Consider the following 108,984-nt stretch of genomic DNA (forward strand, 5'->3'; position numbering starts at 1 on the left):
ACATTTTGTTCTACTCAGGGAGGTTACCATATATCATATATGACAATATTGAATAGCCTGCCAGGTTGTCATGAAGTTTTCCCTCATTAAGAGGAGGTTATGATATCAATGGATATAATATACAGGTATTGGACAAGAACATTTCAATTATTCCTGTACCTCCAAAACTCAGTCAATTAAAACAATTGAATAAATTTTCGTTGTTTAGTGGAGCAGGAACATATTCCCCATTTCCATTCTCAATTTTATGTTAGATATACTGTATTCAGAGGGGGCGAGTTGGCAGACCTGAAAATTTCCATCTAGATTTTACCTTTTTTCATCAATTGGGGCGAGTTGGCAGGAGAAATAACGAGATTTAACACTGTTCACAAGTGGGGCGAGTTGGTGAAAAAGTGGGACGATTTGTCCTGATTCCTTTGTTATGAATACATTTACGCATGCGCTGCATTCCAATGTTTTGTTTCCTGTTCATGTCTTGTCTCGTTGAAAAATATCAACTAAAGCCTTTTCCCCGTTAATTTAGACTTCTACATCTAAGTCTAGGATATCATTATGAACAAATTTAATATAAAGTAGAATTACAACACACAAGAAATGATAGAATTACAAACTAACCGTTGAAACACGAATGTTTTGGAGGTTGCCATAAACGCCGAAAATCTCCATGCAGTGAAATTTGAGACTACAGTTATAGAAAGATACATATTTCAAAGTTTTTTTTAAGGTAAACAAACTACCTAAAATGATTGAAATCATTAAATTTGCACACAACCTACCAAGCTCACATCAATTGCAAAATTTATAAGCTGAGACAGCACACATGGCACAGGCACTTGTTACTTTCAATATTACCTACAGGCAATACACCTTGTGATGGCTTATGCAGGGATCTACATGGCCTGTTTAACGATGGCGCTTTGTTAGAATGTCTTGCGCTATCGACAAATGACTCGCGCCATCGTTCAATTGTCTTCCGCCATCATTCAAAACTGTGATTGTTATTATAGCCTGAAACCATTTTTTTAGCAATTATATTCAAATGTCTGTAATTGCATAACCCTCAGGCTTTTTTTAATATTATAATCCAATTCAGTTCTAACGCCTGAGGGATATCCGGATTAAGATCGCTAATCACTTGTACAGGTAGATTAACAAACCAGACAGGAGAATATTATCTGAAGACAGACGATTCATTCGTTGAATTATTTAACTCAGTTTCTGCAAATGCTTATGAAAATTCAGATTAAATAAATAAATTAATAATCAAGTTACAAAGTTAAACAAGTCGAACACATGCTTTTATTAATATTTTGACTTACGCAATCAGCATCCCCCTCTTTAAGAAGTACAAAGTAAAACAGTAATTATTATTTCATCGCAAATAACTCAAGTACTGCTGTATTGTAATGATAAGACTTTAAAAGTTAAAAAGTAATTTTTTTTTATTATTCCTGTAAAGAAATATGGTATCGTAAATCCAAATTCATTTCGTAGTTTACAATCAGATTGATACATCCGCATTTCCTGGTTCTATTCAGACTCAAAAGATGCATGTTGCATAGCATCCATTTGCTAGATAAAGTCCTTATAAAACTTTTCATTTGACAATGTTTGATTTACAAATCTTTTTAACCTTTTGAATAACCTGTACGACTCGTTTTGTCTTTGCTGCAAACCAGCCATACCGTTAATAAGTTCATGACTTCTGAATTTGACAGTGTCTGTGAAAAATAAGCTCCACATGATTTTTAACCCCCATAACATTACCAAAAATAGCAAGAAAACTACATGAGGACCTTCGTGATAGCTATTGGGCTCTCGACTAAGGGGAAGGGAGGGGGCATGAGGGCTTGGCCTTTGAACAGCAATTATTGAAAATATATATACTTATATATACAATGTAGTATTTATAAAGAAAAATTCAAATAAATATAATTTAAATAAGCAATGAATTAGCATGTTCACCTATCCTTATGTGGAGGGATGAAATCCTTTCTATCGCGCTACACTGTATGGCGTAGATAGGTTTATGATGGTGAAAGTTCCTCCATCGTTCAATTTTCATCCATGGAGATCCCTGTTATGGCTATTTGACCACCATAACTGGACATCAAACAAGTTCCTGTCAAATTTTGACATTATAATAGAAAATATCTAAAGCCAAAATAGAAAAGTGATTGTAGTATGATGTCAAAAGTTCATGTGGGACAGTTTTCAGGTCAAGTAGGAATAGCAATAAGGTGTTTGCCAAAGGAGTAAATTTTTTATGTCATACAACAATCACTTTTCCATTGTGGCGTCAGTTATTTTGTATATTAATGACGTCCACATTTTGCGGGAAATTTTGTAATGTCCAGTAATGTGGACAAATAGCGTTAAGGTGTATGAGGGTTTTAACATGGTCAGATGAAAAAAATGAAAGATATCTTTTTGAACAGCTTATTATGAGTGATGGTGTTTGGAATCTTCCGTCTTTCTATTACATGTTTAAGAGACAAATTATTAAGTCTTTGATCATCAAAATAATTTACAAAAGAAAACTTGTTTACATTTTTGGAATGTCACTTTTTTAACACAAAACCTTAGAAAGGAGGCAAATCAGAAATTTAATGGGAACTAAAATGATAATGGGTGAACAAAATTTTCTATCTATTAAGTTAAACCAACATTTTCAAACATTCCCTTGCATATTTCTCACAAATAATAAATACTCATCAAACTGCTGGTAATGGATTTATCTCCACCATAAAACATATAAGATCATTACTTTCATTTAGTTTTCTCATGTCTATAGTTTAAACATTTTGGTAACCAAATTTTGATATAATCAATATTTCATGCTTTAATTGATGATTAGATTTTACACAGTAGAATTTTAAATGTATGCATAGCCTTAAATAACATGTGTGAACTAAAAAACAGAACCAGTGGTTGCAGTTTGCAAGGAATGTTTCCTTTTAATATATAAACAGTTTTAAATTGGACAGGTTATAACTTTCACGAGGGGAACAAAATTAATCATATTCTGTCAGATTAAAGAAATTATCTCTGATGAAAAAAAAAATTAAAAGATAGTTTTCCATGTTCATGATGTTTCTGTATTTTTGTTAACCTTCTTTCTTTCTCTCAGCAGGAAATAACATGACCTCAATGATGGAATCTGACATTGACCAATTTATTCAAAATCAGAAAGCAAAACTTCAACAGGAAAGACAACAGTTAGCAGTAAGTGTTTCTCTCTTTCTTGCATAAAGTTTATTGACTACATTTAAAGATGTATACAAATTAAAATAATGAACTGAAATGGAACAAAACTGCATGCTTATTGCACATTTATAATGTTTCTTATTATACAGCTAATGCATGAATGTTAACTTATCAAGGTCATTGAAAGATCATTCTGAAGCAGACTAATACAAAATAATATATATATATCTATATGTACATGGTACACCATCATGTGGTTTGTATCAGTTTGTATGCATTAATTCACACACTCAATTTTTGTTTATAAACTTTTATTTTATTGGAGTATTTACAGGTAGTAGGTCCATTTACCTTCAGTAGTACTTTAACTGAAAGAATTATGTATGTTATATGATATATCCCTGCTTACCTTTACATTGTTAGGTCTGTCTCATTGGCTGTTGTACCACGTCCTCAAAATGTTTGTTATATTATAAGAACAGAAGAGATAACATGTAAACAAAATGTAACATATGTACCGTAGTCTGATTTTCAGTTTCTTTTTTACTTATGTCCAATGAATTCAAAATATTCAGATTAACCATTGAACAATGGCTTGAATTTTTCTGTAAAAATTTAAGGAAACAAGTTTCCTGGTGTTGAAGTAAGATTATACAATTATCAATGTTTGCAGGTAAAGGCTTTGACATTAAAAATATTTGTAACTGGATTCCCATTAGTTAATCAACACATATTTTTTTACCTACAAAGGAGGAGTATTTTCACTTTACTTGCTAAAAGTTTCTCTTTTTCTGTGTATAATGTCAGTAAAACATAATTGACTGTACAAACCCTGAGATACTGCAACTAATACTTAAAACAAGTCAACATAATTATTATAATAAGTACTTTTTCTTTGATAGTCCATGTTATAGGATACATGTACATGTAGATGTGATTGATTGCTCATGGATGAAAAAGAAGATTTGCCTTTGTTTTATTTTGGTTCATAATAATCACATATAATGCTACAATCAATCCATATCCACAACTTGTTATACTTTATATTTAAAAAAACAAATGTTTAGACAAATTACTTGTGTTGTTGTTAGGATGATGAGAGAGGTGAGAGGGTAGGGCGTAGACAGTGGGATGACCCAGGACAAGAGACACAGTATGCTGAACAGGTACGACGCTGTGGCACTATTTTGTCTGTTTGCACTGTTGTTGTTAACTGACTATTGTACTCTATATTTTCTTTGTTAGTTCGATATTTGTAAGTGTTTGGTATTGTTTCAGTAAACAGATGATGTGGCAACTAAGAGCCCTTTAATTTTTCTTTTAAGTTTACACACACAGTTGTACACAAAAATATTAAAAAAAATGTTAGGTATTTATTAAATGTTAGGAATATATTAAATGTTAGGTATATATTAAATGTTAGGTATTTATTTAATGTTAGGTATATATTAAGTACATCTATTTATACAATGAATAAATATTAACAGGAAATGCAAGACTTCTGAATTAATTGATCAAATTAACCTTAAAATTAGATTTGCATGTATTTCAAAATTTCCCAATTTTGTAGGAAGTATTGGATTTATAATTCATGTATCAATAATTAATTTATTATTATATATATATATTGCAACAATTTCTACAAATTTTGTTTGCTTACTTTGAAATACTCTGAAAACAGTATTCCAGTCTGCAGAACTTTTGTGTTTATCTGCTTCCTGCCATTTTAATTTATTCAGAATGCTCCTGCAAACAACTATTTCAGCTAATTGTTGAAACAGAGCAACAGAAATGTTTTATCACTTATAATATATTAAGAAATGTGAGAATTAATGATATCATAAAATATTCTATTTTCTAAGTCAGGGGTGTGGAAATATTTGTTGTGAGCACTTGTCCCTGGGCAAGTAAAACTGTAAATTTTACCTGTCTGGAAAAAAAAGTAACTTGCCCTGATGGTCCCAGTAAATATTGAAGTTTTTCATTATTAGCCATTATATGATTCTTAGCACTGTTTTGCATCACAAACAAATGAAACCATTTGTTTATATGTATAAAAAATTAGGAAAGTAGGAAATGGGTTAACATCAATGGGACAGAAACCTATAACAGCAAACCAACAAATAAAATGACATGTAAAGAACAATTTTGCAGTAATTTTTGAAAAAAAATAGTAAATTAAGAGGACAGTGAGTGAAAAAATGGAAACTGAATAACAGATAAACTATTGATTTTTTGGTGTTTCTTTCAACTGACATACTTGGGTTTATTCTTGATAATTGTCTTGATGGGCAATTAAGTGCATACGATACAGTTATAGGGAAGGTAATAACGTTGCTAACGTAATTTGTTATTTTCGCGACGTCAAACTGTGACATATCGGGCAAACTGCAAAGATGCATTTTTCGACTGATTTTCATCATTCAAACTGATTTAATTTGAAAACGAGTTCATGGACCCCTATTTTTCAAAACGGCATTTTGTTTCATTTTGCAGGGAGATTATGTGACCCAAATAGAGGATATTTTTTAATTTTGATAAACATGCAGTAAAAAATGACGTTTTTTCCTCAATTCATGAACATTTGATAAATATGAGTTATTTCTGAATAAAAAATATTTTTTGTAGGATATTTATAAAATACAGAAATTACCGATTATTTAACAAAAAACAATTTGTGTTTATCTTTTATAACAAAAAAGTTATGTCTTTCTTTCGAAAAAGAAATTATGGCCACAAATCTGAATTTTGAGCAAATATACAAAATTTTGACCTCATTTTACTCAAAAAGTAGCACATGAAGTTATATTTTTTATTACATATTTGATTTAATTAGGTAAAAACTAGCCTATTTGCAAATTTTCATGAACTTGTAAATACAGGATCAAAACTGTATCGTATGCCCTTAAAGAGTATATATTATATATACCACTTTGACAACAAATAATGTTGACCTTTGATCTAAAAATATAAAAGGCAAAAAAATAAACCAGGGGCAATCTGATATCAACGATGTCTAAAATTCTCGTTTATGATTTTTTTTTTTAAATGCTCCTTGTCCTTCTCCATTTGCGTTTTAGGTTTTCTACTCGACTCATGAATAACTCTTTTTGTCTTGCTTGCCCACTGTTTTATTAAGTATTTATCAATCTGAATCTCGATACAAAATCTGAAGATAGACACTTTCAGTATTTTTATGGATAGAACCTAATTGACGATCCAGAGTTAATGGGCAAAGCCAATGCAATGTAACACCACTCCGGTTTGCATTCTTATATTTATTTTTTTTGGTAATCAATCTATTTCCGGTATTATGTAATATTTATCATCAGGAACATAGATGTTTTCACTCGCTAACCATTGGTTTCTTTTACATAAATTAAACATCTTTATACCTTAAATTAATTTTATATTTTTGTTTGATTTGAACTTTTACTTGTATATTTTGCTTGTCCACAGGCAACCCAGACAAAAATAATTATTTGTCTGGTTGTTCTTATGTACTAGCCGGGCATAGCATTTCCACACCCCTAATCTTTTACTAACTTTAGGACAATATAAACCAACAAATCTTCCCCTCTACAGCTCAATTTTATATTCATCAGTTTATAAAAAAAATGAACTTTTGTGACTAGTGTAAGCCTATAGAACATTTGTAATTCGTGGAACATTTGAAATACTGATTCATCTGTACCCACAAAACCAACAAAATTGATTTCTGAAGAATAATAATGAATCCACAGTATTATCAGTTTCATTGAAATTTACATTTGCACTTGTTATTTACTTTAATTTGTGCATGTATCAGCATGAAAATTAACTTTTAAAAATGTATGCTAATATTGGTATGCTTATATTGGTATGCTTATACTGTGTAAAGCACATTTGGATATCCTTTTGTTATCTATTGCCTCTTTTTAGTATGAACTATTTTTCCTGTTGTGTCTTAATATTTTAACAAGTAAATACGGCAATAGCAAAATTTGTATGACTGACAATGAATTATATCTTGTTATTAGAACGTAAATATATTGAAGTCACCAGAATTGAGAATCCCTTTAAGTAGCGAATCAGCTGGTTCAGAACAACGCAACCAAACAAGTGACAATAAGGTGAACCTGTTTTACAACCTCAAGATCTGTTTGGACATACTAGGGTCACATATAGGTCACATATATTGTATTTGGATGATGTGTGGGCAAACTTGGTGTATATCTATATAAAATATACCATGCTTGTTGAAGTTTGAACTGCTTTTTTATGAGGTTTATAGGGAAATTGCTTATTTTCTTTACATATAGTAAATGTTTCCAAGGCACTATATTGTGAATGGTTCATGTACATTGTAGAAACTTGCAGTGGCTGCCAATTTCCTTCATGTAGCTTAAAAGCTTTGGTGATTTCAGGATATAGATTGCATTATGAAATTAAATGGTACAATGCTTATTGTAATGTTTTATTGTAGTAAACATATAAGTTGAAGAAGGCTCCTTCTTATAAGTAAATTTTAGCAAACTAATTTTCTTTGGTTTCAATCAATTTTTTACTTTTAAAATTGGAAACTGATTACCAGTAATTAGTTGATCATTTATCTCAATCTTGAATTAGAATATATGGTCAGTACTGGGCTTTTCAACATTAATATTTGTATCTAAACTAACAGAGTACCAATCCTCCTAAGACTGCACCACGGTCAAACAATATTCAACATAAAACAACACCAGAGGCAGGCCTTAACAAACTAGGAAAATATGAGGAGAAAAGAAAACAACTTATTGAACAAAGAACAGAAGAATATAAAGCTATCCAGAACCAGGTACACAAAACAGGATGTGAATACACAATGTATGCGTGTTCAGTCACAACCATGTGTTAGGGTAGTGTGGATATTGGCAATGTACGGAAGCGGTTTGCACAAAATTTGAGAATGTTTTGCCATAAATATAAACTCTGTTGGGTATTTGTTTGTATGACTTATTGTGCATATTTATTTTGTAATGCACTGACGTTTTATTTGGTATTACATGTTAGAATTGCACTGAAATGTTATTTTGGTATGGTATTACATGTTACAGTTACTTCCTAAGAGGACTATTATGGTCAGAAGTAATACACTACCAGATCCTAAATCAATGAGGGAGTTTGACTATAAAGATGCTAGAAAGGAGCTGATGAAGGAAAGAAGGAAGGATTATGAGGATTATCTGAGGACCTATCATCATGATCTCATACCATTGTTATCAACACCAGCAAACTCCACACCACAAACCAGACGTTACAACAGGCGACATAGTCCATCTCTACATTACCCAATGCTACCTCACTTCTCATTTGATCAGTTTAGGGACAAGAGCTCCGAGGTAATGCATTGAATGTATCATAGCAGTGTCAAAAGGGCTAACTGATAGCATGAGATCAAAATGGCAGTGCCACCACCTTAACAGTGTCCAATGGCTTGTGATAGCATGAACTAATATTGACAGCACAACTTTAAATGCCTGTATTAAACCTGTTCATAATGGCATGCAATATACAGGATTAAAGTTTCCATAACCAGAGGACTTGTTTGAAGGCTTACAAACTGACAGCATGAAGTGATATTAATAATCTGCATAGGAGATGAGATAACAAACGACAAAATGTAAATAAAACAAACCAGTTTTGAAGTAGAAATTATGGTCGAAAAGGCCATTAAATAATGCTGACTATTTATAATAACTATGTGGCATGACTGTCTTTAATTAATGTTTTAGTAACAGCATGTGATGTATTATAAACCAGATGAATAGACTAACTCTGGACTAATATTGTACTATGTAATGTATATTGATGTTATGATAATGTTTAAATGCCTATGTACAGAATTGTTTTGTTTATTTTTAATTCCTGTATGTAGAGACCATATATGTATGTTAAGTTACAATTTGATAGTTGAGTTTTGAGGAGAAATATATATTTGCAGAAATGTTAAATGTTGGAAGTAGACTCAAGTAATGTTACCCATATCATATTTAAATTAACAGTAAATCTAACATTATTTTGCTATACAGAAGACAAATGAATCGCCACGTAAACCTGAAGTTGATTACAAAGAATGGGAGCTCTCCTTCCAAAAAGAAAAACAAAGAGACTATAATCAATATTTAGAACAGGTACTATCATTGTTAATAGAAGTTAAACAACAAACAAATTGTTCGATATTAAAGTTAATAAGAAATAAAAATTCTTAAAGCAGTTGATATAGTTTTCAAAGTATGATAGTATAATTGTTTGACCTGAATAAAGGTCTGTTTTTATACATTAAGTAATTTTTTTAAGTTAAGAATTAGCTATAATATATTTTGCAAATATATAGAAATTGAAATAATTATCGTAAACTAATCTGTTTTCACTTCATTAGAGAAAACGTAGAACAAGAAAACAACCTACCCCTCCAGGGTCTGGTTTAAAGTTTGGGGAGTTTGAGGAATATCGTAAAAAGATTGACCGACAACGCAAACAAGATTACAAGGAAGATCTAGAAAAGGTAGAGACCAAAGCCGTCATTTTACTTATGAATGTCTACACAAAATTCTTATTCAGTTGTTTTATAAAATTGATAACCATCAAAAACTTATGATAGAAAGGTCACTTTTTTTAAGGTTAATGTATTGGCATGATTATTTAATAATAAATTTGATTTAGAATTCTCATGTACACTAAGTAAAAAAGAGGTAAATTTCACCAGCTTAAATAAAATTATGACCACCTCGCATTTTTTGTTGTTGAAATTTTGACTTATTGTTAAGTTGACTGGAAATTTGACCAATAGAATTACTGATAAGTGTTGTCTGTGTAATTTGACCAATAAAATACTGATAAGTGTTGTCTGTGTAATTCTTCTAGCAACAGACAGAGCAAATGATGTTAAAAGCACAAAGAGATTATAATACAGTTCCCTATGTACAAACTTCTCCTCGTTTTGATCCGTCCAAAGAAAAACTAGACCATGAAATAAGTGACAGGATAATGAATCAGAAGTTCAAAGAATTTGATAAAATGATGGCGCTGAATAAGACACATGACCAACATGTACATGTAGATAAACGAAGGACAGAACGTCCACTGCCAAGACCACAAGATAAGGTTGTACCAGAAGAAAAGGTACTTATAATCCTGCCCAATAGACCTATACCATACAGATGTCCAACATAGAATAGACTAACACCGGCCACACAACTTTCGTAGTGCTGAACATTCCCACATAGCTTTTTCAGATTTTTGTAATTTTTTAAGAAAAAATCTTGTTTTGCAATAATAAAATAAGAGTATGTTGTATGAGTGTAAAAGAAATTTGTCTTTTAATTTTCATGAATTATTGAAGAAATAGAGTTGTAATTTATTCATAGAAGTTTGAAGCACTTTATATTTTATTTGAAAATCACATCTTGTTTCGCACATATATAATAACTATCATATTATCACAATTTAGGTTTTTATTTTGCTTATAATTAATTTTTTGCCTTACATCACCTATATTGTGACTAATATTTCTGTATAGACACCAGAGAAGCCGTCAGAGCCTAACAACTATTACGACACATTTCACTATCAGAAACATCAGCAACAATTGAAGGATGAAAGGCAAAAAGAGACGAGACAATTCTTTGAACAGGTAGATGATGAATGAGTGAATAGTGCTAGTATTGCTGGATAGTCAAGTGCTAGAGACATCAATTAATTAGATTGTTTTAATATTTTTCTGCTGTGCTGTTTTTAAAACTATAACAATATGTATTTATATAGATAAGCTATTAGTTAGTTTTGTGCTGTTTTACAAACTAAAACAATGTGAATATATGCTGCACCATTAACAATTTGTAAACACATGGAAAGTTATAATTGTCAACATTTACACAAATGCATGCCTGTATTGTTATTTTTAATAATGTGCTAGTTAACAAAAAGTTCATTTATTGAATTTGTTGCAAGTTTATTTTTGTTATTTTTGTTTATTATGCAAGTATTAATAGATATTTTATGTTGTATCTGCTTTTGCATGTATTTTGTTATTATTTATATCTATATATATATATATATATATGTATTTGCTTGTTGTATTTAGGTCACCATACTTAGAATTAAAAGCTTATAACTAAAAATCCATCACTGCTTCACACTTGTTGACTTTCTAGAACACCACAATACAACAACATCTGTTCCAATGTTTTCCTTTATACCTATATAATAAACAAGTAAAGAATTCCTTTTACAAGTGTTGTATTGGAAAAAATATGCCCATTTGATACAGATTACAGAATCATGGTAAATAAATACATTTAGTCTCAATAGACTGACAATTTTAGCAATTTGACTAGAATTTTTGTATTTCTTTAAATATAAGAGGTTGAGATTGACATCTTTAAGGTCTTTCACTTTTTATCAAAGCTATTGTAAAGTTTAGTTAAAAAGATGGATATGTCCTTCCTTCATGCAAAATTTGAATTTTTACTCTGTTTCCAGGTTACCTCAGTTTGCCTAATATACAGCTAGTGAATGTTCATGCTTTTAATGCTAGTTTCTAACAAAACATCTTTTTCATAGCGGGCAGACCCCCAAACAAACAGAACAAATGACCCCCCTAAAGAAGAAGCACCAGGGCTTCAGCTGGGAAAATATGAAGAAAAAAGAAAGAAATTAGAACAGGAAAGAAAAAGAGAATATAATGAAATGCTGGCCAAGGTATTGAGTGGCACCAGATTTTTTTTAAGAATCACAGAACTTTTTCTTATGATTTATGTCTATAATCATTACATTTTTTATACCAGTTAACAATTTTTGTTTTTTACCTTTTGCATGGATGTAGAATTCATAGATAATCTGAGTAGTTAGATGTTAATTTGTTATTTCTGTTTGTTGTTTTAATACTAAGAGTTTTAGCAAGTATGTAAAATTAAATAAAAAGTTATTAAAATAACACTGGAAAGTTAAAATCTTGACTTACCAATGTCTAAAAACATTATGATACTCATTTTGTGTATTCCCTTTATGTGTCATTTTCAGTAGAGTCTTTCTAATTTTACAGAATATTTACATACAATACAGATCTTGAAGAAGAATTTACTGAAAAGTTCTCTTCATTGCCGATGTCAGCTTAATTTCAAACAGTTATTATTAACTCAGATAAACTCATCCTTATTTAAGTAAATAATAAATAAAAATATTTACAGTTTGTATATTATCTGAAATATGATTTGTACTTCCTGACTTTCAGCTTTAAACATTAATAGTAATTCAAAGGTTAAATTATCAAAATATTTTGAATTTGTTTTTGTCAATATGATGATTTTCAGCATGTTATAATTTCATGAATTAAACGCTATATGTGTGAAGAAAAGTATATGAAATAGATTGTTTATAAAATTAAGTTAATTAAATGTAAAATTTGGTTTTGCGAACCTCATTTTTGATATTTTATCTGTTTGTAAAATTGATGTTGATGTATTTTAACAGTAGTTGGTGGTGGAGAGTTTATTTATTTATTTCCTGTTACACTATTAACAGCAAAAGGGTAAAAGGTCCAAAGGTGCACAGTTAAGGGAAGAAAGATCACAGCCCCAGACACAAAGGGAAGAAAGGTCATATGCACGACCCCAGCCAAATTATCCAGATCAAAGTCCAATAGCACAACCACAGCCCAGAGATACTGCCAGATCATCATATGAACAGTATGATAGGTCTAAACAGCTTCAGGAAGATAAAGAGAATGAATATTATGATTTGGTCAGCAAGGTATATTTAATATGGCACTGTATTTCTGTAGCTGCACCAGATTATGAGATATATTTATGCTTAAAATATATAAAGCTATTATATGTAAAGAATATAGTTAGATACCTTAAAAATCATTATGTGTTAAATACTAACTATTCACATTTTGTCCGTCTTTGCACTTATTTAAAAGGGTTCAGGAACAATTTCAAAATTTGTCCTAATTTTATCACAAGTAGTTTTACTTAAGTCAAAATTATTTATGGTTTATCTTGATTATGATTATTATATTACTCTTCTAGATATTTTACCCCATAATAAATTATTCAGTACATTGTATATTAGAAAAATAAACACTTCACTGTTGGGAGCTAGAAGTAAATGCTAGTATTGTTCTATATTTAGCTTCAGCATGGAAGAGAAGATAACTCTGTGGAGAGATTACCTCAGGTAGTTGTTTCCCTTAGTGTAAAACTATAGTAGAGTTAGATTTATTTTTATTTTATTTTTATTTTTTAATGTAGTGTTAAATTATATTTGTATATTTGAATTACAATGTATTATAATTTGAATTCATTTTTATCCCTAGTGTTGTGTTACGTTGAAAAGATTTTTTTTACCAGTTTTGTTCCTTTAAAAAGTTGAAATATTTTCTGTAATATGTCATTGTTTTAAGATTGAAAAATGTAGTCAGTTGAATTTTGTATAATATTTATTTTGAAATTTGTAGACATTTATGCTTTGTTAAAGCTTGTAACCATTCACTATTAGTTCTTTTTATGTTATTAGTTAAGACATTGTTTTTGCTTTATTAAGGGGAGACAAACTTCATATACTGAAGGTGAAACAGCAGCACTTACAATGTTAGAGGAGAAAGAAAGAGAATATCAACAACTTCTAAATGAGGTAGCATGACAGTTACTTACCCTTAATTTATAAATTCTAGTTAGATTACTTAAGGTTAAACAGGAGTATTCAGATACATATATGCCTTTTTCAATGCTAATTTTAATGCCAACTTGACTTGGTTATTCTGTTTCCACAGAATTTGAAATTTTGTCTTACACTTTCCCCTTTACTTTGTAGTGTAGCTAGATAATTGTAGAATTTGACATGTATGTGTTTGAAAATTCGAAGAGAAAACGATTTTGTCAATTTGTCATTATAGTATCAGATTCAATTTACACTACAGGTAACAATCTTTTGAGTTTTCTTAGATCTTCTCACTAAAGGATGCGCAAGAAATTGATAAGTTCTTATTTGTTTAGTTTGTTTATTTGGAAGTTTGTTCTCTTTATTAAGAATAATTGATTAAAAGTCACTTTTCTCGTTAAAAGTATTAAATAACATGTGGCTGAATACATGTCAGATTGTTGGTTTGTAGCTACAAGTAGGACGTATTGACTCTGAGGAACAAAAAAAACCTCTTGCTCTTCCTGGTAACTCTGATGATGTTACTGATCCTGAGTCAGGAGATAGAAAACTCCTTAATGGGTCACCACCTCTGTATCTCCTCTCAGAAAGTCACATGGATGATGTTGAGAAAAAAATGGAGAAATTGAAAAAAAATCTTAAAGACAGGAATGAAACTGGATATAGTACTGCTGAATCCCTGTTGGGTGAAATTGGTGACCAGTTGGAGCAAGTGCAAACATTGTTATCTCCTTCGTGGCTCATTCCAATGCCAATACAAAGACGATATCTCAAGTTGTTAAAAATTTACAAACACCAGTTGAAAAAAATATATAGCCGTGAATTCAGCTCTGAGGTATCCCTTAAAAGAGCTTATGAGTGATGAAATAAAATTTAATTGCATGAAGCTAAAGTTAACAACAGATAAAAGTGACCTAAAACAAACCTCTGTCTAACAATCATCAGTCATCATATTTTTTAGGTGTTTCCACATTTAAAGACGTTTAATGGCTTATTACTTTTTGCTTATGTTTAACAATAGTTTGCATTACAGAACAGATAAACATATAAAAGTATCTTTTCTCAGTCTCTTCCTCTACACGTGAGCGTTTTTGTGTACATGTCATGTTGACCTATGAACACATAATCTTGTTTTTTACTTTTGTATAATATTTTTTGACTTAAACTTCAATATATATATAATGGATGATTATCTTCATTGCTGCAGATAAAAGAAGAAGTACATATATATAAGGATTACTCTTTAAATGCTACTCTTATTTTTGGAATTAATTATCAGGACAATGCAAAGGATTCTACTGACTGACCATACATTCCAAACCCTTGAGCATTCATTTGTCTATTGCAAACATATTTAAGAGTAACTCTTTATTACTTAAAATTCAGTTTGTGTCAGAATTTTATATCTAGCACTGAGTCTTGTTTATGTGTTATAAGTTTATATCAAGCACTGAGTCTTAAGGGTAGCAATTATTATCTAGCATTTTTGACATGATTATTATTTGCAGGATAACAGAATGATTGTGTATCGTTTCTTACAGATTTTACTAACCTGCATTATATTCATTTAATATGAATTTTAGTAATACAATTTCTATTTATTAACAAATGTAAATATTGTTCCATTTCAAGTTCAAAATGTTATTCAATTATAAATAAATTATGTTTATTCTATAATGTTCCATATAATGAGCTATTGTAGTGAATTTCTTATTACAGGATATATAATGATTACCTACTAGTCGAAAAATCATTCAAATATACCTTTTCTTTTTAAATGTAATTGATTTTGCAATAATTCTGATGTTATATCTTCAATTTAAATTACTCTCAGATGCCTTTGAACATTTTACAATAATTTGTAATGAGTTTTTCTTTATTAATATGCAGCTTTAGGTCTTTAGTTTTATAGTGATGTGAACTCATTTGGATTATTAATAAACTCTTTTGATGAAAAATGTTTTGTGATTTTAAAGAGACAGGAAAAAGAGAGGGAAACTCACAGAGAGCAGTTACCACCAAAACCCCCGACTCCAGGGGGAATGTTTAATAAACTTGGTGCCCATGATAGACAGAGGGACAAATTAAACGAAGAAAGAAAGGAGGAGTACAACAGATTGATAAATGAGGTATGACCTGTCTTCTATTTACAGAGTGAAATGTTTTCTTTCCTATTTAACCTGAGATGTGTTGTTTTAGTTAATATTCTTAACCCTTTTCCTTCATGTAGAGACTAAACTCTGAAGGTTATTACATCATATCTATTTTAATCTTGATAATTTTTACAAGCTTATTCTTCTTACTATAAGTCTACATTTTCAAACTTGTAAGAATTGAACAATAGATTTTAAAAAACTTTAGAATAAGGAGAAATTGATTTTTGACCTTACAATATATTTTTATCCATGACTTTTAGCAAGCTGAAAGGTTTTATGAGGTAGCAAATACATACCATACAATGATGGCCGATGAAGTTGATTTTGAGGTATTGCAAAGAAATGGCATTCAAAATGTGTGAAGTTTTGCAGTCTTAATGACTCCTTTTATAATACCTAAGCATTTTGGTTTGGTTTTGATTACACATCCTAAGTTAAATTGTCAGATGTATAGAAAAAGTAACACCATGATCAGAGTTGTGATCATTATATTTTACTGCAAAAAAAATTTCGATCATAAATTTGTGTGGGTCTGTCGTAATTTGAATCTTTTAAAATGACATCTTTGGTATATTTATTCGACAATTATATTTTATTGTATGGTTCAGCTAAGGATCAGAAAAAGGAAAACATTTAATATTTGGATGTACAGTCATATACGAGACACAAAGGTTATATTTATTTGTAATTAGTTCTTTACCATTGCCGAATAAGGGGGTCTTTCTTGGTGTTTGATAAGAATTGTTTTAAACAACAATAGACCTGTTTAAGTCTCAGTTGACATGTGACAGCAGTTGTATTATGCGGTGTCTGGAAAAGCCCTTTATCATTTAAAAACCAGGGTGGTTTTAGGCTGAAGTTTTTATTAAAAATATTTCGTTGGAATGTAATCATTTCAGCATAATGAAGCATTAGTTGGATTAATAAAGGGAGTTAATTCTGACGTAGAGGCCAGAACTGAGGTAACAGTGTTGTGTAGTGGTACTTTGCAGTCCCATCCTGTGTAGTGATACTTTGCTGTCCTATCCTCTTACCATGTAGAATTAAACTTTATCATACTTTTTCCAAAAAATATATTTCAAGTTTTCAACATGTAAAAAGGTTTTTCAATAAGATATTTTATTTATATATAGTATATAATATTTAAAAAAAAAACATTATATTTGAATGTTCTTGCTGAAGTCAATCTATAGGAAAGTCTAAATATAAAGATTGGACCATTTTTCGTCATTTCTTTGTTATTGACTACATATTGTTATGATGTGTGTATTTTACAGTAATTGATTGTCAGTTGAATTTGCTATACATGATTGCTAACCATTAGTATTATCTACTGGTATTGAAGCTTGTATATTGCATGTTGTAGATCAATTTTTGTTGTTGCATTTTAGAGTTAATATAGCTGTACAAATACACTAGATTTTATAATTGTAGCTCAATTGGCAGCCATGCTCTTCAGTAAATTTAGAAAAAAAAAAATCCTGATACATTAATGAATTTTATTTTTCAAGTGGATGAAATCTTCCAAAGAATTACTAGTTTTGAAAATTCCAACTGCTCAAAAAGCATAGTCACTTAATTTTGAAATAGCATATTGTTATAAATCATTTTAAAAATTGTTTCAAAACCCTGAAATGACTTTCTGAAAATTCAGAAAAATGATCCTAAAATAGACATAGGTGCACATGAGACCATGGACTTTTCTGCATAATATTTATACTTTATCATTGCATTTCAGGGTGGCCAAAGAGGGAGAGGTAAAAGAAGTGAACCAAAGGAGGTAATTAAGAATATGAAATAATTGTATACTTAGATTAAAGCTACTCTGAAGAGGGAAGCTCTGTTAAAAGTTAGCCAATTCTCCAAGAAATTGACTAACTGCAAATAATTACACTCGAACAGATGCTATGGTAGTTTTAAATTTGTAGTGAGGTGAGAGTTTTTTGGCTCCATGTTGGAGGCCTCACTGACTGAGATGAAGAGCTGCAATAAAAGCATTGTACTGTGTTGCTGTCCATGTGCTGATGGACATGGGAGAATATCCTATATCCTTTAAATTAAGGGTCACATCAACTTAAAACTACATATAAATGTGCATTAGGATATGACCATTTAAAAATATATGCTAAATTAGGCTGTTGATTCACATTCACTGACAGTGATAGTGTGAGCTGGTCATATTCTTGTTTTCTTGTATATAGAATATTAGTTAAAGAAAAACAACAAAAGTATGAATAGTTCTGAAGAGTTAAATGTAATTTGACATGTTATGCATGATATTGTAATGTCCTTCCTGTAATAGTTGGGAGGAGTTTGTCATTTAGTCTGTACCATTTTTATTTTATATTAGTGTCTTAAGTAATTCTGTGCTATATTCTAACTTTTCCACTTCAATATGTTTCAAATGCTATCATGATATTGATGTTGATGACTTAGAAAAAGTAAGGAACGAAAACACATCATTTTCAGAATTATCAACCAGAACCCCGTCAACAGCCAGAACCCAGACAAAGACCTTCTACAGATGAGGCTCCTGGTGGTTTCCTGAAAGGTTTGAATCCAAGAGATTCAGCAGAGGTAAGGCTAATATACTGTACTACATTGTCATCAAAAGGGAATTGATTATATGGAAGAGGTACATACGTATGTGAACTATATCATTTTGTAAACTTTGTATTCAGAAATTTGAAAGTCATCTGAACAAAACAAAAATATACACATACCTTTTATCTTACCAGAGGTCAATCTTAAAAAAGGAAAAAGGTAAAAATGAACATTCATAATATGGAAATTAAAATGAATGTTCAATTATTTTATTCAAATCAAAGTTTCTAAAAAACCTGTTCTTTAAATTTCTAATCAAAATGATATTAAATGTACTAGGGTCTTGCCATGGCAATTGCTTGATAGGGAGCAGTCTGACAATCTATGCGTCCTTGTTCTTATCTTAACTTGTGCATCCATGTCTATGTAAGTCAGAGTCAATGTATTCAATAAATTGTGCGTGCATTTATATGAAGAATTGTTTTATTTATAAATTTCGGATAGTTTCCTCACCCTCAAGCTAAACAATTTACCATGATGTTTGTCAGTATCAACAACAACTTTCATGAAAATACTTTTGGTGTACTTTCATCAGCTCAATATTTTTCAATTAAAACAGGTTTTTTGTTATATTTTACAGAAAATTTAAATTCATGTTGTCCCCCAATCATTAAATCTCAACAGAATATCCATATGATTACAACAATCTTACAGTTTACCTTTGCCCAAACTTTTTTTATCATCTTTATTTAGACAGCTGATTTTGTGATGCTGCAATTTGTTGGGCCAGTAAGGACAGTTTGCGAACCTTATCCTTTTATAAATTTGAGGACTGTAAAGTAAATGATTTCTGTATATTTATCCAGAATCTGAATTATCCAGTCCATAGCTGGTCACGACATTGGTATGAGAGTAAACAATTTATTGATATCAAACCATACTCTGTAAGTTGCATGACAGTTACTGGTCTGATACAAGGCATGTTGCATGGGCTACCTTACCCAGGCGATTTCATATCCAATCAGAATAACCATGCGGGACCCAGGCTTACATTTCAATGAACTACTTTTATTCATGCATGTCAATTTTTTCTGGTGATAGGAATATTCATTGGTAAGATTAGCATGGCTTTCAAGGGGAGGTAATAAGGAACTTAATGTCACATTAATGTTACCAAAACTTAATGTTTCTTTTCACTGGAAGATTGACAACAGACATGAAAGTGAACGTACTGATTATGTATATATGTATGCATGCAGTATTTGGTATAATGAACTTTTATATGTTTAATGCATATTTTAGTAATAGTTTACTAATGCAGCATGGTAATTGTTTCAGCAACGCAAAAAGCAGCTACGCAATGATGAATATAATGAATTTTTACGACAGAAAGGTGGTAAAGGTAGAGGTCGACAGACAGAGGGTAGACCACCTCTTCCTACCTCAGCAAGAAATCCAGTAAGTAAAACTGATATCAAGTTCAAAGAGGTTGGAACTATGACCTATGTTGAAGTTCAATGTGACAACCTTATGTTAAAGGTCAGTGTCATATTATTGTCAACATGATACAGGATTTTTACACTGCTTGGTCAGTATAAATCAAAATGTAGACTATACTTACACATAATTGATAATCCTTAGTGATTTTTTTGATTTCAAAGGCAAAAATTTAGAAGACGAACTATGGAATATGAGTTTAAGAGAGAGGGTGATCTTTTTTTGATTTTCAATGTCAAATATTTGTAGACTAAAGTTTTGTTGCTGAAATTGTTTTTTTTGGAATGGATGGCATTCCTCTGTGTGTCCTTCAAAAGTGCTAAGGTTTTATTTGTCTGTGAAAAGTGAACAATATTATGCACTTTTGGAAAGGTAAGAGAAAATATGTATTTGATTAAAGAAAAAAAATACAAGTATGTGCTAGTATGCTAATGTTATTTGTTTTGTTAAAAATATGAAAATTCACTGGTTGAAATAGGAACTTAAAGTTTGAAAATAAAATTTGAAGGATTTATACTTAGAAGTGGATACAAAGGTACAATGCTCATTGAAATGTGGTGTACGAATCACATAAAGTTTAACTTGGGGCGAAGAGATGAGTATGCGAGTTAACCATGTATCTATCTTTTATTCTTTTATAAAAATCATATGGTCGCTAACAATCGATTCTCTACAAATAAAGAATAATTTCACATAAGTAAAAATACATAAATTATAATAAGATGTACATGTTTAAGTATTCATATTAAACTAAACAAACAATAAAAACCATTTCATTCATGTATCATAATTTCTCTCGTAAGTTAAATTACGTTTAAAATAATAAATAAAAGTTACGCATATTTCTAATAAATAGTATACAATGTTTTCTCTCTTTAAATAAGTTTTGATATAATAAAAAGATAGTATACATAAAAAGTTTCTTACCAACTTTAATCTGTCTAATAAACAATGTGCATCCGTATGTTATCAAAATAAAGTCTAGACGACGAAGCGCACGTCAAAGGTGTAACGTCATAAAACAGAAACGGGAAAATGTGTTGTTCAAAAGACCGCAACGTTACATTAGCGCTTTCATAAATAAATAGTATTATACCCCCGCTTTAAAACCCGCTTTAAAAAAGGGGGGGTATACTGTTTTACCTCTGTCTGTCCGTCAGTCCGTCCGTCAGTCAGTCCGTCCCATGAAACTTTCGTCACATTTTTCTCAGGAACTACAATACAAGGATTTCTGAAATTTGGTTTCATGGTTTATCTAAGTCAGCTATACCGTGTGATGCGTTTTCAGATCGATCACTTGACAACTTCCTGTTTACCGAACACTTGTATGATTTTACACATGATAGCCAAGTTGAAAATTTTCGTCACATTTTTCTCAGGAACTACAATACAAGGGTTTCTGAAATTTGGTTTCAGGGTTTATATTAGTCAGCTATACGGTGTGATGCGTTTTCAGATTGATCACTTGACAACTTCCTGTTTACCAAACACTTGATTTTACACATGATAGCCAAGTTGAAAATTTCGTCACATTTTTCTCAGGAACTACAATACAAGGATTTCTGAAATTTTGTTTCAGGATTTATACAAGTCAGCTATACCGTGTGATGCGTTTTCAGATTGATCACTTGACAACTTCCTGTTTACCGAACACTTGCATATTTTTACACTATTAATATTATCCACTTGCGGCGGGGGTATCATCAGTGAGCAGTAGCTCGCAGTTTACTTGTTCTTACAAGAATAAATGAATATGTTAGTAAAGCAATTAATAAATAATAAACCTCTATTTAAAATTTGAATATTTCAAATCTTACAAGTGGAGTTGCTCTTCTTCCTTTAGTTTGTGAATAAAAAAGACTTCCATATAACCTCTCTCATTTAGTGCTACCAAACACTTGAATTTTAATTTATAAATTAATAAGGAAAATGTTAATTAAGATTACTAAAGAGAAAGCAACTTAATAAAAGTTATGTAAAATTCTGGACAGAATAAATGCTACTGAGTAGACAGTGTGTTTTCTATTTAAAAGGTTGACCTAAAGATATTTTTGATTCAACTGCAGTGATCATATGTTTCACAACAAATTATTTTAGTCTCCAACAGATGACCAGCTTGTATTGACATTTTGGTGTTGTAATCTTGAATTATGGACATATATATACATTTATCCTTTTATATTTTACTTCTTCACAAAATATTTGTATTGAAGGAGAATACTTTTATTATATTTTATAAAATGTGATAGTCTATTAGATTATTTTTATTGGGCTTTAAATCCTGTTCCTCAGACTAATCATTGATATTCATATTACTAATGAATGGTGCTAGCTAGTACTTACAAGAGGTTTAAGGAATAGTGGCTCCGCTTGATACATCTACCCATGATTTGGCTATGGTGTTAGCATGATAGTCTTTTACTTGTAAAATTAAAGATAATTTATTAAAGAGCAGTTACATACAAATAATTATTTTTTACTTCTATTTTAATGCAGATTTTTTTAAACGAAATTTAAAAATATATTTTTAAAATATTTTTTCTTTTTTTATTCATCTTTTTTCAAATTTTTATATTGACTTTTCCAGATAAAAAATAAAGAATTTTAGTATAAAGTGTTTCTTTTGTTTGTTTGATTTATTGCATTTGTGTGTTCTACAGCGACATGGTTATAATGACACAGAACCCCAAAACAGAAGAGTAAACTCTGCCACAAACGAGGTACAAATCACTGAGCATGCTATTTACCACAAACTTGATTGTTTTATTCTACAGCCTTGATAGAATCTACCTTTGTTGATGTTGTGTCCAGGACACCTTACAATATTATCTGTCCTCTTGATCACCCTTAATACTCGCCTAAGCTTTCATCATCTTACTATGCATATAATCACTCAGCCTTTTTCTTGATTCACATGATAATAAGAAATGAATAGTAGCTGCTGAATCATTGGTAGCTTTAATCAGAATTCTTTCAAATGAATTAATTTAAATTCCTGTTGTTCCAGTTATTTAGAATAACAGGAAAGACACTGACTCATGAGGTTCAAAGTTTTAGATTTAATTGTTTTTGCTTTGTTTGAAAAAATCCAACATATAAAAATGTGTTATTTCGAAGAATTTATTTGGATATTATCATTTTTGACTTGCAAGACAAGATCTTTTTATGACTACATGTACTTACAAAAAGCAGTAAAAAAATGTTTTTCAATTAAATTTTTATTTTTAATGAGAGCAGTATGCCATAGATATTGTATTTTTACTTTTCTTTAAATGAATTCCATTGTTGTCAGATAATATATTTTCTTCAAAGTTGTCAATTTTATTCTCTTCAAAATCTCATTTTCATCATCCATTTATTTTCTTTACTTGTTTTGTGAGAGATTTCCGTGCTGGAGTTATTCCCCTTTTAACTAAGCGGTTAAGCAGCATATAAAATATTATCCCATAACTGTTCAATAACATGATGTTATTTCAGAGAGATGTTGGGAAGAAAGATGACATATTTGCTACGTTACCTGGGTTACATTACAGTGATTCAGCTGAGGTATGCAGTCTTTCCTTTCATTATAAGTCAAATATATCTGTCCTAACATAATTCTGTTCCTTTAGATTCCAAATTATAAACAGAAAAGAGAAAAACATATCAAGTTATCTTAATAGTTAGTCTTAGGAGATATTATATGAAAAAGTTGCACAGGTGCCTTAATGTAAATTAGTTGGTTAAACAATAACATAAGAAAAAGGAAACAACCAGTAAATCATATTTCTCCCTATTTTAAAATATTGTATATTTTTTGTAAGTTTGTGTTAAATTAAAGCTGCTTTTAAGTTTCAATGCTAGTATTATTTGTTAACTTTTAATTTGATAGTTCATTATCATTTTGCCTGTTCCATTATAACTATTAAACACAAAACGCTTCTTAGTATCCAGCTAAATTATTTACTTCCCAATTATGATACATGTATTTATCTTTCATCTTGTTTTTGTACTAATTAAAGAAAGTAAATTGCAATAACAAATTAAGTCATTTCAAACTATTCAATTTAAATATTTCTAATAATGTAATAGAAAAGAAAAATGGCAGTGCGAAATAGAGAATATAATGAAATGCTACAAAATAAGGATGGGAAGAGACGAGGTGTAAGTATTAGCTGAACTAACTCTTGTGTTAGCATACACTAACTCAAAAGCTAGACAATCTTTGCTTTGTTCTTATTTATATATTTTGACTTTTCTGCTTTGAAACCAGACACTTGTTATCCTAACACAAATGTTTGGGGTCATATTATGAAGTTTATATTGTTTTTGCCATCATCTGAAGATAATTGGTAACCATGGGTTAGCTTCAAATTCTTTCAAAATTTGAGCACAAAAATACAATATACCTGTGTCTGCAAAAGGGAAGGGATCACTATTTTCTGTTTATCATGGCATCATAATTCTTAGCTTTTGTCACAATTTCTAAGATTTAAGGGACTGCTTCTAGCAAATATAACAGATATTTAACAATTACTGTGTCAAATACATTGCTGTGTGTCTCAAATTTCTGTTAAAACTCTCTTCTTATTCAACATTTCATTTTCATTCTGCAGTTATTTCTTTTTGACCTTTCCTATACCTTATTCGTCTTCATTCCATATTAAAAAAAAAGAATAACAGTTCCAATGAATGCACAGAAATAAGAAATAAGATTTGGTGACAAAAAAAATTAAAAAGTTTTGGATTTTTGTAGAAATTTATTGTTAATTTAGTTGGACTTTACGTTATTGTTTTGTTATTGGAACATTGTGTAGTTAACTGTATTACACCTCTACTGTTCACTCTTGTGTCATCTTGATGGTTTGAGGTGCAGTGATGTAAACAGCACAAATGTATTCACAAAATGTATGTGTATAGTGTTTTTAACATGTTCCTGGTTTGCTTTTATTCTTCTCTACAACCTGATTAAAATTCTGTTTGAAAACTAACATTTAAATAAAAGCAAATAGCAAAAAAAGTATTTAGAATATTTATAGAATGAAAATATTTAGACAAGTAATGCTGTCATTATAGTGCAGGAAAATTTATTTTCACTTAGCTTAGAATATTCCTTTTCTTTGTCAAATGTATTTTAGACAGAATATATTTACAAATGAATTAAAAGTTTCATAAAACTATGTAAAAGGACTGTAGTTGTAAGCTCTGTAAATAATATTATTACTAATTTAAGGCAAAAGTGTCCTGTATTTGTGTTACTTAACCTTTAAATCAATACTAAGATTTATAAGTAAAAATTTCAATTGTCTGGTAATAAGCAGATATAAGATGACAAGCATTTAATATGAGACAGTTTGATTTTTAAGGTCAAAGTCTGTATTTGTTTTCAAATTACTTAAAACAGATACATTTTTCAAGTATTCTGACATTTTAATTTATATATGTAAACATGTATGTCATTTCAGAGGTCCAATGAGAATGGTCCTCCAGGTCCAAGATCTGGTTGGCAGTCCCCATCTTATGATGATGTGCTAGACAGGAAAAGACAAGAAGAAGCTAGATATAGGCGTGATGATCCAACAGGAATGAGGGCCTACAATAGTGAAGGAGCTATTGATACACTGGTATGTAATAATTACCTAAAACCATAAGGAGGGTGTGGATTGGGGGATTACAGAAAAGAGAATCTTGGGCAAAAATATAAAGAATAGAGATAAATGAGGGACTCAAATACAAAATATAGAGAATTATGGGCTAAAAGTATAAAGTATAGAGAAAAATTACCTAAAAAGTTAAAAAAAAATATACAGAAATGAAGGACCCCCATTCAGACTCTCATAAAGACATGATGGCCTACAATAGCAAATGTTATTGAAGAAGCTGTTGATACAATGGTTTGTAAAAATAAACATAGAATCATGCAGGTATGAGAGCCTACAACAGTGAATGAGATATTGATACACTGATATGTTAAAAGTAAACATAAATATTTAAATGTGATACATGTTAGCAATGTGGGTAGATGGTATAGCAGTAATTCTTTATATTCAATAGTCTTTTACTTTTTTCAGGGGAATGATAGATATAAAGATTTGGACAGAGAATATGAAACAAGGTTAGTTTGTACTGAAAAGTAAAATTGCAAAAATACAAAAATTGGAGGAAAATCAAACAGAAAGTCCCTATTCAAATGGCTAAAAGCTCGAATGAGTAAAACAAATGGAAAGCAACTGTCATATTCTTGACTTGATACAGCATTTCTTATGTAGAAAATTGTGGATTGAACCTGGTTTTATAGCTAGCTTAACTTCTCATTTGTATAACATTTTCAAAAAAATCCATTATATTGATAATGGCGACATCATGAGTGAACAAAACTGCCAAAATCTGTCAAAAATTGGGGTTCAGCAGTAAAAATGTGTTATACTTGACCACTTTTAAACAAACAAATATGTAACAAAAAAAACATCACTTTAAAACAAACAAATATGTAAAAAAAAAAATCACAAATAGGCATATAGACAAAGCACACAAAAAACAAGATTAAAAAAAAATTGTAAAATTTTTTAGTAAATATTTATAAGAACTTATACTTGTAAGTCGAAATACAGTAATACTTTTCTCAGGACTGCCTTCATCGGCAGACAATGGTAATGAGAATTTGCTTTGTATTTGGATGTTATCAATATTTCTTTTTACATAATATAGTATGGTATAATTAGAAATAACAAATTTTCTTTGAAGTATAGACACAGGTGCAATAACTTCTGAATACATTTTTCAACCGTCTTATGAAATTTCAACTTGCAGTGAACAGTAATCATTAGTTTATTTTTGGATGATTCTTGCTCTTAATAATAGACCACTAATATTTAAAAACTTATCAATAGTTTTACCCTATCCTAAGAAGTCCTTATATCAAGGTCATAGTTAAAAGATAAACTGATGCTTATGTAGGAAAGATGTTTCCAGATTTTGAATCTGACACTAAAGATCAGGTTCTTCAATTAAGTTGGGATTCCTCTTGCAGGAATAAATAATGAAACTGTAGTATTTAGTATTTATAAAGTAGCAGATTTTCTTCTAACCAGAAAAATGGTATCTCTGGATCCTCAGTGATGACTATTCTCAATATATAATATAGATAAAAAGTAAAAAAAATGTACCTTTGAAAGACAATAAACAACAAATACAAAAGTCTTACACTTCAATTCTTCAGGGGACTATCCAAGACATATATTAGATGCTACCAATGCATGGAGTGTGAGACAATATTTCTCCAATTGAGATTTTAATTTTGAGAGTGGTGAAATATTGTATTGCAATAGATTGGATGATTAAATCTGTTCTTTTTAAGATTTTTAATCAGTCTTAATCTTTCTTTTCCAATAATCAGTCATGGTCACCTTTTTATACGCCTGTCTTTTACCGTTGTCCATCTGTCCCTCTGTCCGTCAGTCTGTCCATCCGTTGTCCACACTTCGGACAATAACTCAAAAACACTTTCACTAATTTCCATGAAACTTAAGTGCATTGTTTATATCTATTGACCTAAGCTCCCTTTCGTTTTTTTTTAATTTCAGATTTTAAGTTTTGGATAAATGGGGCTTTATTCATAAAAAAGTGGGGATTTTCAACAATTCGGGCAATAACTCAAAAAGGCTTTCAACAATGTCCATGAAACTTTGGTGAATTGTTTATATCTATTGATGTAAGCTCCCTTTCAATTTTTGTAAATTTCAGATTTTAAGTTTTTGATTTATGGGGCTTTATTCATAAAAAAAGGGGGATTTTCAACACTTCAGGCAATAACTCAAAAAGGCTTTCACCAATGTCCATGAAACTATGGTGAATTGTTAATATCTATTGATGTAAGCTCCCTTTCAATTTTTATAAATTTCAGATTTAAAGTTTTGGATTTATGGGGCTTTATTCACAAAAAAGGGGAGATTTTCAACTCTTCGGACAATAACTCAAAAAGGCTTTCAACAATGTCCATGAAACTTTTGGTGAATTGTTTATATCTATTGATGTAAGCTCCCTTTCAATTTTTATAAATTTCAAATTTTAAGTTTTGGATTTATGGGGCTTTATTCATAAAAAAAGGGGGATTTCAACACTTCGGACAATAACTCAAAAAGGCTTTCAACAATGTCCATGAAACTTTGGTGAATTGTTTATATCTATTGATGTAAGCTCCCTTTCAATTTTTGTAAATTTCAGATTCTAAGTTTTTGATTTATGGGGCTTTATTCATAAAAAAAGGGGGATTTTCAACACTTCGGACAATAACTCAAAAAGGCTTTCACCAATGTCCATGAAACTTTGGTGAATTGTTTATATCTATTGATGTAAGCTCCCTTTCAATTTTTATAAATTTCAGATTTTAAGTTTTGGATTTATGGGGCTTTATTCATAAAAAAAGGGGGATTTTCAACACCTCAGACAATAACTCAAAAAGGCTTTCAGTAATGTCCATGAAACTTTGGTGAATTGTTTATATCTATTGATGTAAACCTTTCAATTTTTATAAATTTCAGATTTTAAGTTTTTGGATTTATGTGGCTTTATTCATAAAAAAGGTGGGGTTTTCAACACTTTGGACAATTACTTAAAAAAGCTTTCACCAATGTCCATGAAACTTTGGTGAATTGTTTATATCTATTGATGTAAGCTCCCTTTCAATTTTTATAAATTTTAGATTTTAAGTTTTGGATTTATGGGGCTTTATTCATAAAAAAGGGGGATTTTCAACACTTCGGATAATAACTCAAAAAGGCTTTCACCAATGTCCATGAAACTTTGGTGAATTGTTTATATCTATTGATGTAAGCTCCCTTTCAATTTTTATAAATTTTAAATTTTACATTTCTGTGTTATGAATTTTTATGCTTAAAAAGGGGGGACTTTCCAATTTTGGGACAATAACTAACACTTTCACAAAATTTTATGCAACTTTGATAAATTGTTTATATCTATTGACATAAGCTCACTTTCCATTTTTATAAATTTTAGATTTTACGTTTTCTTAAGTAATGAATTTTCATACTTAAAAAGGGGGATTTTATGAAACTTTGGTGAATATATTAATGTAACATCCCTTTTGATTTGTATATATATTTCTAGTTGATCATATAAATTCATTTAAAGCATAAAAGACAAGTTAAAAGAGCAACGGACGTATCATAAAGCACAGCCCTTTATTTCATATTGTCACAATAGCAAATCCTGGGAAAATAAAAAAATGACTTTTGACCAATACAGAAACTGTGAACAAGAAACCACATGTTGATCATAAGAATAATAATCAACCAGTCGTAGGAAGTATATAAATGCCTTAAAAATTGCATATACATATTATTTTTTAGGAAAGTCAGATTTCGTGATCAGAGATCTAATATTTTGGACAATGACCAGTGGTTAGATTCTGATCAGGCCAGACGAAATGAAGAATATCAAGATTTGGTGAGTTTTTTCTGTCTTTCTCAGTTAGTTTGGTTGGTAATATCATATTGTGGTGGGCTGACACATCTGGTTTTCAGTTTGAAAACTGAATCTGTTGAATCTAATCTTACGTATAAATGGTAACCAGAAAATACGCTAGAATTTGCTCATGCATCAGGAGCAATTTCTTAAATTTTGTATAAAGTTGTATGTGGTATATCAGTCTATCTGTTATACTTTCATTATTATGGACAAGGAAAATATCTTTATAACTATATTGTCTAAATCTTAAGTTGAGAATGCAAATGAAAAAAAATCTGTACTTCCTCAGTTTTAACAGAGACGTTTTGCTTTTGGGTTCTCAATAAAGCAATAAACCTTTTAAAATACCAGATCCATTAATTTGGGTTCACCTTAAAACTAGCATTTTTTCTTACGAAATATTGAGAAGGTATAGAAATATTTAATCTGATAAATACTTAATGAATAATGTGTGTTATTTTCACAAACAGTTAAGTAAAGTGCAGAGTTCCCCACAACAGTCGGTAGGTAATTGTTCCTTGTGGTGTTTCAGCCTAATGTCACTGTGATCTACACAGAATCAGACTTTCACCCTTCACCTTCAATCTAATAATAATCTTTAATTCTTTAAATCTACAACAAACTGATGCATGTACTAATAAATGAAACGTATTGTTTAAATCATTTACTGATCAGATTTCTATGATTGATAGTAAAGAATTATTAAGTATTGTAAAAAAATACCAACAAGATATTTTACAACTTATTGGTTGGTACAAGTCACTGATGCTGTTGAACAATAGACAAAATAAATGGAGAAAATTTGTCAGCTGATATCTGCTACTTTTGCATACTAAATTTCTTCTGTAATTTCTGTGTTATCTGAAAGTGATTGTGGGAATAAAGTTAGTTACCAGTAATTTATAAATATTCTACATAATAGAGTAAACATGTTTCTTCAAAATTTTAATGACAGGATTCATGATATGATAATATAGATAATTTCAGTGGGGTTTGATAAAATCCAAGACAAGTTATAATATTTCATTATGAGACATCAATGTTAATGATTTTAAAGATATAGTTTAAAGATATCAAGGATTAATTAAGATTTCTTTGTGAAAGATATCAAAGATATAGGCTGAAACACATTCTTCTTTATAAAGTTTGTGTGAATACTTGTTTCTTTTTTGTAATATTGGCTAGATGTAAAATGATTTGAAGCTTTAGATGTATATTCCTCTGAATAAAAGTCTTTTTTCCCCAAAAAATGAATTGTCTGCCATGAAATTAATTTGTTTAAAACTTAAAACTGGCATCATACCTGAATAAAGTTTTCATCTACCACAGTGTATAATATTTATATATATATATACTGTTAGGTATACTATAAAGTTTATATCTCACTTTCTTACTTTTATATTCATCTCAGTGGCTGGTGAGTTGAGTGTATAGATTTACTTTTAAATGTCTATATGCTTTTATTTTTAGCATATTTCTTTCTTATGTTTGTCCTCAAACAATTTTCTGTAATTTTGGTCACCTGCGACTTCTGTCTCAGAAAGCTCAACATAGGGATACTAATCTGGCAGAGTTTGTGTAAACTGACTTCTTCCAAGCTTATATTTTAGAAGGTAGAAGACATGGATGCTTCATACTTTGAAAATCATTACCTTATATTATGAAGTTTCCTTATGTCAGATGGTTTCACATGACCATGACCTTATTTCATGGATCAGTGAACAAAGTTAAGTTTTTGTGGTCAATAGAGAGATATAGGAAGATATGGTGTGAGTGCCAATGAGACAACTCACCATCCAAATAACAATTTATAAAAGTAAACCATTATAGATCAATATAGCCCATATATCTGAGATACTATAAGCAATAGGTCTTTTATATTAGGTGTATAAAATGCTTGTAAGGTGTACATGTCCAACTGGCAGGTGTCATTTGACCTTGACCTCATTTTCATGTTTCAGTGGTCAAAGTTAAGAAAAATATATCAAAACATAAAAACTTAACACTGAGCAATGAAAGTATGATAAGGCATATAGACAGCAGACTTATCAAAATCTTAATTGTCTCTGTGATATTTAAGTATTGGAAAAGTTTATTTATGCTGACATGAAATTTTTCAAAATGAGAACAGCACCTTTTGTATTAGATGATGAAAGAACTCCATATTAAAAAAAGATATGTATAAGAAACATTGAACGAAACAGCTTATACTAGAAGTATCCTTAAACTTCAATAGTCGTTTGTTTTCATATAGAGAATATTGAAATATAAATATTGGTACTTGTAAGTTGTTTTTAGCAATGTATCAAAAGCTAACATATAAACATAGTTTTATTATGATGATCAAGAATTGGTCACATTTTGTTTCTGTATTTCCAAGTATTTGTTTGTTTGTTTATTCTGTATTAGTTTTGATGTTTTTTTAGACAACCTTCCTCTCTTAGCACCTTGTCATAAAAAAATTATTGAGAACAAAGATTTACATGGTTTTATTAAAAGCAGTGTGCAAAAATGTAAAGGGCAAATACATTTGTATTGCTTGGTATGATCAGCTTCAAGCTCTTTATCACTGTCCAAGGTTTAAGAAATATTGCCTGCACCTTTATCTTGTCTAGTTCTTGTAAAATCTCATTCTATATACTGTGCATTCATTATTTAAGGGGGGGGGGGGGTAATTTGTAATTTATTTGGTAAACCACAAATTAGCAATTAAACATAATTTCAAATTTCCTAAACGATTGTATCCTGAAATTGTCTAACCATTACAAACAGGAGTCCAGGAAATACAACTCTTTGAGAACCATATCTTGGACCCATGGAAATAATGACTTCACAGTATATGTTACATGTGATAAAAGTTGTTTGTCTCACTATTTCTCCACAGTAGTCTCTTGTGTGCTTTGAATTATTTATTTCCTTGTTACTACTGTTGTATCTTCTGTTTAATGATTTATCAATACCACTCTACTCATTACTTACATGTCCCTAGGCATCAATACAAATAAAAACTTGAAACAGTGAACTCTATTAAAACCATAAAAAATGTACTAAGACTAGATATATTCAATAGAATTTAGTATGTTGGACACAGATCTGTAAACAGGTAAAGAACTTGAATGGGAGTAATAATTACTGAAAATATAATTTACACATTTTTTTACAGACACAGAATGAAAATAATGTTTACACAAAAGTAAAAAGATGTGATATGATAACCATTTTAGGTTTTAAAATTTTATCGTAGGATCCTTAAACTTGGTATAAAGCTTTTGGTTAGCAATCAAGATATTGTGATGTATTATTGCCTGAACCTCTATCTTGCCTTGTTCTCTCAAAATGTAACTATATACTGTATATTCATTGTTTTGAAATTTGTAGTTTTTTAGGTAAACTACAAATTAAGTGTTTTAACATAATCGCAAATTTCCTATAGGATTGTATCCTGAAATCGGCCTTATCATAAAATCAGACATAATTTTGTCACCTTTCTATTTTCCAAATACTTATTTCTATAGTAAACATAAGGAATCACACTAATTTGTTTATTTAGAGATCTGAAATTTATAACTGAAGCTTCTTCTTCCATGTGGTTAATCTGCAGACAAAATTTTCATAACACAGATTTAAGCCTGATATACAGACACTATTCCTCTATCAAGTAAAAACTGTAAAGGCCCATTCTCATAGTTAAATGTTCTAATGCAGTAGTTTTACTAATCAGATAAAATTGCATTAAGAATAAGGGTTGGTTTTGGAAAATGTTACTTCCTTTAAGTAATGTTTTTATTGTTGCCTTAAATTTAGAATAGCTTAGGGTATAAAGAAGTGAACAGAACAGGATATAAGAGATAACAGCAAGAACTATGGATTTTCTCTAAATAATTAATAACAATTCACATTCTCCAGAGAAACCACTGCCATTATCTCATTAAAGAATTATTACTTTTAATTAACATGCCACGCATGGTTCAATATTTATCAGATTTGTTACTTAGTAAACACGTCACTAAAATGTACATCCAATTCATAACGTCATATTCAAATTACTTATTTAACTGTTAAACGTGCAATATATACAGTGTTATTCGCCCTTTCACTTTTTGCTTTCACTTCTCGCACACATATTTTGAAGCCTTAGAAATTAAACCAATTGGTGATTATATAAAGAAATAATATACACAGTCCTGAATGAGATGCAGTGTTATTGAAATATACTTTTTAAAGATCATATATCGTCACAGTTCATTAAGTTTTCTTTACGGAATCAATCTTGATTTAAATAGGGTCAGATATTTGTATATTTACTGTTATAGTATAATTCTAGGTTACCATAATAGGAACATGAATAGGTAAATAAAGGTATATAGGTGTACCTTTAAATCTGATTTATAAGAAACATACATAGTGGTGTGCATATCTTAAAGGAAATAGTTGAAAGGAGAACTCCATTAGTAATTGTTTTGAAGAAGTGTATTTGGATATATATCTTGTTCTTAATTCCTTACAGAAAAAGTAAAGTTTTTGTTATAGAGGAATAAGTGTTCTTATATAATAATTATTCAAAACCTTGAGGAGTAACATAATTAATTTGGAATAATAAAAATGGATGTAATACAAGTGACATAGTGATTGTTATAATTACAGCAACAACCGCCACAAGCCGTACCAAGAGGTCCTCCACCGAGGGAGGAACCACCGTCTTCAGAAATGGCAACTTCGTATTATGCCACATTGCCAGTCGGTAAGTTTCTGATATTATGGTTGATATTTGTTTGGAGTTATTACATGTTTTGAAAGAAGTAAAAAAAAAATTGTTGTATCTCAGTGTATTTTAAGTGTTCTTCAATAAAAAAAAAAGATTGTCACTGTTCTTGTTAAGATATATTTAAGTTTTAATTATAAATTTTGTTAAATCTGACACTTCAACAGAAATGTTTATTAAGATAAGGTTTTGGAGACGTTTCAATGGTTGAAAACTTTTTTATTCAGAAAAACATGAGGTAAAAGTTCTATATATTATATCACAGACCAAATAAAGATCAGTATTACATGATATTTCAACATTTTAAATTGTAAGGGTTTTGGTAATAAAGCTTAAAGACATGAATATCCCAATAAGAAAAGGTATAAGACCTCAATGAGTCTTTGTGTAAACAAAAAGACAAACATATTTAAAGATATTAAGATCAGATAAGAATTTTATTAGAATGGCACCATGCCAAGGATTAATCTTGTTATAGATTGGCTTACTAGTTTAAGTCAGATTAAAATAATCAAACCTTAGAGAAATATTAAATGTAAAGTTATTTTGATTATAATTAAATAATAATTGTCAATAAAAAAGTATATCACATTACAAAAGACACAAAACATCTAAAATAATATAAAAAAATGTTTTGTTCAACATAACAGAAACTTGTATAATTTTTGTTCATCAATTTAAAAAAAAAAATAAGTATGAAATTAAAACATAAAGATGTTTATATGATCAAAAAATAGATTAAGAAATATTAAATCAAAGAAATATAAGGTAAACAGAAAAGAAATATTAAGAAGTTACATAGATTTACCACCCTTAAGAGTTGAGGATTTCTCAGTTTCTATTCATCAATAACATCATATTTCTGAGTGAAGATCTAACATATTCTTCCTTTTCATGTTTCATTATTCCTATTGAAATTTAAACTTAAGGTAAATAGTGTTTAAACACTGCATGCGTTAGAGGTGTTCTCATATCTAACACAATTTAAATACATATACATAATAGACTTTTCAAATTGTATTTATGTTTATAACTTTGACAGTACTTTTATATACGACATCAATAGAGAGATGTTTATGTCACTTTTAGTTAAGTTTGTTGCATAGTAACAGTTGTGATTTTAATTGACTAATAAAATTTATGCATTCATTATTAGTACAATTTTTTGCTGGACATTAAAATACATAGTGAAAGAATTATTGAATGAATAAGAAAAAAAACCATCAAAGCTTTAGAGACATTTTGTGTAGTATATATATAGGTATGAATGAAAGAGATATGAGGTATTCATTAATAAGACAGCAACCCAACAAAATACTAGATTTCTATGGATCAATATAAATTCTTCATCAAAAGACAAATACACTGTCAATCTTTCAATCACTGAAAGGATTGTTAAAATGTTGCAAATAAGTTTAATTCCAGATCTGTTATCGATACAAAAATACAAAAAAATACAACAAAAAAAAAGGTCTCTTTTGTTTTTCTCTTTTTTTCTGGAATTCAATTTCGATTGACATTTGGTTGACGAAAAAAAACACACACGGACAATCCAACTCAATGCCTTACAAAAACCTAATCAAAATTGAACATTCCAAAGCAAAAATTGTAGTTTAAAATTAATCTTTTGAGTAGAATTTGTCATGCTTATTTGTATATGTCCTTTTTGTTCTACTTTTTCATACTTTTGGAAATGTATTGATGTATGATTTTTTGAAGTCTGCCTTTCAGATCTACAGATAGAGTAGATTTAGTTATTTTTGTGGGTACCAATTAAGTTGATTTCAGGAAACTTGATATTGTGATTTTGACAAATTTTGTATGCATCATGTATTATATAAGAAATCAGTTCAAAGCTCTTGAAATTAATGGTTCACATATAACCAGGGAATCCAACAAAATTAGTACCCATGAAAAATGAAATCCTCTTAAGCTTGATAATTATCATATTAGGGGCTCAAAATTAATTCTTTCACACAATCAAGTTTGAAAGCTACTTTTTGTTTGAACAGAACATGGAAGTAGTAGTGTGTGATCTAATTTTGAACCCCTGAACACATATATGTTTGTATAATTTTCTTCACAGGTACTGACAGAGGTATGTTGTCACTATTTATAGACTTGTCACATGATTTCTCTAGAAATATATATATGTCACATGGTTTCAAGAATGAACCAGTGCCATTTTATCTCCGTTTTCATTTATTTTTCATCATGTATACTTTTATACAGGTATATCCTTTCTTTTGATGTTTTGGCTGCATGGCAAAGGAGAATACCCTTAATTAGCATGTCTTTTCAATTTATAACTTTTTTTTGGCCCGAAGGGCCAAGTGATCTTATGCCATCACTTGGCGTCCGTCGTCGTCTGTGGTCGTCGCCTGTCGTTGTAAACTATTTCAAGAATCTTCTCCTGAAACTACTAGGCCAAATACTTTCAAACTTTAACTGAATGTTCCTTAGGGTATCTAGTTTATAAATTGTATCCGAAGTTTTGATCTATCAACAAACATGGTCGCCATAGCTAAAAATAGAACATAGGGGTCAAATGCAGTTTTTGGCTTATATCTCAAAAACGAAAGCATTTAATGCAAATCTGACATGGGGTTAAAAATGTTCATTAGGTCAAGATCGATCAGCCCTGAAATTTTCAGATGAATCAATCAACCCATTGTTGGGTTGCTGCCACTTAATTGGTAATTTTAAGGAAATTTTGCAGTTTTTGGTCATTATCTTGAATATTATTACAGATAAAGATAAACTGTAAACAGCAAAAATTATCAGCAAAGTAAGATCTACAAATGTTAATATGACCAAAATTGTCAATTGATCCCCTAAGGGGTTATTGTCCTTTAATGACAATTTTTCACAATTTGTTCTTCATATTTGCTAACTTAAAAAAGTCTTCTCCTCTAAAACTACTCAACCAAATTCAACCAAACTTCAATTGAATGATCAGTAGGGTGTATAAAATAAAGTTTGTGTTTTATTTTCTATTTCTTAAAAAAATATGGCCGTTATGGCTAAAAATAGAACACATGGTAAAATGCAGTTTTTGGCTTATATCTCAAAAACTCCAGCATTGAAAGCAAATAAGACAAGAATTTAAAGTATTTATTAGGTACAAGCTCTACCTGTCCTGAAATTTTCAGCCGAATTGGGTAACTGCTTTTTCAGGTATAATGCCCCTGAATTGATGATTTTAAAGAAATTTTGCAGTTTTTGGTTATTATTTTGAATATTATTATAGATACAGATAAACTGTAAATAGCAAAAATGTTAAGCAAAGTAAGATTTACAAATAAGTCAATTTGACCAAAATTGTCAATTGACCCCTTAAGGAGTTATTGCCCTTTAAAGACTTTTTTCACAATTTGTTCATCATGTTGACTTACTTTAAAAAATCTTCTCCTTTGTAACTGCTGTATCAATTTCAGCCAAACTTAGGCTAAATTAGTTACAGAGTATCTAGTATAAATTTTATATTTTATTTCCTTGTATGTCAAGAAACATAGCGCCTATGGCTAAAATAGAACATAGGAGAAAATGATTTATTTTTTTTGCTTTTGAAGAAAATAGGACAATTCAAAGAACATTTAAATAAATTGAAAAGCCAAAATAATCATTGATGAGAGATTTAACAAAAAAAATTAAGGTGAGCTATTCAGGCTCTTGAGAGCCTCTTGTTTAACTTTACAACAATGTTAAAATTTAAAGACTCTTTGATTAATTGTTCCTCTCAGTTTTTAGTTGATTTATAAATACAAGTGAGAGGAAAAATCAAACACACTCTAGGAAAATACATTCAATTGAAACATTTTTTTTTTTTTTTATCAAAATCCCTAAAAATAAGAAATATTTTCATTGATATTTAGATTAGATAAAAATTCATTTAGATTGACACACACTGGGTTAAGGTTTTAGGTTTTATGGAGTCAGCTGGCTTACGTGGCTACAGTGGAATAAAATGCTAGATAAGTATTGTAAACAAGTAAAGTCTTGTTTTTGGCATTGGCAACTAATGATGCTTCTACAATAAAAGTGATGAAAATGCATACACTTAGTTTGGTGATGTAATATTTCAGCACCTCTGAATTGGTGTCTTTTATGGTTAAATGATAGATTCATTAAAACCCTGAAAAAAAGCATATCAAAACTGTATTCATATATATCTAATGAAGTAAGAAATCCATTGCCTATTAATGTGAACTTACATTCAAATAGATTTTTCATTTGTGCCAACAAAAATGTGTATTCATGATTTAATTGGTTTCATCGAATAACCATTTATATTTGTGTATTATGTTTTGTAGTTACCATTTATATCTTTTAAGTTCAAATATGCATGAATTTTACCAATCAATCATTATAATGATGACCTTGGTGTGTTAGGCTTTTATTTCATAATGCTTTCATAAGTTTTCCATTCATTTCCAATAAATTGTTTGGTCTTTGTTGTAACAATTTTAAAAAGTTTGTTTCCATTATAACAGTGCTTGGATTAATTCTCATTCCATCCCAACAATTATCCTTTTTTACCATCCTGAATGTTTAAACTCTTTAATGATGTGCTTTCCTTTGAAAAATATTATTAGAACTATAAAAATTGACCTATAGTGTGGACATTATGTTTTAAATAACCTACCATCAGATTGCAGATAGCATGTTTGTGCATCTATTTAGCCATTCACTGAAATTTAGGTACCTGTACCTAAATTTGTGTATTACAACGTTTGTTCTGATGATTTTGAAAATAAGTCTTTTTGAGTTTGTTTTTTGAAATTTTCATTGAATATTTAAATCTTATGTTTTTTGGAACTTAATGAAAACCCCCCAAAAAATGATATACCATAAACGATATAGTATTCACAATACAGTGTATGTCTTGAACCATAATTTTAAGCATCAAAGAGCTCAGTTTTCATTAATTATTATTGAACTTATCTTAAATCGCAGAATTGTTCAAAGCAATATCTTTAACCTTAGTAAAAAGTCAATTCATTTCCATAATAGAAAAGAAAAGCACAAATATGTCTAATGTTTTAAATACATTATTCTTAAATCTGGATAAAAAACTAGATAATGACAGAACTTTCAGCCCTTGTCCTTTTCAAGGTTAGAAGCAGAAAGATCATGGGTATAAAATGACCCAGGATTGGTTTGCAGACTTATTTGATTTTTAAGTTCTGTGCTGTTGTTTTTTTTTCTCTGAATTAAGCACACTGATAAATTAAGATGAGAAAATATTTTTTGAAATATAAAGGTTATCTGTTATGACGTCAAAAACAATCAAACTATGTCATTTAATGTATTTGCAGGTGTAGGGACTGATCCATTTAACAAAACTTATATCATTGTAATAATGTAATTAACAAATATCTATATCATACACAGTAGATATTAACTATGATGAATTTCTATAAAAAGTTATATCAAACACAGGCTTTGTCATACTAAAGTTTGCTGATAGTTATAAAATCATATCATATCATACTACAGTTTCAACAGCTTCCCTGAAATAAATCCAAAGCAGCAAGGAAACATGATTTGAAAGAAGATTTTTTTTTTTATATTATATATTTATAGTTTACAGAGTTAAGGCTCATAAAATAAGAAGGTAGGCTTATAATGTGTGCTTAAAGATACATCATATTTTGCCAGAGATTGACTCTCTGTTAATGACAGTTCCTAATGTTGAGAATAAATGCCTCTGTTTATTTTTCACAATCACACATACTTTTGTATATTTTATCTTATATGCTGCATAATGCATGTCTATTTCAATGTGATAGAACAGCTTTTAATTTTAGATATTTATCTAAATTATAGGTGGCAATGAGCGGGATAGTGCCAAGCGTAGAAAACAGAACAAATACAGGGATGAATTACAACTACAGATGAAAGAAACTCTGGCCGCTAAAAGGAGGTAAGTGATAACATCTAAAGTCGATAGATATATAGACTTTCTTGTTTCTTTCTAAATCAACCACAAAACAGGGCCAATAGAGACCATTCTGAATGGTTAATTTTCAAATGTCTGCTCTTCCTAAATTACAAAGCAATTTCTTCTATAACATCAAGTTAAATGATCTTGGAGATTATATGTAAAGGATCATTTCATATTGCATACAGCCTTAAACCAAACATAAAGCATAATACATAATGCTTTAAGCATAACATATAATGCATTAAGCATAATAATTAATGCATTAAACATAAAACATAAAAGTATAAAGAATAAAAGTTTTATTTAAAGTGAAGAGCATTTACAACATAACAACATAAGCTCTGTGGAGATTTTGACCAAACTACCGCTATATATAAAGTTATAAACAATGTTTAGACAGTAGAAATACATAGAATCAAGCAAAGCTCATCAAAATGAACATATAACAAAGATCGCATATAATAAGAGAACAGCTACAATTCAGACATAGATTAGTACAAGCAATGTAAGCCTATGTTAGTAGTTAGAACTCCCTTAAATAGAATTATCCTGAATTATAAGCATAACATTGATATTTTTAGAACAATAATAGTACAAAATCTATGTAGAATAGAAACCCAAAGAACCAGTGCAATACATTATAAACTGAAAACCAATATATTGTGACTTACATATTATGTATATTAAAATTTAAGAGGAATATTGGCAAGAGCTACTCTTCCAAATTCCACTTAAAATATTGTACTGACTCAGTTACATCTAATTATGGAGTCATCTCGTTATGGAGTTCATTGTGGTGTTTTACCCCTTCAGATGTGTAGTGGCTCTTGTCAAAGGTATATAAAATTGTTCATTTCTGAAATAGATAAATTATTTTTAGAAACAAGAATTTGTGAGTACAATGAACATTACTTATAATTGTATATAATTCTATTGATCTCAATCTTCATATTTAAAAGCTTGGTTAACCAGAAGTTGCTCATAACTTGGTGGTCTTCTAAAAACATAAAAGCATGCTCCTGAATTTTCTCTATTTTTTTATTATTATTAACTTCACAACAACAAAAAGTGTCACTCAGTAGGATGATAATTAAAAATTGTCCTAATGAAAAGTAACTTGTAAGTCTCTTCTTTAGTAGTCAGGATTTGCCTATATATGCTTCAATATATGTCATTGTTTGGCTGCTTTTTATACACACATCTTAGATGAGATGTATTATAGAATACTGAAGTCATATGTCAGCAACCAGTACAATAACTCAAATTTGCTTCAAATAACAAATTTTTGATACAAAAATGGGAGCTCCCTTTCAATTTTAATGATTTCCAATTTGTGTCATTTCAGAGTTATAGGAATTTACTTGTGAAAAATTTAAAATTGAACAATTAATTCACTTTATTGCTGTGATCAAATTAGCTCTTTTTGTAATTCCAGAGTTATTGGGCTTTCTTCATGAGAAATTGAACATTGTTTACATAATATGCACCAACTCCAATACAAGTCTTTTTCTCTGAAATAACTGGGACAATTGTTTCCAAACTTCACCTGAATTTTAGCTATTGTATTCTAGGATTTGTTCCATGAACAAACATGCCTGCTGTTTTGGAAAAAATAGAACATTGAGATTAAATGCAGTTTTTGGCTTGTATCTCCAAAACTAAAACAGTTACCATTGGTTACATAAGATATTGCATGGATAAAAATATCAGCAGGAAAATCTGACAAACCCCCAAAATGTCAAGTTTTTGGCAAATTTCACAGTTCTTATATATTTTTTGCACTTTTTGCACACATTACAATAGATAGAGAAACCGAAAAATAAAGCATGAATGTTCAGCACAATAAAAAAATGCATGAATGTTCAGCATGGTAAAAATTGCATGTCAGTCATCATGGCAGAAATTGTCACACTAAATTAAAGTTATTGCCCCTAAATGATGTCTGTATCAACTTTTTTGCATGTTTGTCAAAAACTATTGAAAAGAAACATTGAAAAGCAAAAAAAACAACAATCAAAATAAGATCAACATGTAAGTCAACATGGTAAAATTGTCACACTAGTTAAAGAATTTATTGCCATTAAACTCTGATCTATTTTTTTTTCTATTACTTGAAAGATTTATTTGTCATTGCAGGTTGCTTTTAGCTCACCTGTCCCGAAGGGACAAGTGAGCTTATGCCATTACTTGGCGTCCGTCGTCGTCCGTCGTCTGTCGTCCGTCGTCTGTCATCGTAAACTATTTCAAGAATCTTCTCCTCTGAAACTACTGGGCCAAATACTTTCAAACTTTAACTGAATGTTCCTTAGGGTATCTAATTTATAAATTGTATCCGAAGTTTTGATCTATCAACAAACATGGTCGCCATTGCTAAAAATAGAACATAGGGGTCAAATGCAGTTTTTGGCTTATAACTCAAAAACCAAAGCATTTAGAGCAAATCTGACATGGGGTAATATTGTTTATCAGGTCAAGATCTTTCTGCCCTGAAATTTTCAGATGAATCAGACAACCCGTTGTTGGGTTGCTGCCCCTGAATTGGTAATTTTAAGGAAATTTTGCTGTTTTTGGTTATTATCTTGAATATTATTATAGATAGAGATAAACTGTAAACAGGAATAATGTTCAGCAAAGTAAGATTTACAAATAAGTCAACATGACGTAAATGGTCAGTTGACCCCTTTAGGAGTTATTGCCCTTTATAGTCAATTTTAAACCATTTTTTCGTAAATCTTTGTAATCTTTTACAAAAATCTTCTCCTGAAACTACTGGGCAAAATACTTTCAAACTTTAACTGAATGTTCCTTAGGGTATCTAGTTTGTAAATTGTATACGAAGTTATGATCTATCAACAAACATGGTCGCCATTGCTAAATATAGAACATAGGGGTCAAATGCAGTTTTTGGCTTATAACTCAAAAACCAAAGCATTTAGAGCAAATCTGACCTGGGGCTATATTGTTTATCAGGTCAAGATCTATCTGCCCTGAAATTTTCAGATGAATCAGACAACCTGTTGTTGGATTGCTGCCTCTGAATTGATAATTTTAAGGAAATTTTGCTGTTTTTGGTTATTATCTTGAATATTATTATAGATAGAGATAAACTGTAAACAGCAATAATGTTCAGCAAAGTAAGATTTACAAATAAGTCCAATGACGGAAATGGTCAGTTGACCCCTTTAGGAGTTATTGCCCTTTATAGTCAATTTTTAACCATTTTTCGTAAATCTTAAAAATCTTTTACAAAATTCTTCTCCTCTGAAACAACTGGGCCAAATACTTCCAATCTTTAACACTTTCCTTACTGATTTTTTTTTTACCGTGACGTTGTGTGACCTGATCAAATTTCAGGACGTTGTTTGCCTGGCCTGAATTAATTTGACGTGTAACTGAAGAAAAAGTGACGTTTTGTAAAAAACGTTTGTATCTTGGTTGTTTCTCATCAAATCGGGTTCAAACTCGATAGTTTTACACTTAAGTATGAAAGGATCGTTGCAATACCAACAAATTTACATGACAATACATACTTTTGATATTTTTTAACCTTTTGTTGGAGGAAAATGACGTTTTATTTGAGAAATCATTTTTTTTTGTGACCGGTTTATATTTATTCCTTCCATCTTCTAAATTAACACTGCAAACGGTAATTAACACCTATCGAGTGTTCCTTTATCAAAGTTTAATGGAAAAAATAACTCCAGAGTCAAAATTCTAGCTCAATGGTGTGAATAAACACGAATGAAAATGGTATGTCAAATTCTCCGGCGGCCATTTTTTTACCTGTAATGCAATCAGAAGACTCTGAACAAGTTGGAGTTGTCTTTCTTGGTCCAATGTTTTCTTTGTATTTTTGCATAGATTTAGATATAAACTGACTGTTTGGATCTTTTGTGGATTTATTAAAATTTTGTGGAGATATCAAATACTACTTTTTCTGGTAAAATCAATTCTTTTCAGATTCATATGTGCTTTTTTAAATGAATGTGCATGTATATATATTTTTTCTGGTTTTGTTTTGTATCATGGAAATATTATTCTAATGTATTCTGATCTGACACACCAATATACATGTATGAATATTTAACACTTCAATATCTTGATAAACTAAGTGAGACTCTCTTAAAACAATAATGAACTTACTATGATTTATTTAAATAATTATCTGTGTCAGTTTCTATGAGATGCTAGAATTTCCAGTCTTTGGTTGTGTATTGTTCAATGATGAAAATAATTAAATGTTCCTTAAAATTTGGAATATTGTTGATCAAAAATTAATAAATGAAACTGTCAACTGTAACAACAATTATAAATTATGAATATCCTTTCAACAAACAATGAAAATCCTCTCAACAAATGATGAATATCTTTTCAGCAAATTATGTATTTTCCTTCAACTTCATGTGTAACTAAGTAACTGTCAATTAAGAAGTGTAATTTCTGACTGAGTGGTAGACTGTAAAGCAATGTGGCATGCAAAGGTGTTTGCTACATTCTACGCAACCATATTTTGTCTGACGCCTTTTTTCCTGAGTATCATTAGCTACCCTATGCCAGCATACATGACACCATGTCTTGTTACCCAAATCTGCTGGTAAATGTCTGTGTGTTAGTCTGACTTCTACAGGTAGGTTAGATGGCCTCCCCCTACGGTTGTCCCTTGTGGTATACCCTGCAATGAGTTGGGTTGCAACTGATTTAGAAAAATCCAAATAGGTCATTGATGTAGTTTGCTGGTGATTGGGTGACATTTGTAACAGACGGTAAGCATTAAACTTAATAATTTCCAGCATCTTGAAGAACACTCTCTTTGGCCATTTATTTGTTTTGTGACAGAAGAAATAGTACTGTATGTACTGGTCACAACGGTCGACACCGCCCATGTGGCTGGTGTAATCTGCAACCATCTTTGGACATTGGAGTTGCTGCCTTTGAAATTGTCCTTCATGTTGAACAATTCTACTCACTTCCGTCAAGCTGTTGTCATGGATGGTAGATATCACAGACACATTTTTCTTGTCTTTCCATACTGTAGCTGAAATTGCCCCCTTTTGCCTAAACTGACTATCTCCTCTCTGTGTAATACCAACAGGCTTCTTTGTCATTAAATCCTGTGGTAAGCCTCTTCTGTTTTGACGGACTGTTCCACAGGCTCCAGTGTCAATATTTTCAAATAAATTGGTGAACAATTCAGGACTGGAAAAGAAGTTATCCATGTAAACATGGTAACCTTGTCTGGATAAATTGGCACCTTCAAGACAGGAAATAACGACAGTGCTAGCCAACCCTACTTGCGTTCTATCTGTTTTGCCCTGGTAGATTTTACAAAATGACATATACCCAGTGTCCGACTCTGCCAACGCCCAGAGCTTAATTCCCCATTTTGTTGGTTTAGCAGGCATGTATTGTTTCAAGGCAACCCTTCCCTTGTATGGTATCATACACTCATCGATTGATACATTTCTTTTAGGTATATATTGATCCCTCATTTTTTGGTTAAGAGCTTCCATAAAGTATCTGACTTTGTAAGTACTGTCGTAGTTAGGCTCCCCTCTTTGTGGAACTCGCTGGTGAGGATCAGTAAAGTGTAGATACCTCATAATTTGCATGAACCTGTCACGTGCCAAAACTGTGGCAAAATATGGGGTTTCCAGACAATCTTTAGACCAGTAGGATTTTAAATCTGGCTTCACATCAATACCCATTAGGAAAGTTAAACCAATAAAAGCCTTCATCTCGGGCAAGGAAGGACAAGACCAAGCTGACTTGTTTAGGTCAGGATTCAAATCTTTTTGCATCTGTGCATAGCTATCAGTTTTCTCAATTATCTGTTGTAAAAGGTGGTCAGACAAAAACAGTTGGAAAAAGTCAATTATTTCCTTCTCTGGGCCTAATATATTTTGTGGACCAGTAGTATTTCTGGGTTGAAACAGATGGGGGAGACCTCTTTCATAAATGTCAAACCCTTGGTGCCATCCATCATTGTTGGGTGCATCACCGGCATTATTCACGTCAACAAGTTGTGGTTCATCATCAGACAGTTCACTTTCAACATCACTTATCAGAAAATCATCACCAATGCCGTTTTGGGCTAATTGTACTTGATATCTTTGGCATGCAAGTTCGATTTCACCCGCCGAAAACCCCTCAAACTCGTCCTCTGAAGTGTCGGACATTGTTGTATTTTCAAAATGTTGCAGACGACATTTTACTATATTTACTACGATTTTGGCGTCCTTGACACCGAGCAAGTGGGAGAGGAAAGTGATTGGATAGTTTTATTTAGATTTTCCATAAAAGGAGTGCGACCTTTTGCACTCGTGGGAAAATGGAATAGCCGCGCCCACGGAAGTCCAATTATTACTTGACTTTTATTCTCCGTGAAGTTTTGAAAAGCATTTTTCGTTATTCTAATCATTATATAAATCAAAATAATAATGAAATTATATTTCACTTTCCTTCTAAATAACATTTTCTTGACCTAAAATGTCACATGTTCGCATCACATGTCTTGTACAAAATGGCGACGACTTATTTTGTTTGTTGACGCTACCGATCTTTCATTGTACTATGGTAAATATTAGGCGTCAAACTCAGTAAGAATACGTATTCTTATACTGTAACATGCAAGCTTGTTGAAAACCTTGATATTTATTGGGTTAAACGTAGCTTTACGGGGGAAATGAGTTAAAAAGACGAAAATTATTTTCATCACGTGATTGTTAATGCATGAAAGCATTGTTCGGCCTGGCTACGGGGATGACTCAACGCATTGTTCGGCCTGGCTACGGGGATGCCTCAATGCATTGTTCGCCTTGAAAGGGTTAACTGAATGTTCCTTAGGGTATCTAGTTTGTAAATTGTATCCGAAGTTATGATCTATCAACAAACATGGTCGCCATTGCTAAAAATAGAACATAGGGGTCAGATGCAGTTTTTGGCTTATAACTCAAAAACCAAAGCATTTAGAGCAAATCTGACCTGGGGTAATATTGTTTATCTGGTCAAGATCTACAATGTATCTGCCCTGAAATTTTCAGATGAATCAGACAACCTGTTGTTGGGTTGCTGCCCCTGAATTGATAATTTTAAGGAAATTTTGCTGTTTTTGTTTATTATCTTGAATATAATTATAGATAGAAATAAACTGTAAACAGCAATGATTGATGTTCAGCAAAGTAAGATCTTCAATTAAGTCAATTTGATCAAAATTGTCAATTGACCCCTTAAGGAGTTATTGCCCTTTAAGGACTTTTTTCGCAATTTGTTCATCATGTTGACTTACTTTAAAAAATCTTCTCCTTTGAAACTGCTGTATCAATTTCAGCCAAACTTAGGCTAAATGAGTTTCAGAGTATTTAGTATAAATTTTATATTTTATTTCCTTGTATGTCAAGAAACATAGCTACTATGGCTAAAATAGAACATAGGAGAAAATGATTATTTTTTTTGGCTTTTGAAGAAAATAGGACGATCCAAAAAACATTTAAATAAATTGAAAAGCCAAAATAATCATTGATGAGAGATTTAACCAAAAGAATTAAGGTGAGCGATTCAGGCTCTTGAGAGCCTCTTGTTTTTTTACCTCACATGACAACTTTTTCTGTTATTAAGAAAAATATTACCATAAAGTAACATAATTAAATAGTATTCTAATGAGTTAAAGTTATTATAGTTCATGAACTTCTAACATTTTTACCAGTTTTGCTTGTTATGTTGATGTAGCTACTAAAATGATAACCATGTGACCTATTTATCTTTGAAAAGTTTAATAAAAAAATTAACAGATAAGATTTTAAAAAGGATTCAAAAAGGTCATTTTCCTAGAAAGTAGTAAATTATTATTATATAAAAATTGATGATATAGTATAGTCTGCTTTTGCTTGTTTGTAGTATAAATTTACAGAATCATTACCAAAAATGAAAAACTTTTCAGAGATAGTGGGACACTTAGGACTAGAAATGTTTTTATTCAAGCTTATGCCTAAAAATATAACTTTGGCTAAAAATGAATTTGTAAACATTAACATTATGACACTACATTTTCTCTCATGTAATAAACTTATATGAATAGGCAGTTTAAGTCTAAAGAGACTTTCTGAAACACATCAGAAGCTGTGAAAATATGTGTTATCTGCCTTGGATTTTCTGGTCATTTAAAGCACACATTTTACTATAAAAAAAAATTCCTCCTTTATGATTGATTTGTTGAATTAGAAAACCCACAGTTTAACAATGTGACCATAAACACATACATTTTAATCCACTAATAAAAGAACTTTCATAGTATATCAGTTATGATTTCGAAGGCTTAAAATATTAAAGATTAAATAGTTGATATATGTACATTGTGTTATAGAGAGAAAGTAGAAGACTTAAGGGTTGATGCTTCTGGATTCTTAGACCCAGAGAAGACAGTAAGGAGAATTGGAAACCTTGGTAATCCTGAAATAACCCCAAGACGACAAATTAGAAGTCCAGAAGTTCAGCCATATCATACCAAGTTTGATCTCAGGTTAGCTTGATTTGAATTCAAATTATTATTTGTGAACAAATGTAAAATGTCTAGATTAAGATTTTTTTTTTCAACCTTTAAGAATGATTTAAATTTACTAATAGTTACTGCCTATTTTACAGCACTTTGCCCTTGTTATTTCAGTGTCATTGTATCTACTTAAATTTTTATTCAACTGTTAGACACCATAAACACAGGCCTATCCTTTCGCAAGGTATCGTTTGCAGTATACAGGAAGAAACCATCATTGATCAAGGAAAAACCAATGTATCTTACATTTGATATTTATTTAGATACTATGAATAACTTTTCATATTAAAAGGTTGTTAAATATGAAAATAAGGATATGTGGCATGATTGCCAATGAGTCCACTATCCACCAAAGGTCAAATGAAGTGGATATAAGCAATTACAGACAACCATTTAAACTTAAAAAATGCAAAAAAAAATCCTACTGTATAGTCAGCTATAAAAGTCCTCACATTTAAAAATATGAAACAATTCAATTGAGAAAACTAACTGTCAAATTTATAACAAAACAATTTAAGAAAAAAAACCTAATATCACAGGCATGAACCTATGCCAACCACTCAACTACAGGCTCCTAACTTATGTAGGCACAAAGAGAATGTTACTGTGTTAAACGTGTTTGAGGGTTATGCCTATCCTTGACTATGCATCATACAAAGGAGATAAATACAAAGCTATCATGCTGGTACCCATTCTTAACACACATAGAGTAGAATAAACAGGCCTTGAAATACTTAGATTTACTTTGGAGCCTCAAGACCAAATGATGGAAGAAAAACTGCTTGGTCTTTTTATTATGGCAATATAATTTAATAGATTGTATCTGTCGTATACAGATTTAAAATTAAAGGGGGTTAAAATCTATTATATACATCTTGACTATATGTTTGAGGGTTAAACTTTATTTGTTTTGCATATGTCTTATTGTAAAGTCTTATATCTTGTATTTTTCTTTTAGTCCTCGAGGTGGAAGGAATGGACAGGATTTAAATCTAGACCTTGGTGGAATAGGTGGCTATACACCAAGAGAGCGAGGACGTCCACAGAGACGAGGTAGAGGAGGAGGAGGTGGTGGCTCTGGAGGGGGATTATTAGATTCAGGGTTTGAAGGCCTTCTCGAGTCAAGACCCAGAAACGCATATGCTCCACCAGGAATACAGTATCAACCATCGTAAGTGTTTTCTTTTAGCTGACTAAAAAAAACATTTATACCAAATGGAAACAAATGTGCAGGTCATTAGGCACACTTATGGATAGCTTGTGTTATTACACTTTTGCATAAATGAGAAAACATGTTATTTAATTTTTCAATCCTTATAAATATATTGGACTCTTAAGAAATTGACTATAAAAAAGAATATAAATGCTAACAAAAAAAAGTAAATAAGTCTAAAATCCAAAATAATAAAATTTTAGTTATTTGATTAAAAATGATATATCTCATGACACACAACTTTAAAGTATTATCATCGTGACAATTTCACATGTCACTGTACCTATTGTATGATATTCATTATAGCTTTGCAGACCCATCAGACACAGGAAGGATTGGTATCCCAAGGTACACAGTGCAATAGGCTTCTTTTCAAACTTTTATGGCAATCCCAAATATTTATTAAATATACTGTGGATTCATTTATTTTCATGGGTACCAATTTTCGTGGATTAAGGAAAACTTTCATGTTCGTGGATATTTAATTTCGTGGTTTTACTGAAATTTCCTTACAAGCCTAAAGAAAATTTGTTATTCGTGGAACATTTAATTTCATGGTTCATTTATAGCCACAAAATCCATGAAAATTGGTATCCAACAAATAATAATTTAATTTTGGATGTAACGCGTCTTCTGATTGGTTGACGTTATTTTGTTATCATCCCATAGACATAATTTAGTCATCAACGTTTTTTCATGGTTTTCTACAGTTTAAAATGGAATTTAGAATTAAATTATAAGAAATGACTGTAATATTTTTTCTGTCTGTTCAAAAAAAAAAAAAGATGTGGTGCACACTGTTAAATAACCCGCTATGCACATTATTCAATGTGCACCAAATTTTTTATGTTATTTCTTCATAGACAGAAAAAATATTACAGTCATTCCTTAAATAATGAATCAACAGTAATGGTCAATGGAATGCCTTTAACTGAAATTCTTTGAATAATTGATTATCAGAAAAAAATGAATTGCCATAAAAGTTGTTATGATAGCCTTATGTTGATATCATCCTAATGTCTTGTCATCCCTGTAACTTCACTAATCCGACTGACTTGGGCAGTGCTAGCATGGCTTGTATAGGTCTGGATGCATTCTCTTAGATTCTTTACAGGAAAATACTCTATTCTATTTCATGCCTGCATCAGCTGATACTAATTATACTATTCTTTGGTTTTAAATCTTTTCTTTGGTATTTCTTTATAAAACTATGTAGAGTCGAATTTCAAAGATATTCAAACAAAGCATCTAATGAAATATTGCCTCTGCAGACTTCTGGCATAAATGTCTTATCTTTTACAGACTATTGCCAATCTTTCTCAAATATTTCAAACATAAAATTATTTGTATTCAAAAATGTTTATTCTTGATGTGAAAATACTAAAACATAATGATTTATGCTGTTTTGTATGGTGGTGTATAAAATCTAATAAACAAGTTTAATTTCTAACAGTTTTGTTTTCCCCTCACTAAAGCATGAACTTGTTACAATCACGTCTGTTTGTCTTGTTGTTGTTTTACCCTATGTGTTAAATCTCTATGTTTGAAAAAAAACAATTGCATGAATATCACGATTAAGAAATTTTTATAATGAGTGAAAAAACATTTGTTTATCTGTAAGATAATAGGAATTATCATTGTTGGTACAATTTGTCTAATTATCATTAAATGTTTATTTAAAGGCTGTTACAGCCTTCCATAATGTGTAAGTGCTGTTTTGCTGCATATATATATATATATATAGGTATTGCAGACGACACTTGATTACATTGATTATCTAGGTTACATGGAAACCTCAATGAATAAGTTTGGTTATTTCATTGCTATCAAGTTATTTAGTTGTTTCAAGTTAAAATTGAGGTATTGTTTTCTTTGAAAATAAATTAATTTGATTTACAATTCATAATCATTATCCAAGGATACATTCTAGTTATCTTGTTAATCTTTGACCAAAAAAAAGTTTTGATCATGAAATGAATTGTTTTGAAGGAAAAGAAAAAAGACAATGCAAGGTTGTGGTAAAGTGTTTGTTGACTTTGAATCAGGGTACAGCATGCTCTTTTCAGGATCAGTGGTTATGTTTTAATTATACCCCCGCCACTTTGAAAAAGGGGGGTATACTGTTTTACCTCTGTCTGTCCGTCCGTCCCATGAATATTTTTGTCGCATTTTTCTCAGGAACTACAATGCCAGGATTTCTGAAATTTGGTTTCAGGGTTTATACTAGTTAGCTATACCGTGTGATGTGTTTTCCGATTCATCACTCGACAACTTCCTGTTTACCGAACACTTGTATCATTTTACACATGATAGCCAAGTTGTTAAATTTTCGTCTCATTTTTCTCAGGAACTACAATGCCAGGATTTCTGAAATTTGGTTTCAGTGTTTATATAAGTCAGCTATACCGTGTTATGCGTTTTCAGATTTATTACTCTTCAACTTCCTGTTTACCGAACACTTACATATTTTTACACTTTTAACATTATCCACTTGCGGTGGGGGTATCATCAGTGAGCAGAAGCTCACAGTTACACTTGTTCATCATCAATACAAATATGAAATCATCTTTTGCAACAATGATAAAGCTTTATTATGCATACTGGTTTTCTTCATTTTAGTTGGTACTTTTTAGCTTTGATACAGTGCACCTAGTATTCGGATTAATGAGGTAATTTGTATGTTTTATTTTTACAGTACTTATATAACTGGAGGGGGAGGAGGAGGAGGTCTAAACAACCCAGCTCTCAGTTCTATAGACGAAGCCTATCATTTCTATGGAATGAAGAATCCATTAGACCCAGAGCCTTCGGGAGGTTAGTACTTGTATTAAATATGTATTTCAGCAATAATCATTATGTACTGGATTTTGTACTGAATGAATTTAGTTAGTTAGTTAGTTGCATATTTGGGTTGTTGTTGTTTTTGTTAACTTTCAAGTACGCTATTATTTTGTGTTATGCATTTCCATTGACAAAATATAGAAATAGATCAATTCAAGAGTTTGATTTATAAATTCTAAAAGAGAGACAATATTCAGATAAATTTGAATTAGCACTCATTTCTCAAGCTATATAAAAGGGCACTATTTATGACAAGATCAGGATATAATTTTTGATTCAATGATAAGATATTAATATTCATATATTTCTATTTCAGGTGGTGGTCCAGATATTCCATTAAATCGTTTAGATGATCAGCCATATAGTCGTCGAATGTCTCCTCCTAGAGTTACTTTCGAAGATAAGTAAGTCTATAAACTGCTCCTAGAGTATCATTCGAAGATAAATTAGTCTATAAACAACTTCAAGTTGAAAAGTACCAGTGAAAGAGATGATAATACCTTCAGCATTAAGTAAATCTTTCATTACTTGCATTAGCATATATCTTGGTAAAATGTTAAATAACTAATTATGTAACTCTTTCTTTTGAGAATACTGAATATAGATATAGATATAAGAAGATGTAGTATGAGTGCCAATGAGACAACTCTCCATCCAAGTCACAATTCTAAAAGTAAACCATTAAAGGTCAAAGTAAGGTCTTCAACACGAAGCCTTGGTTCACATCGAACAGCAAGCTATAAAGGGCCTCAAAAATGACTAGAGTAAAACCATCCAACCAATGTACACTATGTACATATAAATATAAAAAAAACCATTTTATTACAAATCATATTCTTGACATGAAAAATGTAGGGATGAACCAAGTTAATGTTTATATACTTATAGCTGGGAGTGATGGCTCAATGTCTTTTTTTCTATATAAACAGTACCTGAGCTAGGACTGATTACTCAATATATTATTTACTGTTTTACAGCACTAGAGCCAGGAGTAGAAGTAAAGAGAGGATCTCACCATATCAGTTTCCTAGTGATGATGATTTTAGGAGTAAATCAAGACAAGATCAGAGAACTTACCAAGAAGAACTTCAGCGACAGGTTGGTTTCAAATACACTATTTACAAGTTGTAGATCATTACAGATTGTTTAAGTTACAAAAGTTAATAGAATTCAAGTTGTGTTTTGCTTTGATAATTAAACATATTGTTACTATTTCACCTTTGTGAACTATAAATGCTTGTAGTTACTGTCTACTTTCAAATGAGAGTTGAAGTGGGTTTTTTTTGCATTTAGATACAAGAAAAGAAATACAGGGAACAAAAAGAGAAAGAGGAAAAAGATAGGTATGTATTCTGACAAAATTTAACTTTAATCCTATTTATTCTAGATAATGTAAAAATTGCATGTGATGCAACACTTATCCAATGTTTTAAAGATTGTTGTCCATTTTGTGCTTTTCCCAGATTATACTGAAAATACAGCTTTCTCAGATCTTTTGAAAGTTGAAACTATGGACCATTAAATAGAGGTCAAGTCTTATTTTAGTGGTTTTGAATTTACATTCAAGAGTTACACCCTTAGTTACCCTGAACAAAGATTGGGTCTGCAAGGGAAATTATTTGTGATGAAATTATTCAAGTTTTGTTAGTTTGCTTTTTCACTGATATAGGCCCCTACATCTCTTTTATTCATGTTGTATATTAAAAATATAAGATGATTATTAATGGTATATTTCATGATATTTTCATCACTTCAGATATGAAAGAAAATTGGATGAAGAAATACGTAACTATAATCCATTCGGTCGTGGTGGCGGTGGAGCTCCAATCAAAGATAATTCTGGCAATGCAGTCAGTAAGTAAAATTCTTATCACCCCTTAATAGTATAAATGTCTGAATGCTATGTACTATCTACTTCCTGTTTCTAGTTACTTTAGTTAATTTGCTCCACTGGAAGACAGTTGATGATATTTGTATCATCATCTGAAAAAATCTATATCACAATATCAAGTAGAAAAATAAAATTCTATTGGAGACCAATTGTAGTTGATATACTGCTTATAAGATGTACAAGTCTGTATGACAGCGACACATGTTCTTTAAATGGTTCAATGAAATACATGAAGTTTTTATATAAGGAAAGATTTTCAATCACTTCAGTTATAAGCCAACTATAAATGGTCAACAGAATCTTTAAGGTTTAGTGCATGGTTGAGTGATTAAGTTTTCTTTTAAAATGTGGAAAAATATTTATTAAGCAGGCAATACATATTAGATAGTGCACTCTTGTGATTTAAAAGTATAACTGTAACAAATTCAAAAGCTTGAAATTTTGCATCTGTTTATTTTTAGCTGACTTGAGGTCTATGCATTATGAGAATGTTGGAGGAACATCAGCGAGGTCTCCACCCCCTAGGGAGTCACCAAGATTCCGAGCTCCTGCTTCTCCTAAAGATGATCTCATTAAACCTCCTCCAATGCAACAGAATGCTAAAGGGGAAAATACTTATGCTAGAGGTGGTCATGGTATATTTGGACAGCCTAGGGTAAGTTCGCACAAGAAGTTTGTGTGCAGATATGTGAAGAAGGTTTTGAATATAGTTTTATTTAGATTTTAGGTCTTGTCAAAATGGTTTTTTACAATTGTATTTAACAACTCAAGAAAAATGATTACATGTAACAGCATTGCTCCAAGTCTTCAAGATAGTGTTATTTTTACTGTTTTATCTTCCAGACTTCTATGTCATTTTCATACATTTATTAATCTGTGTATGATAATATAAAAAAGTTATTTAATTTTCTCACTGATCAATTTTCCAGCTGCATGGGCGTAGATTAAACCAAACAATGTATTTTCCATTATATATGAGCAAATAATATATTTTTTTATCACCATTTTATGCTGTAATCATATTTCAAATTTCAGACTGATGCAGAGAAAGACACAGCAGATAAATATAAAGATGATTTACGTCGACAGGTATATAGATTAATTAGGGTCAAATTTAAGGACGTATCTTATAATAGTAAGTACAGTTACACAGGTCTGAAGGAGAACAAGTTAAAAAGGTTTGTGAGGTAGATTAGTAATCCAGTTGCCTATATGCTTTGTAGGACAGTCGAATCCACTTATTTTATATTTTTTCACTATGCCTAGTACCTAAGACCATATATTTGTACACATTGTATGTATATGATGAGCACAAACCAATTTCATCATCATTTACTAACATCAAATATAAAAAGAAATTAAACTGAAATAATTGATTCTTAATATATTTGTTTTTTTCCAGTCTTTTTCAGTGTTTTTGTAGGGATTGCAGCTCATTTCTATATAGGAGGCTACCTAAAACCAAAGTCTAAAATTAAAATGCAGAGTGACAGCATACTTAGTGGCCTTTGTGATATCAGTTGATAGTAAATGATTGAAATAACTCTGTACAAGGACATTCCATTGAGATAAATTGTGGTATTGTTAAACTATGAAAAATGGTCGTTTTTAGGTAATCTGGTATCAAAAATGTGTAGTTCATTCAAATAAGTGGATTCTTCTGTGTCTACAACTTAAATTGGTATTTCTTTTCTACCAAAAGGATATGTTCAGCTTAAATGACATCTACTATTTAGTACCATCAAATGTAATACAACTGATGCTATATCATTTTGGTAGATTGAGGAAAAAAAGAGATATGATCAAATTGAAAGAGAAAAGGAAAAAATTGAGGAAGAAAAAGAAAACAGACGTCTGGAGGAACAAAGGATAAAAATACAGCAGGAATATGAAGAAGAAGTCAGAAAGAAAAGAGACAAAGAAGAAGACGTAATCATTTTTTTTATTAAAAATATCATTCTTTGCTGCCACGTTGATGGTTATAATACATTAAAGTTTAAAGATGTTTCCACCAGACTTTTCTGGTGAATAAAAAAGAAGCCTAAATGTTTTGCTTAATTTAATTTCATTTGACAGACTTTAATTTTTTTATTAAAATAATTTGATAAAGTATTCAATATAGCTTAGTAAGTGGTATAATTCTAATATGCCATATTTAAATCAATAGGCTCGAAGAAAAAATGAAGAACTTAGAAAACAAGCTGAAGATAGAAAGAATGAGGAAAGCAGAAAAAGGAGAGAGGATGCTGATGCTAAATCAAGAGAGAAACAAGAAGAACAAGATAGAGAGAGAACAGAGAGACAAAGAGTAAGATAGTTACACTACATTCACCTCATGTTCAGAATAAATTAAATTTAAGTAGTATTAGTATCACAAAACTATATTTTTCTTTAGTAATGATAATTTGTAGGTTATAGTCTGCACATAGACAAATATAAATTTTTAATGACCTGTTTCAGTTTGCACTATATACACATATATAACTTCACAAGGATTTTTTCATTTCTAAAACTTATTTTAGTTTGTTACTTTTCTTAACAAAGGAAAATAAAGAAAATACACCAAGATACAATACTCAGTTTTGTAAACTTTTCCCAAACAACAGTAATTTTACAGCTGTTCTTCATCATAAAGGTTCTGCATTTGAATTTTGTTGTCAAATATGTGTTAAGGAGACTGAGGGGTAATCTGAAGGTAAAAGGAATGGACAATAAAAGTTATGTTTATTTACAGGATGACAGAGCTGGTTCACCTCCTATACCAGCTATCAGGAGTAAACTTGCAACAGAAAACGGAGAACCTTCGGTAATCATTATTTTCATGTTATAAGGCCTTTATTTAGAAATTTTGCGATAAAACTTGAGTAAGCCAATAATAGGATCAAGCAGAAGTCAGGCGATAGTATTTTTAAAACAGTCTTTACCATACAAAACATCACCATTTGTACACTGAGTACTGGTATACTAATAATCATTTTGCATGAGAATTTTTAGCTACATATATAGCTACATTAAAATAGTGTAGAACTTCACCCAATATAATAGATTTGTTATTTTCTACTCATTTTGTTTGTTTGTTATTCAATTTAGCTTGTTAGTACATGTTACATTATGTATATTAGTAGAAACAAATAATGCTTGCACAAATTATATGTGATATGTACACACAAATTATATGTGATTTGTTTACATAAAGTTTTACCATCCTTTGTACAGGAAGAGAAAAGACATGTTTCTAAACCTCCTCCTAAGTCTAAAGAACCTCTACCTCCTAAAAAGACCAATTATAAACCGGATGATTTTAAACTTAGTATAACAAAAAGAGATTCAGCACCAAATATACATGGTTACGATCATTTCCGTACAAGTTCAGTCAGTCTGGAACGTCCAACAACACAGACAAGAATTACCCCAGAAATCAAAACTCCGGTAGAAATCAAGTTTTATATGGGCTAAGGGTCACATGTTTTGAATGAACAGCACAAAGTTGAAAGTTCTTTGAAATTGTATTTTCCCCCCACACAGCATTACCATATTCACAAAATTATGTTTAAAATGTGAAAAGTGTTAAAAATTGTTCATTTACTAATTATGATATGTTTAATGATAGGGGATGAGAATTATGGAAATGATTTATAAACTAATTTTGAAAATGTGAATGAATTTCTTGAATAAAAAAAATGAACATTTGAAATTATGTTCTTTTATTTATATTGGTTGACTTGATTTTAGATGAACATTTTAAACTTGAATTTATGAAATCATAGGTACATGTATCTTAGGCCTACATATTAAACTTTTGTTGTTAGTTTTTTTATCCGGTTAAAAATAAAGTATAACATTTATCTGAAAAAACTTCAGATAAATATTAACTGATTGCACTGTTCCAAAGGGATGTGATTATTGCACTACTACAAGGACAGGTTTTGTGAAATAAATTGATTATTGTACTGTTACAAGTGGGTTATATAAAAAGAAATTGATGATTGCACTGTTACAAGGGGAGGTTATAAAAAAAAAGAAATTGATGATTGCACCGTTACAAAGGGAGGTGATGGTAGTTTGCATGGTTATTTGAATGTAAATAATCTTAACAGCATGTTTTAAAATTGTGTTGAAACATTTGTGATAATTATATTATTGTTAACTTGTTATTTTTTAGTTTAGAGTGAAAACCACTCTATGTTATATCATTTTTTTTAATCCAATCAAATCTTTCTTTACAATAGTTTAAAGTATTAAAAATGTCTGTACACTGCAAGATATTTCGGAAATTAGTCATCAAATTACCAGCAAAAGAAGATTATGCACAAAGTAAAAATCAATTTTAAGGATTTTACATTAATTATGCTAAGACAAAATTGGATTGGAACTAATTTCAAGTCACATGCCGTTTCATCAAAGCACAATTGTTTCATAAACGAACAATATTTTAAAATTATAGAAACAGTCAATAAAAAGAAATACTATATGCAGGAAAATTAATATAACATAAAACAGTCTTCATGGTGAAAATTTTGATATATTCCAAAATTATTTTAGAATCATGAGAAATTATACTTTTTATTGACAAATAGAATAGAACCTTTAATTATAATCTAATGCTGTTACATGAAAGTTGCAATGAGGAGAACAGAAAATCTAGCCAAAAGGGAAAAAAAAGAAGTTTATAATTAATTCTATCTGTAAAAATATGTTTGATATTCTGTTTGAATTTTTAAATCAAATTTGTTCCAATTGTACTAACTGTAACAGCAGGTTCTTACTTATGATATAGTTGCATTAATAAGCATGGCTTGTATATAATCCTTTTTATTGGTACAGACGTCAGATGGGCGAGGCAGGTCACCGCCTGTACCCTCACACAGAAGCAAGCCAGAACCTCAGGTCAGTATTTTACATTTTATTGGCACAGATATATGATGGGCAAGACTCCTTCTCATATAGAAGCAAGGTAAACCCATTAGTATCTTGCATATAGTTCCTTATGTTGCTTTGCAATTCATGCCAACTATTCCTACAGAAGCCACACAGAACTATTGGTAAGAATTGTGTATATTTATTTTTATTGCTACAGACAAAAAAGTGCATGACAGTCTGTGACTTCTGTAAAAGAATAATAGCAAGCTTATATAACAATTGTATGTACGTATGTTTAATACTGAAGTTTGTATTGTCCCAAAGCTGAGCATAAAATAATCTTCCACACTTAACTGATGTGTTTATCTCTCTTGATATTGTTATAAAATTGAATGGTCTTTACAGGGTTGACTACTTTTACAGCTATCAGATTGACCAACATTTATGTCAAGTTTAATTGAAATAAGAGAACAGTAAGTTATTTAAAACAGTTCTTCAATGTAACAGTACATATTTTTTGGATTTAAAATTAAACCCTTTCCATTTTATATGATTTATCTTTGAAATGACTCAGTAAAAAGGACTTCACAGATAATTTCTTCAGATCTTGACCATTTCATAGTCCAAATTTGCTATATTTAACATTAGATTAATTTATTTCTAGGTTGCTCCACAACCTTTACAACTATCCAGAGCTAACAGTAAGTAGTATTGTGGTAAAATAAGCGGAGGTCACTCTTACTGAAATCAATTGCTATTAAAAGATGATAATAACTAACAAAAATAAGTACTTTATAAATAGTTTCGGGTGAAATTGATGACCAACAGCATTAAACAACTTAAAAATTAAAGTACTCAAAAGTATTTTTGAAAAAACAAGTGAATAGGCTGAAATTTCTTGCCTGCTTTAATGATCATACCATTGAATTTATTTTGAAAGTCTTTAAGATAATGTTTTAATACAAGTATCACATTAACATAACATTTATAATTATCTGTGTATTTGCATATTGCGTATAGTATCTGAGAAAAGAACATAACCCAGAAATCTAGACATAGACCAACAAACATGAAAATGAGGTCCAGGTCAGATGACCCTAGCCAAACAAACATGTATACCTTACAGTCGTTTCCTGTAAAAATATATATCATTCTTGTTAAATATGAACTACACCAATACAAACATTTAAATATATATATATGAGACATACTTGTCATTACAGGTTCTGATGTTCTAAAAGAATTAGCTACAATGAGAAAACAATTACAGAGTGAAAGAAAGAGAGTAGAAAACGCACTTGAAAACCAAAAGGTTTGTTTCAGGATTTATATCCAAGCAATAGATATGTAAATAAATAAACATGATTTTAAAGATGACCTGTCATTTAACAGAAACTTGTTAGAATTATGCTTTCGGGTGGGGGGAGGTCACTTCAGTACTTAATTGATAGGGGTGCTGTACCTGTTCTGTTACCCCACCCTTTTCTAGCAATTTAAATTTTCAAATTGTATACCTTTTCATATATATTTAGAGGTTGAAATGTAAGCTTTAAATGTTTAGGCATAATCAGGAAATATCACTGTTGCTCTAAGTTCAGATCTGAAGTTCAGATTCCTTATGTATTGTTCACTTACAACAAGACTTTTGGCTGTAAAAGAATTACAGGGCTTTCCATATAACAAGTAATGGGAGATAATTATTTCTGATTGTTTTTCCTACCTATTCACATATTTCCAAGCTGGAAAATGTTACCAATTCCAGCAGCAAGTCCTATCACCTTGTATTTAGACCCCCCCCCCCTCTTTACCCCCTCGAGGTGTTGTGACATTTCTTTTGAACAAAACTCCATGCAATTGGTTGTTCTGATGGTTACTATGTTTGCAAACAACTTCTGGAGTAGGATTTAAGATCAAATGTGGGTTTGACTCAATACTTCTTTGAAATTCTGCATTCTGTTTCTAACATTTCACCATAATTTATATCAGTAGAATTGTTATCTTTTTTTTAATTTTGAATCTAAACTCAATCTAAAGAAAACATATTAAAGATACAGAGGCTATGTGTTTAACCAACATTTTGAAACATCAATGATCAATACAAGACATAGTAATTTTGATAAGATAATGTAAAAATACTTAAAAGAAAGTGTACATATATGCTGTAAATATGCATATGTGTATCTTTGTAGCAAATGAATTTTCTTTGCGATGAGGTTGAAAAGGCAATTGATGAGGCTCGCCTTTTAGATCTTTTTTACGTATGTTTTATGGTTGACTTTTGTTGTAATGCTTTTCTTGCATGGCATTAGTCTTTCCTAGTTTTGACTGAAATTAAATTAGAACATGCTTTGAGTAAATTATGCTCTGAATATAAATAGTTCCATTGTCTTATATCTTGATTTAGAGCTGCAATTATATTAAATATAGTGTTAAAATTGATCATAAGTATATCATGTTGTCCTTTGGTTGTACACAAATGTTGTCCTGTTTGAAGTGGTTATGGTTTTTAAATGTCTTTCTAAATATACCTGTAATTTTATCTCATCTGGTCCTAAGGTTCCTTAATTCAAATTTGAAATTTATGATGGCTTCCTCTGTGGGAGAGAATTTATGAAAGAAACAGACTTCTTGGTTCTCCCCCCCCCCCTTTTTTTCCCCCAATTTAAAATAATAGTCATACTGTAGCTAATAAAGGGTATTGTATAATATAAAAAAATAATGCATACAGCTTCTTTGAAACCATTTCATTCAAATTTAAATATGTTGCTACTGGATTTCGGAATATAGTGTTTGTAATATATATTTTAATACAAGAGTCAAATAAAATGCATGACAGCCGCTTCATGTAGAATAGTTTTATATAAACATTTATTTACTGGTATTTTCACAGATTAAATCAATATTATCAAAACTTACTTTCAATATCATGCTTCATGAAATCTAGAGATGTCTATCACCCTTTTTTTAATACTATAAATTTTATAGTATACAATGCTTTTTGGTGGAAGTTGTTCTTTTAGTGAACCTTACAATTCCAAAACAATGTTAACTGAAATTAATCTGTGTTGGCCTTAAAGACACCCAGTCAGAAATAACGGACTTGTTAATGATTTTTTTTTTAGTTTACTCCATGCTTATAATATTGTCATAAAAGGATGATTTTTTAAGCTTATATTCATTTTTAGTTGAGAAGGAATGAAGCTTATTATTTAAAAAATTGTTCGTTCTTTTTTTTTTCTATTCCTACAAAATACTGCTATTTTTCAGAATGAACCAGATGTGTTTGATCCCAGAATGGTACAAAGACCTCCACCGTAAGTATAAACACATATGATACGAGGGATGAAACCTAATACATTGTATGACCTACGGGTGCAGGAATTCTGGCTACATTGAAGACCCATTGGTGGCCTTTGGCTGTTGTCCGCTCTATGGTCAGGTTGTTGTCGCTTTGACACATTCCCCATCTCCTTTCTCAATTTTATGATGTTTTTATTTACGTAAGATATAGTTGAGTGACAAGACAATAACATTAATTGTACGTGTACTATATTTACTTCTTTATTATTTGAAATCCTTGAAGCTAGTTTATTTGGGATGAAAAAATAAAATAAAAGACTTTATAATTGTGAGGGGTTTCAAATCACTTATAATTTTATCAAGTTGACAAAGACAATGACTATTTTTCAAACATTGCGTACATTTTTTTGTGTTTTTGTATTTTGATATTCAGATACAAAAGTGAATATGAGGTTGAATACTATGTTTGCTGTAATTAAGTAAAAATGATAGTCACTGACTTATTATATTGTACAGGAGAGAAATAGATGTGTTTGAGAGAGCTAAACAAGGCCATGCTGCTGTACCACAGAGACAGTCAGATACAGCAAATCCTAGAACATTACAAGAATTTAATGAATTAAAATATAAAAGTAAGTCCATGTTATATGTTACAGTGACCTCAGAGTTATGGGATTTTGATCACTATTTACTTATGAACATGCACCAGAGGTTGATTTTAAGAAGAAACTTACCACTAAGATTGATCGTAAGTATACTGAATTATTCATGACTTACGATCAATCTTAATCTTAATTTATAAAAAAGAAAATGTGGTATGATTGCCAATGAGACAACTATTCACAAAAGACCAAAATGACAAAGACATTAACAACTATAGGTCAATGTACGGCCTTCAACAATCAGCAAAGCCCATACCGCACAGTCAGCGATAAAAGTATTTTTGAGAAACCCACTCCAGGCCTCTTGTGATGGCTCCCATTATATTATTTTGTTGGTTTCTAATATTGTACATAAAGAGCTACAAATGTTTTGTCTTAAAGAAATCTTATATCAACAATTATCTTTCACCAAAAACTTGACAATTTACTGACTTTTCAGCTGATACAGATTCCCGGCGAGCATTTAGAAGTATGTTTCCTGATGCACCTACCTCTAATTCAGCGTTAGAATCACAACAAGATGCCTTGTTACGTCATCAAGAAGATACTCTCAAAAATCTCAAAGACAGAAGTAAGTACTAAACATACATTACTTTAGTGAACTTAGATGATTTAAGATGGGTCAAAATAGTATTACTCTGGATAGTGTCTTTTTACTGTAAGGGGAGGTAACTGGCATGTCATATTACTTTCTTTCACCACTCCCTCTATCTAAGACACATATATTATTCACAAGACATCTTGTTTACCTGCATGTGATAAATAAACTCATTCAAATATTTTTGGTATGTAATAGGATATGCTTCAGCTGTGAGACAAAGTATAGAGGAAGAATTAGGTTGGTAATTTGTTTAACCTTGGTTGTTTCATGGATAAGTTTGAGACACTTTCAATGGCATTAAGTCACCTTCAAATGATAAGAGCTTTGGAGTTTGGTAAAAGTAGGTGGATGCAAAACACATATACAAAGATAATATTCTTACACAAATATAACTCCAAAGAATGTGTAAATACACCAAGAATATGATGGTTGCACTCTGTTGAGTATATAATGATATTATTGCTGTTTATGACCAGGTTGTGTACACTGTACCAAATGGACCCACTCTCTTGATAAGAGATGTCATTGTTCCTGTCACAAGTGTATGATTATAGATTCCCTTTATTTATGTAGAATTTTGTCATTTGTCCTATTATTTTTTCCAATGTCAATGATATAATCTTTTAAATTACCAGTTAACATTAATTCCTACAGAGATATTTTAGAATTTGATTTTTACATTTCCTTCCTTTTAAAAGAATACAATTTTTCCATTTATTTAATTGTTGATGAAGTGAAACAAGATTTATTAACCCTGGCTTTTCATTATATATAGAAGCTGTTTTATTTACGTAGTATTTTAGTTATGATGAAAGCTTAAAAATGGCAGCTTCACTATTTGTTTTCTGTGATGAAAATATACCATTTAATTATGTGAATGAATTGTGTGCCATGAATATCCCTGCATCTCCTTTCAGCTTTATTTGGTCCAAGAAAGGATCTGTAGAATGTATACTACTTGTTATTGTTTACTAAATTTGTAAACTTTCTTGGATCATATTCTTCATAAAAGTTAGTTAAGAAGTGTGATCATGGATTGATAAAATAATCAGTGAAGAACAAATATTTATTTTTTAATCTTAAAATTTTAATTTTTAAGAGTGAATCAAAATTATTTTTTTTACGAAAAACTAAAAACCAGAATTTTATTTATCTGAAGCATGAAAAATCAACTTCTTAGGTGTAAGTTATCACTCAGTTATTTACTTGAAATGTTTATGATTCTAACAAAGAGGTCTGAAACCATGCAATTCGTTGTCAATTTTTGTCGTTGTTACCTCAGAATATTAATACCTTTAGTAGATGTCAGAGATGGTGCTTTATTGAAAAATAAGTGTTTGTGTTTTAATACAGATTAAAAAACATTTTTTTCTATAAAATTTCAATAAGTAATGTTTTTTGTAATTTGAATGTAAACAAGATCTACTTAATGTATGCGTTGTCACATGATCTCATTGGCGACTAACACTGCACGATTCTCCCACAGACTATGGTACTGGACGACAGGGGACTATGAGTCCAAAGTCCATGCTGAATTCCAACAGTGCATTTATAGGTTTGTTTTAGTGTCCACCATTTCACCAGCACTAACATTGTACTGTTTCTCTAGTTATAATAAAACAGCCTTGATTTTGGTAAAGCTGCTTACATATTGTGTTTTAGCTTCCAATTTGTGTTCTAATTTGAACACTGTAGAATTTTTTATTAAATTTTCTAATACAAACCAGAAATTATAGAAAACAGCATATTTTTTTTAACTATTAAAAAATCTGTTGTTTATGAATTATTTTGATTTCCTTAAAATTGTGACATATTCAAAAAGGATTACACTTTATGATCATATTATGAATTTAAAACCATTCACATACAGAACTTTAGAAACAGTACTAGAATTTCTTGCTTTATCATTTTATTATTTGTGCTTGTCCTTTGTATATTGCTTTTGTATATGTACTGTGTGTTATTTCTATGTTTGTCTGTTTATGTTATTTTTAAGGTTGATCTTTAATAATTTTAACCACCAGAAAGTTTTTTTTGGTGTTCATTCTTAATCTTTTGTTTTCCCATCATTTGGCTACAAAATAATTTCAGTTGTGTTTTCTACTGACATCTGATTAATTCCTAAACCTTATGCTGTGGATGATCTAAGTCAGATAATACACTGGTGTGGTTTCTTAACAGAACTAGGTTTTGTGGAGTGAAGAGATTTTTATAGATAAAAGTGCATGTGAAATAGGACTAGCTTATAATATAGCTTGGGATCAAATAGGATGGTAGCTAAATTAAAATTCACAATAGAAAGTAAATAAGGCTTAGGGGTTCAAAATGCATGTGCAGCATGATGTATTATTCTTTTCAAAGTTTCATGTTTCAAGAACTTACGTACATGTCCATTTTATGTTGAAATTAGTTTGTGCACATTGTGATTTTTTTTATTAAACACACTGGTTACATTATTTTGCATTTATTTTTGTAAAGCTGCAAAACTTTTGATTAAGCTGTTGATAAAAACTAATTTTCTGAAAGAAAACACTTTAAAATATGTTTATATGTTTTAGCATTTCTTCTTATCTATATCTTTGTTTATATATGTGTTTTATTATTATATACTTCTTATAGATCGTTAATTTTCAACATGTTTGTATCCTACAATAATTTCAGATGTAGATACAGTCAACCATTTCCCTGAAGACTTCGAAGATTTACCCAAACGGAATGACTCAGCTAGAATGAGAAGAAGAGAAAGACTTCCTCTTAGCCCAAGGGTACACAATATTTTAAAATAGAAATTGAATACGACATAACTTCAGAGCTAAGCTTTAATCCTTTAAGCAAAGAACTGTTTTAATTTTGAAATATTTTACAAAGATTTTAACTTATTTTATAAGTGTAAACAGTTAGTATAAATACCCCCAGTAACACAAGATTTTAAATAGAACTACTAAAATTAATGGTAATGGAAATTTCTGGATTAATAGAATAAGTAATATGAACTGAATCCTATTTCTGTTTTAGCCTGAAAGCATATCATTAAACCCTATGGGATCTACAACAAGTTTAGATGTTGACAGGATACAGAAGAAGAATGATGCTAGGTTACGGAGATTACATCAGATGAACAGTAAGTTATAAAATATGGTTCTACAATGGGAGTAAATTAAAGATAGCCTGATTGAAAGAGGTTTATTTTCAGTGCTGTATGGAAGATGACTGAAGATGAGCACTGAAGCATTTTAACATTTAATGGTTTTGTTCTTTAAGAAAGTATGTGGCTATTTTGTGTAATCATCTACAGTATTTAACCCATTACCTTGAAACTTCACAGAAAGAATGCACACATATTAAAGTTTTAAAACTTTTGATAAAATTGTTTGAGGAATTCTTTCTCTTTTTTTTCAAACTTAGATTTAACTAATTTTTCAAAGTGGTTGGCAGTAAGTCTGATTTAAATTATTTAGATGCTTATTTAGCCTGCTACCTTTTAGTTAATTACACAAAATTTACCACAAAATTTATTGATGTCGATATGAAAGGAGTAGGTCTGGTAAGGGCCGATTTTGGCCTCAAATTTCAGGTTCATCTAACGAAAGTTTTTGGACATTTTTTAAACACTTAAGTGTCCATTTCAATTGATTCGATTAGTTTATGTGAAAGATTTTAACTGATTTAGTCATTAAAAACGCTCTGATTCAAGCTTAAATATGAAAAATCTATCAAATATACCAAAAAACATCACTTTTCAGATGTTTTTTGTCAAAAATGAAAGTGGCCGCATCCGTGTTCATCCTCAACCTTTATATATGTTTTGTATTATCATCATTTTGAAGATTTCAGTAATTTAGCCTGACTTAAAGAAGCTAGAAGGCGATATTTGTGCATTGTATTGTCAAAAACAGCACATATTATATAGCAGAAGCATTTTACTTTCCACGATATAGCTTAAAGATTACATTTTCACAATTTTCTAAAACTGATATATTTTGGGGCCAAAAAGGGGTCTTACTGAACCTACTCCTTTATAAGAAAATTCATAGAAGTTATTTATTTATTTACATGATTCATCCTAGGGATCTATTCATCTTATCCTGTAATTTGAATATTTATGAATACATATTTACTGATTACCAATACATGTATATTTTCAGCTGATGATGTTTCGATAGCTGATCCTGATGATATCTTAGACAGATTTATGGCAAAACAAAGATATAACAGGTAATAAAAATAATAAAGGACAATGTCATTGATATTAACCACTATAATGCAACATATATTGAAGCTGTAGTAAAGATTAGAATGAACTACTTAAATAAACTCTGTTTACTAATCATTCCCAAAGGTTTTTTAAAAAGCTCTGATAAATTGATCTCTTTTGATAACATCCTAAGATTACATTATATGATTAGATTTTTATGTTTCAAATCAATAGGACTATTTGATGAATATGAACTGATACTAAAGATGCATATTTTTATACAGAAAGTGCTCATCATTTAGTCTCACTATTTTGTCAGAAGAATAAAAATAGCTCTTTGTCAGTGCATTTTTTTTTTAAATCAAGTACATTTATTCCAAACTAAGAAGGATCCCAATATCTACAATGATGAATTAAAATTCCAATGTGCTTTTTATTGAGGGTGCTCATTGAGAACATTATATCATAAAATTATCTATTAGCTAGATCCCCATAAAACAACTGTTAATCTCAGATGATGAATTTAAATATAATTTGATGTTGTTCTGTATTGTAAATGTCTTTTAAAAGTCCTGCTCCTGGAAAAGCCGGGAATGTGAGTAAATGTAGACTGTCTTGTCTATTTATTTTTTTTAATTTTGTGTATTGTTTTTTATAGCTTTTTATTTCTTTTTGAAAATATTTAAAAATAATGTCAGTGAATCATATCCAAGTGGATAACTGTGTTTACCAGCTTTGTAAAAAATGAAGAAATAAAAACTTTTTATTATTATTAAATTTAATTAGTCACTTTCAACAGCAACTGGGAGGTAGTACAAATTCTAAAAAAACAGTTATTTCAAAAGTTTTCCAAGGATAAATAGTCCATTTGCCAATCACGATTTGATTCTGTTATAACACACTTTTTAAACAAATAACTTCCCTTTGTCAATCTTAGACTGGTTCTATACTGGATAATATTTGCTCTTTCTGCTAGCTCTCCATTGTTAATAAAAAATTAATGTCCCTCATAAGGGAGACAACTAAAAAAAAAAAGGTCTCTGATTACAGGGTCAATTGTGGGAATTGGCAAATGGACTATTAAATATTTAATTTCAACAATTGCATTATCAGGTTGAAGTTTGACAAAACTTAGCTTCAAAATTATACTATATATCAGATATAAGTAAACACAAGGAAATGTCAAATTTGTTTACTAGTATTAGTTTATTAAATTTGTGTTCTGCGTTTTATTTTTATACTTTTGTGTATAAGTATAATTAGACACTGTACATCAGTTCGCATTGCCCAAATAACTGTTATTTTGGTACATATTTTTTTTATATGTCTTTAAGTTTTTGTGTCTTGTGTGATCTTCTATTTCTTGAATTCATTTTTTTGTTTCCAATTAATTTTAAAATTTTGCTTTAATTCTATAATTTTTGTATACATTTTTGTAGAAATAATTATGCTTAGGTTTTTCAAAGAAAATCATATTTCATTTTGAACAGATATTACCATTATTTCACTATGGGATTGATGGTTAGATAAGGCTAAAGTCATGAACAAACTACAAAAAATGCTATGGTTGTGTACTCTCAATTACAAAAAAAAAAACTTTTGCTACAGCTTAGGTGTATATGAGTGTATAATTTTATTTTGTTTCATGTTTGCATTTTGACAATTGAATTAAAAGAGTTAAGAAGTACCAGTCTTTGAATTTCTCTGTCATCAGTGTATACAAGTGATATATACATAATGTTTTAAAAAAATCATAAATAGACAATGCTGGGTTTTTTTCACATTTTAAAACTAAAATGCAAGTTAACAGTCTTACATGTTCAGCTATTGTGAAAATACTAGGGATCTTTATTTTACCAGTTTTCCAATGTATAACAATTAAACAAATGTACTATTTTTCCATGATATTAATTATACCAACGCTTTGAAAAAGGGGGGTATACAGTTTTACCTCTGTCTATCCATCCATCCATCCACCAGTCCATTCATCAGGCCCTCAGTCCGTCCGTCTGTCCCATAAATATTTTTCGTCACATTTTTCTCAGAAACTACAAAACAAGAATTTCTGAAATCGGTTTTAGGGTTTATATAAGTCTGCTATACTGTGTGATGTGTTTTCAGATTCATCATTCAACAACTTCCTATTTTCACACTTTTAAAATTATCCACTTGTGGCGGGGGTATCATCAATGAGCAGTAGCTTGCAGTTTCACTTGTTAGAACCAGTTTATATTGGGCAAATATTCTTCAGATAAAATATAATTTTCAGGTATTTATACAAAACTATATTTCTTTTGTAGACCTCCGTCCGGCCAGACACTCCAAGATGATTCATGGTTACGACCTGGAAGTAAAGCATTTTAATGACAAAGATCTGCATTCTAAGAATGCTTAACATGACATTATTAAATGGTGTTACACAAAATATTTAAGCCTTGTAAATGAATGCATATTTATTTGTAGATAATTTGATATTGTGAGAATAACACATGCATTTGTATGAAAATATCATGAAAGTGATTGTTATGGCAATAATATCAATGAAAACATTACATTCCTATGACTGTTCTTAATGTATAAACTGGTACACTTGAGTATAGATACAATGTACTACAGGTGACAAATTCATTTTAGTGCTAATTATTGAATAATTTATTTTTATATAATTTCATGAAATGAATTTTAGAGAGAGAGAGAGAGAGAATATAATGTGAAAGAAATCAGCAAATGTTTAAACATATATAGTCTGTCAATGAGAGGCAGAGAAATAAAAAAAAAAAGTAGAGCAGTTTCAACCATTATTTTATAACATACAAAATGGAAATCATTATTGATATAAGATTTTAGTGATGTCCGTAGAAATAATGAGGAATTATGAGTATGTTTTATAGGCAAACATGATTCACTGCCAGTCAGAATTTTAAATATCTGAACTGAAGAATTAGATATTTTATCTATATACATGTAGTATATTATTGTTATGAGATCTGAAATCTCAGGTTTAGTCAAATTATCTGTGATAACCTAGCCACATGTTTTTGTCTTCATCTCGTTTTACACATCAGTAATGACATTTTATTTATTTATCAAAAAAATCTTTATAAATCTAATTTGTGTTATACATTTTAATTAATTTGTTTTATCTTATTTAACATGTTAATATCGGATTTTAAATACGTTTACCAACATTACTGACTTCAGAAAATTAGTTTGCCACATCGAGTCAAGTGATTAAATAACAGCAGTACTTATGAAGATTTTTGGTTTGATTAATATTTTGTGATGTTCTAACATTGTTTATCAGAACTGTGGCTGGTGTAATAATTCGTCCATATTTGTTACTTGTAAGTCACTGTTAACAATTAACAGTGCAATGACATATTTTTATAGAAATAAAAATATTGGAATCTATTTTTGTTTTTTTAAAGCTTTTTTTCTGCAATATGACATAGTCTGCTTTAAAAAGACCCAAAAATGACAAATGTAAGACAATTTAAACCAGAAAACTAACGACCTGATTAATGTACACAATCATGAACAGAAAGAATATGTAACACAGCAACAACTAAATAACAGGCTCCTGATCGGGACAGACCCATACAAAATGAGGCAGGGTTAAACAAGTTTGATTGGGCCTAACCTGGGACAGTGGTCCACCATCACACTACAAGAACACACTATACAAAACAATAAACAAAAAACAAATATGATAAAGAGCAACAAACCAAAACTTCTCAATTATAGGCTCCTGACTTGCAAAAGGGTCGTAATTAGCAGACCAGTGGAATTTGCATTGGACCAGTTGATTTGTGAGCTGGTGGTCCTGTGGACCAGTAGAAATAAATTGACAAATTGCTGATTGCATCACAATCTCTGTTTGTTTACAAAAAAAATACCTGCTAAATCAATTACATGATACTTGGGGTACTAAGTATTACAATTGATCAAGTTACTGGATCTTCAAATTTTAAGTTAGATTCTGTACTTGCTTGTGGACAATCGGAACAGCACAGTAAAACTATAGGAATAGAGGAGAGGAAAGCACTTTCTTGTGCAACATATATAAAAGAAAGCATAAAAATAAAAGTAAACACCTATCATTTATACACAGGCACTTGTTTCAGAAAAATAATCCCTGAAAATTGGTATCCAAGAAATAATAATTAATCCAAAGAAATAGATCATAAGGTAGCAGTCCTCAGGAAGAAATGTTACCATACTGGACACATTGTTCGGACAGCAAGCTAACATGTCTCCTACTCCCAAATGCCATGTGCTCAGCAGAGAAGCAGCAAATACCACTTTTATAGCTTAAAATTTGACCCTACAAGGAATTGTATCTACAAACCCTGCATTAATGGGATCAATGCTAACACGATTTAGGACAGTTTCAAGATCCTTCTTTCCATGGTGGTATCGAAATCTAAGAATCATTTGGATCAATAAATAAAATGACAAGTGCTCATTGCATTGGATACTGAAGATTCTTGGAAAGTTTCATTAAATCACCTTCTTAAGGTCGAGATTGGGATATTAAGAGTGGAGTTGTGAAAACAAATTAATGAATTTAAATGAAAAACTTTGAAGGATACCTTCTGCCCTCAAAATTTTATTATCTCCTGTTTTATAAGTTATTGCTGGGTTGTATTTCTTTATGCAGATCATCTAGTAGTGTTCTACAGCTGTGTAAAGTTTCATCAATTTCAATCTAGTATTTTAGGAGTGTTTCTTACAAGACATTCAATCATATGGTAATGTTGAGAAATAAAATTGGATTATCTCCCATTTAACATGAAGGAACAGGATTACCTCCCTACATGCAAATGGGAATTTATTGCCATTATTTTCCTGTTGGAATTAAAATTTAAACATTTACATTGAGGAAAGTATTGGATGGTGATAATAAGAAATACTAAGAATTGGACCTTGTTTTCATCATTTTAGCTGAAAGCCAATTTTAAATATATGTTTTACAATGACGTCATTGATGTTTTTAGAATGAATAGATTCATGCACCATACACTTGAATATCAGTATATATTTCATTGATAGATTTCTAGAAAAGGACATGGATATCATAGGATGTATAGAATGTTGTGTGCAATGCAATATGTTATTTGTTTCGTAGGCAGTGATATGGTCTGGAAACATTTCAGTCAGTCCTAGAGGCGTTTTAAATTCTAATACAAACACAAGTAAGGAAAGTTTCAATTTTTATTTATTTGCTTGATATTTTTCATACATAGTGATTTCATAAATCATTTAATAAATAAAAATAAATATATAACCTTTAACAGATAAAATAACCTCTACAAGAACTAAATAAAATTACAATATGTAAACAAGTGTATCTAGAACATATTTAAAGACTAGAGAAAGGCTGGTTCTAAAATACAACAAAATAAGGTTGGTTTTATGCTCAAAAACATAAGTGTACAATATTATAAGATGTAACTCTATATGAATAACTGAAAAATGAAATATAAAATTGAAAGGCACAATTGCATGTTAAACATGTTAATGCAGTTCTTTCATTACATTCCTAAATAAACTAAGAAGTTTCCATTGAGTTTCCATTGACAATGTAAAGTAATGGGAAAGAACCAAATGATAACAACAACAATCTATATGAAGGAATTATGTTGAGTTTCTACCTATTCCAAAGAAGATTGAGAATCATATGATACCGGTAGGTAGAAATGAAAAGTCACTGGATTGCTTTGTGGAACATCAAATAACATACAACTTCTTATCAAGAAATCCTATGGACTTTTGTTCCGTTCCTGAGTAAAATTATTAGCTTTATGCAGATCATTTTGTGACAGGGAGACAAAAACTCAACATGAATGTCTTTTGACCTGAAATGTTAGGGACATGATATCTACATTTTGTACTGTTGTAAAAGTGATAGGTTTTCTTTTTAAAAACAACTGACAGACAAAAGTTTAATGTCTTGTGGATTATAAGCCAGTGAAACTAGGTCTTATCTTTATCAAATACTTCATAAATAGACCCTTTTATAAGTCAAATCAAGTACATAACATATAACCAGTGAAAACTTCAACAGTTAACAAATAATCTAAATGCGTCGGTTTTAAATTGCAATTTTCCCCACTTAATATTATGGTTAAATGTGTGACATTATTTTTAAAAAGCCTATCTGACAATGAGAAGCGAGTAAATAGGTTTCTCTATATCATTAAGCAATATTAGTGCTATAATGTCTCTGAAATTAACCAATTCTATAAGTGAATTTCATGTATTGTTGAAAAATCGATCTAACTAAAAGAGTTATTTTCCATAATCAACAAATTACCTCCTTTTTGAGCTAAGAATTTACAGTAAATATCATTTTTATAAACAGATAGTCAAAATTTTGGAACAACCATAAAATCAAATAATTTTTTTTTCAGTGGTCAACCATATCTATTTTATAATATCAGATTTATTAGAATTAAAATAATTAACCAGCCAGCTGATATCATGATTGCAAGTTATATTTAGTACATTGTAAAGCATATAAAATATTGTATACCTCATCCCTTTTAATAAGATCAATATAAAAAAAAGTTAATTGTTTATCACAGCATTGTAATTTTAATTCACTTTGAAGTTCAATTAATCCAATGATGATCTACCAATCAGATCCACTAGTTTTGATGGAATGTTAATGGCTGCCATCTAAGAATGGGGGATAACTCTTGTCATAATCCCATTTCTGCCATGAAGATGAATAATAACACAACTATAACTACCAGTCCAATAAGTAATAACACTATACTGTATGATCCTGTAATTAAAACAAAGAAATTTACTGTAACTTGCAAGAGAATAAATTTAGTAATAAATCTTGCATAATCTATAATGAGACTAACATACCTTGTTTAAAAAGATTTAAAGCCATTCACTATACATATATTAGTATTATCTTAACATGTCTTTCCAACACTGCTCTGATTCAGAACAAAAGGATTGAAGAAGTTTTGGGATGCTTGTTTTAATGATTTGTGTGACTGGGTTGCTGTCTCATTAATATTTATCCTACATCTCCACTTATTTATTTTTATTCAGAGATATTTCAAATATTCAATACCATAGAAACGCACCACTAATATAAGGATTGTATTTAAATTACACTACCACAACAGTATATGCTAGTGCATTATTCTGTTAGGACAACCTGTGTGGTCTGAATGAATCCATATCCTTGAATTCTTTACAAAATCAAAATATATAGTTTAAACACATTTTATTGTTCAAAATGACAAAAGGATCAGTTTGAACACTAAAATATGTTTAAACTATATATTTTGTATTTGTAAAGAATTCAAGGATATGGATTCATACAAAATATAGAAACATTATCAAGAGATCAACAGTTGTTGAACAAACATAAATAAAAAGTTATATGTTTTAATGTATTTTAACAAACTCTGGAAGGAATGTTTTTAATGCTATAATACTAACCTCGTTTGGCAACTTGATGAACACGAATGGTATTGTCAGCTGATATACTGAGTAATGTGAAATCTTTATCTCCCGTCACTGCCTCTGTGGCTTTAGAACTTGGTAAAAAATCTAAACCTGTCACAAATATATTATGTGCCTCACTGACACTATATAATTTCTGAAATTAAAAAGGACACTATGAGAATACAAGATAACTTAAGGTGAAGAAATGTAAATAAAGACACAATCCAATGATTTATTTATTTTTTTTTTATATATGTATACCTATATTTAAATTGAACATTGAATTGACTTACAAAATGATACATTGGGCCATTTCAGTTAATATCTGATAATGGGGGATGGATGGTCCTTTCTGGGGGGTGTAAAATTTATACATCTTAGGGGTGAAATTTTGGGTTTTTGCATCTGACAGGTACACTTTTATGCAACAATTTCTGAGGGATCTTGCAACAGTTAATACTTAAATATAATTACATCTTAGGGGTTACAAAAAATAACTATTTCATATCTTAGGGGTGCTTTGGAATGTAGACAGTTTCGTATTATGCATTACCTGGTATTGGATTTAGAATTCTGATGGGTACAATCCTTGCAGTAAAATTTCTGATAGGTCAATTTTTCCCATGAAAGCCCATCCACCCAATATGAACAGAAACTCTACATCTGATAGGTCTTAATTTATAGATCTGATAGGTAGTTTTTCATCATGTTTTTTTCTGATAGGTATTAACAAAAATCTCCCCATCCATCCCCATCTGTCAAAAATTAACTGGAATGGTCCATTTACCACCAAATACTTTTAAGCATATTGAAGTTTGTAAGTTGATTATCTCCCCTTTTACATGTTAGACTGAGATTATATTTTTCATGCACATTAGGAAGCATTCTACATCTATGTGAAGTCAAACAATATTGTCAAGCTGTTACAGTAAGGAAAACTTGCATTTACAAGACACTTTACAGATAGCCAGGGAGATTGATATATATAGATTCTACCACTGCATCGAGTGTAATACGATGTTTATCCACTCGAGAGAGTTAAATTTTCAAATTTTAAACGCAAGCCCGAGCGTTTTAAATATTTAAAATTTAACTGTCAAGAGTGAATAAATATCGTATTACACAAGATTTGGTGGTGGAATCTGTTCCTCTAATGATTTTCTAACATTATGCAGGCAAACTTATTCCTAGTTTTCCAATCTGTCAAAAGATGTGTTTTTCTATGTGAAGTCATCAGGCATGGTCGTCTTTTTTTATGCCGTCACAATATGAATTTCAGAGGACAGCAAGAAAATTTGGCGTCATCATCGAATTTTAACTTATGAAATACTGAGATCAAATGAACCACACTTTGATTAAATTATTTTTTTATACAATGGGTGCAAAAAGGGATAAATTGACGAAGAATTAGAGAAATACACTTTATCAACTATTTGCTGTGGTTTAAATATGTAATTTTATTTCACAAAATAAAGCTTGACAGCATTCAAATTTGTAAATTTCTTTCAAATATATTTGCATAGCCCATGTAAATGTTTGAAATTTGAGGTTGGTGATTTGTCCCAAAGTTACTGCCTTGATTTTAAAATAAAAACCTTTTTGTTTCATAATTCTATATTTTTTTTGTCAACATTTTTGATATCATGGCCATGGCTGTAAATGTTATTGTGGTCAACTTAATGAGAATGTTTGTTTACCTGTAAACTAAAAGAGATAAAGACAGCCACACTTCCTGAGATTGTACCTACAGCAGCATAAGTCCCATCATCACTACAATAAAAACAACCATATTAAGGTTATTCACTTAATACATTTGTCATATGTAGTAGCTTTGTTGACCGGTTTTTTTCTAAAGTCAGTATTAACACTGAAATTAAGAACATCATTTGAAAACTTTCTATTGTGCTATTACTGACATGCCAGATTATTGTAAATGTGCAAATTATTTGTTTTCAAGTTGTTAAATTCCTAGTTGACTTGAAACAATATCAAATTTTTAGACTATTTTCATATTACCGTCTTAGGACTTCATATTTTTCAGTAGGTCAACATCTCTATGGTAGGATATATGGGACTAGGTCAAATAAGAGCAACTTTTAAACTAGGTAAATTCAAGCTAAAAATCTTTAGAATTTTGGGGGAAATTCACTGTTTTATGTTTTCTGTACACAAAATTTTTGAAAAACAGAAAATTTCCCTCCAAATTGCACCAATAATTTTATATTTTATTTTGGTTACTATTACTTAACTGAGTACCAGTATGTCCTACAACAAAGTAGGTGACTTGTCAAAAAGTTATACCATCTGGAGTAAAAAGTGGGAATACGTTAATTTGTATCTTGCAGTATTAATATTTGATGGTTTTATTGGCTTCTGGGATTTGAAACAATTAACCAAAGAGCCAATGAAGTTAAACATTTTACCAAGTTTGTCAATAATTTACCTGATAGCCAATGCTGACAGCACCTCCATTCCAGTACTGACCATTCGTTTAACTGTAAATTTTTTACTATCCCACATAGCGAGGTAACAAGGTGCTGGATTCTGTGATCTTTTTACAGGTATACTAATTGTGTACAAATTATAATGTTCTTTGCTTCCCTCTATTAAACCATATCTAAAATATATTTGGTAAACTTAATGTTCTGTTTGAAACAATTTTAAGATGAAGATCTCAGGAAAAGGTTTAATAACATACAATTCTGTGAAAGTACTTTATTAATATATTCCAATATTATTGAAACATCATACAGTTGAAGGCTTTTAAGTTTGTAGTCACAGCTTTTATGCATTACAAGTCTAAGTAAAAAGATATCCTGTTCAGTCGTAAATATCATGTATTTGGATTAAACACAAATTTGATTTCACGTAATTTTGAAGATATAAGTAATCTTTACATAATAAATCTCTCCCCCTATAATACCTAATTAAGACTAGTAACTACTGGTAAAAATATTAAAAACTTTCATTCTTTTTAACATCTATTCTATTTTATTAAATATAAAATGACAAATAAGTTAGGTACATAAGTATCTTTTTAAGCAGCTTAATATCAATAAACAACATGAAATTTAAAGATATTTTCTCTTTTACTTATTAACAAAGTCTATCTATCAGGTTCAAGATATCAATGTCTTGTTAATTTTTCCAAACTTACTTGCATGCTCTATGCCGATACTGATCACTTAATGGCCATTTGAGTTCACAGTCTTTACTCCCCTCTTTAGCATTCCATACACAGGCACAGTGGTCTCTAGAAACTGTTACTATCTATCAAATAAAAGTAGCTTTAAACCACATATTTAACATAAAAATTTGATTGGCTCTTAAATGCAATAAATGGATAAGATGATTACTTTTAGGCCATCATAATTATGTATAATCAAATGAACTTATTTTTTCTGAAAAACAAAATTGTTTTTATTGTAAACTCTAGTGACACATCTTTGCCGAAAAACAGATTTTTTCTATTGTAAACATGAATGAAAAGTGCTGAAAGTGAAAATAAATTAGAAAAAGCCCCCCACTTGCATTTAACTTTATCAAGGGACATAACTCAAGAACGGTTAAAGTGACACTTCCCAAATTCTAATTTGATCTGAGTTTTGTGGTAATAAGCATTGTGTATAATTTTCATAACATTTAGTTGAGGCAAACTAAAGTAAGAGAATTTTTGAGGGGTACACGATGTATTCAGGGATTGAACTTAAGCCTTTGGCAATTGTAGCCCACATATATACAAGAAAGCAGAAATTTAAGTAGCCCAACCCAAATTTTCGAGGACATTGGCGAATAGGCCCCGGCTTAATTCAAACCCTGTGTACAATGGGAAGGACAAGGGTAAAACTTCATAAAATGCTATAAAAATAGCCCTGACAAGGTTCTATGAGAATAAGAAGCAAAGAAAAATTATTACAAAAAATAGTGTCTCCCTTTATTGAGATATAAGGAAAATAAATACACATCACTTACCTTATCATTTGCAGGACTGATGGCTACATCATCAATATCTCCTTTGTGTGCATGGACTTCAAATATCTTACTCAGTTCAGGGTACTGTAATAATATATACAACCTTTGATCTATCTGTGATTATCATTGTTTAATAAATATCCTATGGTAAAATTGGTACATCGATACAAAATTCAGATCTTAAAAACAAATTTACATATTTAAACCCTTATTCTCAATTAAACCAAAAGAGTAGGGGATATTATCGCACTTAACAAAACCAAAGGAAATATCACAGCAAAGGTTCACACCTGATTTGAATAAAATTCTTTGTAAATATGTTAATCCTGCTTATCTGTGTGTTGAAAAAAGACACTGCTTGGTAACATCAACAGATTAACAAACTTTAAAAAGTCAAACAAATCAAACATAACTTTTATCATATTCAGTGTATGAAAAGAAATACATAAACTGAATGATGCCCAGTTATGATAAAGGTATATCAGTATACACTATGCCGCATATTTTGTTTTATTTCAAACTTTAGCATTTTCAAGACATTCCATACCTTCCAAACACGAAGAAACCCATCAGCACCACCTGTTGCTAAAAATTTCTGATCCATACTAAATTGTACAGTTTTCTGAAAACTTCCATCTTCATTAAAGTCGGTTTCAAAACTGTCTAATTCTTCAATGTCAAAGTTAATTTGTTTAGTTCCATTTTCTTCAGCGCCATCATTAGATTTTCTTTTCCGAACTGTGTCATCTGTTTTACCTATCATAATGAAAAGATTACAGAATTCAGTTTTTTTTCCTTTCTTAAAACAAGAGACTGATGAAATATATAATGTATGTTTATGATGTGAACGAAAGATGATTCATGGGTATTTATGTAAGAGTCAAATAGTTATATAAAATGTATATGTCAAGCCTCAAATCTGTGTCCTTTTCCCAGATCTTTGCATGTAAAGTTGTAGCTATTACTTGACAAAAAATTCAACAGGGAATGACTTGTTAAAAATGACACAGATGTGTGACTCCTATAATGCAATATGAGATGGGACGCAGATATGGGGAAAGAACACTGAGTTCATGAGGCTGAAGGTAAATTCAAGACTTGCATATGTACGACAATAACACAGCAACCCAACAGTGTAAATAAGAAAAATACATCTGAAAGTCAACATTCAGTTCATACCTAATTCCTTTTCACTTACTATTGCTTATTCAGAAACTCTTCTAACTTCTTAACAAGAAATATCTCTTCATGCATGTGACAGAAGCGTAGTGTTCTCCTAACCACACATTTCCATTAAATTTTTTCTTTAAAGTCATAAGAAACCAGTGACCGGTGAAAAATAATGTTCTTCCAATTCTTAAACCAATGCATACAAACATCATAAACTTAGTCTTCTGTGCTCGAATTTATCATTTTTTTCCTGTAAATTTCGTATAATCGTCAATTTTTTTTTTCAGTCGGTCAGTGTTGTGAAAATATGGCAGGTAATTAAAGTTCGTGTTTTGAAGCCGAAGTTTAACGATTGTCACCTGTTTGTCAACAATTGACGAAAAATAAACAAAAAAGCATGGAATTTGAGCACGTGTCTAACATGTGAATTCAGATAATAGTTTATTTTAGGGACATCCATGCGTATTGTGGTCACCAGATTTTTACGAGATGGGTCACACTGAGGTCACCTTGCATACGGAAAATATATCAGGGGGAATTGCTTGCTGGAAGGAAGCAATTCAAATAAAGTCAACTTCTTCTAAATATGAATAAATTAAAGAATTTTCTTCAGAAAAAAGTATATGTACATAAGTTTTACAATGAAAACTATCCATTGAGTTATAAAAAACATATGCATTATTTTTTTTTGATTTGAGGTTTCTTATGACTTTAAATAATGCCAAAAAAGTTTTAATAGATATTATCTCAAACTTTTATTATATATCTGAAAAAGAGATGAAATGTCAGTTAACTGTACCTATTTGCAGGGCTCACACTACTTCAGAATTATAGGGAGAAGTGACTTCTCTTTTTGAAACTGATAGGGAGAAGTGGTGAGATTTGAAAGAGAAGTGGTCATTCATGCGGTGCGTTACAATGTTTGGATTTTACTGTAGTATAAACGGTCAATTGTAAATAATGTTCTTTTTATATTGTTCATTTTTTATCTGAGCATTCAATTAAAGTAACATTTCAAATCCAAATATCAAGCACTAAAAAAAAATTTTTTTTAAAAAGGTAAAGAAATTATAAAATAGCAATTACAATTTAATTAAAAACTAGCTTGTGTTTGAAATTCAGTGTTTCTCATCAAAAGATATATAAAGGTAAGCTGGGCCATAATTTATTGACATTAGTGTTATAGTCTAAGAGTTAAGCAACTTTACAATAGTTTACAACAATCCATTTAAATTATAGGGAATGATATACACCAATCAATGATGAGTTTATTTAGATGTAACCAAAATCTTTTAATGCGTGTGGAATGCGTAATTTTCCCTTTTGGGATCAATATTCTTCTGTCAGCTGTTCCATCCGTGCGTCCGTAGTAATTTTTGTAAAAATACGGATTCCAGTCATAGCTAGTCCGTTTCCGATCCGTAGTTTAGAAATCGGTCAATGGCGGACGATTGCAAGAAAATTTACAAAAATAAACGATGTTTGACAAGTTATTTGGAAAGGATCATGACGTTTTTAATGCAATAAATGGATTGAGAATTTACTGGAGGCAACTGTTATCACGTTTAAATGAAGTAACAAACTTATTTTGAAGCCGAAAGTTAGGTTGATGTACGTTTTTGAGTAACAAGCACCGGAACTTTCGGAAGTGCACGAAGTGATAAAAAGTTGTATTTTTATTGAATAACTTGCTACACACTGCAAAAACAATGCTTCGTCCTCTTTTCATAAGATAATGAATCGATTATGTCTGAATTTCTTTAATTATCAATAAAAAGTTAAGGTTTCATCAACTTGGTAAAAATTGAAAATGTCCGATGACGGAAGCGACTGAAAGCGAGTATCATAAACAACAGGGCTACTTGTCTTCGCTTTTGGGGGTCGGGGAAAGCGAAGTGAGGCCGGGAAAGGGACTTCTTCGCCCAAGTCGCCTGGTAGCGTGAGCCCTGATTTGATGTACCATGTAAGTCAGTCATCCAGTAAACATAATTGGAATAAGGTTCCTGGATTTTAAGCATGTCTTATCTACCTTCTGTTTGTAACAACATATTTAAACAACATACTAGCCATATTTGTTGAAAATGATACTAATAAAAATATCATACAATGTGTTTTCACTTGTTACTATAAATATTACCAAAGATGACATGAAGACTTACACACCTGAGTTTTTCTTGGGAGAAACAACTTTATATTTTAATGAGTATGTGTGACACTTTTCATCTAATCCTGCTGCTAATATGTGTTTTCTACCATCATAGTGACAACATCCGTTCATAACAGCTTTAGTTCCTGTGTCATGTCTACCTATACTGCTGGCTATCAACTTATTGTCTGTCTGTTTTACTTCATATACCTCCTACAACAAATAAATGTAATAATACATTAGTCATTCATGTATCAGGGGTCAAGAAATGGTCCAATTTGTCAGCCACGACTGATTTGAAATTTAAATGATTTATTAATTGATTGTAAGCGATGAACAAAACTTTCAGCACTATCAGGTATATCATTGCGGTCAGTTTTCATTGATGGAGGAGCAGGAGTGTCCAGAGCATCCCAATGAATTTTGACTGGAATTAACAATGCCAATCAACTAAGATTGAAGTCAAACGCACTGCACCTGCCACATACATTTGTATTATAAATCGCAATAACAGAGAATCCAGCATCAAAACTAAAGTTAAAAGTTTAATTAAGTAACATCACAACAGCTTGACGTTACAATTATAATATCATTGTTACATTTGTAATAAGTCAGGTCCTAACCCAAAATAGAGTTCTGGCAATTTGAGATCAACATTACAATAACTTTTTTGTTATTCAATATTGTTCCATTTCAACATAATCCTTGCCAGTGCCTTTGAATGAATCCTTGTCAAATTAGTGAACTATTATCTATATATTGATTATATCAAATATTAATATATGCCAAATTAATACACCAAATCGCTATGTATTCCATTCTGGATAAGTTCTAAAATTACACAACTTTTCATCCAGTTGAAGCTATCTGGGTTCCTGTTTAAACAATTCACCATGCATGATACTTTTTAATGAGACCTGTTTAAACTAACGTAAATACTTCAAACAAAATATTTTTTTACTTAAATGCTAGATGATCCCTTTCTTAAGTTTTTCCTCCCTCAGCTCACTACTAATGACCTCTATTTTCTGCGGCCTGACCCAAACAGGAAGTTGTATAAATGACTGTTTTTCTAGGATTGGACTAAATAGCGATAAGCCTCATAAGGTGTATTATAACCAACTTTATATGCATAATTGACTTTACATAGGTGCTGGTTTGACCAGATGCCAATTTAACCAGGTGTTGATTTGACTTTTACCTTAAATAAGGAAATGACCAGGTACTGTTTGACTTGTACCCCTTTGAATAATAACATTTACCATAGATGTAACCATAAAGAAAAAATAGAATTCCTGATGCAATATATACACCTTTAAGCTTATCACTATTTGTCAGCCATTACTGGATATACCTGTAAGATCGTTGTGGGGCTCATATGGAAGGATCCTATCCTTTTTAGCCCACCATATTTTGGTACACTTTCAAAAACTGATACAATCATCAATCCTGCATGATTTGGTGCATTATTTCACACAATTAAAAGTTATATATAAAACTATTTGTGTCCTCATCAATTTCCTAACTGATACATGACTGACTCCCAATGACGGTCTATACTAATTTTAAAGGCTTCCACAGTTTTAGATGAAATAACTTCAACTGGTAGGTTATTCCAATCATTAATAATACGTTGTGAGAAATGTCTTAATCGAAAAGAAGTGTTACATCTAGGTTTTGCTAATTTCCAATTATGCCCACGGGTATTAGTACTGATGACAGTAAAAAATCTTTCATAAGATATATCTTCGATTCCTTTTAATATTTTGAACGCTTGTATCATATCACCTCTTCGCCTTCTGTGAGTTAGGGAGGGTAGTTTAAGTACTTTTAATCTGTCTTCATAGCTTAAATGTCGTATATCAGGAATTAATTTAGTTGCTCTCATCTGCACTTTTTCTACAGCATTAATATCTTTCTTTAAATGCGGATACCATATTGTATTTCCATATTCCACATGTGGTCGTACCAACGCAACGTATAGTCTTAAAAATGTATATTGATCTTTAAAGTTAAAAGTTCTGTTAATCAGCCCAAGTATACTATTGGCTTTATTTATTTTACTTGATATATGTTGCGAAAATTTAAGATCATTTTGAAAAATAATTCCAAGATCCTTTTCTTGTTCATCTTTAGTAATATCAATATTGTTCATAGCATAAACATTTTCAGGATTATTTCTTCCATAGTGGATTTGTTTACATTTGTTCACATTAAATTTCATGTCCCATAACTTGGACCAATTGTAGAGTGCATCTAGATCATTCTGTAAGACATCAGATTTAGAAGTAGGTGCATAAATTTTTGTATCGTCTGCGAAAATTTTTACTATAGACTTCACAACATCTGGTAAATCATTTATGAATATAATAAAAAGAACAGGTCCTAGTACACTGCCTTGGGGCACTCCACTTATTACATTTTGACATTCAGATTTTTCCCCTTTCACCGCAACTTGTTGTCGACGTTCAGTTAAAAAGTCAGTTATTCATTCTAATATAGATCCACGAATACCGTATGAATACAGTTTCTTTAATAATCTTTTATGTGGCACTTTATCAAAAGCTTTGGCAAAATCAAGATATAATGTGTCCCAGGATATATTATTATCCATATATAATGACCAGTCTTCCATGACATCAAGTAATTGTAATATACATGATCTTCCAGAGCGAAAGCCAAACTGTGAGTCTGATAACAAATTATTTGTTATTAAATGATTAATTATTTCTTTCTGTATAACCTTTTCCAAAGTTTTGCAAACAATTGAAGTTAGACTGACCGGTCTGTAATTTCCTGCATCCAGTTTACTACCTTTATTCTTAAAAAGTGGGGTAACTCTAGCATCTTTCCATTCTTTTGGAATTTTTCCAGTGTCAATGGACTTTTGAAATATCAAAGTCAAAGGTTTTGAAAATGTATTTGCCATGCTCTTTACTATTAACAGATGAATATTATCTGGACCCATAGACTTGCTTCCATTTAATAAAAGTAGATATTTTTCAACTGTGTCTTCATTGATCACAAAGTGTTCTAATGATGATTCAAAATTTCTCTCTTCAATATTAGGTATATTATTTGGATTTTCAGCAGTAAATACACTGGTAAAAAAGTCATTTAATACAGTCGCTTTTTCCTTGTCGGAAGTAGTTAAGTTCCCATTTGGTTTCATAAGGTTTGATACTGCTGATTTTGATTTCACTTTACTTTTGACATATGTCCAAAAATGTTTCGGCTCAGTTTTAGCCTTTGATGCCACTAACTTCTCATATTCCTTTTTTGCTTTTCGAACGTTCTCATTAGCCCTGTTTCTAGCAACTTTGTAAAAATCAAAATCTACTGTTCGTCTAGTAGCCAAGTATATCACACAGGTTACTGTAAAATTTTGATGTCATAAAACAAAACATCTGATGCCACAATGGAAAAGTGATTGTTGTATGCGTCAAAAGATCAAGCGGCCGTGTCGGCCGGCCAAGTAGGCTAATAGCGATAAGGTGTATTCTATTTTCGTCATGGAAAATGAAAAGTCTCAAATTTTATATCTTTATTTAAAAACTCTAGTATAACACCACAGATAATGAAGTTTACGGGCCACACCTATCGGTTCTGGGATCAATTTTCAGTTTTTGGTAGTTCTTTGGAATCGTGGTAAAAATAAGACTGCAAAAAATAATAATCACATATTAAAGACATTTAAGCTAATTTAACATGTAAATAAACGTACAATTGCATTCACAACTCCAGTTTTTGCAGCACCTCCACCGCCTGCAACTATAAAATGTCTTTCGTCTAACGCATTCACCGTGTATAGTGGAAAATCTGAACGTGCCAACAAGCCACCTTTCCCGTTTGCAGCCATGTTTACAAATTGCATGATTTACCCCGGGCCTAATATTTCCTTATATTTGTAGAAATATATTGATTTCTCAATTTATATTGTGGTAAAACTATTAAATGATACATTTCAATGCTTATATGTGTGATCATAATCGTTTTTTTATTTAAATATAACATATACGTGTAAAGGTATGTGCAGATCATTCCCCACTGGAATCATATAAAATACAGAGAGTAAAAATCAAAATAAAAAGAATAAAACAACGGCCAACATTAAAATCACTGTCGTGTCAAACACTAGCATAGGTAAAATTCGACTTTGTAAACTACACATTATCTGTATATTTTAGAATACGGATAAATTAATATGCATTATAAAATGTTTTACATGAAAGTCTAAGTGTTTTCCATGCTACTTTTAAAAGTAGTTTGCTTTATTTATTTCGTCTGCTTTGCATCATTTACTTATCTAGTTCAAGGATTTGTCTAGTTTAATAGTGATTTACTTTTTTGTGCTTGCTTTTATATATGAACACTATTTCTTATGAAATTTAACTGTGTTACTTTGTATGGCTCATATGTAAACAGTATGTATATATGTCCTATATGTCTTAATATTATGTGTTGTTATTGTTATCTTTTATGTGATACTACTATAAAATCGCCGTCATTTTTAAATTCAAAATGATTTTTTTTATCTTGGGATGATAGTGATCTCAATTCTTGGTCTTTAACTGGGTGATTATAATGCATCAGATATTGAATCTGACGATGACTTCGTATCTGCTGCAAAGACTGCAAAAGAAGCAGCAACCACTAGTACTTGTCAATCGAAACGTCAAGCTATATATGAGTGACCCGAGTGTGACATTACATATTCTTTCGTTTCTGGTATCATTGACCATTTAGGAAAAAGCACAGTCTAATCAAGATAAAAGGTAAGTAATTAGACTCCCATCAGAGACCGAAAAACACAGAAGTAAACTTAAGGAATTCCGAAATCGTACTGCCTAAGACAATGACCAAATTGAAAACCCATACCATAGTGAGCTATAGAAATTAGATGAAGATAGTATATTGTTTGTTTCCAAATCTTGTGTTTAATGGCAACATTTACAACGAAATGCTTTATAATAACAGGAATGTCTGGAACAAAAACAACGATTTTGAATTAAAAATGAAAATCCTTTTTTCAATTTGATCAATGAAAAATATGGTGAAGAATTGTCAAATTTCAATTTCTAAGCCGCTAAATGAGAGCGCCAGTGGCAAATATTTCTCGAATATGGGATTTATTGAAATTTTGATAGAAAAAAATATTATAGTCATTTCTTATAATTTAATTCTAAATTCCATTTTAAACCGTAGAAAACCATGAAAAAACGTTGATGACGTCACGGTCACATGACTAAATTATGTCTATGGGTTCATAACAAAAAATAATAAAAAAATAACGTCAGCCAATCAGAAGATGCGTTACATCCAAAATTAAATTATTTTGTAATATCAAGTTGTTTTCGTTGACAATTTCCAAATATTACCTTGCCTCAACTGAAGAATTATTTCTGGTGAAGTGTATTTCTTGGTTTACCAAATCTAGTTATATACCATTAAGTGTATAGTGCGGTTCCAGGTTTAAAGACACAAGATGTTATATATGAAGAAAGCTTCCAAGTTGCATGACTAAATAAATCAAATATCTAACAAATTATATTTATGTTAACATGTGTGTAAACAACGAGATGTTTTCAACACGAGAAATATGGACCCTCTTCGTAAACCCAAATAAGCAGCAATCTGCTAACAGTTTTCCCAATATAATTAAAATATTGATCTCTGATTACGTTATACTGCATATGAGTATAACGTAATCAAAGATCAATATTTTAATTAGATTGACAGTTTTCCATGTGAAAGTTCTGAGAAGCAAAAAATTGCAGAATGTAGAAAGGTCAGATATAAACAAGAATATTAAATATGATAGCAAATGATGATGTCGCCCTTTCTGTCAATTTAAATTCGATTCACAACTGCTGTCAATGATGACTATTTCATGTACTGTCAATCTGATGATCCCGAAATGAACATTTAACAACTTGTTTAAAGTAAGTTCTGATTTCTGATATCTCAAGTCAGGTTACTGTATTTCAGTGATTAGGTTGATGATGTTGATGATGATGTGATGATGATGATGATGATGATGATGATGATGATGATGATGATGATGATGATGATGATGATGATGATGATGATGATGATGATGATGATGATGATGATCTGCAAATTTAGATACAGAATGGCAAAAGAATGGTTATACTGTTTATTTTTACGAATAAAACTAGGTTATTTAATGTTTTATTTAAAACATTTAAACAAATATCATTTTTTGTATGTTTCTAGAATCATGTTTTCAAATGAACTATTTAAGGGGAGATAACTCTTTAAAGAAAAAATAAAATTACTGGACTAATATGGATTTTTTAACTTGTTACTTGTAGCAAGAAGACAAGTTCGATGACACCATTTTTTCTTTTTATTTTCTTAAACCATAAATGCAATACCCATCATGGGTATTCCACCTATGCTTACACGTATCTTGAAACCTATCTCCTCACAATTTATTCAAAATTCTATCTCATAGATTTTTTTTATGCTCATAAAGGTGTTTTTTTCATGAAAAATCTAACCAAATTCATGCAATTTTCATCGACTCTTAGCTTGAAAAATAGCACGGTTATCCATACTTTTTATTATAATTTAAAAAAAAGCAAAGTAAAAACTTTATTTTGGTAAATTAAAAGAAAATCCTGTCTAAAAAAATATAATAATGGTCTACCTTAAGATCTGACGAGGCTGACTTCATACAGGAACTTGTTAGAAAGAAAAACAAGAAGTTAGCAATATCCTTTAACTTTACTTTCCGCTATAAAGATGATGTTCTCTCACTAAATAATTCAAAACTTGGTGACTGTGTTGAACGCATCTATCCCATCGAACAACGAGATAAAGGATACTACAGATACAGTTAAGTTGGCCTCATATCTCGACTTACATCTAGTAATTGACAATGAGGGTCTGTTGAGGACAAAACTTTATGGCAAAAGAGATGATTTCAGCTTTCCAATTGTGACCTTTCCAATTCTAAGTAGCAACATTCCAGCAGCACCTGCATATCATCGGGGTATATATCTCCCAATTGATACGATATTCCGTGCTTGTATTTGCTGTCAAGATTTTCTCGATAGAGGGTTGCTGCTCAAAAGGAAGCTATTTAACCAAGATTTCCAAATGATGAAGTTGAAATCATCCCTTTGTAAATTTTACGGACACCATTATGAGTTGGTTGACCGTTACGGAATAACAATTTAACAGATGATATCAGATATGTTCCTGACGTCGTAACTGCAATCCCCTTCCCTTTCATGAATATGACCTTCCAAGTTACCTATTTACTGGATTTGTTATCACATTTTTCGTATTGCGTATTCTTTAGTTTTCTATGTTGTGTCATTTGTACTGTTGTTTGTCTGTTTCACGGTCTTTTTCATCTTTAGCCATGGCGTTGTCAGTTTATTATCGATTTTTGAGGTTGACTGTCCCTTAGCCTATGGTATATTTCGTCCCTCTTTTTCAATTATTCTATGGGGACGAACACGGTATAAAAAATCAATAAAAAAAAAAACCCAAAAAAATCGAGGAAAAATAATTCCCGAAATTTTTCATTCTACCAATGAACTCAAAATCTTTAACTTATTTCCAGATCTACTTCCGTTTCCGGTCTTGTTTGCATGAGACTTTGAATAAAATGTATATTTATCAACATATCAACAAATATAGGAAGAAATTCAACACCAAATCATTTTTAATAATTGTTTGATATGAAAAAAACTTTACTTGGATAACAGCGTTTCTTTGTCTTCATTGAATATGACTCATAAATTAAATAACGTCACAAATAAAACCCTAACAACAGAACCAATATCGGAAACGTCCCCATTAATAGGTTATGCCTGCCTCATATTAGTATTTGCATTTTCTTTGCTATAAAGGATCAAACATTTAAAAAATACAATTTTCAGTGCGGCGATAGTTGGTTGTGTTTTTCCAAAATACACTTTGGACTTAAGTATTTATTTCTAAATTCTGTCTGGAAATAATCTGAATAGAGCACATTCGCTGCTGATTAAAACACGTCGCGTATTATCTTAATTGCGTTTTATGAATTCTTCCGTCAATAAGGCGCTTGTATTAGACTTGACCTTGTTTTGAAATATTTCTTCTGTTTAGTATCATTTAAAGATACAGAGCCATATTAAAAAGTGGCAACATACTGCTTACTTTGCAGGTATTTAAATATAATATATTGGAAAGCTAGAAGGGTCAAATTTCTTCGTAAAGTTCATAGCAACAAAAGCCTAACGACTGGTCACGTGATTATGCTTTCAAAGTATTTTTTATTTTGTTTTATTTTAGTGCGGAACAATCATTTTATGACCAATGAATGGAGTTGAATATGAAATTTATAGTATATAATCAATCAATGTGAATAAGATAAACAAACTAATTGGAGTCGTAGCCAGGTACTTGTTAGTGTCACTTTCCATTGAACACCCCCCTTTTTTACCTATATATTATAGATTTGTTAAAGGATAAGGCTGTTAGTTTTCTCATTTGAATTGTTTTACATTGCCATATCGGGTGCTTTTATAGCTGACGATGCGGTATGGGCTTTGCTCATTGTTGAAGGCTGTATGGTGACCTATAGTGCATCGTTTTTTGGTCTCTTGTGGACAGTTGTCTCATTGGCAAGCATACTACATCTTCTTTTTTATATGTAGTAATAAATAAACACTGAATGATAACACATATACTTTTTTAAATATACTGTAAAATTGTAATATAGAGATCATGGAATTGTGTCTTTTTTTTAGGGATGGAAAGTATGGAAGCTACATGATTTTATGTTTAAGAATATTTTATAAAAATGGTCAAGTTAACTATTGACCTGATCGCTAGGGGTACCTCTGGTTACACCAAGAAGAAACGAGATGAATCTATGTCACAGTATTTACGCAGATTAACTCATCTTTACTTGGAAGACAGAAATATTGATGAAGTGGTATGTCACCAACTATGAATTGTAGTTTTATCTTTCAACTTATCAAGTAATTGATTTATAGAATGGTATAACTGATAATCCTTACCAAATAAACTAATACAAATAATTTTATGTTCTTGGGTACAGCACTTTTAATAAACTGTTATTTATTGTCATAGGCTCTTTATAATTGCTATTATGTTTTTATATTACTGGATATTAAGAACAACTCATGAAAAATACTTGGCATATAATTTTGTTTGACAGATGCACATTTCATCTACAATAAGACTCATCAGTGGTGCTCTAATGAATACAAAGGGTAGGCAAATCAAATGCAAAGTTGGAAGTTGTGCTAAAATAACCTAAGGCCATCTCTGCCTATGGTAGAATAACCTTCAGTGTTTTTAATTCATTTATGACAGGAACTATATTATTAAATTTAATGTTTTATTAAAAGTTCCATCATTTACATTTCTTGTATGTGAATACCTGGAAGATAGTTTTCACCAAGTTTGAGAAAATTCACTCTGTCGCTGTTGGGTTACAGAAGTGGGAAAACAGAGCATTAGTTTGAGAACAAGAAGGCATATTAAGTAATTATGTTGATGAGACATGAATCAATAATGAACCTCTGCTCAATAAATTTAATCTCCATTAATGGGAATGTTTTATTGCAGATTTTCGTGTCAATTTCTATTAAGGCTTTATTTTATCCTGTTTCAGAGTGATGAATTATCAATGTGTAAAAATCTGTCTGTGCTGTACCTTTACGACAATCAGCTGAATAGGATTCCTATGCTTCACCAGAACCAGAACATTAATATGCTGTATTTACAGAATAATGATATCTGTAAAATAGAGAACCTGACACCTTTAGCCAGACTGTCTAAACTGTAAGTCACCTCTACCGAGACTGTCTAAATTGTAAGTCACCTCTAGCCAGACTGTCTAAATTGTAAGTCACCTTTAGCCAGACTGTCTAAATCATAAGTCACCTCTTGCCAGACTGTCTAAATTGTAAGTCACATCTAGCCAGACTGTCTAAATTGTAAGTCACCTCTAGCCAGACTGTCTAAATTGTAAGTCACCTCTAGCCAGACTGTCTAAATTGTAAGTCACCTCTAGCCAGACTGTCTAAATTGTAAGTCACCTCTAGCCAGACTGTCTAAATTGTAAGTCACTTCTTGTCAGACTGTCTAAATTGTAAGTCACCTCTAGCCAGACTGTCTAAATTGTAAGTCACCTCTAGCCAGACTGTCTAAATTGTAAGTCACCTCTAGCCAGACTGTCTAAATTGTAAGTCACCTCTAGCCAGACTGTCTAAATTGTAAGTCACCTCTAGCCAGACTGTCTAAATTGTAAGTCACCTCTAGCCAGACTGTCTAAATTGTAAGTCAACTCTAGCCAGACTGTCTAAAATGTAAGTCACCTCTAGCCAGACTGTCTAAATTGTAAGTCACTTCTTGTCAGACTGTCTAAATTGTAAGTCACTTCTTGTCATACTGTCTAAATTGTAAGTCACTTCTTGTCATACTGTCTAAATTGTAAGTCACTTCTTGTGAGTCTGTCTAAACTATAAATCACTCCTTGTAAAAGTTGTTAGACTGTCAAAATTCAATGTAAGTCACTTCTTGTGAGTCTGTCTAAACTATAAATCATTCCTTGCTAGACTGTCTGAATTCAATGTAAGTCACTTCTTGTCAGACTATCTAAATTGTAGGTCAATCCCTGTCAGACTGTTTTAACTGTGAGTCAGTGATTCACCTGTTGTCAGAGTGATTAAGCTGTAAGATACAAGGGTATGTGTCAATGAGACAACATACCTACAATACAACAAAACTAACCAAAAGTCAACAGAACCAGTTTCAATCATTAAACTATCCAAACTGTGAGTCAGCAGAATCCCTGTAGAATTACTTTTTGTAAGTTAACATAATTTATGATCTACTGTGTGTTAATGTTTCATCTAAAGCCACAGAATTCTCAGTTTTAGGTAGAGTAAAAACATTGATAATACATAACCAAAATTTTATTCACCTTGCTTAGAATAGTGATAAACAGATTGTCTATGGCCTTTCAACTCTGAGAACTTTCTGACTTGTGACTTTTCTTTTTTTTAATCAATTTGTAATTAAAATATGTTAAGGTCTGTCAGTGTTGTCTACAAACTCTCTTACTTCTCTTGCAATAAGTTTTATGTTTTGTAAAGTCACTCAGCATTTCAGAAGATAAAATGTCACATAATGATGATTATCATTAATTGTCTTACACAATAACTCATAGCCCATTTTCTAACTATTTTTCAGGTACTTAGGTGGTAACTGTATTACAGTATTAGAGGGACTTGATAAGTTAGACAACTTACAGGAACTTCACTTGGAAAATCAAAGGTTACCTCCTGGAGAAAAACTTCTGTTTGATCCACGCACAATTAGATCTTTGTCAGTAAGGATTATATCAGATAAAAATGTCATGAAAGTGTATAAATATAGTATTGCAGATACTATTGGATGTTATCAATTACAATTTAAGCCAGTAATGTGTTTGATAAAATTTAAGTGAAGGTTACTTTGTTGAATTGTAAAAAAAATCATACAAATCTTAGGCGCTTAACTATGACCCAAATATTCATCGCAAAAAGTTTGAGGTACAACCATACAAAAACAATACACCAGATCAAAATGCAAATGAAGCTCCTCGAGCACAAACACAAGTGCAAGAGGAACTTGAAACATTTTCTATACAACCACAACTGTAACCACAACTGTTGATAATAAATGGTATCCTTCAGCATACCCATACCCCCTTGAAAACTAATAAGCACTGTTAAAGTCAATGTTCTGTTCAAATTGTGACTATTAAAGTCAAGTTTCGGAAATTCCTGGCTACGGGCCTGTTCAGATTCAATGTATACTACACCTTTATAAGAAATAGAGATCTAAAGGCTTATTTTGTAGATAATCTGGCATATGTATTGCAATTTATGTACTATTTGCACTGATCAAAACAAATTTTCTTTCCTTGCAGAGATCTTTACAAGTGATTAATGTGTCAGGGAACAATTTAAACAGTATTAGTGACTTAGAATGTTTAATAATGATACAACAATTTCATGCAACAGACAATCAGTTGATGGACATGAAGGAACTTGCTAATATCTTTGGACAGTGGCATAGACTGTGGAGACTAGATTTGATGGGAAATCCCCTGTGTCATAAAGCTAAATATAGAGATAGGGTAATCGTCATGGCAAGCCATTTAGGTGGGTAAAATTCAAATAGTTCATGCATTAAGATTGGTGAAAAATACATCACATGTGTAGCACATTTTATACAGATTATCTACCTTATCGAGCCTAACGGCTCTGGAAATTTGTACCTCTCAACCGGTATTTTTGGCAAATACCCCTTGTAAGCATGATATATTTGTATAGTATACACAATTTTACCTTTTACATTAAATTTATCTTCTTGTTTTCTCTTCAATAATTTTCATAATTTAACTTGAACTGTCATAGATATCAGCAGTGATGTATATCATTTGTTTAATGAATCCATTAAAAAAGAATGAAGTTTCTTATTGTACTAATACTAGGGGTTATTATATATAATGACCTTCACTTGCATGTTAGGTATTAAAAGAACAATCTCTATGAAAATTTTGAAAAAATAGACAGCTCACTCTTTCCAAGTGTAATAATCCAATTTGTTACATTTTTTAAAACATGTTCAATTGAAAATTTAAAGGTTGCATTTGTATGAAAGATATATTGCGTTTTTGAAGGAAGATCTATCTTATCTTGAAATTATTTATATTTCATTGATAAATGAATAGGATAGTAATGTGTTTTTAACTTTTAATACAAAAGTGTCCTTTGTGATGTCACAAACATGTTCAGCTAACTTCCCTTTCAAAAGTGCTACTTATTTTTCTTCTTCCAGAAATTCTAGATGGTAAAGAAATATCAGAAACTTCTCGTCAGTTCTTAAGGAATTGGCATGCATCAAAAGAAGTACAAAAGAAGAAAAGAGAAGAAATTTATCGCAAAGGGAATGTTGGAGATTTTCTCGATGGTATGACTCACAATGTAAAATATAAAACAGAGTAACAGTAACCTTTAAACATAAACAGTTTGCACTTCTGAAAATTATAAATGAAAAGCTTTCTTTTGAGGTTAAGGTTATTCTGTGACAAAATTGAAACAATTAAAACTTCAAGTTTGGAAATTTTAGAGAATTTGAAATTTAGAATTCAGTGTTTATGATTAGGTTTAATTCAGGAATGGAAACAAATTCGTTACTGAGAATCATTAAACAAAAAAATTGTTTTGAAAATTACAGCTCCTTTTCTTCAAATCATAAGTAAAAGTGTTTCTTTACCAGAGACCTATGCAGTCAGTCTTCACAGCTGATACCAGATAATTTATTTTGATTTTAAAAGTGTACTTTAATATATATACTCTCACAGACTAAGAATTGAACAAGGTTGCTATCAGGGTACTCTCCGACAAGACAGAATATGTCTCAGATGCACCTCAAATGAAGTTGATGATGAAAAACATTTTTAATTCTCGTGTACATCATCTCAAGATAAGAGAAATTGTTTAAATTCCACTATTAACTCACTATGACAAAGGCAAAACTTTAAGCATTTGATTCCTAGCCAAAAACTGATATGGCTTCTTAATGTAGAGAATCTTGATATCTTGTATTTGATAGGAAACAAAGAATTACCCCCAGTTAAAGACCCACGAAACCCTAAAGTTCCAGGTTATATGATGCCAGGTAAGTGTTGTATTCAGGATTAAATTGTTTTGACAGAATTTAACTTAAAGGGTTACTTTGCTTAAGAATATTTGTTTTCATAACATTGTTTTGTGTTCTGATCTTGCAGCAAAAAGATCACACAAAGGTAACCTGGTTGATGATCTGACCTTATTAATAGAAAGATTGTCAAGTTTGAATTTTAATAATATATAAAGAAAATACAATTGGATTTTAACTTTGTATCCAATGAATTTAGTCCTTACCTTATCAGAGTCTTTGGAGTGTAGTTCTCCTTTAAAATACCATTACTATTTGCACTTGAAGTACCTATATGTTAAAAGACTATTTTAAATTGAACCATATATATATAAAACATAAAAGATAAAAGATATAAGAAACTCAAGTTTCATTTTTGTAACACATGTAAATTCATATACACATAAATATAAGAGTTAACCATACCTGTTTTACATTTAACTGTCTTATTGTATCAGAACCTATATTTTCAGACCCAATTTTCTTAAAGGTATCACTTTAGGCATGACAGTATATATATACTTACTATAATTCTTCTTTCAAGCATGAAAGGTCAGATTCTCTGGTGTGTATATCCTCAATCAAGTGGTTCCTTTTCACCAAGTTTTCAAAGTAATGAACAATATCGGGTATAAAATAAATCTGATATAAAGTGATGCAGATAGCTTACAAAACCAATGTCAATTCAAAAATATCACATTATATACAATAGTAGAGAAAAGAAACTTATCTGAATGTTAAATGTACACACCAGAGAATCGTAGTCCAAGTGGATTACTAAGCTATTAAATCTATGTACAAGTGAATACACAATTTTACTATTCTGATTCCAAGATAGAAATTTAGAGTTAGAAAATTAGAAAAACTATTTCCTCATTGATAAGATTATAACCATTTTTCGTTTAATTTTCATAATACTATTTAACAAGACCATAGCAAAAACAAATGGACTAGATAGTAAAATTGGTGTTTCATACAGAAAGTGTTTGTGTTTAGATATAGGCTAATGTTTATTCTTTATATAAACTTGGTAAGAGTTTACGAAATGTAAAATTTAGCAAGAATGTTACTTTCCTATAATAGAGGAAAGTAAGCGTTTAATTGGTGATTCATTTTTTAATAGAAAAAGGAAAGGAAGTTACTTTTTTTAATATTTTTTTTCTTCGCTTCTGAATTTAAGAACAATGTTCAGGCTGAAAACATGATGAATCTGCTCTTTGGCTGACGAGCAGCAGAAGGGGAAAACCACTTTGCATAATTATAGCCCCTTACAGTTTTTGACAAAACAATTTCATTAAGTGAATTTACATCTAATAAAAAAATATTTCACTCCTTTTTCAGCCAAATTTTCAGCAGGGGGAACCTATTTTGTGTAATCAGCACCTTAATCCTATCTCTGTCAACTCTCATATGTGATGCCTGAGACATTGTTAGCTAACATATAAATGTTTTTTCTATAGCCCATCAATGTTTTTTGATGACGTACAACATCTAATTTTGGTCAGTTTAACTTATCAATTGTTGCATACTTCATGGATTATTGCTATACATGTATTTATATTTATTTATTTTGTATGTTCATATGTTTATGTCTACAATACAGTTCATCTCCTGTTGTAAAATAAACTCTCTTTGCAACCTGTCCATATGATATGTTTAGAAATAATTCCTTGAAACACTTACACTGTTTTTAGCTGTTTAATAGATCCATATTCTAAAATGCTTTGTATAGAATACTATTAACAGCTAAACTTGGGAATCTATTAGCACTTAGATACAATGCTTAGTGAATATTATTGGTTTATTTAGGCTACATGATGAAAGGTGAGTTCTCAGTGTTTCAGATGTGGTCATAATTAAGCTAGATAACAGAATTAGATTTAGTTGTTAGATGTGAAATTAACCCAGATAAAAAAAATCTCAGTATTTCATTCTATTGTCATATTTGATTTCCAGGGGGCTTAGAAAAAAAAAATATGCTGTAGGTGTTTCTCTGATCTGTAGATGGGGAGGAGGGCCAATATAAGTTGCTTTTGTAAACGTTTGCTGGGTTTTATTGGGTCTTATTGAGTACATCCTATCAATCAAAAAAAGTGCTGAAAAGTTTACTTGGAGGTCATGAAAAATTCAGTATACTTGCAATCAATTTTAGTCATACGTTTTATGTAAAATGCAGATCAGGACTGTTTGATGGTTTATATCAGAACACATTAGTTGTCGTGGTTTTAACACAATTGATGTATGTTATCATGTGATGGTTATGTTGGTGTTACCAGTCCTGGACTATAATGATTTAAAAAAGGCTTACAGTTTTAACAACTTCTAACTTTAATTAATGTTTGTGTAACCCAGTCTTAAGTTTTTGAGTTTAGATAAAACAGAAAGTTCATTAAAATACAGTGGTATTATCATTGTTGATAAAGTAGACAATCCCATATAGATAGATATTAGTGTAGTGAGTTTAGTTTCTCTGTAAATCTCTTATCAATAAATCTCCTATCCTAAAATATATACACCTACTTACCATAGTGAAAGGAATAATAGTTTATAGGGTAAAAAGTGTGTAGTTATTTTAGGGAAACGTCGTCTCTGTGACCAATTTTGTAGTCAATTTTGAGTGAGGACATTGGTTAAGAATATTAAACACTGAAATTGGCATTTGTATATATCTAGCTAGGTACCGATATTTTCTCTAAAACGAAATAACAGTGACCAAGCCAATCTTACTGCATATAAAGCTGCTATTAATGTTGTATTTTTTTATGCTGCGAAAATATTCACAAAACTATTATACAGCTATAAATGATATAACATCACATTTATTTTGTTTTGAATTAACAGCTGCCATATATCATTAATAATTCAGTCAGAAAGAAATGATAGATAAATACAAACTGAATAAAAAATAAGGACAGTGATCTTTGAATTATCTAATGTATTTTTCTTATGAGATTTTATTTATGAATTTAGTCCAATCAAAGTTTCTAGTTTTATCTTACACAAGTATCATAGACAGTCAGTATTTCATATGGGTTTATTTACTTTTATAAGAAAGTACACAAAAAAAAACCATATAAATTTAACAAGGCTTTCTTATGACCACACAATAGGTGAAAGGTCAAGTTTGATCTGGATGATGTGTGTTACCATCACAACCTGTTTGTTTGTTCATGTTGTTTTGTTAACTAAAATGGCAAGATTTATATATAATTTTTATATTTATAATTGCTTAATAAAAAAGCTTATACATAAATAATGCTTAGATTTCAATCATTAAGAATATATAAATGCTTATATATTTGTTTTTTTATATGTAAAATTAGTCTTAAAAATTCATTGCTGTCAAAAATTGAAACTTTATATATTTGTTGTCAAATTCCTACCTTAAAACATGTTGCCCACCCACAGAATGTTGAATGACCTGTTCCTCTTGTTGCATGGTATTCATACACTTGCACTTACACAAACCGTAGTGATACCCTGTCAACACTGGATTAACAAAAGTTCAATGAAAAGTTATGAAATTATGATATACTATTGCATGGTCTTTTATATAAATTGTTAAAAAATACATTACTATTGGTGATTTTATCTGCATCTGCATTAAAAATTTACTCATTTTTGATTTGAAGCATAGCATACCAGAATAATTAGAAAAATATCAAGTTAGAATACACTCAAATATATATTTACATGTATGTCATCTGAAACTTAAAAAATATAACCACAACATATTATTTTCCTTTAGACTTTAAGACTGTTATATATATTCTCTTTTGAATGTCTTTTGTAACTGTACCTGTAAATACTGTAAAAGCAGAAATTTTCGTGTGGGATTTAATTTCATTTATTTCGTGGATAACAATTATCCACGAAATTAAAACCCCAACGAAATTTTAACTGTAGATTAACATTAATTTATGATTACTAAATCTCATTGACATTATATAATTGATGAACATAAATGCAGATAATGAAATAAATGGGTTAATTAATTAGACATCGATATTCAAAGGTTTTCTTTAAATCAAACGATAATCCTAATCCTTTATTTGTACAGTAATTAATAATCATAAAGAACTGTCAATCAATGTCATTAAACAGTCTAATGAGTCTGTAATGCCCTCAAAACATTGTCCTTGGATAAAACACCCAGGTGTGTAAAGCCAATTAACATGTGCAGGGTGCAACACTTGATTCGTGCTCACTGTAACTATGAAATGCAATTATTGATTTTTCCCTTCAGCGAAAGTAAAGATCAGTTTTATTACTTGTTAATTATTATGGGTCATTTATATGATTGTTTTCTAAACTTAAAATCCACGAAAATGAATCCCCACAAACTTTCTTTTGGATACTAAACCACGAAATTTTAACCCCACGAAAAATTAATGTTTATACAGTAGTTAGATTTCTCGAGATATCCTTTATGAAGGTGTTTAAACCACATTCTTCTTGGATAAAAAACCAACAACAAGGGAACCCCAATTTGGGGTAGATTTTGATGTTTCTCTATGAAAGCTACCTGAAAGACAAGAGCTAGAACACTCACCACCATAGCAACTTGACCATTACACAGCATGCATTTCAGGTTATGCAGTCCATGATTGATTTATAAATCTCTTGTTTCAATGCAGAAAACAAAGAAAATATCTTGTCTTGCTTTTAACTTAAAAAGAAAATAACAGATAATGATTGAACAGCACCAGTTCTCCTGGAAACAACATCATCCAGATTTATCTAAAATATGAATGTAAGGAATTGCCTTTAAAAGATTTAAATAACATGAATACATTAAATTGAAAGCACATTAAAAAGATTACCAAATTCATTATTCCAGTACAAACTTTATATCCAGTATGGTATATTACCTAAAACTAATGCAGTATATTTCAGTGATTTATCATATCTTACATTGATTATTGATATATTGTCTCGTGCATTAGTATGACATTGTCTAACATAATTACAGGATTACCTAGAAAGCAGTTTGACGAACTTCTTGCGCGAACGACCACAAACATGTCTGAGAAGCCAGAGCCAGACCGGACAACTCCAGTAAAGGCTAGAAGTGGTATTCTCAGATCTAAGTATGTCTAACCTTGTTATTATGGGTTGTTAAAACATTTTTGAGATAGTTATTTAGCTTATTTTTCACTTTGATCTAGTCATTCTGAGCACAAACTATATTGTATGAAGGCTAAAATATTTTGCTAATAGCATATTCATAAATTCAAGATTAACATTGCACATTTTAACTTCTGGATAATATATTTATGCATAATCATATAAGATTGAATTACAGGTACTATTGTTGCTTTCATAGCCTTGATTGTTACCAAAATTCAAAATATACAGAGAAATGAAACACAAAAAATACATTAATCCTCTAAGTGATTGTAGTTTTTGATTATTTATAGTTTTTGATTATTTATTTGCATCTTTTTAAACACTTCTTTTCTATGTGACTTTGTCTGTTTCATTGATCTTTTGCCAAACTTTAAATGATGCAATTCAACAAAATGTGTTCTCAGCTCTTCATGATAAGCTCATATGTGCTGATGTCCTGTTAAACTACCATCAATAACTACTTGTAGTGAATTTATCATCAAATTATTTCCTAACTTTTACAGCAAAGTTTTGTCCATAAGGTATATTTTATTAAGGAATGGAAATGGGTACAGGTTTAATTTTAAAAACTAATGAGGATTTTGGTAAGACAATGGAATTTACATCATATTAGCATTAAACTAATGCTTGTGTCATTTGTTATCTATTTATAGATTCTGTCTTATACCTAGTGTATATAAAGCTTATTAACAGTTTTGATTTAATTATACAAAATGCCGATTAAATGCTTAATAAGGCTTTACAAGTATACAACATTCTTGTTTTAATGTAAGTCAACAATGACTTTTATGATAAACTTTAACACTGAATCCCAAAAGCGACTTTTTTCATAAATACTGCGATTGATAAGAAAAAAAATGAAAGTTTCACTTTTATACAGCATCAAGGATCAAGTATACAATTTGTAGCTAATAATAATGAAAATATTTAGCACAATAACAATGGACTACAAGAGAATCCAACAATAAAATGTGTGAATTGAACATGTGATTGAAAACCATACAATAACCAGTACAAAAAATGTACAAGGTTATGTTAAGACAGGCAGATTACAAGAGCAAAATGATAAGCATGAAACATTCAGTTGCATGTGTTATAGAAAATTGACTCAAAATGAGTGACCTATGTTTATTTTGACTGCTACTTTGTTTACAGAACATTAATAATCAGTTAATTAAGAGGTATAGTATTGCTGTAGAGTGGTTGTCCCGCTAGTGCGTCCTATCACATGCACCACATAATTTGTGTCCACAATCACCACCATTTCATTGTTCATCAATTAATACAAGCACATTGATTATTTTTAACATCCAGTAAATGGAGAATTGTCTTTTTATTTTAATTTTTGTCTCATATTTTGTTGCCTCATGATTGACTGCATATTTCAATGATTAGGGTTCTTGTTTTATAATCCTGGAAATGTATGAGGTTCCGAGTGTGCAGTTTCTGTCATTATGTAATTATGTTATCCTTGTACAATAGACTTTTTTTTTACATCTGTATGCAAATTTGTCCACCATTACGTAAAATCACACAAGCTCCCATAAAATTTGACAACACAATTTTATATAGTTTGATGCAACATTTAAAAAGTTAAATTGTTTGTCAACAATATTCATGTCAATCTCCCATAACATGATTGGCCTGATGAAATAGAACAAAAAGTTGTTATGGTGGCCTCATTCTAATAACTTGTAATATTCAACAAGCCTAAGACCATAGATTTCTTATTTTGAAAAATCTTGATTCCTGTTCCCCTGAATCATACAGCTGTCAAGTTTAATTATTTTTGTGTGTTTTGGCATCTAGTGTAATACTGCTTTTTGTCAATAGACAATAGACAATACTTTATTAATAAACCTCAGACACATAGGTGTACAAGAGGACTTGCTCCACCAATGCAGTGAAAGATTGCACGAATTCAAGAGATCTGGATTTTTTTTAGAGTGAAATTAATATTTTGCATGAGCAAGTCCATATTTTAAAATAAGATTAATTGCAACATTGATCATGATCAGTTAATTTCCATTTTCAGTATTATTCATAGGGAATTGTATGTCTTTATTTTATTGTTTGATATTAAAAGTAACACGGAATTGATAAAATACTAATAGACATTTTTCATTGTTACTTGACATTGGTTTTACAACTTTTACATTATTAACTATTAATAAATAATGCATATGATATAATACATTTAGTTCATACATTAACATTAGTTTTCAATTCCCATTGACAATCACATATCTAAACAATTCATTTTTCACTATTTCCCAATTACCTCCCTTTAACAGAAATCATTTGATCACCCATCATGCTTTATTAGTTGTCCTTGTGATGATTGTGTTAGGATTACCTTTAATTTGAGGTAGAGTTTAGAGGAAGTTATGAGTAATCTTATGTTTATTTTTGTAGATGGATTTGAAGTTTAAAAAATCTCTGGTCCTGTACATTGCTGCATAATTTACATGAGTTTTTCCAACAGCTGATTTGCTTTAAATGTTTCTTTTGCTAATTATGTATGGTTATTCCAGTTGATATCCAGTAAGGCACAGAGTGACTTTTCATCGCAGGGAAGCAGGAATTACAAAAATGCCTGCTAATCTCACTGGAATTGCCCTTATTTGATTTATAGGATTTCGATTTTTAACAGATCCTTTATTTTAAACACACAATGATATCAATAAAACAAGTATACATTTGTTTTCAGACAGCTACATTATTTTAAGCACATAACCAGAAAAAGTTATACATTTGTTTTCAGACTACCTGATATTTTCAAATCTCCATTTTTATCAGTGCAGACCCCTGAACTGAGTTCATCAGTATCTCCTCGTAAGAATTGAGTGGGATGAAATAACAAAAATTACTTCCCTTCTAACTGATAATGACAATCCTGCATGCAGATCGACTTTGAATACATAGAAAGTTTTAATTGTACTTTTTTAAATGTACCATAATTTACCTTATTTTTAACAGAGGTGGTTTTGCTAAAATTGATGTGAAAAATAACATTTTGTTCCTTTCAATTTAAATATTTTCAATGCATGAGTTGTCCCCTTAGAAACATTGTTCTGTTAAATCAGGTCTTAGACTACAAAAATGTTAGATTAATCTCTGCAATGTTTTGTAGTCCACAAATATGTTTGAGGTAAAATTAGATTTGAAATGAATTAAACATTCAAAATTAGTAATATTTTTATAAAAAAAATATATATGAAATTCAGTATACTTGTAATTAGTTGGTAGTTCATACCAACAAATTTCCTTCAAATATTAGATTAAAACAATTTATTTTTCTTATATTTTTTTTTATAGAAAAGTTATTTTATTTGCTGAATATCTTACAGATATATGCATGTTCATAGCAAGCATGATTTAAGAGAAAGAAAATACCTCTTAGTGACAAGCATCAATTGACCTAACCTTTTGATGCAAACTTTAGTTGCATGAACCTGAAATTTTGTTATGAATATTTCATTAATTTTTTGTCGAGCCTTCGACTTTAGTCGAAAAAGTGAGACTAAGCAATCCTACATTCCGTCGTCGTCGGCGGCTTCAACAAATATTCACTCTGTGGTTAAAGTTTTTGAAATTTTAATAACTTTCTTAAACTAAACTGGATTTCTACCAAACTTGGACAGAAGCTTGTTTATGATCATAAGATAGTATCCAGAAGTAAATTTTGTAAAAATAAAATTCCATTTTTTCTGTATTTGACTTATAAATGGACTTAGTTTTTTTCTGCGGGGAAACATAACATTCACTCTGTGGTTCAAGTTTTTAGAATTTTAATAACTTTCTTCAACTATCCTGGGTTTGAACAAAACTTGGACAGAAGCTTGTTTATGATCATTAGATGGTATCCAGAAGTAAGTTTTGTAAAAATATAAATAATTTTTTTCCGTATTTTACTTTTAAATGGACTTAGTTTTTCTGCAGGGAAACATTACATTCAGTCTTCGGTTAAAGTTTTTAAAATTTTAATAACTTTCTTAAACTATCCTGGGTTTGTTCCAAACTTGGACAGAAGCTTATTTATGATCATAAGATAGTATCTAGAAGTAAATTTTTTAAAAAGATAGCTCCATTTTTTCTGTATTTTACTTTTTTTTTTTAAAGTAGGCGAGACACTGGGTTCTGCGGAACCCTTATAAATTTTTTAGTTATTATATATAACATATATTTTATCAAATTGGAAGACAATTTTGATTTGAAATTCCCCATGAGTTGTCATATATGATACAATTTATCATTCAACAAGGCTTTATGATAGTATCTTCATTATCCTCTATGAGTAATATATGTATTTATGTATAGCATGTTTTATTAAAAGTGCTGTTAGTACTAAATATTATTAAACTGCAGCCATAAATTGAATGTCTTAGCTGTACCAAACCTTAGAAAAAGTGAAATCTTAATATTGGAGTTAACAAATATTCTCTATTAATTACAGAAATGCCGAAGATTTTGCGGATTTCAAGAACAGTACGACGATCGCATCTGCCCCTGTACGAAGAAGACCTGTCAATATGACATTTGAACTGACTGGTAACCTTGATTCTACACATCACATTAAACCAGATCATCTCCTTGGACACTGACATTCCTCAGTATCCTAGTCAGTAGATTACATGCAGTCATGCTGGAATAATTTATCTTTGTTATCAATGCATTTGGTTTTGATCAAAAAGTTTTCTTTGGAAATGAAACTGTACAATACACAAATGAAGCAACATTGACACTATACAAAGTTATTGTTTTGGGGCACAGTGTTGTATTTTACACAATTAAATCCGTCCATTTGTTATATTGTTGAACAACAACACTTTTATTACTCATACTATAATATATTCATTAATTTATTATTTATTTATATCACAGTATCTTTCTTGTCATAAATCTTTTTTCATCAATTATTTTGAAAAATAAGTTGAAATATTGCATTTTATTTTATCTGTATAAACAGATAATTTTGTGGTCTATAATTTTTTTCATAAATCAGAAAGCCATTTGGGTAACAAGTTAAATTACTTGTAAAAAGAATTGAAATCATTAACAACATAATAATTTGAATCATAGATTAAGATAAGCCTGATCTCAAATATGTTTGAATAGACAAAATCAAAGTTAGAATAATGTATTGTGATTCTGTAAAGTTATTATTTATGATGAACTTTTTGCTTGTGTTGCTGGGTTTCTGTTTAACTGACATACTGTGGATTCATTAATATTCATTTGATACCAATTTTCGTGACTTTTGTGGGTACAGGGGAACAACAAATTTCAATATTCAACGAATTATAAATTTTCTAAAGGAATGTATATATAATTTGCCAAAACCACGAAATTAAATAGCCACAAATATGCAAGTTTTCTCAAATCATGAAAATTGGTACCCACGAAAATAAATGAATCCACAGTATACACAGCATCTGTTTTTATTCATATCTCAAACAGTTTTTATTAAAGAATGTTACTTCGGTACTGGCATGAAAATACAGATTTTTTGTGTTATTAAAATTTGCTGTTACAAAATATTAGAAATTTATTATAAATTAAGGAATGTATCTCCCTCATGCAAAGCTCTGATTCCTTTCACGAATTTGGCTATACTTTTTGGACCTTTTGGATTATAGCTCTTCATCTTTTATATATACTTTGGATTTCAAATATTTTGGCCACGAGCATCACTGAAGAGACATGTATTGTCGAAATGTGCATCTGGTGCAACAAAATTGGTACCGTTGATTTTATTAGAGACCCTACCCTCTCCTTGTGTAACTATATATTCATATATGCATATATTCAGTAAATGTTGTTACTTAGATGATGTAAGATTTCAGTTATCAATAAACTGGCAGTTTATTAAGAAAACAAAATATAGATTAGTGCTAAGTATCTTCTCAAGAACTACGCCTGAAGCTGAAGGGTTCATATTAAGGTTTTCAGTATCACCCTACCCCTTCACGAAATAAAAAATATTATTACAGGCCTGAGTATTATTGAGCTTATATATCCTGTCTTAAAAATAAGTTGTGTTCAATAAATTACATGTATGTATTATTTTAGCTGAAGAATAAATTTCAGATTATTTGTCAGTCATTCTGTTACTTATTCATTGTTAATCTGATGTTCTGTAGCTTAATTTGTACTCAATTCATGAGAAAAATGGTCATAATTTGTTGATACTTGGTATCATAAATCTATCTCAGTGTTACAATTAACACAGTAGAACATTGAATTTTTATTTTATTTACAAATTTTTGTAGACCTGACAGTGCACCCTTTTTATCATAAAAAATAATATAAAGAAATTATTTATTGTTTTAGTATCAAAACTGTAATGGCAAGAAATCTGTAAGTTAAAAAAAGGACTTTGATAATTGAAGGAGTTTTTAATATGCTTGTTTAGAAAATACTATAAATCAAAGTTGGGCATTAAGGTACCACTAAAAAATTCTGATTCATGTAATGTGAAGACCAAACCATAGTATGTTTTGTCTGCCTCTTAGGTGTATATACATGTTATCAATCCATTGTGAAGACCAAACCATAGTATGTTTTGTATGCCTCTTAGGTGTATATACATGATATCATTCCATTGTGAAGACCAAACCATAGTATGTTTTGTCTGCCTCTTAGGTGTATATACATGTTATCAATCCATTGTGAAGACCAAACCATAGTATGTTTTGTCTGCCTCTTAGGTGTATATACATGTTATCAATCCATTGTGAAGAGGTGCTAATGATAAGTATTGTGACAGTATTGTTAACTGTAGTGCCATTACAAAAATGTTTCACATATCATGTACATCAAAATAATATGCTTATTTGTCAGAATCTATAATCCTTTAATTAACCCTTTCCTCCATAATGACGCCTTTTGACGCCACCCCCTTTACTCCATAATGACGCCTTTTGACGCCTGTGTAGTACCTCAGTTGAAACACTTCGACTACAAAGTGTCTGCAGTTGA

At 30.4% G+C, this 108,984-nt stretch overlaps 3 protein-coding genes across 36 annotated transcripts; 2 read left to right on the plus strand and 1 right to left on the minus strand.

Annotated features, from left to right (window-relative positions):
* The first annotated feature begins 439 nt into the window (after positions 1–439).
* Positions 440–71,783, plus strand: LOC134694787 (centrosome and spindle pole-associated protein 1-like). Of its 28 annotated transcripts, none has more exons than XM_063555849.1 (53): positions 440–727; positions 3,134–3,228; positions 4,302–4,376; positions 8,286–8,570; positions 9,261–9,362; positions 9,611–9,736; positions 10,096–10,353; positions 10,751–10,864; positions 11,794–11,931; positions 12,754–12,981; positions 13,366–13,410; positions 13,777–13,866; positions 14,345–14,728; positions 15,870–16,022; positions 16,949–17,011; positions 17,788–17,829; positions 18,519–18,626; positions 19,932–20,051; positions 22,751–22,810; positions 23,568–23,636; positions 24,162–24,233; positions 25,535–25,693; positions 26,141–26,184; positions 29,438–29,534; positions 30,026–30,058; positions 34,200–34,296; positions 36,404–36,415; positions 40,147–40,243; positions 48,624–48,779; positions 49,768–49,980; positions 50,329–50,370; positions 52,718–52,836; positions 53,180–53,267; positions 53,841–53,961; positions 54,157–54,206; positions 54,620–54,717; positions 55,216–55,409; positions 55,790–55,843; positions 56,534–56,683; positions 56,922–57,062; positions 57,489–57,560; positions 57,971–58,183; positions 59,579–59,641; positions 60,279–60,315; positions 60,838–60,926; positions 62,882–62,928; positions 63,431–63,546; positions 64,016–64,147; positions 65,664–65,732; positions 66,839–66,942; positions 67,193–67,298; positions 68,323–68,392; positions 70,673–71,783. In XM_063555849.1, exons 2-53 carry the CDS (start codon positions 3,145–3,147, stop codon positions 70,734–70,736), a joined length of 5,763 nt encoding a protein of 1,920 aa, XP_063411919.1. In that variant the 5' UTR covers positions 440–727; positions 3,134–3,144; the 3' UTR covers positions 70,737–71,783. The 28 variants fall into 28 exon arrangements, with proteins under 28 accessions (XP_063411919.1, XP_063411936.1, XP_063411911.1 ...); XM_063555866.1 differs by lacking the exon at positions 65,664–65,732 and adding an exon at positions 64,373–64,414 and having other exon boundaries at positions 3,137–3,228; XM_063555841.1 differs by having other exon boundaries at positions 3,137–3,228.
* A 1,790-nt stretch (positions 71,784–73,573) lies between these two features.
* LOC134694936 (prolactin regulatory element-binding protein-like) lies at positions 73,574–87,122 on the minus strand. Its single transcript, XM_063556054.1, has 9 exons — positions 86,858–87,122; positions 83,151–83,346; positions 80,365–80,573; positions 79,818–79,901; positions 79,003–79,115; positions 78,289–78,462; positions 77,543–77,615; positions 75,840–75,999; positions 73,574–75,162 (listed from the first exon to the last, which is right to left on the minus strand). The coding sequence occupies exons 1-9, from the start codon at positions 87,005–87,007 to the stop codon at positions 75,077–75,079; spliced, it is 1,245 nt and encodes a 414-aa protein (XP_063412124.1). The 5' UTR covers positions 87,008–87,122; the 3' UTR covers positions 73,574–75,076.
* Positions 87,123–91,161: 4,039 nt separating this feature from the next.
* LOC134694945 (protein phosphatase 1 regulatory subunit 42-like) lies at positions 91,162–107,476 on the plus strand. 7 transcript variants are annotated; one of them, XM_063556100.1, is made up of 11 exons: positions 91,162–91,315; positions 91,902–92,089; positions 92,795–92,964; positions 94,378–94,516; positions 95,099–95,333; positions 96,013–96,144; positions 96,790–96,855; positions 98,683–98,697; positions 101,846–101,963; positions 103,159–103,184; positions 106,460–107,476. In XM_063556100.1, exons 2-10 carry the CDS (start codon positions 91,955–91,957, stop codon positions 103,175–103,177), a joined length of 1,029 nt encoding a protein of 342 aa, XP_063412170.1. In that variant the 5' UTR covers positions 91,162–91,315; positions 91,902–91,954; the 3' UTR covers positions 103,178–103,184; positions 106,460–107,476. The 7 variants fall into 7 exon arrangements, with proteins under 7 accessions (XP_063412170.1, XP_063412133.1, XP_063412174.1 ...); XM_063556063.1 differs by lacking the exon at positions 103,159–103,184; XM_063556104.1 differs by lacking the exon at positions 98,683–98,697.
* Positions 107,477–108,984: the final 1,508 nt, after the last annotated feature.

This window comes from Mytilus trossulus, chromosome 1 (assembly GCF_036588685.1).
Source record: "Mytilus trossulus isolate FHL-02 chromosome 1, PNRI_Mtr1.1.1.hap1, whole genome shotgun sequence".
Taxonomy (NCBI): Eukaryota; Metazoa; Mollusca; class Bivalvia; order Mytilida; family Mytilidae; genus Mytilus; species Mytilus trossulus.

Bases quoted from the DNA above. Each gene is read 5' to 3' on its own strand.
- LOC134694787 (XM_063555849.1), top strand. From the start codon at position 3,145: ATGACCTCAATGATGGAATCTGACATTGACCAATTTATTCAAAATCAG. The intron at 9,737-10,095 runs GTAGAGACCAAA...TAATTCTTCTAG, and splicing joins ACAAGGAAGATCTAGAAAAG to CAACAGACAGAGCAAATGAT. The intron at 66,943-67,192 runs GTACACAATATT...TTTCTGTTTTAG, and splicing joins GACTTCCTCTTAGCCCAAGG to CCTGAAAGCATATCATTAAA.
- LOC134694936 (XM_063556054.1), bottom strand. From the start codon at position 87,007: ATGCAATTTGTAAACATGGCTGCAAACGGGAAAGGTGGCTTGTTGGCA. The intron at 83,347-86,857 runs GTACGTTTATTT...TATTTGTTGTAG, and splicing joins CTGGAGTTGTGAATGCAATT to GAGGTATATGAAGTAAAACA. The intron at 79,902-80,364 runs GTATGGAATGTC...ATATTATTACAG, and splicing joins GGTTTCTTCGTGTTTGGAAG to TACCCTGAACTGAGTAAGAT.
- LOC134694945 (XM_063556063.1), top strand. From the start codon at position 91,955: ATGGTCAAGTTAACTATTGACCTGATCGCTAGGGGTACCTCTGGTTAC. The intron at 92,965-94,377 runs GTAAGTCACCTC...ACTATTTTTCAG, and splicing joins TTAGCCAGACTGTCTAAACT to GTACTTAGGTGGTAACTGTA. The intron at 101,964-106,459 runs GTATGTCTAACC...TATTAATTACAG, and splicing joins AGTGGTATTCTCAGATCTAA to AAATGCCGAAGATTTTGCGG.